The sequence below is a fragment of the Condylostylus longicornis genome, unplaced genomic scaffold (genome assembly GCF_029603195.1).
Source record: "Condylostylus longicornis isolate FDR11 unplaced genomic scaffold, ASM2960319v2 ptg000001l, whole genome shotgun sequence".
NCBI lineage: Eukaryota > Metazoa > Arthropoda > Insecta > Diptera > Dolichopodidae > Condylostylus > Condylostylus longicornis.
In genome coordinates this window covers 3,290,490-3,434,668 of record NW_026577970.1, presented here as the reverse complement: position 1 = coordinate 3,434,668, position 144,179 = coordinate 3,290,490, and the positions used below count along the sequence as shown (strand labels likewise).

Sequence of the window (144,179 nt, the reverse complement as noted above, 5' to 3'; positions counted from 1 at the left end):
GAAATTTATTCGTAATATTGAAATTTACATTTACAAACAAAGTTATTTACACATACACGTATTGTATTTACAAATGTATGTACATATTCGAAAAAAGCAGAACATGAATAAGAAATTATTGGTGAATTCTTTAAATTCTTTTTTTTTTTCAATTTTCATATTTCTGATGAGAAAGTTTTAAATTTGCATGTATTATTTATTGGAATCAAGAAATTAATAATGGCATTAACTTTTTAAATATAATTTAAGCCAAGTGTTACGACTACCATTTCGATGGTATCAATATTATTTTTCCAAAGATGGAATTGCTGCCGAAAAGTCGACATAAACAAAGTATTTCTAGAATGCTTCAGTTTAATTGTAGTGGCTATTCCTCAACAAAACAAAAATACGACGATTTGACGCAGATAATTGTAACGAATTTCTCGTGAAGTATCAAAAAAGAATAGCACAAAACCAAACAACAAAACAATTGAAGAGGTAAGTGTACAAAGGGGTTAACTAACATTTTGACGAAAATCGAGAGTTTCGGATAGAACACCATTAAATTTCTTATATTTTGCGACTGTGATTACTCTTAGAGCTAGAAACTTGATACAAGACGAGATTGCCACTGTATACAGAAGATAAGTAGCAAAAATTTAATAGTTTTACAATTTGTTAGTGAAAAAATGTGTCACAATGCAAATGTAAGTTAATCCTTTTGTCCACTTACGTCTTCAATTCCCTCTTGCTCCGGCAAAAAATCTCTGGATATGTTCTTCTACCATATTTCTATAAATAAAGTTTTGGGAGTATTATAACACTGCGTATTTTTAGATATTATGTTTTTTTTGCATTATGATAAGTTGCCACCTGCTTTTGAGTGCTTTTTCTACTTAGTTATTAGTTGAAAAAATTTTTAATGTGCACATATGAATGACAAAGCGTTACCAAGCATCGAAAGACGGAGGAGCGAATTCAGGTTGGAAAATGATGAGCATTAAAAAACAGGTGATACCACCCAACTTTACAGGAAGAGCATATTTTTTAATCAATTGAATATCCAAATTGACACATATTGCTCTCACAAAATAATTTTGTGAGAACCAGAACATTCTAGCAGTAATAAAAAGTGCACTCAAAAAAAAATATTACTACATTTGCTATAGTTTTGCATGCTCCTAGTGATAAAAACTGGTAGAAATCGGGATAGTGCGAAAAAATAGCATTTTCTGCCATATTTTATCGCACTCAATTATTAACATTAGTTGCTATTTTTTTTATCTGATGCTGCTAAAAAATACAAGTCATTTTCATTACTGAGAGCCATTTATTATTGTCGATGCAGCATAAAATTTTATTGTTTGCGCACTTATTTATTTCACTCAAGAATATGTAAATTGGCTTTGTCAGATATGTATTATTAGTGTTACAGTTAGTGATTTTGCAATTATATAATTAAAATTTTACAATTCTTATAAGTATTTATTTTATTTATGGTAATGTAATTTGGCTCTGATGCCTATATATCATGAATACTGCAGTTATGGATTATTGCAAATGCAGCATTAAAATTTTGTTGTATTAGCAATTATTTAAGTCATTAATAGCAATCTAATGTGGCTCTTTTAGCAACCTATTAGGTATGTTTCAATTAGGGATTTTTGCATATACAGAGTTAAATTTTTACTACTTTTACAAATAATTATCCTTATGAAAGCAATGTAATATAGCTCTATTACTTAAATAAAATGGACTGTTCTGAAATTTATTATAACTAAAAGAAGTGAAACTATAACAATAACTTTTGCTTTATTATTAAATTTTTATTAATACAGAAAATAAACATTTCACAGAATCAAATTATTTGGTTATTTAATATTTTTCATTCTTTTCTTAAACAATAATCCTTATAAATATGAATTACCTATTTAAGTGAGAGTTTTGCTTAATTATGTTTATGTTTTAAAAACTTTCCGCAAAGCGCTGAGCTTGATAAATCCAAAATTGACAAAGATGACATTAATGTGTCATGCAAGAACACAGGTTCTTGATTGGGCAAAGTTATATTGCAACTATTTGCTGACAAAAAATTTGATATTGTAACACTGTCGCTTTCTACGGTTTCAGTTGCGTAAGAATTTTCCGAATCTTCCTGCTGATGGCGTTGGATATTGAAACATAATATACATTTTAAGTTAATTACTTATAAAGAAATTTGATTCAATCAACGAAATATTTGTTTTCACCTGCATATTTTGTTACATTTACTTGTATTTGCAACAATTTGAACAATTGCTGTCATGTTTATCACTACAATAGAATGTTACATTTTATATCGAGAATTTGATAAAAGAACAAATGGTAATGATCGAATTTTAAATTCAAATTTTATTTTGGCTTTTACGGCCATGTTTTTACAGAATCACAAAAAATATAATTGTCTCAGCTGTAATTAAAGCTGAAGTATTGTTAGTTACCCATGTAATGTTGCAATATTAATAAACTAATTTTAACACATTTTATTATAGCTAAAGCAGCTATGTTTTACAACAACCAAAATAAAATACTGATATAAGAACATATACATATATCTTACACATACATATATATGTTCAATTAATAACTCCATACTCATATTCACCTTCCGTTTAATGATATGTTTTCTTAATTAAAATTTGTAAATTTTATTTACTTACCTTCAAAAATAGGTTTTAATGAGCTAAGTCCCTATTCTTCCAAAATATTTTTTAAAAAATTATCCATTTTTACTGTTATCCATTTTTTTACTTTTAATTTTTATTTCAAATTTTCTTTTTTCACCTTAATTTTCACTTTTAATTTCTCCTTGCGTATACTCCAATCGAAATATTTGAACTACACTTCTTACGCATGATAATTCAGTAAAATGAGAAAATAGTTGTTGTAATAAATAATACTTCAAATTTAATATAGCATTTTCTTTCTAGACTTTGCATATAGGAAAAGATAGCTATATAAAAGACCAAAATGTCAGCATATGTTTTAGCTATTACAGCAATCTTTTATTACTACACAAACAAATAGTGAGAGTTGTAACTGAATATGTTCTATTGCAGAAACAGTCATAATTTTTAGCTAAATTTTCAATGTTCCGCAGTAATTTTAGAAATGTTTTGTTTGCCATGTACACATGACGAATCTCAGAAGGTCAATTAAAAATATAGTCATAAAATCTAGCTACATTTTACATGTCACAAACCAGCTATGTATATCACTGCAGAATAAATATGCATTTAATATGGAGGTAGAAATATTGTTAACTTTGTTATTATTTTTAGCAACTTCAGATATAAAGTTGTAGTTATGTTTTTTGGCTACGAATATAGTGATCTGTTTTTTCAGTGTGTGCAATGCAGTAACTCATAAAAACTTGCAATCTTTTTGATTTGTTTAAGATTAAGGTGTAGTGTAATTTATGCTTGTTTAAAACGGTAATAAACGACAAAGCGAACAACGTCAAAAAAGTACACATTCATTTAAATTGTTTTGCAATTCCATGTAATTGCGTTTGGGCAACTTTATAACAATATTGAGAAGCAAAATCTCTTCTTTTTTTTATACATACAATAGAAAATAATTTAATAGAAATCATTTATGATAATGAAGGCCTGTAATATTAAATTGAAATCTTAAAACTATAATTCAGATTAAAAATCAAATCAACCCCATGAAAAAATTCTCATCACCAATATCAATACAGAAAATGCTTAAATTATTAAAAAAAGAAACAAAACACAATTTAAAAATAATTTTAATGAAAAAAATTTAAATAATAATAGCTAATAACTTTTTATTAACACCCTGTTGGAATTCAATAAATTCAAATAAGTGGTGTTAAGAAAACAAATGACTAGTAAAATGTTAAAGAAGAGAAAAAAAAATCTGGGATGCCAATTGATTTCTCATCTCTTTTTTTTTTTCCTATAGTTTTTTTTTCTCTCTTTACAAATATTTTTTTATTTGATATTTATTCAAAATCACTGACTCTGAATTCTTAATTTGAATTGAATTAGAATTACAAAGCAACAAAGTTGTATTGTATACAAAAACTCCTTTTCTTTAAATACCAACTTCTTTATTATATCTACAATGTATACACATTTGACCATTGATGACTTAAAATGAATGCTTCTATAATAATTTTTGGTTAGTTTCTTAATTTATTATTTTTTTGGTTCATTTAATTTACAAAATCTTAAAATTACGGATTCGTGTAGTATCTATAATTTTGTATATGTGCCTATGTATGTATATTATAAATATTAAATAGATTTAAAAGATATTTTATAATATTTAAGTTTATAATTCAATTGCCAATAAATTATCACCTTAAATGATTTTCAGTGGTTTTTATCTATAAATGTTAAAAAATTAAAGGCAGGTTAAAATTTTAAGAAACAGTGAAGAAGAAAATTGTTTTTTTCACTAGATGAATTGTAATGGAAAAATTCTGTTGAAATGCACAAGACCAGTTTAGTTTATCATACTTATTTCAAAAGTTACTGGAAAATATCTAGTATAGACTAGAAAAAAAGTCAACTTGTCACAGTAAAAATCGAATTGTCACAGTTGACTTGGTTAATATTAATCATGGACATTTTCAAAGCGGAATTAGTATATCTGTTTTAATAAATAGATTTGCCTACGTGTGGGCGGGAAATAAAATACATATCTAAAAAATTGTATTTATAATTTAAGCAGGTTTTCAACTATATTTCATATAAATATAGTTGATTTTGTGACGCTGTCAATTTCTTTTCAGTGCAATTTCAGTGCAGGAACGAAAAGGGAATTTTTCTTAGTGTCGAACAAGTATCTGAAAGTTTTGATTTACGTAATAAAGATGATATTATGTTGACAAAATTTTGAACAGTACTGTACCTTTCTCTTACATGTTATGTCTATATTAATTAATCGAGTTAAAAAAAATAACCAAAAATTAATTTTAAATTCAAATGAGTAGAAATGATTTTGACAAAATCAAAATATTATTTTCTTTAAATTCAAAATAGAAATCAATAGAATTTTCTCGTGTTATTTCTTGATTTTCATAAAACACATTATTTGTGTGTGTGTGTGTGTTGAACATATTTTCAAGTCATCTTCCGTGGATCACATTCAGCAGCAACGAGTTTACTAAATTTGGAAAAAAAAAGAAACAAAAATAGCATTGTAACAGTGGGACATCCTCTTTTAAATGCATTTTTTTTCTCTAAATTATTCCTTGTTTTTTTTGTCAAATGCGTATAGTTATTAATTTTAATATTTTTCGATACCAGTTAAAAATAAGCCGTGAAAAATTCTTTAAATTGTTTTTACTTATTATTTTGTTTGCTTTTTTTTTGGTTTTTAATTCTTATTATTATTTGATGCTCCACAACTGATAATGTCATCATATCGTCATGGTGATAAGATTATATCAAAAAGAAATTTGTTTAACCCTTAAAATAAGTTGAAGAAATATTCAAGAACTTAAAATCCATAGACTTACTTGTGTAACAACTAACGATCTCAAGATCGAACGCTGCTGTGTATTTTAAAATAAGAACAAGAAACAAAATTCAATCTTGATTTGATTAAAAAAAAAACAAGAAACAAAAATTGATTATTATTGGAATGTTAATAATAACAACAACAACAGCAATAATAATTTTAATAAATAAAAAAAAAATTTAAAATACAGTTGTACCTGTTATGTTATTTATAAAAATATATTTCATATATTTATATAAAAGGTTTAAGTAGATGTCATAATTAACATGCCGCGACAGCTTAAAACACACACACTATGGTTACACAGCAGCTAACTCCATCAGTGGTATACAAAGTAATCAAAAATTTATCAATAATTTTATGGATTTTAAAAAAGAAAATACAGAAAAAAAAATTAAAAAAAAAAACATAATCGATAATTTGTATTATATATGAATCGATAATTTAGAATTATCGATACAACATTTGTACCAATATACTTGCATTCATTTTCAATACTTACTGGTCTATGGAACACAAGTGAAAGAGAAAAATTGTGAGTGGTTTTAAAATAATCGTAATGAAATTTTATTTTTAAATTTATTAGTTTTATTTTATAGTTAGATTCAGAGTTTTAAGATTTTTATTTGGGATTTTCTTTGTCCATTTTATTCCATATACTTATATGTATATATGTATGTATATATGTAGATAATAATATAATTTTGTAAGATTATTGAATTGGTCGAAAAGTAACTGGGATTTTATTAATAAAGTGTCTTAAATATGATTTAAACGTGTTGAAGAATAAAAATATTAAGTGTATTATAAAATTTAAATTCGTTACGCAATATTGACGATTTCGAATTGATTATTATTGAATTCAGTCAGTGGCTTATTGTGAATTATTTTATATTAATTCTATTAGAAAATGATTCTGTTATCTCTACAACATTTTTAATTTATAGCTTAACTCTCAACATTATAATAACTGAGGAAAACTTTAAAAATTTTGCTTTTTTCAGTTCAATTTAAGTAATTCAAGACCGACTAATTTAGAACTATGACTCAATTAGGAGTGCATTCAACTCTAATATTGCGAAAATTTGGTAACTCTCTATTAAAATTCAACTACAATTAATCTCTTCATTTTATTAATTTAATTTTTTATAGAATTTCATCTAAAGTGAAACTTAAAATTTGTCTGGGACTGTAATTTAAATTGGATTGAATTGAAATTAATTACTCGAAATAATTTAATTAATTACAATTTTAATTAAATTAATTAATTACTCTAGAGTCTTCATTAAAATTGGATTTTGACTTTAAGGTGTTAAAGTTTATTACATGAAATTTGGCATACAAAAATACGTATTAAACATTTCTGCACCCATATTATATTCGATATTAAAAAATATTATTAAAATATCTTTAGACTTGAACTTTAAGCTTTTCTTGCTACTTAACTAAATTATTTTTTTAAATGTTTCTTGTATATTTTTTGGTCAAACCAAATGTACTTGTTTTTAACCTCATATTCCCATATATCTGCGTAGAGATTTTGAGTTAATTCAGTATTTTGTGAGTATAAACTTTATTATACACATTCAAGTAGTCCTAAAATATTGTATTTTTTTAAAATAATTCCAAGTTTTGTCTGCAACAAAAATCAGAGAATCAGAAATAATTATTTAACACTCTCTAGGTGATTTTAAATTAAATATGGAAAAAAAAAATTCAATAACATTCAGAAATAGTTTGTTTAAGTTTGACTTGTTATTAATTATCTTGTCGCCTATTAAATGTCGCCAATTGAAAATTATCTGATTGAGTAACATACAGATAGTTCATACAGAATCTTTTCATTGATCTAAAATTAATTTCAAATTTGAAATCCGAATGGTAAGATAGGATTTCATTCATTTATTCAAAAATAATCTGATTTCAGATCTTTATTAATAAAAATTTTGAGTTGTAATAATTGAATTCTTAAGAAAAAGATTCAAAAAATATGTGGTCTTTGTTTTTATATTAAATTTTATCATTGAAGACTATCTTTTTAATTAAAAAAGTTTTTTATTTTGTGTTGCACAGTTTATATGGAAATTTAAAAAAAATTTGAGTGTTCTTATAATCTGTATTTAGAAATTTTCTTAATCTCGTTTGAAGGAAGTAATTTTTAAAGGTGCTTAGGTAGGTAAATTTGTTTTTAATTTATATATACAGTGGTTTAAAGTGTTCTGGGAAAAATATATGTACATATATACACGGTGTCCGGGACTCAATGGTATTCCCGAAACAGGATGATAGAATACATGTAGACGAACAAAAAACACCTAATGACATTTTTTTTTCTGGGCCCTTGTTCTTGAGTTATGGGGCCTCAAAGTTGGAACACGCAAAACCGGCTTGTTTTCACATTTTTATTTATAACTCGGGAAATGTGACAGCTAAATCCAATCTTGTAGACTCGTTTAATAGCTAATGAAATCCTCATTCTAACGGTATACCAGCGGTTGCAAATATTTGTTTAAGAAATATTTTAACAATAGAAGTTCTTAAGAAATTTTATTTTTCAGTATACAAAGAATTTTTACGGAGAACATCCATATTAGAGACTGTAATTAAATTACACAATTAAAATTTCTTCTGTATTAAATTTCTTGCAAAATTTTTTACTGTCATTATTTAAGTTTTTCTTTAGCTCTCCCAATGCCTAAATTTTCATTAAAATGAAAAGAAGCAATATGCAAGGATTTTAATTCTAAATTTTTTTTAAAAAATAATAACTTTTTTAGAATTTATAATAGGAAAATTGTCAATTAATAAAATCAAAATGTTGAACTTGTAACTTTAGAACAGAGATGCTGTGAAAATTTTATAATTAATTATGTAATTAAGTCTATAGGTTTAGAAAAATTTTAATTTATATTGGTATTTGATTGATTCATAATAATTTTTTTTTCAATTTATTGCATAAGAAACAGGTTGATAAAACGTCAGTTAAAAAAAAAAATTAATTATTTATAATAAAATTATTCTTCCTTTTTTTGCATGCAACAATTTCATTTGAATATCCTTTAATTAAATATGAAAAAAATGTCCTTAAGCTATAAATTCTTTACCTATAATACATTATTTTTCAATATTTAAAATAATATTATCAGATCATTAACATTTTTTACCTCAAGGTGATACAAAGATGTTGTTTTTTTTCCTCTTTTTGTAAGATATTTAAAAAATATTTTCATAAATAATTTTACTAAAGACAGTAAAGAGAAAATGAGGAAAATGTGAAATCAATTTATGTTTTCTCGGTTTTTTTTTTAAATTATTGTGTAAGAAAAATTTACGAATGAAATGAATATAATATGGTAAGGTCACCTTCCCAGCGGCTACCAGAAAACAAAAAATTATTAAAAATGTTAAAAAATCTTCACCTTTGATTTGTATTATTTTCGATTTTAAACGTTTTCTTGTTAGTTTGTTGTGTATTACACGTACGAACCTTTTAATTTACTTTAATAAGCCACAACAATTGCCATATATTACTTGGAAGTTTAAAAAAATGTTTAAAAATTTTTTATTATTGTATTTATATTAAACCTTTTTCCACTATTATTAACTATTTTGATGGTATCAACTTTAAATTCAATACAGCAGGTTTTCTGGACGAATACATGGATAGCAAAATTTAATGATCATATTATAAGAAATCTTTGCTTTAATAATTTTTATTGCTTCCAAAGATTACTTTTAGCTTATTTTAAATAAAAGTTGGTACATAATTGAAATGTAAGTGTACATAGAAAGCAAGTTTTTGAGTTTCTTCTGCTTATTCAGTAGACAAAAAGTGAGGAAAATAAGATTGCATTATCGTGTATATAATTTCTAATTAGTAATTATTAAAATAATAATTTAGTTCAGTTACGTATGAAGATGTCAATCATTTTAATTGTGTAAGACAAAATTTTATATTTATATAAAATTGGCTTATCAAAAACTATTTATGTAAGTCTATTTACGGTATAACCCGCTTGTAAAGAACTCGCATAAAAGAAACCCTCGCTTTAAGTAAACACTTTTTCACTTGTCATTTTACATAAATTTCAATACCATATTACTCTTTTAAAAGAAAAAACCTCTTATAAGAAAAAACCTCTTAAAAGCGGCAAATTGTGAATAACAAAAATGCTAACACAACAAAGAAATTAACCCTCATATTATAAGCCTGGAAAAAAACGGATTTAAAATGAAATGAAATAAAATTCACAATTAGTTTAAATTAAGAGTATATTTTTAGAACTTTTCCAAAAAATTTTTGAAAAAAAGTACTTATTAGTTTCACTCTGTCCGTCTGTCCGCCTGTCCGTGGGCATGTTTATACAACTTCTACATCCTTGAAGATAGAAAGCTGAAATTTTATATGTACATAGATCCTTACTAGAAACTTATTTCCGTAGAACAAAATTTTTACCTATCTCACCCCCTCTAAAAGTTATACCCCCTCAAAACTCTAAAAACGCCATTTTTTAACTATTTATTGCATTGAAACCATAAGCATTTTTCAAATTTTGCAAGCGCAGAAAGGCAGAGGCTTGCTTCTCTTCATGCGGCATACTATACTTGAACTTTAAAAAGCAAAATGGCCGTTCAAATTTACTGTTATCTAAATTCTGTTTTTTACAAATTTTTGATGTCCTTTTTCTTCTAGACCTCAAGTTTTAGGAGCGTGAAATACAAACAAATAATTCATTTCGTTAAAAGAAATTTTTTTTCCATCTCCACCCCTTCTCAAATTGTCGCCTCTTGAAATTTCTAAAATTTGAATTTTTGACGCCTTATATTTCCGAAACTACAAGCTTTTTCAAATTTCTATAAACGCATAAAAGCTAACGGTAATTTCATGACATTAAAAAATATAATTATTTTTATTAAATCATGCAATCAGCCACTGAAATCGAGCATTAGGTAAAACTCTTTAAATTAATTTCTGGTTCATTTCAAAAACTGCATAAACCGTTACTTACTTTCATCAATAGAAATGTCAGCGAATCAATATGTCAGTCTCATGGAGATATTCACATACTGACATATTGTGTTTTTACAAATTCAGGCCTTCTACCTGTTAGTAAACATAAATAATTATGCTACCTACGACCATTTTATACAATGCACTAGGAAAATTAATTTGTAAATAGGGTACTTTAGGTTTAATATCACCATTTAATTTAAATTGGCAAAGTGGAAAGTCCTGCATTTTACCAGTTTTAAAAAGTAACATACATATCTACTAATGTTTGCAATATTGCTTTGAAAAGTGTTAAAATGTCCTGGTACGTTATGAATTCATGATTTTGTGTTTTGGTTTTTTTAATTTTAAGCCCTGGTATTTTGATTAAGAAAGTGAGTAATTATTTAAGAAGTTGTGAAAGAACAACAAAATTATTTCATAACAAAATTTTTACACTAAAATAATAACATTAATAGGTTCTAAAAATTAAAGAAAATTATTTGAATTTTGAAAGATTTTTAAACTTGTTTTAAAATAGAATAATTATTGTAGTTGCTCAGCATTTTTAACTACCGCATTGCATACAATAAGGGGGGTTATTGGATGACAACAAATTTTGCATTTCGAGTTTTCGGTAGGAACGCACTTCTTCATGGTAAAGAAACATAAACAAACTATTTTTAGAGAGGTGTCGGTCTGTTTGTCTGCCTGCCGGTGTGTGCACGCGTGTATCTCAAGCTCGGCTGAACCGATTTTGATGAAATTTTATATGTAAGTTAATTGCCACCATGGCACGGATTGACCAACTTTTGGGATAAATCAGGCCTCGGCAACGACAAGTTTTAACGGGTCTGTATTTTTAAATTATTTTGAAGAAAATATTCAACAGATTATTTGAAATTTTAAACTGAAATTTCACTTTTAGAAGAAATCAGGTGTCAGAAACTGGACTTTTACATTTTTTACCATATCTACGGAATGAATTGATGGAATTTCTTGAAATTTAATATTTGAGCTCTGGTTGTTACCAGAAGTTAATGACGATTCAGACGGCACAAAATGAAACTCTACTACGAGCCAAATTTACATTTTTCTAGGTATTTTAACTAAAACTGTAAAGAAGTGTTTAAAACGCATTTTCATAATTTTGTGGAATACATTCACTAATCTAGACTATACACATTGCGGTCGGTTATGTGCTGACAACATCAGATTTTTAGCTAAAAATTAGGGAATTTATAGCATAAGATAGATTTTTGTTAATGAAATTTGATTTCTACATCTTTAATAAGCGAAAATTGTTTTTTGAGAATTATTAGTAAATGGAAGTACCTTTCCAAAAAATTATATATCTTTTTGGCTCTAGATGCATGTTTTTATTTTGATATTATGAAACAAAACAATTTTTCATTAAAACTTTAAAATGAAAAGTTAGACAAGCCTAAACGAATTCAAAAAAAAAGATTTTTTCAAAGTAGCTGCATACTTTTTAATTTTTAAAAATAATATGTGAAAAGAAAAATATGGTATACAGATTTCAATCTTACATAAATTTGATCATTAAAAAACATAAAAGCTTTCTTAAATTTTACAAAATTGAAATACTCACTTTACAATGAAAGTGTAAAATTACAGGTGATGTGCGGTGCCTTTAGAAGAATTAAATTTTTTTTTTCGTTTTAAATTTCTTATCAAAAATTCGGCTGGTTAGCATGCAATTTTAGCATCAAAGAAAAAAATAATAAGCATGGAATAGTAGTTTGGAAATTTCGATCGGATGGGATTGAGAGTTTTAAATTTCGTTATGTTGTTAATTATATAATTAAAAATTCATGTTTCTTTGACGATATTTTTATTCTTTTTTAATCATATAATTATGAGTTTTATCTACTTATGTATTTATTTGTGCTACTAAAAATATTAAGTTTCATTTTGATGACATGTTTTGGGATTCGTGATTTTGTTGTAAACCTTTTATTATGTGTTGAAATGGGAAATTATCTATTAAAATTTAACTATCTATTTATATTTATTTTTAAAGGAAATATGCAGTTAAAATATAATATTATAAATTAGGAAAATTATTTTTAATCACCTCATGTCAAGAAAGCACAATTTTTGGTATAGGGTTATGACGCAGTTAGGTGAATGTATATAATATATGCATCTCCATATACATATACATATGTATTTATGTAATGTTAACCTTTGTTTTTTTGTTATTTTTTTTTGGAAATAAATTTGAGTGAAGTGAAATACAAGATTGATTGTACAAGACATTGGGAACGCATAAGAATTTGGTAACGATTTCTTTAACAATTTTGTCAGCTAGTGTTGTTGACAAACAGACCGAAATACTTTACGGCATTCCTAAAAATTTTCTTGGATATGGTTGAAAATATAAAATTGACTCATAGTATACATCCACTAAGAAGAACTGACCTGAAGTACTCCGAAAGTCAATCTATTTTCCACTTTCGAACAATTAATTTGGATATATTTAAATTTTCGTATATGGTTTGACTGAACTTGATTTGCCTGAGTACTGAGAGTGCTGAGACAGACTGAAATTTTCGATTTGCATTGTCTTTACCAATTCCAATCGATTATTTCAGAATCATCCATATAACGTCCATATAAAGAGCATCTCAATTTAATAAACAAATTTTGTTTGGTAGTATCAATTTTGAAAACTTTGCACAGAAAAAAATCTCTATATTACGACCATCTATTAAACGATGTCAAAACTTTTGTTAATTCGACTAAAAAATTTTGGTGACAATGATCTCTTCTATTTTTATTGTCATTTGGGTGCTATTGGCAATTGACATGTCATTAGTAATAGGGGTTTGTATGAACAGAGTTATATTTTGTCTATGGTAACAAAATAATGGCACAAACATTTTAGAATTAATTCTAAACTTTGGTATATGTACATATTTAAATTTTGAAAATGTGTATGCACATAACATACTTATTCCATTTTGTTTCCGCAACGTTCTATACTATTACTTTTTATTTGTATTTCTATATTACGAACAAAACTCTTGGAATTATTGGTGTTCATTATATGGAGATTCCATTGTATATATTCATTACAGCACAGAATAAGATATTCATTACAGCACTTACCATAATTGAAAAATATATTATGCAGAAATTATAGTTCAAATCAAATATAATCTACTGTGACTATTTATATATAAAATTAAATAAAATATGCTATAGAACGTCGTCGTTTAAAATGAAATTTTCACTCACTCATTACGTACCTTACTTACGTTCCAGTTACATTAGTTTTGAATCCATTTGCAGTTTTGAACCGTTTCTATTCACTTTCAAATTAGAGTTTTCATGTTATTAATTCATGAATATTTCATTTAGACAATATAATATAATCATATCTCAAAATATCGATAGAACTTTCCACTTTAAACAATTTTCTATAGATTTTGGAAAATTACACTATGTGAATTTATTATATACTCACTTACTTTCTTCTCATCCAGTTAGAAAAAAAACCGAGATGCACAACCAGGTACCTATACATTTACACATTCCATGAAATTCAGCAAAACCCAACTGGAATGCTATTCTTTTAAAATTATAAATTTGTGAATTTTTACATAAATATTAACATTTAATGTGTACTCATGTTTTCGTTTACAGGACCTTAATGAAACGCTTTTAAATAGGCACACCATTCAAATAACAATATTATTAAATTAATTTTTTATTTTTCCTTTATTTATGGCTTGTACTTAAATGAATCTAAATTCTCTAGTATAATAAATTATCTCATTTATGATATTATTTTTCAATAAACATAAATTCATAATATCAAAATCATTAACTCCAATTTAAATTTATAGTAATTATTATTTGACTTCAAGATCATGATTTATTGCACACCAATTGTAATATAATAAGAGTGCGCACGTATATATAGTAAAGTGAATTAACTCGATTTGCTTGATGTCTTTATTATACGATACTATAAGCATAAAAAATAACAGCACAGCCAGCAATCGTTATAGCTTAGTATATATATTAACAGCAACCGCAAAATCACTTTGCACCGTGATCAAAACATACATATATAAAAATAATGGAGAAAAAAACCAAAATAACTTGAAAATTGAAAAAAAAAACGCGCGTTAAAGCGGCAGCGGCAACAATTACAATAGCAGTCAAGCAACATTTACTCCAATAACTAGTCAAATCAATTAAAAAAAAATTACTTTTTTTTATTTTTTTTTTTTTTTTCAGAAATAGTACCGACAGTTCAGTCTTTCTCTTTTCTTTATAATGTGTATTTGAGGAGGAAAATCGAAATCATGAAAAATTAAAATAAAATCATTGCAATTTAGATCTTGTTCATTAAAAATATCAAGACGACTTTATTTCATTTTAGCCTCTCTACCTCTCTCCCATTGAAGAGAAATTAAAAATGCATAACTTAATTAATTCAATAGTACCTGTATAGCATTGCATGGAGAAATTATATTTCAATTTGTATGTTGTTTGAAGGAATTTTCCTCTGCAAAATCGTGAAGCATTATTATAAGAAATCTTAATTCTTCCTAAAAATTTACTTAAAACTTGAGCTTAAATTACTTAATAAATGATTTTTTTCGGTTCAAATAGTTTTTACGTAAAATCACAGAATAGAAGAGTTCTTGAATTGAAGAGAACAAAGCTTGAACTTTTGTTTCAGATAAAAACAAATAGACTTAAAAAGTTTAATAAAACTTTCATCATTTGAACTCTTTGAACATTTTCATTTAGTGTATATGCTTAGCTGCTAGTTTTTTATTTCGCCAGGAATATTTGTGCCATAAAATATTCATGTGCGCCAATATTATAAATTAATTAGCGACTATTAGCAATCATATGTATAAAATTTGGTTGCTCGACTTAGTTCTAGCTCATAATAGGCCTATAAATGCCTTAAAAAATTTATCTATACTTTATTTTCTTATCTCCTCTGAATACATTCAAAGTTTTCATTATTTACATGTAAAACTATGAGATCAACTTGATCTACTGTGAATATCCACTAAAATTATAAACTCGAAAAGATTTAATTTAAAACATACATAATCGCGGAGTTTACCGACAAAATTTTTGGCGACAGATGTAAACTAATTTAAGAAAGAAAACAATAAGGATATCATTCCAAATATAAAGCGAATTCAAAAAATTTGTAAAAAAAAATCATCTTTTAACAACTTTAGCTTTAACTTGAGACACAGTATGGCATTAAATTAAGGTTCATAATTATTTTCTTTAAACCGTTTGCAATACTTATGATAAGAAAAAAAGCTGTTTTTCATATCAAGTTGGTAATCTCAAAACATTTTTTGTTATATTTTAAGGAGTTCTTGCAAGTTAAAGGTCCTTTGATCGATAATGACCTGAAGGAGTTTAGGAAAAATATTACAGCGACAATGTCAAAAATATCGTGATCTTTTGGTGCAGCATCACCTCATAGCATTTAGCTTATCTTATAATTTCTGACAAGAACTCAGTAAACCTTTTCAAATTATATAAAATAGAATTTTTTACGAATGTGGCACTTTTTAATCAGGTATGCGCTGCGGACTTAGTACTATACATGATAGTCCATTTTTTCACCAATACAAATATAGCAATTTTTTCCCGGTTCCCACCGGAATTTTTGAATCTAGTATTAAAGCTTTCTTCTTCTTAATCTGCAGAAATTATTAAATTAGATAATTAGTTATACATATAATCGATGTCAAATTTTTTTTATGACAAAATCTATAATTTAATCTTTGTATAAACAGTGGCTCCACAAAGACTTCGTAAATGAGACAATATTCTACCTTTTCAAAATTTGGATAACCAGCATTAAAGTTCATTTTAAAATAAAGTAAAAGAAATTTTGAAGAAATTTAAGAAAATGCAATTAATACAATCCATTAGGTGTTGACCACATCAAATTTTAATTTTTCGTTAAGTCCTAAGAAATTCTAAAGAAATGGTTCATAAATCAAAATTGTAAGAATAATAATAATTAAATAAGAAAAAAGAACAAATTAGCAAAATAAAAAAATTAATAATTAACCTGAGCATCAAAAAATGAAAAACACAAAAGATTTCATTTAATAAAAATGTTAAAATACTTAAACATTATAAAAAAAAAATCAAAAGTTGGAAAAAAAGGAGAAAACAAATGATCATCCGTTGATTTTCGCAGCATTAGAAATGACTTTTTTTTAGGTTTTACCTCTCCGCTGTATCATCATCATCATTATCATCTTCATTATTAATTATTTTATTTTTTCGATTGTTTTCTTTTTTTTGGCGGCAAATCCCGAAAAGGTTTAAAAGGATCCAACAGTGTTTAAATGATTTTTTGATTTTCTTTTTTATTCTTTAGGGAAAAAAGGACTATTCTACTTTTTCGTTTGAGACAAGAGGAAAAAGAGATTAATGGAAACAGCAAAACAATTTGTTGAACAATGCGTGATGATAAATCATTAAACAAAATCAGAATTGTTTTATTTTTTATAGTTTTCTTGTTTCTCAAATATTTGATGTACACATACAAACATAAAGTTATAAAAATGTATGAGAACCTATTCTGCAATTCATATTGAATCCGGACGAATTATCCATGGATATACAAGTACATCATTGTGTCCTCTGGACAATTACTTTCTTAAAAAATTATAAATAATTTTTAAGGAAAAGTTCTGCATCTGAATTGAAATACAACTGTTTTTTTTTCGTCAACCTATGAACTGAAACGTACCAACTTAATATTTTAAAGAAATCAAAAAATATTGATAGAATTCGAAGGCTGTTTGCATTGCTTCTAAGTAAAAATTAAGCAGCTGTGTGATCTTTATTTTGACCACTAAATCAAAAACTTTTCGGCAAATCAAAATGATAAATAGAAAAGTGTGCAATAAGCGTTATATGCAATGCACGTTTAAAACTGACTTCTACATTTTGCAAACAAATATAATTCATAATTGATTAAAAATTTGGTTCTCCCTTGTTTTGAGTACTACTTGGGGTTGTATGTACATAATATCTATGGAAAACTTCAGCTGACGTACTTGAATCACACATATATTAGTAGGTACTGCACCTGAATTACGAACTATATTACACGAATTGTCAAAGAGAAATATAATGTAAATGGAGATTGTTCCGTAGTTCTGAAAGTTGTACAGATTTCTGAAACCCCGTATTATTCAAAAATAAAGGCCACTTTTTAGTTCTAATATTACTTATACTATAAGTAGTTCTAATTAAGAAATGCGAATTAAAACTGCACTATCAAAAACACTCATATTTATATTCACAACTATTGCACACTGAAATTGTAGTTTCCCAATATTTTCATTCACTGTGTATATTATATCAAAATAGGTCCTCAACTGTTCAGTATTGAATCAGATTTAACATTTTTAAAGTGTAAACTTTTCATATTTAATTACTTTTTCTCTATATATTTTTAATTTTGTATCCTTAATATTGAGATGTTATTTTATTTTTAGTATATTATAAGGAATTACCATACATAAATTAGCTTCGCCACTGGACACACAAATTAAAAATAAAAATAAAGAAATTATAATAAAAAAATCTTTTTTATTAGTTGGCGTTTTGGAAGAATTCGAAAATTATGAAGAGCTCAAAATATGTTTTTTTTTTTAATGTTAGTTTGCGTTTTTTAATGATGTTTTTTATTTTACTTCTTGAAACCTAATCCCTTTTGTAAAATTGATTTTTTATTGAGCTCTTGTGGGCACTAAGAAATTATGGGATATACAATAAAGGGAACAACTTTAATATACGGGTAAATGTGAGAGTATTATGAGTGTTTTGTTTAGTTTGTAATCAGAAAATATGCTGATCATTGTAGATAGGAACTCTGGAAATCGTTATATTATATGGCATTGTTCTTATATCTGTTTTATAATTTTGAATATAAATAAATTTATTTTTAGAGTTAAGTTATAAAACAGAGCAGCTAACGAATCTATTTAATTAAATGTTACTTGGGTGGTAAAATATGTCAAATATTGTAAAAATAAAGAGCCTTCAGTAGAAACAATCTGCAATAAGTTTACTGAAAATATTCTCTTTGTATCTCTCTCAAAAGTTCATTACCTTTAAACAGAAAGATTGCAGTTTGGATAGCCCGAAATGTCAGTTAATATGTGAAAAGTTTAATTACTCTTTCTGCAAAGTGGTGACCAAATCAGACAGTCAGACGATCATTGCATGCCACATTGTATACACGCGACGGATCAGTTTTGAAAAATGCATTGAATCCGCTCGTTTTCTTTATACAAATAGAAATTTAAGGTAAATTGCTTAACTATAGTCATCCTAAATTTGGGTATACGAAAATCTTTTTTCATGATTTGTTATGGAATCGCCTGCCAAGTTTCAAATATTCTCCGTTTCTTCAATTGATTTTTTTATTTTATCTCCTTGTTCTTTTCCGTTGTTTTTTGTTAAAAAGGTGTTTACCCTAAATAGGTATAAACTATGACTAATATTTTTGGGGTAACAAATTTCTACAATATGCATAATTTTGATTTTAAAGAATGAAGTTGTACGGATGAGTTAATTAAATGTTAATTAAATTTTATTTTCTTTCGTAACATTTAAGAGGATCTCATCTTAACCAGCTTTTCTTTGACTGTTTTTTTGTCGTATTTGTGTTTTAATAAATTGTGACTTTCTTAAATAACTTTATTTCAATTTAGATTCTAATATTTTTCCAAAAGATTAATACCTACCCTTCTTGTACACATATTTTTTTATTTGAACCTTGCAATGAAATCCTCCCATTTTTATCCTTCAAAAAAAATTTTATATTTTATTTTGAAAAAAGGAGAGAATATGTTATTAAATTGTAAAAAAAAATTGTATTTTTGTGGGTCCTTTTTGGTTTTTTTAATTATTTTGGGAATAAATTTTAGAATATAGGTGGTAAGAATATATTGCATGCATGCAATAAAAAAAATATATAAAATTTTTTATTTTTATTAACAAATTACTATAGACAGTTTAATAAATAAGACCAGAAATTCATAATCGAGAAGTAGTAATTAAATTGATATTAAGTTTAAACTAAAACATAGAATGGGAGTGTCACTTAAATTAATTATCATGTTTATAGTATAGACTATAATACATAATTATATTTTTGGAAATTGTAATGGGAGTAGATGTCTTAATTTATAAGAGAAAAATTGATTGTATTCAATAATGCCTTAAATATGAATACAGATGATAGAAAATTGTCGAGATATGAATTTGATTTATGGAATTATTTCAATTGTAAAAAATGAATTAATTTTAACTATACAAAATAATATTTTCTCTTCTTTCCTAATTACTAAAGTTCTGCGGATGCAAAATAATTCATATAATTATTTAAAATATTTCTGATCTCTTTTATCTTGTAGGGTACCGACGGCCTTAGGTACTTGGCTCGTCCACCAATGGTATCTTTTGTGACTCCCAAACTCACCTATATTAGCACTATATTGAGTTTAAGGTGCCTGCTATACTAAATTGCAGTATTCTATACTAATATTGCAGGCTGCTATATTAAATTGTAGTAAGTCGAGAGAGTGCTACGGTGTCACAAAGCCCCTTCCGAAGCACCGCAGTCGTAGAAACCCATTTAATTTTTGTTATTTTAATTGAAATTATTTTCAACAGAGTAAAATATTAAAATTATACTTTTTAAAGGACCCTTTGAAAAAGACAGTATGCATAACACATATTTTTTTAAAAAATGAGAAACATAAAATTTTTCTTTTCATTGTAGTGTCCACAAATTGTTTTTATTGCATTCTTATTTTCCTGTTTGGCTCATTGTTTAATAATTTATTGTTATTTTCCTTTTGAGTATGGGTACTATTATCACTATTATAACACTACTATCACACTATTGTAATGTATACTACTATCATAATATTGTTTTTTACATTCATATTCTTAAGTTGAAAAAAGTTCAGAACAGTAATTGCTTATATTTATCTTGATAGATGGATTTTATATTTTTATATTTGAAATAAATTTAAAGCCATTCTTATTCAAGAACGCAGATTAGTTTTTAACACTTGTATGACAAAATTTGGCTACAGAGACACATTCAAAACTGCTGTCATTGTAATAATTGTGTCTTGTGTGAATGAAATTGTCAATAATGTACAATTGCTTGTACCAATCACATGAAACATTATCAAAATAACTCTGGAACAACAAAATTACACAGACTATGTTTTGCAAGACACTATTGTAACATATTAAGTTGTTCATCTTAGCAACAGTGTAAATATGGAGCATAGAGCAAGCCCATTCACATACTCAAACCAAATATAAAATTAATATTGAAATTAAAGGTTTTCCCATTTTAAGCATTTTGTTAAATACTAAAATAATAAGGTATCTTATGATTACTCGTGATACGATCCAAGGGGCGCTATAATTTTAAACAGAATATCTTGAAATAAAAAATACTTCGATTTTTTTTTTTTGTAATTTTAATTTTAAAATTTTTAATAAATTAATTTTTATTATCGTTTTTCTTGATATAATTTGTTTATTTCTTGTTTTTCTTAATTTTTTAATTTCTATTTTTTTTTTTTATGCACAATTTTTTTCTCACTATTTATGGTTTTATTAAATTAATTTCTTAAATTCTAAATTACCTTAATCTTATTTTAATTTTTTTATCATTTTTTATAATAGATCTGTTCTTAATTTTATAATATTGTTAATATTAATTTTTTATTGTAGTTTTATACAGTGTTGCCGTTTTTTTTTCATTGTAAGTGAAATTTACTCATTAAATTTGATTGTTTTTTAATTAATCATGTAATTGATTGATAGTTAATCACATTTGTGAAATAAACCATAAAATTAAATTAAAATGAATATTAAAGTGAATTTACAAATATTAAATTTAATGGCAAAAGTAAAAGAAATGTTCCAGTTTTTAAGGTTGTTCATTTAAAAAAAAAATTTGCACAAATTGTATGAGGGCTGTCCACGTAATAAAGTCCAGAAGAGTTAGGAGAATTAGGAGAAGTAAAAATTAGGAGAAGATAATAATAAAGATAAAAAATTAGACGTTGTATTGGTAATTAGTAATACTAGAAGAAGATTTTAACTTTGTGTTAGACTATGCACAATTTAAATGTCCTATTTCTGAATTACAAGAAAAATTTTATGTGCCTATAGACCAAGAATTGCTTGTGTTTTGAAAGAAGTCAAAACAAATTATGCATTCGGTTAGGCGCAATGGCTTAAATCTATACAAAAAATTTTGGTGTTGCCGTGATGATAAAATTTTTGTAAGAAATGTTTAAAGTATCATGATAATTTTTTTATATTTTTATGTTCATCAATGATAGAGATTTACAGTTATACTATATTTGGAAATTTGGTAAATTTATCGAATATTAAGAATATTTTAAAATAAACTATCACAATACACATCTTTATACTTTTAACAAATTCGTGTATTTGTCAAATTATATTATACTGTCACGTCCGCTAAATTTTTTGGACAACTCTCCTTACATAAGCCTAGTAAGCCTATCAGCAACTTAATTTTTTAATTCGCTATATTTTTTGTATCGCGAAACCCATTTTTGTTTCGAACTTTATTGTTTTATTGCGCATTTATTATATTCTTCGTTTAGTCATTTAATTTATTAAACCAAAAAAATAAAAAAAATCAATCCTCAAAATGTCAATCATATCAACTAAGATTTAATTCGCAGTCAGTTGTGCTCAACAGAACGTAATGAAAGTGATATGTTTTGTGATTTCTTAGGTTGTACAATATAGTTTTTGTTATATTTTTGACTCAATGTTCAGTTCAAAATTGGAATACACAACCTTCGAAGTTAGAAAATATTAAAGATTTATAATATACGACCAAAAATTTTCAGAACTTGTATGACTACTGACAAACAGATTCATATTTCGTCGTGTCGTGTCCGATACCGCATAATTAACACATTTTTCATGAACCATTTTTTACGTGAAATTTGCAGAACAGAAGCAACATTTCGGCATCAAAAACAAAAACTATAATTTTTTAATATTAAAATTAAAATGAAATTTAAGTAAAGAACGAAATTTAAAGTTTTGTTGCTTAAACAACGAAATGCTTATAATCGGAACATTGCTGCAATCTACCAAAAATAAAATTTCTTGCAATTATGAATTACAAGCAAGTGTTTATGTGAAAATTATTCCATCAATTTTTAATACAAATAAAATTTATAATTAAACAATACGAAACTTATGTCCTTGTTATGTTCTTGTAAAACTTACTATAAAAATATTCCAAATTCTAGTGGTCGTGTACTTGTTTTAGTTAAATAGTTAACGTCATCACGAAGAATTTTGGCGTCTAGTCAGTTGAGCGGGTGTACGTATCTGTATATGATTTTTCCTAAGTGTTAACAGAGATAAAACATATTGGACATTATTCTGTTTCTGATAGCAATTAAATTTTAGAAGAAAAAAAAAAAACAAACTAAAATTTTAATCTCAAAATGCAAATTTATATAGGAATGATATGTAAAGAAATTATTTAATTTTTCCTTTTTTTTTATTTTTGTATTTTTGAATATTCTATAATATTTGTGAGAACTAAAACTATACAATCAACTATACATTAAAAGGAACTTTTATACACAAAAAAAATATATATGTATATGTATGCATATGTACGTATCTATGTATATTAAAAATTTTTAAACTAAACTAAAATTTTATATATTTACAAATAAATAACTTAAATAGAAAATTAATTAGTTATACTAAAAGTTCAAGTCTTATTTAACTAAAAATTGCATCAAAATTATAAAATTTGATAGTTAAAATAGGTTTATTTTTGTTTTTTTGTAAGCATAATAAATAAAAAATGTGTAAAGGAAGAAAAAATTTAAGAATCTCAATTATTAACACAATATTTCCCAAGGTCAGAAAAATATGTATTTACTCAATTTTAATTCAATGAGAAATCAATTAATACAAAAAAAAAATTAGAAAATATTATAAGGATTGCACTGTATATACCTTTAAATTTAACTGTAATGATAATTATCAGATTAGATGAACTTCCTCACTATATTTATGAGCTAGTAATGGGTTTCTATATTAAAATTGTGTATGCTTGTTAAACGAGCAGAAATCGTTAATTTTAGATAATGACCAAAAGAAGTGATAAATAAAGATATTTCCACTATAGCAAAATTAATCTTTATCTAAATGTTATTTAAGGCTTGAAGAAATTTGACCATATAGAACTAAGTCTTGTAATTTGGAATCTAAAGAATAAATAGACAGTTACTCTTTGACAACCAATTTAAAACTTTAACAATAATCTGATTGAGTGCTCCAGTGTGAATTTAAAATTTTACAGGTCATATAACATTAACACTTAAACAAATACATTTAAACTATGTTCAGATATTTAGCATTTTAGTATACTGCGGGGAAATATTTTCTTGGCAAATTGAGATCCTTTTTATTGCACAATTTTAAGTATATTGAGTTTTTTTCTGCACCTCATTAATTTTTTAATTTATTTTTGTTTTTAATACAATTTCGTTTGTGAATTTTTACAATTTTTGACATTTTTTTTTCTTACTAATTTTTGTCTTCAGTTTTTTTTCGAATTATTTGAACAATATTTACAATTCATTCTTTTTATTATTAATTTATAACCGCTGTATGTTTTTTTATATACTTACATATTTTATTGTAGTAATGAGTAATTTTTTTTATGTTTTTTTTTTTATAAAATTTTATTATAAGTTTTTGTTAATTGTTATAAATTATTTAATATTTTTTATATTGCATAGCGTGCTATGTATATCTTGTCTATTTTTTAATTTCAATATAATTTTATTAATATTCACATATAATTGTCGTTGTCTGTTCATTTATGGTTTAAAAATATTTAGAACTTAATTAAAAAAAATCGAAAAATATAAAATAAATAATTAAATTAAAAAATTTTATATTTTAATTTCGTTTTTCTTATTTTGTTTTTTATATTAAAACTCTTGACACATTTTCGTTTTTCACTTCATTTTGTAAGGGCAATTGAATATTTTTCTACCATTTCAAAATAAAAACAATGTAAGTTTGTTTGGAACAAAGAAAACTATTTACTATTCAAAATCAGTACATCTGAGCGGTACATCTAATCTGATCTGAGCTTTGTACCTTTTATGAAAAAATTGTTGCTATCAATTTTTTTCTGTGTAGTCTAACAAACTGTGCTATCGATTAAACGACTCCACAACGTTATAGTAAAAAAAAAAATTATTTTCGATTTGTCCTATGTAAAATATTCTAAGTTACGGAAATATTCAACGTTATTCTTCTAGATGCGGCGTCGCACATAATTAAATCGCATTTCACTACACAAAAAGCTTTCAGAATTTTATTCTACCAGGCGCATTTTAAAAAAATCCCTCATTATACCCGTACGAACGTATGTTCGAAGGGTATACTAAATTTGCCTTACCGTTTGTAACGCTAAGAAATAACGGTGTTAGATACAGACTCAAGTGTATGTTTTTGATCAGCGTCAAATTCTGAGTTGATTTAGCTTTGTCTGTCCGTCCGTCCGTCCGTCCGAACGATAACTCAAAAACTAATTGAGCTAAAATCACCAAATTTTCACAAACGATTTATTGTAGTAAGTGCCAGAACCCTATTTAAATTGGACATGATCGGGGTACCGGTTCGGGTAGCTGCCATACAACTTCAAAATTTATTTGGTTATATCTCAGAAACTATAAAAGTTATGGTATTGAAATTTCACACAAACGAATATATTAGTAGGGCCAATATGCCACATAAAAGTCGTTGAAATTACTTGGCTCCTGCTGGTACCTGCCATACAACTTCAAAAGTTATTTGACTATATCTCAGAAACTATAAAAGCTATGATATTGAGATTTCACACAAGTGAATATATTAGTAGGGCCGATGTGCTTTATAAAATTCGCTAAAATTTCTTGTCTCTTTCTGGTAGGTGCCATACAACATCAATAGTAGTTTGGCACAACCAGTATTTTGAATAACACATAGTACTGAAATTTTGCATAAATTAATATGGTAATACGGCAACTTAAAGTCATAGTGTGCCCCATAGTTAGTTATGGCACATTAGTTATTCGCACATAGGATAACAAATTCGTACGGGTATCAAAGAGTTGACAAGGTCAACTCTATTTTTTTTCTCGTTTTTTTGTTACATTTAATCACGTATATTTTTTTGTGGACAGAGATATATAAAAATTACTAAAAAAATCACCTCCATTTCGCATCTAATAGATAATCTTGTTGAATTTTAAGCCAAGTATATGTTTGTAGACGTTTTTCAAAAATATACTAATTCCAACAGTGAGAAATTTCATGTACAAGTTGGGTATAGAGTGTGGAAATTTTTTTCGTTTTATTTTAAGAATTGCATTTTTAATCTTCAATATCATTGAAGATTAAAAATGCAATTCTTAAAATAAAAAAGATTTACGTAAGAATGAAATTTAAATGAAAATAATTTCAAAACAAAAATGTTAAGCTTTAAGAACTCTTAATTTACATTAATTTACGATAAAATTAGTGTTTTATCAAATTGTCATAGTACAAATTTCTGGCAATAATCAATTTAGGTCACAAACAATAAATTTTTAAATTAACTGAAAGATTTGATAAAAGAATATCCAGTATTGATATAGTTGACCATTGCAAGTACTTTGAAAATTTAAGAATTTATCGAAGTTCTAATTACCAAATGTTATTTGTATTTTCATAATTAAATTTACTATATAGGCAAAAATCGTTGTTAGTGAAATATAGCATATACTATGTATTGTAAAAGACTATTAAGCATGTACGATATAAGAAGAAAATGGTTAAAATTATTGAAAACAATTTTAACTGAAATGTGTCAAGGTTTAAAGCAAAATCTCAAACTAAATTTTTTGACTTTTAGATTTATTTTACATAAATTTCTCTTCATTCAACATCATTACTATAATTATTAATTGTAAATTATTTAAAAATTAAAATCTCCATAATTTCTTCTATTCAAAATTAGATTTCACGTATTATTATACAATAATGAATCTATACTAAAAGGATTTTGTCTGATACTTAAATTTTTCGGTGGTTCACTACTACTATTATTATCTTGCATTAAATTACTACCATCATCAGTTAAAACTGGTGATGAATCACGATCACCATCATTACATATAACATCATCACGATCATCTAAATTATTATTTCTATTATTAATATTATTATTATTTAAATTATGATTATTTATATTATTATTGTTATTATTATTACTGATATTACTATTATTATTGTTAATGTTATTTATATTATCTAAATGTCTATCATCAATATTATTACAACTACTATCTCTACCATCTCTATTACCATCAATGTCAATATCAATTTCACTTTTACAATAATTACTGATACCACTATTTGGACTATTGCTCAAATTGAAATTATTTAAATTTCCATTAATATTATTACTGCAACTATTTAAAAATGAACTTCTAAATGAAAAATCTTCTGGTTCATCATCATCAGAATCATCACCATCTCCGACAACATCAATTTGTATTTCATCATCATCAATATCAGATTCATTTAAATTTAATGTACCACGATGTTGTGCTAAATATTCAGCCTTAAGTGCATCTAAATCGACAGCAATACCTTTAGCACGTAATTTTCTTGCTTGACGTTCAATTGCTTTCGTTAATTTTTTACGTCGACGTGCCCTGTTCGATCAAATGGTTGGTGGGATAAGCAAAATATAGAAAAATAAAAATGATAATAATAATTATTAATATATTTACTTAGTTAGTAAATTTTAGTTAGTTTAATTTTCAATTTTAGCAATTTCATAGACACATTAAAATCTATAATAATTATTTAATTTGCAAAAGTAACTCCTAATTGCCAGTTAACAGCAAGCGACACTATTATAATTCATAAATAAAATTCTAAAATTTCGTGTAGTGCGAATTGCATCTTATGATATTTATTCTCAATTAGTACTCGTATTAACATATTTGAAATTTACCTTTCTTTCGCCTTTAATTCGTTAGGTGGTATTGGTTCACCAGAACAGGATTGAGGATGTGCATTATGTGCCGGTCTACCTGGACCCTTTTTTGTATGTTCCTTTTTTCTCCATTTCGCTCTTCTATTTTGAAACCATACCTGTAAATTAAAAAAATGGCGTTTTATTTTTTTATTACATATAAGTACGAGGTAATTTTTCGCTAATTTAACCCATTTGTTCTTATTGTACCTTTTCGAGTACATACAACACTTTTTCGAATATTTTGTTTGCTTTTTCAATTTTCTATATAAATAACGCAAAATATACGAAATACATATAGTACATATAGTCTTTCAAAAAAACGAGTGAGTTATTTTTAGAAACAGGATGTATCGAAGTCCCAAATGAAACTATTATCAATTTATCATGATTTTATTTCTAAAATTTGTAACTCTTTGAAAACATTTATACACAATCGTTAATAAAAGCTTGTTTTCCTATTTTGTTATCAAATTTTCATACACAATAAAAACCTAAAATAGAAATAAATATGTTAAAAAATGGCGGCGAGTAATTTCACGTTCTTTTTGGTTTTGTTTTTGCCACACTATGGTTATATGAAAAAAAAGTATTTGTAATAAAAAAGTCTCGTCAAAGATAATAGGTTTCGATTTTTCTCTTCTTATTCTAGTGCCATTTATTTTATGTTTGTATGTACTTCACATTATTTTCAATATCGAAAAGAATATTTCGACAGCACATTCACACAGAATTATGTATGAGTGTACATGTATATCGAAGACGTAAAAATGTTTGGTAAGAAATCTTGGAAAGGAGAAGAAATTCTATTTATTCACCATACTTTTGGTTATTCATTAAATATTAAACTTTTTCCTTTACTTTCGTGAACTTTACAATAAAACTTTGTACAAGTTTATATCTATATACACTCAAAAAAAAATAATTGTAATTTTTACTAAGTATTTGGTAAAAAACGCTGTACAATCATTTTTTGGTAATATTTACAATTTTTTTGTCAAATTTACCAAATTTTTCCACAATTTTGGTTATATTAACAAAAAAATTTGGTAAAAAAGTAAAAAAAACATGGTAAAATTATAATTTACGATTAGCTTAGTAAATTATGCAAAAAAAATTGGTAAAAATAAATTTTTTTTTGGTAAATGAAACAAATTTCTTAGTATAAACAACAAAAATTATTGGTAACGTACATACAAACGAATTTGTTAATTTCACAAAGTAATTTAGTAAAATATTACCATGTTTTTTTATTAGAGGAACAAAACTTTTGGTAAAATTTACAAATGAAATTGGTAAAAATTACTTACAAAATAATTTCTACCATATTTGCTTTTGTAAATTCCACTAATTTTATAAGTTTTACCATGTCTTTAAGTAGATTTTACAAAAGCTTGGTAAGTATTACAAAACAAATTCCTAATAATTTTTGGTAAAGTAACGGCTTGTTGTATCACGTCATTTCGTTGTTCGTTCGTCAAAGAGAAAGAAGTGTTTTATAACTTAATTATAAAAGTTTTAACTACAATAAAATTAAAAAATTTTTAGTTATAATAAAATTATAAAAAATAAAACAAAGTGAAATTAATTGCCTTATTTATTTACCAATAAGTCTACAAATAAAATTTGAGAAGAAAATTACAGTTTGGCAACAAATAAATGTAAGGTTATTGTTTGAATATATTTGGTGGTGGTATCAATTAAATATAATTTTAGGGACTGTATTTAACTTAAAAAAAACCGTGTTAATATTTGTGCTCAGATTTAGTTTAAAAATTTTAATGTGTTGTACGTAATCTAAAGTATTTAAAATGTTTACTATAGAATGTTTTAAATGTAGGAAGAATTTCGATAATTTAGTAATTTTTTTGCGTCATTTAAAAACTTTCCATTACTTAAATAAAAATAGTGATTATAAATGTATATTTAAATGAATATTTAAAAATTTTAAAAGGTCCATCATTGACTCACACAGAGCTTGAAGAAATCTGGAAAAAAACTAGCAATTATAGGTTGACACAAATATCCGCCATGACCTCAACTAATGACATTTTGAAAGAATGGTTACAGTACAAAAATCCATTGGGATATAAACTGGTAAGGAATCATATATAACAATATTTATTATTAGATACGTTATGTGATTGTATAATTTCTTATATTGCAGTTTGATATTGATTTTTTAAACTTGTTTCCCAATGCAAAAAATGCACTGTAAGATATTTCAAGTTTTCATTTGAAAATGAGAGAAATATTCACAGAGAGAATAAAAGATGAAAATTCAAAGGAACTAATCGAAGTTCTGCAAAATTACGAAAATTTTTCTGAAAGTAAGATTTAATTACATGACATAAAATTTAAACTTTACTCTAATACAATAAATTACACCTTAAACCGTAGTATTCAAATTTTTTAAATTGATTAACAAAATATTTACAATATTTCTATTTTAGATGGTATAACTCTCACAACGATGTATTTACTGCATAATATTGTCAGACCCTGTGGACAACTGTGGATAAAGGGAAAAAAAAATTTACCATTCGAGACTCACAAAATGCCTTCATAATTATAGGAAGGACAGCTCAAAACGTTGAAGATTTAATTCAAGAAAATATCAATCTCAAGATTCTATTCAACCTCTGCTGCTTGCTCAAGGTTGTATCTCTAATCCAGAGGCAATATTAGTTTACTTCGATGGAATAAGATACAAAATGTATTCCATAGCAAAAGCAGTAGATACATGTTTTAAAATTTTTTACATTTTTAATTTAAAATTTCCAATTCAAGCCAATTTATTTTGGAGCTTCGTCGCCAATTTTTTTTATGGAATATGTAACAACACTAATCATTCATCAGTTAATATTCTAATTGATGAAATAAATCAAAGTAGTATTACTGAAAAATAATATTTTAGCATTATGTAATATCTGCTATGATTTTTGTTAAAATTTTCTAAACTTTTTTTTTGTATAGTTTATTTAAAACGTTATTTTTAAACACGAAAATGTTTCCTTTTGATATTAACTTTATATAATTAACATTAAAAAAAATTGAAGTGAATTAAATGTCTAAATAAAAATTTAAAATAGAAAAACAATTTATTAACAAGTTTTTTTTAAGTAATTTCAGATTCCATAAGTATCATCTCAGTTAATATTAAATGAATTGGTAAATGAAAAGAAAACTGAAATAAAAAGACGATTCTTGCCATATCACTTTTACTTGTACGTTTGGTAATAATTACAATTTCCAGTTTTATTATTAGTATATATATTTGTGAAACTTACTAGTACCATTTCTTATTTTTACCAAAGCGTATTGGTAATAATTACCCTTCTCATTTGTTATTGTTACCATATGTACTTGTAAAATTTACCAATGCCATTTTTTATTTTTACCAAAGTATATTGGTAATTATTACCATTTGTTTTTGTCACTTTTACCATGAATGCTCGTCATTCCTACCATTTTTATTAGTATAAGTGTCAATTTTAAATTTTAAGACTTTTACCAAAATATTTGGTAAAAGATTTGTCGTTTTTACCAAATTTACTTGTTAGCACAAAAGTACCATGAAAAATAGTAGTTTATACTCAGTTTTTGGTAATTATTACTAAGTTTTTTTTTTGTGTGTAGATTATATGCATTTGTATTAAGAATAATATCGGTGTAAGGATATGGTTATTCTATTATTCCTCGAAGAAAGTATCATTTCCATAGGAATCAATATTTTATTTTATTCTATTCCTTCGTATATTTTCCGTTCATGGAGTACAGGAATTATATGTGTTAATGACTTTTAGTAAAGCAATCTTTGTTAGCATCAAATTAATATATAAAATTAGGAAAAAACATTTTTCCTTCAATAATCTTTAAAACAGGGAATAAAATTACAGTTCAATGCTACTACGTTTTCTTTTGGTGATTAAAGTTGTAGAAGAAATATTTATGCTAATTGTTAATTAAATTAGCGAACGGTGGTGTGCATGTGGTCTTGTTCTTTAAATTATTATTGAAGTTCAATACTTTTCAATTTGAGTATGTTATGATACTCCTACTTTGAACCGGAGCTTGTCCCAATTTCTAAAGTACTTAAAATTAATTTATGTACAAACGGTGTCTCTTAAACCCTAAAGAGTAAGTTTTTTATAAAGAATTAAATTTTTTGAAAATTATTTTCTTAGTACAAGAATATTCAAATTAAATTAAAGGAAGCAGCAGTCCGAAAATCACCAGGACTGTTGACAAATTTGTTTTTTGTTTTTGATTTCTTTAAACAGATTTTAAAAACGCACGAAAATTTTATTTTTCTTCTTGGTGTGGGAATTTAGAATTATTGAATGAAAATGAGGAAATTTCTTTTATAACCGACTATAAAAAATCTTAAACGTTCAGATTTAAAAAACTGAACTTATTCATATTTCAGTAAAGTGTTTCGACATAAATGTGTAGCAAACCAGAATGAAAAATATGTATTTTCACTTCACTGAGGAAATATCTGTTTAGAGGGTATCTGGTGGCAAATAAGTAATTAAATTAATTATTTCTATTGACTCTTAGCTGACCTCTATAGATTTGAAGAATATTTCCGTCGTTTTGCTGCGCTTTCGGTCAAAAACCTTACAAGTTTCCTCTGCTTATTATAAGCTATAAAAATAAATCGGTTTTTAAATAAAGTTGGGTTGGACCAATCAGTGTTCCCACTCGGAAAAAACAAAATGTATCCAATTTCGAGAAAAAAATGTATCCAACCTCGTAAAATAGCATTATTATAATAAGTCGTCTTATTTTGTACAAATTAGCCCATAATTAATATTAATTTGCTTTATTCCACAATATGAGTTTTGTTATTTATAGTAAATTCTTTAAGAAATCACATACAACTTCTATTATATTTTAAATGTGAAAATTAAGGTCAGAAAAAACATATGCATATATGCCTTCTGTAGTTGTTGAACTATGTTCTTGTATAAATTTTCTAAATTTGAATACAGGAAGAGGCAGTTAATAAAGTATGTATTTTTTTACTTTCTTGTAAAAAATTCGGAAACCTGCTTAGAATGGCCAGCAAATAACATTTATTGAAGATAAAGCAACTTCGCGATTTAATATTAGCAGCATTTTAACTGTTTTGTAATATTTATTTAGTGTTTGAAAAAAAATGTATCCATATTTCAGCAAAATTTTAAAATGTAGCCAATTTCGGCATTTTAGCAGATTTGAGTATCTTTGTATCCAAGCTCAAATTTAAAGCAAAAATGTATCCAAATGGATACAATTGTATCCAAGTGGGAACGCTGGGACCAATGGCTTGTAAAGTAGCGCTTTTCACTTTAACAAGTTTTGAAAACAATCAATTAAATTACTCTCATTCATATACTAGAAAATTTTGAAGACTGCATATATTTAGGATGAGCTATGTATGCAATCTTTGAAAAAAAATTTAAAGAGGTGTTAACATAATGTTAGAATAGAATTCAAGGATTAATTAAGTTGGTTAAGAAAAATAATTATATTTTTTGTTGACATGGCATTTCCCGTAAGATTTCTGTATTTATAGAAATTTAAAAATTCTTGCAGCTTCGGAAATATATGGTGCAAAAAATTCGAATATTACAAATTTTGAGAGGTTGACATAAATATCCTTTTAATAAAATAAACCTTTAAAAAGTGTCAGAAGCCAAAATTTCAAAAAATGGAATTTAGATAAAGATTAATTTTAACGTCCATTTTGTTTATTTGAAAATGAACTGTGCTATACCAAGGTAGAAGAAACTAGCCACTACCTTTCTTTGTTTGCAGAATTTAAAAAATATTTATGGTGTCGTAACAGTAAATAGTCAAGAATATTGGATTTTTATGTCTTTGAGAGGCAGTAACTTTAAGAGGGGCAGAGAAAGATAAAAATTTTTTTCAATAGTAATAAGTTATGAAATTTCAAACAAAAACTCAAAGCGAAGATATAAAATTTCATTTATCTTTAAGGGTGTAGAAAGAACGGACAGAATGATGGATGAACAGAGTGAAACTAATAAGCACTTTTTTACTTCTTTTTTGGTAGCACTTTTCCAAAAAAAACTGAATCGTACAAATGAACAACACTATTCGGCAAGAAATTATTTTTTTTGTAATAGGTGCTGAAATTAATGCATGAATAAATAAAATAATGCATAAAATATACTCGTATATTATGCAACCTCATGAAAAAAAATGCAAGCATTGTCCAAATTTGCGTATTTTGCGTTCTGATTCAAGTTTATTGAAAAGGAAAGTTTTATTAGCGTGTTCGAATCAAAATAATGTCGCCATGGAGAAGTACCAGGCATTTCGTTTATCAGAACAAAAAAATAGTCAAACCGATATGAAGAATTAGCGTTTTTAATTTATTCACTTCCAATTTCTTCATCCAATGAAGCCCAAACTTGTTTTGACATTGATGTATTCAATTAAATAATTGAAACATAAAAAACACATTAATAAACTTCGTAAATTAAATAACACATCTACATATTATGAACTTGTTGTATATATATGTATGTAGGTATAGAATAGTGCATTTGGACGTTTCTTCTATGGAATAAGTCATAAAAACAAGCAATAAAGCAAAACTCTCCAAATTAATTATTCCACCTCTTTTTATGTGAGTACACATTTAAATCTTTTACAAAAACAAAAGAACGTAATATCAACCTTCTTATTTAAAGTTATACTATAATAATCAAAGTAAAAAATATAAAAATTCCGAAGAAATAAATTAAATTTGAAAAATTTTTTTACATTAAAAATAAAAAAAATAAAAAATAAATTAAAATGCAATGCAACATAAAACAAAATTAAACAACTCCGCCCTCCAATAACACGTTCAACTAAAAGCAGAATACTTTTGTAGAGTTTTTTTGTGGTATGAGAAAAATACATAAACTTACATATACAACGAACAGCAAATAGATGTGCGTTTGTATAGACTATAGAGGAATTGAGTGTACATTATACACACATATGTACATAAAAAAAACTAAAAATACATTTTTTAATGCATATGTATGCATAATATGTATGTAGTCATAAATTTTATTTTTGATTTTAAATTCGTTTATAAATTGTAACACTCAATATAGTGAAAAAGGCGCCTTTTCTTGGTTCCGAAGGAGAGAGAAAATTATATACACGCACATGCACATGTACATTTATAACGACACCAAATTACTCAAAATAATAATAAAAAAAAATAAAAAGAACTCTCCATTCCGATTTCTTTATGATGAAACATAAAGGCACAGAAGAAACTAAAAAAAGAGAAAAGAACAGTTAGCAGAACATGGAAAAAAGAAAGGCAAAGCAAATAAAATAAGAAATGAAAAAATAGCAACAATATTATTATAAACGTCACGAAAAAGCAATAACGGCAACACCACAATAATTTTATTAAAGCAGCCATGCAAACTTCATCATAAATTTTTTTTTCTTTTCTGCTTTTCATGTTTATTTTCGGATTTCGTTATTTTACTGGGATTTTTCTTCTTTATTTTACAATCTTCATTTCAGACTCTTAAGTTCAAATACGTGTATGTTTACAGTATTTCATGTGAATGTGTTTTTACTCTTATGCATTGTAATATACAACATAATCACCGTTAACAATGGATGTTATAATTTGGAGTATTGCCAACACAATGCAGTTAAAGAAAATCTTCTAAAAATGTCATTGCCTTGAAAAAATCATATTGGATGTAAAGCAAAAATTTTCTTCAAACGCGAATTTAGTAATCCAGCAGAAAATTTACTGATGTAAACATAAAAATTTTTAATAATATATATACATTTACAACAAGCTTCTAAAAAAAGTACAAACAAGGAAAAAATCATGTTGAGTTTATATTATGATCTCAAATTAATGAGTGTTGTAATCAATAAAGTCAAAGTAAGATGATGCACCACAATAAATTTAACATCATAAGGAAAAGAGGAAATACAGATATGTTTAATCAAGTAGTGCCAAAAGTAAATATCCACATGAAAGATTAGAGATTAAAACTGAAGGTAATTTAAATAGAATTAGCAACTCTCAACAAGGAAAGAATGCAAATAAGCACATAATTCAAAGCCGGGATTACAATAATTATACCACTTAGATAACTAGCATGAATGTAAGTTCAATTATTTAATGACCCAGGAAGACAGAAACAATACTGAAATAAAGCTAAAGAGGAGCTACAAAAAAAAAAAGAAAGTTGTGATGAAAAAATACGGTCCTTGATCGGATTTTCTGTAAGTGTAAGTGATCGCCTAGACACTAAAGAGTTTAAAGAGAATCCTGCAGTAATAAACAACGTGTTTCCAAGCAAAATGTAAATTAAGCTTTTCATTTTGCCTACTCTACACTACGATACATTCGCCCTGCTTATTTTACATACATACATACATATATTAAAACCGCCGTACCATGTAAAAGTGATATAAAAAATATACACTATGTTAAATTATTAAATAAGGAGTTAGTGGCACAATAAGATAAAAATAAAGCTGTGGCAACATAAATAATAAAAAATTGTGGCAGCATGGTAAATATGTGAATATTATGTATTTGCTTTTTATTCTTTCATTTCCAATAAAACCTAATGGAATAGAAAAAAGTGGAGAATTTTGGAGAGACTGATAATGAACAGTGGAAACACGGTAATAAAATTGAATTGCGTTTTGAAAAGAGAAACAAAAGAAAAAAACAGTAATAAAAACCCCGACAGCTAAATGATTTGTTTTGGTTGGTTTTTTGTCTACCTCTTCTCTTTTATAAATAAATTAAATTCCAATATGAGCGTTTTTTAAGGCAATGCAAGTGAGAGAACACCATTTTTATACAGAATTTTCAATTAAATTATATAAAAACCATAAGAATGAAGGAGAAAGAAAGAAGAAGCTCTAAGAAAAGAAGGAAATAATGGCAAAAAGAGTAAAAATGTATGAATAATTTTTTCAAATGATTGTTGCTCTTAACATGGATCTTTTTGTTTTATACCTTGGCTTTGCTCATCTTTAGTTTTTTTCCAAGCCATTGCGTAACTGAGAATTTATATATTGAAAAAAGGACATTTTTTTTAAACGGTAATAAAAATTCTTTTAAAATTGTTTTTAAATAGTTTTTTTCTGGCATTGTGTCCGACATTTAATGATTACATGAAAATCTATTTGGAAAAAATGAAAAAGATAAAACAAAACTACGATAATAAGTAAATTAATGAAACACCTGCAACACGTGCGTGAACTTTAAAAGTCGCCATTAGTTTTTTTTTACGTTTATTGTAATAATGTTTTTTAGAATATTAATGTTTATATGTGTGTATTTTAATGTATATATGCGTGTATATAAAACTTTTTTAATGAATGTGTGAAATAAGTGTTCAAAGCAGCGCACTCAAGATTTTACTATATTCTTATAATTATAAGAATATACAGGAGGAAAATATTAAAGTGAAACATATCATATACATGCATACATACTGGTTATGGAAGTTTGGAAATTATTACCAATAATATTTTAATTGACAAATTTAAAAAAATATAAAAATTTTTAAGAAAAATAAAATTAAATAAAGAAGGTATAAGAAAAAATAGTAAAAAAGTAATGAATATGAAATCATAAAAGTTGAAGAAATTGTACTTGAGGGCAACAAAAACTGGCGCATTCATGGCCAACTTCTTACACCAAGGTGTTTTTATGACTTTGATAGTTCCATCCTACGTGTAGGAAAATGCTGGAATAATAAAGAAGGTACATACCAATATTTTCAATTTGAAAATTAAAACTATTGCTGGTTCAGTATTGAACGTTCAGTATTGATTGCAGGTTTAGAAATGAATATTGAAATAAAATATTAAAGTAACTTTTTGGTCGAAATTTTCAAAAAGTGCCTCTAATTTGAAGACTTGTAAATAACCTGAAACATACATATTATTATTTTGCTTTAGTTAAATTTCGTAAGTATATAACATGCATAGTTATTATTATATTCGGCATATTTTACACAAATGAACTCAAATTTGTTCTTGCATAAAAAAAAAGGATTTTTCTAAATATTTTGGATTTTTGCAGAATGGAAATTTATTTTAGGATCTTGTAATTGTAATATACAGGATGTTTCGCATAAGGTGGAAAATAATTTAAGAGATTGATTTTTTGATCAATTTCCAGTAATAAATTGAAATGAGGAGGGGGGATCTGCAGACGTTCTTGTTTTCGAGCTACAGCCAGTTGAAAAAAAATTCCGGACTTTTTCTGCATATAAATAAATACTTATAACTTCAGAACCATACAACATAGAGTTATCATTGGGAATTTTTTTCACAGGCGATTCATTGTTTTTTATTTTTAGTCTTACAATTAATTTGATTTGAGCCATAGTTTTCGAGATGCAGCTCGTCAAAATCCAAATTTTTCTTTTTTTCTTGAAATTTTTTTTACAAAACCCGAAATTTCTCAAAAATTTTTGTTATTATTATTTTTTTCTATTTTTCGATGCGCTACAATAAGGTCTAAAAGTTAACCCATGTAGCATTTTCATCTATTGCTCACAGATTTGCCAGTAAAACGTGTTAAATTGACACATTTGCAAAAAATGCAAAAAATGCATATTCCTGAATCCCTGAAATTATTTGGCACCATATGGGAAACAGTTACATTTTTATGTTCACTTATATACTAAAGCTTTGATACTTTCACTGTTAAAGTGAACCTAAACTTATTCTACTAAATATTATAATAATTTACAAAATAATTTGTGATTTTTAATTATTGAAATTTTTTTATGCGATTTTTAAAATATGGTATTCACACACACATAACATGATCTATAATCTAGTTTAACATATATCCAACTTCCAACTTCTAACAAATAATCACAAAAATGAGCATAAAGTTGGATTAATATTTTTACATATTCAAGTACTGGACAGAAACTACTTAAACCTTGAACGTTTTGGAAAATGTAGGTCAAGCAATGTTTTTAGGTTAGTTTCTATTTCCAAAGAAATTTTTTATTTATAATTTTGTATTATTTTATATTTTGTTGTAAAATTTTACAAAAATGTCATAAATTTCTTTTTTCTAAATGAATCCAAACTTTTCAAAAAATAAATTTCAAAGTTTTCTTTACAATCAAATTAACTAGAACTACTATAACTAAAACAAATGGAACTTTAGTTTGGTTGTAATCATGTTAAAAAATATTTAAAAATGGCTTCATTTCCTATCAGTTGTTAAGAATCATTTTCATTCTAAAATTTTTAATAATTCCGTTTTTATATAAAATAAAAATTTAAATTTAATTTCGTTTCATTTTTGTTTTTTAATAAATTGATTATGATCACGATATCAATTATAATTTTATTTCATTTTCCATATTTTACAATTTTTATTTTTTTCATTTCCAATTTGTAAAATTGAAAACTTTTGTATTTAAAATAATTCAAAAATAAATAAATGTATAATTGAAATTCAACTAACCATAAAATTTTATCGACCTTCATAAAACTCTGCTCATAGAAAAAGGCTAAAAAAAAAAATAAATAAAAAATTAAAATAAAAACTTTACATTCTTTTTTTGTTTCCTTCTCTTCTCTTCGTAGGAAAATATTTTTACATGCAAAAATTTTTAAGATGATTTTTTTTTATAAAACCAGGAGCGGATAACAAGGTACCTGCAGGAAGGCAAAATCGAATTAGTTCATAAGGAAAATCACCACTTACAATCATTTAACTCACTAATCTACAATAAATTGTGAAAAGATTTTAAAGTTTAGGGATTGTTAAAATTTTTTGTGTGTTAAATGTATTTTTCCACATTGAAGATGAATTGAATCACAATTACTTTAAGATAAACACTTGCCTGTTAGTTTCCTTATTTATGAGCCCCTGTGTTTCAGCTAAGACTGCACCGATTTTCATGAAAATCTATATTTCTTCATTATACCCGTACGAAAGTATGTATGTTCGAACGGTATACTAAATTTGCCTTACCGTTTGTAACCCTAAGAAATAACGGTCTTAGATATAGACAAAAGTGTATGTTTTTGATCAGTGTCGAATTCTAAGTCGATTTAGTTTTGCCGGTCCGTCCGTCTGTCCCAATGGTAACTCAGAAACTAATTGAGCTAAGTTCACCAAATTTTCATAAATGATTTATTATAGTAATAGCCAGAACCTTATTTAAATTGGATATGATGGGTGTACTGGTTCGGGTAGTTGCCTTACAACTTTAAAAGTTATTTGGAAATATATCAGAAACCATAAAAGTTGTGATATTGAAATTTCACACAAGCGAATATGTTAGTAGGGCCAATGTGTTTGATAAAATTTGTTGAAATTGCTTGACTCTTTCTGATAGCTGCGATTCAACTTTAATAGTAGTTTATCCATATTATAGAAACCCCGGAGTACTGAAATTTTGCATAAATTAATATGGTAATACGGCAACTTAAAGTCATAGTCTGTCCCATAGTCAGCTTGACATATTCATTCGCACATAGGATCGCATATTCGCAACTCTATTTTTTCTCGTTTTATTTAATGAGTTAGATGAAGTAGAACAATTTTAACTCTCGCGTAGAGCTCTTTCAGTAATTCTTTACCTCGCGAAAAAACAAATAATAATTTTGCAAATAGCCTTTAAATATTTCGCTTTTACCTTAGTACGTTTCTGTCTTCAACATTTCTTTTTTTCGTAACTTGTAGAGGGCGTATTTTCTTATTTTTATGTATGTATTTTATATTTTTAAAAATTATTGTTTTCTTTTTATGTAATCATTTTGTAATTTTTAATTTTTTACATTTTTCTATTTTTTTCCGATATAATTTAAAAAAATTAAATCATTTTATTTTCAATTTGATCTAAAATATATTGCAAAATTATGGAAAAATAAAAAAACAAATCGTACATAAAAGCATTTTATTGTTTTTGTAGAAAAGAAAATTGAAAATTCGAAGAACAAAATTCGATATAAAAGAGAAAAACTTCAAAAAAAAAATATGTTGGAAAAATGATTATTTTTTCATTGCAAATTTTTATTCGGAAAATGATTTTTAAACACGAAATGTCAATTTTAAAACAATTTCGTCACAAGAAGTAAAAAAAAGGGTTAAAAAAAGGGACGTTACTTCACATAAAAAAATTACACAAATTTTTTTTAAATAAATTTATTTATTAGAGTTGATTTTTTTTTTGAAAATTTTAAAGGAAAAGTCGAATGAATGTTTTTCAATAATTGTCAATACATTCGGTTTCGGAATATTATTTTTGTAATACAGTTTTTTTTCCAATTTTTAGTTGAAGTTGAAATTTATTTTGCTATATAATTGTATTAGTATGCTATATATTTTAACTCATGAGTTTAAAAATCTGTTCCTTCAAACGTAAAAAATATTTCAATTCAATATGATGAGGGTAACCAAATGCAAACTTAGATAAAGACAATCCTTTTATTTAACCTTGAAATTTGTAAAGGTAGGGTTGGAATGAGAATATCTTAAATGAAATGTTATAGCGTCGTTTGGTATATAATTTTAAAAGTAAGATTTTGAGCTATATGGAGAAATTTTTAAAATGGCTTTAATTTATATACGTTATGTAGCTCTTAAAACCTCAAATTCGTTACAATTCGCTAATTTTTACTTGGACCATGTTATATGTTGTAAAAGTGAATCATTATTAGGGACTTACTATATTATTTTCTTGTTCTTGGTTTTTTTAATTTTAGAGGATAATGTAGCACAAAAAATTTCAGGACATTCATATAATGTAGCCTAATATACTCTTGTTTTAAATGAGTCAAATTCTTTAAGTAGTTTGTATTTTTTATTTTCTGCTAAGGACTCTTTTTGGGTCGCAGAATGTTTTCAGAACATTATTAGCCAACAAACATATAATAGCATGAGGTATGCACAATCACATATACATATACTCTTTGTCCCTATTCAACTTTTATCTTACTTGACCCTGAATTATATACGATTGATATAAATTTCAAGTTATGCAATCACTTAAATCAAAAATATAACCACGTTTTATTAATTTTCCGTCTTCTATATAGTTTAAGAGAGTATCGTGTAATTCCGACGCTATTGTGAAAAAATATTTGAGTTGTACAATAATTGTTCAAATTTTTTTCTTTAAGTCACATTAATCTTAATTAATATTTCAATCGATTGGCAAAATTAACCTTTAACATTTCGGAATAAATTGATGTTTTTTATAAATTTATTATAAAAAGCTTAAACCTTTAATTTTATAGTTTAATTAAAATAAAATTGCCCAGTGGGTTTGGAAATGAAATTCAATTGGTAAAAATTTAGTATTATCAAATTAACATTCTTCACTTTTGGGTTGCAAATAAGTTTTCTCAACAAAATTTTATTTCTAACATTTATCAAATTTTAAATTAATTGATTGAATAAATTTTTGTTTTTAAAATATAATTAATAATTTTAAATAATCTTCTTCTTTTTCTACATCTTACTAATGAAACTAAGTTTTCGATGTCTGTATAACAATAGTACACTTACCGCAACACGACTTTCTTTTAAATCTAATCTCATTGCTAATGCTTCTCTCATAAATACATCTGGATAATGGCTAGCCGAAAATGCTCTTTCTAACTCTTCTAATTGCCATGAATTAAAATTTGTTCTACTACGACGACGTTTTGATGCACTATTTTCATCATCACCATCAGCTGCTGAACCTGAAGATTTGAAAAAAAAAATAAATGATTAAATAATGTAAAATAAAATATTGGTGTTAGAAATTTTTTTAAAATAATCATACATTGATGCAAAATTCATTTCCATTTGACTTGATCTTGCCCAGTGAGCACCCAAACATTTAATTTTCAGTTTCAACACCTTCAATGTTTAAAGTTTTTTTTTTCTAAGATATTTTCCCACGATTACTTAATCAATAACAGAAATCGAAAACTAACCATAAGGTTATTAATATTCATTGTCATTAAAAGAGCTTTTCCAACCCACTAGAAAGGTTAATGTCAAGATAAATTATCCAAACTAAAATTTGAAAATTATGTTAAAAATTTAGGAATTGCTTCCTCTATCATATGGAACTATGTATGTGTTGACCGTCATCTAGAATCGGTTTTCAGCTAATTTTAAATAGCATGCCTCCTAGAAATATCTATCGCAATCTAAAAAAGAAGAAGATGTAACAGTAACCATCCTACAATCCAAACCGTTATGCCTTAACTAAATTATAGCTAGCAATAAACTTTAAATTTTATATTACCATAAACTTTTCTAGAATGATTACTCTTAATTGTACTGTGTAAGGTAAGGAAATTGTTCCAATACACCGTTTTCCTTACTTAGATTCAAAGTTGTATAAATGAAAACTTTGAACTGAAATGATTAAAAGGAGAAATGTACCATTTCACATACGATAGTTTAGACTACTAATTTCCTTAATTTTTAGTTAAAGCAAACTTTTTCACTGCCCCTATTGTTATACCCTTTACAGATTTGATTTGGAATTTCAATCAACATTATCATGTTTGATTGCTGTTATAAATTTTAAACCAAATATTACAATGATGTACAAATAAACAAGATCAAGTGCTATAAATTCAATAATTATTTATCTTTAACTACTTTATTTACTTAAGACTTTCCCATGCTTTCAAAGCAAAGCAAACACTTTCATAGAGCATTTTATTTTTTAAGAGTAAGTTACTCAAATTCAAATTCGTTTCATATTATTCATATTCAAATTAACTTCATATTATTGTAAATGAAGTATATAATAATTGTAAGCATATATGATTATTGGTAAAATATTACAAAAAACAATTCCCACATGATTAATAACAAAAGGCAGTAATCCAATAAGAATTACATATTTAGTTAATCTAGAACAAATAAAAAGTAAATAATGTTAAATAAAAAAGTCAATGGGGGTTAATTTTAGGGGTAAACAGGCTGATGATCAGTCAAACACGCACCCAAAACAAACGCAATTTTCACTTTTCATATTTTTGTATACTGTTCTTATTTGCTTTGTTTTTTGTCACGTTACTCAAAAATTTTATTTAAAAATAAAAAGGATAATGAAAGATAAAAAGTTTTTTTGGAAGGGTTCAAACAAATTGTTTTTTGTTTTTCTAAAACAAACTATTATACAGCAGAAAAAAACGCTTACCCAGAAAGTTTTTTATGTTTACCCAGAAATTTTCTAATCTGCGAGGTTGAAAGTGTACAGTTTTTTTTCTGCCAGTTGTAGCAATAAAATAACTGATTTTTTTCCAAAAATATGTTTTTTACGAGGCAATTTTTATATTGTCTTATAATTATGTTTCATAACTCAAACCCAATTCCAATCCAACCAAATTTTTTTTTAAATTAAATTTTTTTCTTAAAAATTTTTCGTATATCATTGGAAAAAAGCATAAAATTGATTCAACTCTGCAACGTTTTGTTAATTATAAAAAAAAAGCAAAGCAGGCGTAAGTTCGAAGCAAGCATTACGCGTAACCATTTTAGAATAATGCCAAAATAACACATGGTACTATGTGCGTGTATACTTTCTGACATGTAGGTTTTATTTTTCACCTTTATGTAAAGTTTTTCTCAAAAGAAGGCCGAAAAAAAACTCGTCATAAAAAAAATTTTATTTTTGTCGTACTGAAAAAATAAAACGCGTGCTAATGAACAAAAAATTGTCACCCCTAAGCAGACAGACAAAAAAAAATTCGAAGAAAAAAAAAGGTTTAAAATATATTGAAGGGTTAAAAAATTTAACAAAAAAAAAATTTGTTTTTAATTTTTGGCGTTTTTTATGAATAAACCAAACTATTTATAAAAAAATTAAAAAAAAAAAATTATGTGTGATTTTTTTCCAAAAAAAAAGGAATACGTTAGGAAAGAGTCAAAACTTTACCCCACCCAAGCGCGTCCGACAAAAGTGAGAAATTGAATAAAAAATAATTCCCAATAAATTATTTTGTAATTAGACTTGAAATGTTTTTTGTTTGATTTTTAGAATGTTCTTTTTGTTATTATCGAATGATTTTCGGGTTTCTTATTTATTTAGTTAGTTAAGAAAACAAAAAAGTCAATTGCTTAAATAAATAGAGAAAATCAACAAGAGAGAAAAAAAACAAAATCATAACTGTTTATTATGTAAACAACCGTTTGTTTTTAATATTATTGTTCTAACTGTTTATGATGTCATTAATGATGCATTTATCGGAATTGTACTCGTTTAATAACGATTATATTTTTTGTACTTATGTTTTAAATCAATATACGTTTAAGATCATGTCCCCTAATCTTGTATACGTAAGTATAATTTGGATATTAATGTTATTCATGTCAACCCTTATAGGTACATGCAATTATTGTTTAATTTGAAGCAATGTTGAATGAATATATTTTTTTAAGGAAAATTAACATAATCTAGTTGACTGAATTCGTGACTTTTTGGTACGAATCTAAGCCGCAGCAAAGAATAGTTATACATCTAAAATGTACCGCTAATTTTTCTCGGATATTTTTAATAAACTTAAATTTATCATTTTTCAATAAAAATACTCTAGTAATCCAACAGAAAAATGGCAGTATCTTCCTTAGTACAGAAAAAACCAAGGTATAGCTAACCAAAGTATACGATTTAAAAATTAAGTTCTAATTAATTTAAGTTCTAGATTAAAGACACACTTTTAGATAGTATTATACTAGGTTAAACAATATGGTTATTACGCTAAAGATTTGGATTCGCTTATGTATATACAAGGTGATTCAGAAAGGTATACAACAGCATATATCATTGGTTAGAGGAACGGGTAAAACTTTCGTTTCGGACTGGGTGCCAAATCTCAAGGGTGTCCGAGTTCCAGCGGTTTTTACGAAATTTCACGAAATTTTTACTTGTTCAACGTTTTTTGATTATAACTTCCGTTCTGAAAAAGATGGGGCTTCAAACAAACAGTTTCTGAAATGCCTAGTAAAGGGCTTAAAATAAACATGTTGCTTGATTCTGTATTTTATGTACCTTCGGAATACCAAGCATTCGAACTTTTGGGAAAATCAAATTTTTCCCTTTATTTTTTTCAGTTGGATAATTTCGTAAGAAATTTTTTGAAACCTTGAAATTTTTTTTTATAAAATTTTTCCCAGCTGTTAAACTTTAATTTAAGTTCTCAAACATGAAAAAATGTTTTATGGTATAAAAGATGTAGCACAAAAACCATTTCTTATAGTCAAGATTTTATAGGCCCTATTTTTCAGTATTTTTATTTTTTTCTTATTTTAAGCGCTGTAATTATCAACTATAATTAATTTTGGATGACAAGAGTCGCTCGAAAAAACAGATGACATATTTTTATGAGCAGTTATTTTGATAAAAAATCGGAGTTTTAACATTTTTATTAAAATGTAACAAATAATAATAAAATTGAAACAAAATTGAAACAAAATTTTATACAAACTTTTAATTTGAAAAACAAAAATTGATTTTAAAAAATTTAAAATTTTTGAAAAGAAAAAATAGAATTTTGTATTATGAAAAACAAAAAAAAATCTAGTAATCAAAAAATTTTTTTCGAAACTTTTCTTGGTAAAGAAAATTGATAGGTTTTTAATTTTTGCCAATTTTTATAAGAAATGGTACCTATATGGTTTGAAATTTTTAAATGCATTTTTCTCAGATTGGGTGCAATTTAAAAATTTAAAAAAATAATTTTCGAAATCTAGACACCATTTGGCATCTGACGATATTAAAATTACCCAGCTGGAGCGAATTGTGAAAGACATGCCATATAAATTTTGACATTTATTCTATTAGGAAATTTTTTTTTTCAATAGGAAAATTTAATTTTTTTGCTCAAAATGGAGTTTGTATAAAATTATGAAGCTAATAGATAATTAATAAATAATTTAATTGGATTAATACATTTTAAACATATATCTAGAAAAACTAAAATTGGTATACGGTTGATGCAACTGATGAGATGTTCCAGTAAAGCAATTAATTTAAAACATGTGATTGAAGAACAATAGATTTGAAAGAAGAAAAACAAGAATTTTCTCGAATGAGGTGAATTTCCTAGGAGAATTAAGTGTTTGTTTTAAGAAATTTGTAAAATTTTTGGATAAAGGAATATTAAATTGAATTTAATTTTAGTTTTATAAACAACATCTGGTTTGACTTCAATTGAATTTGTGGCTCACAATATTTATGTTTTTTGTGCTATATCTTCTATACCATACAAAATTTTTTAATGTTTGAGAACTTAAATTAAAGTTTAAGCAGCTGGGAAAAATTTTATAAAAAATTTCAAGGTTTTTTGATTTTCCCTAAAGTTCGAATGCTTGATATTCCGAATCCGAAGGTACTTAAAATACAGAATCAAGCAACATGTTTATTTTAAGCACTTTACTAGGCCTTTCAGAAACTCTTTGTTTGAAGTTCCTATCTTTTTCAGAAATGCTGAAAAATTGCAATTTATGGTAATATTAAGGTGTTGAAAATTTCCACAGAATTAAGATGGGTGGTGGTTGTTTTAAAGTGGGATAACTTGTGTAGTTGCTGGTATATTCAATATATTCAATCTGGTATATTCAATATATTCAATCGAACTTTTTTAAAAGCACATTATAAGCATCGAAAATTTACGTTGTTGTTATTACTTAGTTCATTCACATGGTAAAATTTTTAATTAGCAATTTGTATGGCTACTAAAAATGTTTTGCTAATTTGAGTAATGCTTGATGTTTGATAAAAAAAATTATTAACCAAAGACAAGATAGTGAGCGGACAATTAGTAAATTAACTGGAAGTTTTGATTTTTCAACTTGTTATAAACTAAATAATCATTGTCCAATAATATGATACATCTATTATCATTGGGACTCAAAACTAACCTTGTGATAGGAACCATATAATTGCAAATTTTAGAATTTTGCAATTTCAAGTTAGGGGTTTTCGTAAAACTTTATTCTATATTTTGTTTTATTTGTCCTTAAAAGTTATCATTTCAATTTAGTTCTAGCCTTACATTTGTAAAGTCTATTTAGAACTTAACTTGATTACCCTGTAGGTAAAATTATATTTTAGCAAAAATTTCAATATTTTTGAATAAACGAAGAAATTTAAAATAAGGCAAAGGAAATCAGTGAATATGTACATAAAGTTAAAACACTATATATTAACACCCTGATTAAAATTCCTTATCAATTACATTGATTTTGATTATCACCCACATATTAAAATATAATTTTTTACTACTGTATTATGTGCTAATAAAAATATTTTTTTATTATTATATAAAATAGGAAATTGTATTAAAAAGTACTTTAAATACAATAATAGAAATCATGGAAAACTGTAAAATTAAAAAAAAAATATATATTATTAAATTTAATGTATGTATGTAGAAAAATAATATTTATAATATATACAGTACGCTAATTTAGTTTTGAAATTAAGGCTGTATTTGTAATTGAAAATTTCATTTGTGTAGACGGTTTGGAAAAGAATCCGTATTTTATCATGTATGCAATTTATTAAAATAATATTAATAACACCTAAAGGAATTCAAATTCGTAATTCCTGCATAGTTTCCTGCAAAAAACTTATGTCTCGATTATATGTCAAAGTTCAGCAAATTGACACAATAAAAATTTTATTGAAATATGCAATTTGCATGGAGTTTCGTTAACAATACACAGTCGGTTGTTTTTAACATTTGTATAAGCCTTAAATTCGAAATTCTTCCAATATCATTGAAAGATATTGCAGTTTTAAAAAATTTTCTAATGTATGGAATTGTAAATGCATGTTCGGCGTTTTTATTGTGTTTACTTGGTTCGGTATTTTCTAAAATGAAATCATGAAATTATCCTGAGAAGTCATTTTAATTACCATTCATTTCTTGTTTCAGAAAATGAGTGAGGTTGGTAATACTTCGGACGAAAAAAAACGGACAGTTAACACATTATGCCAAATACCAATATTAGTTCAAATATCAAAGACACTTTGTCATCTCTTATTACAAAATTTTTGGAAAAAACAAAAACAAATCATTTTTTTTTGAGTTCCGATATGCCATGAAAGGTATGGCCACTGTGTATTTAGTATACATACTTGCTTGGTATATTAAGCAGAAGTATTTCATGTTTATTTATTATATTTTACTATACTATTATTATTCTTATTATAAAGACATTAATGTTAATTTATTTTATATTTTATTAAGTAGGTATATGTGAACGTATAATTAAATATACGTTATAATAATAAAATATTATATAAGAAGGAAATTTTTTTTATGTTATATTAAATAAAAATTATAAAGAAAATATTCAATAAATTTCTTGATCGACAGGGGCTTCTTAATAACATGCACATACGAAATATCCATATAATATGTGTGTGTACATACATTTGAATGTTAAATTTTTTGTGTCTTCATTAATATAGTGTATGTACTATATTATGTAAGTAATAATATTAAACACTAGTAATTTTATGCTAAACAGTAAAAAAAAAACTATTATAACTTTGGGTAAAGCATAAAATATAATAAGCTTGAGAATTTTCATAAAAAATAACAGGTGAATATTTTAAAGTATAAGAAGGAAAATTTTTGTTTTTTTTTTTTGCATAAATTTTATTTTATTAGTTTAACTTTAATTGACTTTATAAAATAATTTAAAATATTCTTTATTTATGTTGTAAGAGAAATTAAAAAAAATTATTATTAAAAAATTTGAGTATTTTTTTTTAGTATTATAAGAAAAATGAACTGCATACTAATATAAAATTTTTTATGAAATTTTAAGTATACGGTTTATTTTTATGTTACTTAAATTAATTTTTTTTTTAAAATTTATAAGAATAGCCAATAATAAAAAACATAAATTAGTTCTTTTAATACACATGCAGCTTTTATGTACATAATATTGTGTCGGAAAAGTAAAGAATACTGCAAAGGTATTAGTTATTAAAGTTGGAAGTAATATTGGTAACAAGAAAAAGTGGATGCTGTCAGCTATAGGATATCGATAATTGTTCTTCGATAAAAAATTGGTATAGCGTGCCGATCGTTTTTACATTAATAAACCGAACTAGAGGAATTTAATCTGGAATCTTAAAATGGTCTTTTTAAATATAAAATCGTTTTTTTTTTAACTAGGATAGTTAAACTATTGGTGATTTTAGTGGTGATTTTTAATCATTTTATCCTAGTCCAATGTGGTTGCAAGCAAAAATTAATTTCTTTAATATTTTGTTTAAAAATGCTCTATTTGACAAATACTTCTTTATTACAGGTTAACTGATATCCGAACGCATTTCCGAGCTAGGCGAAAGAAATAGTAGCTATATGGCAACCATTTTCCTTTTTCGTTTCTAGCTTATTAGGCCACAAAGTTGATGGTCTTCCTGAAAAGCGTCTTTATTTTTTAATCTATAATTCAGAAATAGTATCGAGTAGTGGGCGTTGTTTTTCCTAAAATGTTTGTTAAAGAGTGCGATGAAATAATTGTCATTATTTTGTAATTTTTTTCTTATACTTGGTATACTAACATAAATTTGAGCTGGCTTTTTTGAAAGTAGTATAAGTTTATTTTTTCATAAATATTGAGATAATTAAGGGTTTTCGTTTGAATCAATTTGAAAATATTGGCCATAATTTGTTACTTTAATGTCTAAATAGAACTTTATTGAAATTGTGGTTGTAACTGTGAAGAGAAGGTGTTTATAGCTCATCAAGATTACCAATAATATAGTCTTTTTTAAAAGTGACCAGAGAAAAGTAACCAGAGTAATTAAGAAGTATTTTTACTTTAACTTGGTGTAAAAATTAATTTTCTTCTATGAGCCTATACAAGTATACTTTTAAATTGAAAAACCAAAATTAATATTCTAAATGTGAATTGCAATTTATTTATTTAAGTAGGTACATTTATATTATTTTATTGCAATAAAAAGCATCAAACAAAACTTCAAGGAACCCCAATATAAGGTTATTGTGTTGAAATGAAAAATTATCCTTTTTAGCTTTTCCATCTTCGTTTCTCCTTTCGAACAAAAAACATTAAGAAAAAAAACTTTGAAAACTTCAAACATCATTTACAATTTTTACACTTCGTTGTATACAACCAAACTGTCAAAACACAGAAGAAAAACTTAACCCGACATTTCAAATAAATCTTGTTCTTTTCTTCTACATCTTGAGAATAAAATCTTAATTTCCGTTTTTCTCCTTCTCTCTACAACTTATGTTGATTTTCAAATTATTTGGATATAATGTAAGATTGTTTATAAAAATACTTTCGAGTTTCTATATAAGGAAGATTGAATATAGGAGGATGTTTCATATTATATGCACAATGTTTTAGTATTCATGTAAAATACAATTATAATATTAAAAATATTTACTAGTATTACAGGTGTACACGGATTGACCGTGCTCAGATTCACAACTAATAATATTTTTTTTAATCTTATGACTTTCAACAATGTTTTAGAGTAGAAAATTTACCAAGCTTTTACACAATAAAAAAATTAATATTCCTTTTTTCGAATGATCTTAATGAAACTCATAGGGCTTATGGTTTTATAACAAGCTGAACATAAATATAGCCATTAGTTTTACGACAGTAACATAAAGTGAGAGCTCCTTTATAGATTGATGCAATTTCTTTTAACGCTAAAGGAATTTCAAATTTTGGAAAAAGCCAAGAACTGTTCAAAAACTAATAGACTATTTTTTAAGACTCTTCTCTTTTAATGCAAATTACCGCTGCAACTCTAATATTTTCAATTAAATTGATTAAGTAAACTTAAAGAAATTTTCATTGAGGCTGCCAATATTTCATCTTAATAGTAATTAAATTTTTGATAAAAGTTAATAATAATAGAAGCTCTTACTTCTTTATTATATTTTATTTGAATTCCATGCAGGTTTACCAGAAAAATATATTGAGAAAAAATTTTTTGATAATAAGGGATTTGTTGATAGTAACCACAGAAATGTAAAATAAACCAGCAACGAAAACTAAAACTTATCTAAATTCATTTATAGTTATTTCTTATGTAAAATTTATAGTTATTTTTTTGCTTTTTATTTAAGCTCATTCCACGCGAGTATATAAAATTGTAAAAATTTGAAATTCTAATTGAATTAAATAAATTTAAAATAATAAAATCCAATTATTCTTTAAAAATAAATAAATTTAGTATTAAAAAATCATAAGTGGTTTTAGGAATCACAGCATTGTATGGAAATAAAAAGATAATTTAATTCTTATAAGTATGAAATTATCTAATAATGCTTATAAGTTTACTAGTAAATCATATACACTAGAATGTACTCACAATGAACACTCAAAATTCTACATAAGTTTTCCATAGTACACATATTTTTATCTTGGAAACGAAAAAATTCTAAAGCAAACTAATTCGCTTAGAGTCACTAAAATAAAGAATTCATTATAAAGAGTTACCATCTTAATAATTAACATACACACCCTAAGAATAATATTGCAATGTCTCAGAGTTTACAATTTTCAGTAAATTTAGTCAAAATTATGCCATCCTCATATGATAATATTAAATTCTGTTTTAATAAATGTAAATTTGCAAAAATTTTAAATTATTACACTTTAAATTTTCAAAATTTTGTCAACCTTGTAAAAGCAATATTTGCCTTTTAAAGAAAAAGTATACTTTTTCAACGTGCTATTAAATTAGTAGATCAGTAGAAAAGATACAGCACAAAAAAGGTCAGAAAAAAACTAAGCTTAGAAAATATTGTTAACTTCAAAAGCCGATTTTGAGATATTGCAACAAACACCATTAAATTTACTATTTCGAGTTGTTGAGGTTTATACTCAGAGTGTAGTGCGATATGTAACATATTATGCAAAGAGATTTTACGTATATTATTTAGTTCAAAGTTTGTTAAACTTTTGTGGGTTACAGGCAAATATGTACTATGTGAGCATGAGTTTGGGCCACTCGAATTTCTTACATTATCTGCTACTGAGTTCTTAAAATTTTTTGCAAGCAGAATGATGGGTCTCATTTAGAAGTAGAACGATCGCACTTTTCCGACGGCTGATTTAGATCATTTACATTCCTGAATCAATAGATTTCCAATCCAAAAAATTCACAAAATTTTTGAAAATTCTGCTAATCTCTATAGAAAAAGCGTATTCAAAAATTCAATCAGCGAACAATCAAAAAATTCAATGAAGAACTTATAAATAAATTCTTTTGCTTACATTTTTTCAAAAGACTTATCTATTCCGTTTTTGCACAAAATGCTCATCATAAAAAATCACCTTAATTCTTTACATGGTGAATTCGAATTTATAATCAAAAGAATTATACAAATCTTGATTTAGACCAAATTTTACTTTAAACTACAGAATTTGAGTGGGGTTTATATATATACTGTCAAACCCAAAGAATATTAGATGGATATATTCCAATCGACCGACCGCTTTTCCACACTTTACCAAATTTTTCCTTAAAAACTTTCCAATTATCATACTAACATAAAAGAAAGATGGGGATCACAGTATTACCCTGATAAATGTTATTATTATTATAATATATTGTAAATGTTATATTTTTGCCCTTTCTATTATATTTTCTTTAAAAAAAAACTGTACCAATTACTCGTTCTCTTGTATCAATATATAATATAGAGTTAATACGTATTCGAATATAATATATGTATACAAACATAGTTTCGTATCTTCATTATATTATTGTGGAATAATAATTTCTCCTTACAAGAACTCGTACAAATTTATAAATGAATTATGTATTGTATAAGTGAATATACAAAGTGTATGCTTAAAAGAAATTGATTCTAATCATATAAAAATTATATAAATTACATAAAATTTATATTTTATTAAATATATATGTACATCCTTATGATATAAGAGCATGTATAACAATATATATAAGGATATATTATAATAACTGTTAAAGAATTGAATTGAATATTTTTTTCCTATTCTTTTTTGTTTTTTTTATATGAAAATTGAAAATGGGGAGGCCAGCGGCTAGGCATGCGCACATGTTATAAAAATTGTAATTGTTTTTCTCATATATTTTGTTTTTATTATTTTTCTTTTGGTTTTAGTATATAGTTTTTGTTGTTGTCTCTAAATTGAAAATGAAAAATGGTGTTTTTGAAACTATGTATGTACTTATATACATAGACCCAACTATATGCGTATGTATATAACATGTGTATGTAAGACTGTGTATATAATTTTATATAATTGATATAATAAATTTTCATTTTCAATTTTTGCTTTTGTTTTTTTTTTTTTGGTTGCTTTGCTTTTCTTTTGTCGTTATTTCTTTCAGTGTGTTGTGATTTTCTCAGTGAGTTTTTTTTAAATTGAGTAGATTTTTCTATTTTATTATGAAAGAGAAAAATGTTTTCTTCTCTATTCTCGTTTTTTTTTTTCTGCACATTGTTTTAGATGTGGTTAGATATTTATATGTATGCATGTATGTATAACAGTTACAAATGTTTGTTTAATGTTGACTTATGTAATAGTGGATGTGTTCCTCCCAAAAAAAGTAAAAGAAAATAAAGCAGTAAAAGAATGAAAAATGTTTATTTTTTTGCATCCCTCTTTTTTTTTCTTTCAATGTTCTTCTATCGTGCTTTCTTTGTCTATTTTCGTTTAAGTGATTTGCAAAATAAATGTTTTTTTTTCTCCATTGTGTTTGAGTGATTTTTTTTTTCATACATTTTTGAAATTAATTTTTTTTTCTCGTTACTTTTGTGTTCTTTTATTTCTCTCTTTCTCTCTTTCTCCAGGGTAATATAAATTAAAATTTTGTTAAGTTTTCTTATTCATTTGCTCTTTGTCTTTTTTAATATCCTTGAGGAAAATTTTTTCATATCTTTTTGTTGTTATATTATATTTCTTTCTTTTTATATAAAAATCTTAATTAAAAAAATGATTTTTAGTTTGTGGTAGAAAAAAAATAATTTGAAATATATGTATGTGTAGGTACCCCATGTTATAATGTGAGTATGAAAGTATGACTATTTGTAGATTTAGGATTAAAATATTTTTATAATTGATTTTAATTTGAAATTTGAATTTTGTTTGTGGACAAAGTAATTGAATAATGTTATATAATAATTAAAGTAATATTCATTACAAAATTCATACTTATGTCTGGCTATTGGGATTAAGTAAAGAAATTTTGAATTTTTATAATGTTCTAAAAATTTAAAATTTTCAATCAAAGCCAATTAAATAAAATTTATTTTCTGCCATTAAATTTTATGCAATATTATTTCTATTATTTTTATGCAAAGTTTCAACAATTTTAGAATTTATTATTACAGTATTTTATTTTAATTTTATTTACAATATATGTGGTATATAATTTTATATATTTAGAATTAATTTATACATGCTAGTTGAGTTCTATATTCAAGTGTTTCCTAAAAATTTTATTTCAATGAAAATTGTTTACAAATCCAATATTATTATATTTGTGCAATATAAAATTATGGCCATAAAATGGTGACAAATATCTGAACTTTAATTTTTTGCTACAACTTTTAAAATTATAAAACTCAAATAAAATCTTTATAACAAAGAAGCTACGCAATAGCGGTGGCTGAAAATCGTGAGGATAATGCTACAACTAAATAACTTGAAAATTTTATGTTTTTAGATAATTAACCTAGGCGTCATAAAATCGAATTCTCTTTCATCTTATATCTAGAGCTTAAAAACATTCTTAAATTATAATGCCAAAACTGGGTATCTTCATGATAAATTATTTGTTATTGCAATTTTGTATATTTAAAAGTCTCTTAACCAAGAATGGCGAGTTATCTGATTGTAGCTTTAACCTCCCGAAATGGTATAATTAAGGATTTACTGGAATTTAATTAAAGTCATTCCATTTTGGAAATCATTCCGATTACAAATTTAGTTGCAATGAAAATATAATATTTTTTATATTCTCACCTCTTCATATAACCATAGCATATTACGTACTTTTTTCAGAATCACCCTGTATCTAAGATAAATAAATTTAATTAGCATTATTTTAAGATTTTTTTCAAACACCAAATTTTTTATAATCGAATTTTTTTTAACTTCTAATTTCAATCACAAAAACAATCAACTCGTATATAATGTGAGTATACATTACATATACGTATAAATGTTTGTGTGATTGAATATAAATTTTTCGTTCTGAATCGGTGATTATGGTTGGTGTTGGTAATTTAATTTCACCGATCGTTAAATACGCACCCAAAGTTCATAAAATTTAAATATTTTTTTTTCAGTCTTTTTCATTTACTTAATTTATTATCAAATTTATTTTAGTTTTTTTTTCATTGCTATTTTGAAGTAAATATTTTTTTTTACAGAAAAATGAAAAATTTTCTAAATTTGAAGCCAAAAAAAATTCTATATCCCTTTATTACCCTCTTATCCTTATTAAATAGTTTAAATATCTTTTTCACTTATTTTTTATACACTTAAAATTTTTTTTTACGTAAAAATGTATAAAAAATGTAAACATAAAACAAACACCATAATTCCTTTTTTTATTGATCAATTTGAGGGGTCATCATTATTATTAGCATAGTGTTAAAGAAAATTTGTACTATTATAAAAAAAATCATCACACCCTAAAATAATTTTGTTTCCGTCCCTGGCATTTATGGAATGGATAAAAAAAGAGAATAAAATAGCATCAAAAAAAAATGTTTGCTTGCATGTTTGTACCGACAAGACGACAAAGAAGTCCAATCCAAAAACAAAAAAAACATAAAATTAATTTCCCTTAATGCCTCCTTGTTTTCTATTTGAAAGGTACTCGTATTTTTTATTATTTCAATAATGAGATCTAACCTTAATACGAAAAGTAGAAAATTAGTTTAAAGCACAAAGTAAAGAAAAAAGGATAACAATAATTATTTAAATAGGATTTTTGTTTTCATACCTTTCTTCTGCCATACGATTGCTGTGATTGTTTTTTTTTTTCACTCATAGTATCAACTGTAACATGTAAGGTTGGAATATTTTTAAATTTATAACAATAAAACGGAACAGTTAAATTTATATCCTTTTTTTTTATTTTTTTAAATTAGAATTTTACAAATGAACACTAATTTACTTAAATTGTATAAAATAATAACGGTTAATTTAAGATTTCAAATATATTGCAATGTTATTGTAAGTCAAATGATCTTTTACCCTTCTTTTGTAACAAACAAGAACGTTATTGCAAGAAAGAGTATGTATAATTGTGCGTCTAGTGTATTTTACTAATTTATTTACTATTTTACCAAAATCAATAGTAAAGCGTTTCTAATAATTATATAAGAAAAAGAGATTTAGAAAAAAAATCCAAGTTGGAATTTGATGGCGACAGTAAATTTTTTAACAATATCAAAACAGTTTATTTGATTAAAGAGATTGAGACCACTTAATATAGATAAAGAGTTGAAGACCACTTAATGTACTTTTAAATAGATTGAGATTATAAACTAGAAAAATTATTTTTTGAAATTAATATTTAAATTGTTGCAATTTTATATTAAAAATAATTTATTCTACTTTTAAAATATCCAAATTTGCATCTGCATATGAAGCACAGTTTCAATTTCCAAATTAGCATATGAAGCACTGCTATATAACTTATTTTCCATATTAACAAGTATGCCATAAACAGATAATTTTAGTTGAGTAATTTCAATTTCAAAAAACAAAACATGCAGAGATTCGAGTTTTGTGAAAATATCGGAAAATTGCATGAAAATTTTATAGTTTCTCAGATGAGATTTTCTATATCTTCTTTGAGATTGTTTTTTCGGAATTTTCCCACAACTTTGCTATTTTTTATATTTAAGCTTTTTGCTTGTTTGTTAATTCTATCAATTTCCTTAAAAGCAAGCTATCCAAGAGCCTTTGATCATCAATAAATGATTTGGCATTCATTAACTAATATAATTTTATTTCACTAATTTTTTTTTGCAGAAAATTAAAGCTCGACAATATAGAAGCTTCGAAAATATAGTTAAATTAAGATAATTAAATGGGTTTTTGAATCAAAAGCAAAATATATTTAAAAAAAAATCATGTACATGCCTGGGCGTCTTTAGCTTTTGCCAATTAAAATTTATTTATTATAGCAATTTACTTAAAGTAAAATTTAAGTTTTTAATTTTGAAAATATATGGAAAAAATTTTGAAAATGTTTTCCTATTATAATTAATAAATCATTTATAGATAAAAACAATTTAATTTAAAAATCACGTATTTTTCGAGAAATCGTACAAGAAAATTGACTTACAAAAGTAATTTCTAATTTAAAAAAAAAAGCATTTGCCCTTTGCGTATAATTTCTAAAATACTAGAAAACTTTAACTATTAAATTTACAAAGTTAAAAAACTGTACAAATCTTATACTCGTAATTTCATATTTAAATTATTATAGGTTAGATAAATATTTATTTTCTTTCAAAAATAATAATTAACATTATCTGTAAAGTAACATTGTATATAACAAAAATAATAAACCCAATTAGAAAAAAAAAGTAAAGATTAAACTTTTTGCCTTTTTGAAAAATTGTGTACACACTATATATTACCGAACTGGTTCCACAATCCCTGTATATTAATTTATAGTTAAAATCTTTGTAATTATATTATACAACAAATATTATATACATAACACATATATACATAGAAATATATCGATATAACAATAATAATATTTATTTTCTTTAGGAAAAACATTTAATATACAACAGAGTCTAATAATATTGTAATAATTTTTAAATATAAAATAGTACAATTAAATAAAAATATAACAAAAATTTGTACTTCTTTTTAAAAAAATATTTGGAGAAAATTTTAAAAAGAATATGCTTAATAATTTCACTATATCTAACTATCTTATATTTTTAAAAATTTGTGCTAAATTTGTATAGTTTTTTATTAACACATAATTGAATCTTTTGGGGTATGTACTGCTTTCAACAATACTGTATCGATAATACTGGTTTTCGACCGTTCATTTGTGTCAATTTACATATCAAAGGTAGTTTGGAAATTCTTGCAATGCATTTTGCTTTATTTTGAAAATTGTCTTTTACAAGATAACACGGAAATGGTACTTAAATGTGAATAATTAAACAAAAATTTATTAAAACAGAACTGCTTTCTACCTCCGAGCTATCATCTTTAAATCATTCAAATATGCCAATTTTTGGTTACCAAACTCCTAAATGAATGCAACTTATTTTAATAGAATATAATTTTCATTATTCAAAACAAAACCTTCTAGACTTATGCTTTTAAAACAAAATGTGCTCGTTCGACTATAGCATACTTAATTTACTATGGAAATTATTTAAGGAAAATGAAAAATTCGAATAAGGAAATAAAAAAATATTTAAAATTCAAAAAAAATATTTATATTGCCATATCCTACATTTACATATTTTCATGTATAATACCTACATTTACATAAGTTTGTAGAAGAACTTAAAATCATATACATAATATCGTACAGAAAAGAAAATTTACTAAAGAATCTTAAATAAAAAATAATAGTATACAAGGATATTATACTGATAGGCCTATTGATAGTCCATACTATGTATTACAATATTGTATATGAATACAAAATAACATACCGTATATAATATGGCATAAATATACGATAGTACATTCTAGGGAACTAATAGCCAAAAAAAAAACGACTCTAAAATATAAGCAACTTTTTTTTGGTTAAAACATTTTTAATGTATAGACAATAGAAATTCAATATTTATAAGTAATAAAATAAGAAGCAGACGATGATAATAATAAAAAAAAATATATATTTTTTTTTTTTGAAAATTATTTTATATCAAACTTTAAACAATAATAATGGATAATAATATTAGACAAAATATAAGCATAAGAAAAAAATAAAAAGGAAAATAAGGATATTTTGGGATATTCATTCATTTTTCCTCTTTTATGGTAGATAAGAAAACTTTCTGGTATACAAAATATTTATATAGAGAAAGAGAGAGAAAAAAAACTTAAAATAGATACTACTTGTATATAGAGAAATTTCTCGTATTATTTATATGTATTGAATAGGATATTTCATAAATTTATTAATAAATATTTAAGTTTGTGTTATGTACATAACTTATATGTAGACATACAATATAATAATGCACATACATTATACATATAATATGTTTGTATACCAATTTGAACATTAGTAGATAAAATATTACAAAAATAACGTCTGCTCTTTGCAATATTTCTGCTTATAGTTATAAAAATATCGTGAATATATATAGCTACAATAATATTTAAAGGATGAAAATAATATAAGAAAGTAAAGGAAGAAAATTTGGTAAACTTGCGCAAAAAACATAGAAAATTCAATATTGTCTTCTCATTTTTGTTTTTTTTTTTTGTTTTATTATTATTTCTTAAATTTTTTTAGGACGCAGCTTTAGATTTTGTTGGTAACACGCTGTATATATGTATATAGGAAGAATATACATATTATTATTATATAATAGAATTTTATTTTGTATAACAATAATGGTAACATGTTGAATTATTATATTTAGGTACATTTATATTTAAGTAAATATGCATACTTAAAAATAATAAATAAATATTTTTGTATATGGAAAATATACTTACATACTTATACAATTGTACTTAACAAAATATTTTTAAAAAAAATAATTGTTATTATTTAGAATAAGATAAGATAAAATTTATACATTTTCGAAGAAAAATGAAAAACTAAAAGAAAATAAACGCAACAAGGGAAATTTTTTTGATTTTCTTTATTACATAGAACTTTAATGCTTTTATATTAGGAAAATTTATTTATTTTTTGTACATAAATAATTTTTTATTTTTATTCTATATAATGTTCATACATATTTTGCTTATTTTTTATTGAGTTTTATTTTTGTTCTTTGAGTGAGTGGTATAAAGATATTAATACATAATGTACAAGTATATAGCAGTCGAATTTTTAGTGAATCTCTTAATTGGGACCTGGCCCTCATAGGGCTGATTTCTAAAAAATTAGAGATCTCATCGAAACCTTGCCAACCCCCGTATGACCCAATTTGCTGAATTTCAAATTTATTATAACAAGACTTAAAAAGGCTAGGGAAATAATTTTTTTGCTGTAATGTCCGAACCGACAGGTTTTTCAATTTTGTTTTTTTTTTTTGAAGACCACCATGGGAACTTTCTAAACAACTTCCCAAACGTGATGGGATTTGTAGTGTAGGAGTGCATAAAGGACACACGGATAAACACGCATTGATTCATTTTTTATATAGAAACTGTTTTGTATATTTTACAATATTAAAGTAAAAATTTAATTTTGTGGCGTTATGTGAAATATACCGTTATATAGATGTAAGAGCTGTTATTGTACACATTTAATTTCGGTTTTAGCAAAAATTTCTTAAGGAATTGTGATATTTGTAATAATTGCTTTATTTCTGGTTATTTTGTTCTAATTCTTCGAAAATATCTACATATTATGTGCATGGGGAAAGAAAATATATAATATACTTTATATGTAGGTTTCTGTATAATTTTACAGAATCATATAACAAATATTTTAGTTAAATTTTTAAAAATTTATGTAAAACACATAAAAATGCGATATACTAAATTTTATTTAAAAAATTTGAACATGAATTGTTAAAAGTAAATAAAAATTAAAGTAAATTTTTGTATAAATATTGAACAGGGCATACCTTTTATATTTTGTTATACGAAGTATTTGTTATACAAATATACTATAAAATATGTTTTAATCATAAATTTGAATGTTATACATAAATATTTTTCATTGTAAATTTTGTAACCATTTTTATTTTATCATTTTATTTCGTTTATTTAAGGTAAAGGTATGTATATTTTATCATTTTAAAGGCATTTAAGGTAAAGGTATGTATGTGTGTTGAAAAAAAATTTTTATATAAATCTACAAATAAACTTATTTTTTAAAAATTATTTTGGTTATTATTAGTTTTACTCTTTGTATTAAAAGTATAAAACTCGAATTTAATATGAATTATGATAAATGTATTGTTTACAGTTTATAGGTTACATTGAATTTACAAAGTTTAAAGTATATGTAATTTATCATCATTTATGTAAATGTTGAAATTTCATATGAAACTAAATTATAATAATAGTTTTGAACAAGTTTAAAATTACATTTGTATATATTAATAAAATATTTTCTGAGCTCATTGAAATTAAAAAAATTTTGGAAATATTTGTAAAAAAATTTTACAATTTGCGCTTAATTTTACGATTATGTTATATTTTTGTAAGATGTGCAATTCACATATTGTATCTGTTATATGCAAATTGTATTCGATTTGAATTATTATCTATTTTATTATACACTCACGTAGAAGTCAGTAATTTTTAAACGAATTTGAGGAGTGTGAGAAATTATTCGTTCTAAACTTGAAGAAAACTTTTATTTTGAATGAAATCAAAATGTTTAAAAAAATATGATATTACAATAACCCCATTTACAAAATGTTATAAATATACTTTTTGTTATAATTATATTCCTTGCACATGCACAGTTAACATGTTTTTGTTCGAACCTACATTGCTTTCATTAAATTTATATTGAATTTAATTTTAAGAAAACAAATCACTTTTCATTTTCATGTCATATTAAAATTTTATAATATTAACAAAACTATATTAAACAAAAAAAAAAGAGAAATAAAAAACAAAATATAAATAATGTCAAAAAGCAATTTGAAATTCAATTTGTTTAACACGTAAATATTTAATTAATTTTATATGTGTAGATATTCAAATATGTTATTATGTTTTGTTTTAATTGATTTTGCACAATTATACAATTTTAAAATTAAATAGAAAATATGCTTTATATAAAATTAAATAATAAAATGTCGACAATTATATTTAATGTTTAAATTATACATTAAATTAAAATAAAACTAGAAAAAATATAAATAGAATAACAAAAACAATTATGTGTATAACAATTTGAGGTTACATGCGCTTTTAAATAGCGCTAATGCTTGAAATGCAATGTTATACTTTTATACAATTAAAATATTATTTTGTTACATTGTTTATGTATATTTTTTTTTTCACTTGTAAGAATTTCATGTTTATGACTATTAGATAAATTCATATACATATACATACATATTTGTACATATTTATATAAATATAAAAATATACAATAAGGAAAATATACAATTACATTATAATTGCATTATTTGTATAACAGATGTTGACATAAGAATTATCATTATTATTTAATATGGTACAAATTATATTAGTGATACGGGTGCTATCATAATTTGCTGTTCGCACCTCGTCGCTGATAAGTTATTTTAACAAATTAGTCATAATATACTAAATATGTTGGTTTAATAGTCTATTATAACACTTTAATTGCATAAAAACCGAACTGAAAGAAATATGATTCTAAAACTATGCTTCTGTTTGACAACTTTACAAAATATGATTACTTTAGTTTAAACTTTCCCTGTTAAGTCTTAAAAAACACAATGATTACGGGTTATATTTGATGAGTAGTGGATCAATTTGTTCCATAGAAAACAAAAATTTCATAAGATTTTAATTAATTTAAAAGTCCATGAAAATTTCAGAAATATGTAGATCTGTCTGTAGACCTTAACTTAAACTTTATGTAACATCTTTTAACGTGAAATAATGATACTTCCGGCTCTTTAAAAATTTTCTCTAATTCTTATTAAAAAATAAAGGGATATAAAATAGTTTTAATAAAATATCTTTTGATTTTTGACCATCAGTGGAGGCTATGTTCTCTGTCTCAGCAACAAAATAAATATTTTAACTTGTAAATCTTAATTTTTTCACGTTCTAAATAAAATTTTAAAAAGTATATAATAAAGAAAATGAATAATTTCTTAATTTATTTCTTCGAGCAACAAAACAGAAAAACGAAAATAATTTTGTTGAGGGAACAAAAAATTTAGTTATTAGCATAAATGTGACTTAAACGCTTGCAAAATGCATCGTTTGTTCATAATCGTTTCTTCTGCTATCTGCTGTATTTTTTATATAACAAACATGAATTTGTATTTTCTATAAATGTATGTGTATATGCACGTGTAATAATATTTACCTCAATATTTAAATTACTTAAGAAATGAAGACATTACAAAATAAAAAAAAAATAATTGAAACCTGTAATAAATGAAAAATTCTTAGTTTTTGGTTATTATTAAAGATGTGGACGTAGTAACGTAGTAACTTCTTACTTATTAAAGTTATAAGAAATTTTTAGAAGTGTAATGAAAATTTAGTTAACTGAAAATTAAGTTAAAGAAGGAAATGTAAGCATTAAAATTATCTTGAAAATTAATTTTTTTTTAATTAAGTAATAAAATTTTATTGAGTAATTGCAATTGCTAAGAATACTTTACATAAATTATGCATCGTAAATGAAAATTATAATTAATTAAAGTATAGTGTGTCAAAACGATTAATAAAGAAATTAAAACAAAGGAATTAAAATGGCTTGAAATTTAATAGACAAAAAAAGTTAAACCTGTTGGATTGAAAATTTAGTGAAGTTTTGTGCAAAATTCCAGTGAATTCGTTGTAGAAGAAGTTTATTTGAGTTAAAATCCAACAAATACTGTTAAAAACACAGTACGCTCCCGTGACAGGTCAGTTTATTTCAGCTATTAAATTAAAAGAAAGTTTGTTTAGAGTTAATGCAACGGAGTATAAAATAAAGCCCCACTAAATGACAAACTTCTGCAATTGAATAAAATAAACTTTCGCCATTTTTATTCCACAGAAAATATGCAGATGGTGACTTCAATAATCTGCCATATGATATATAATTTTAAATACTTATGGTGACTAATATTTTAGTATTTGTCGATTCAGCAATTGGCAAGACTAGGGATTTACTAGGTCTTGGATTTTGCGAAGCAAATTTCATTTTTTTTTTATCTGTTTCCTATGTTCTTATTCTTATTTACTGAGTTTACATACTTAGGAAAATACTTTTCTATTATACAAACCATAACCAACATATTATAGAGTTTTTTAATGTTATTAAACAAATAACATAAGAGTGTCTGTTATAAGAGTTACCGCATTAAATTCTAGACAGAATATTTAGACAGACAAAATGTAAATTATATTTTAAAAGATTATTTATTTTTCGAGGAGCTTGAAAAAGAAACTAATAAATGGAAACAACAACAACAACAAAAAATTATTAAAATTAAAAGTCGCGCTTTTTCTTCCTTTTGCCCCGCTTCACTTTGCTTTTTGTTTCGTTCTTTCCTTGTTAATATTTAAAGTAAACGATTTTTTTGTCCATAGTTTTAATCATGTTGTTTTCATTTTAACCTTTAATTTTAGAACAACACACATTACAGACATATATATAACCTAAGGTATATACACAACAGCATTTATTATTTATCTATATATAAATTCGCAGGCATGTATAATAATTATATATGCACTTACATATATGCCAAGACTATGCGGCCAGCCTCCTCATAAAAATGATATCGTGTTTCTTATATCCTATTATTATTAATTTTTTTTGTTTTGGTTTTTTATACATTTTCATGCTAGTTTTGTACTTATCTACATACATTATTTTTTTTCCATATTAGCGCCAAAGTGCAAACATTTTTATGTGGAGTAATTTTTTAAATAGGTTTTTTTTTAATAGTCCGAAATTACCTCTTGTACCTAGACGGATGTACATACATATGTATGTATGTATTCACATTTATATTATACTGATTCATATTTACATATAGTGCACGATATATGCATTTTGTGTCCATACATTTAACTTTTCTATAAAAATTTTTATTTTATTAATTTTTTTTGCTGATTCTCTCCTATGATAACTATAATAATAGTTCTGATTATTATGACTTAATTATAATTCTGTTTTCTACATTATAAAAAAAAAGAATTTCTATTAGCGATCAAATAAAATTGGCGTGAAGTTCAAAAGAAAATTGAATTGTAGATAATTAAGTGTCTGAAAACGAATATAGAAAACCGGGCGCTTTAAGTCCAGCTAATAAAGTTATTAAGAGTATAAGAGAGGCAATAGTAATGTATGTAAAAATATATGTGAATCAAGCTTCATATGATAAACAATATTTATAGCCAGATTTACAAGGTAATTTATTATAAAATTCGTTATGAATATTGAATTTATAAAAGCATACACGCGAATTTTCGTACGAAATGCTTTAAAATTATTTTTTTTTAAATATTTTGTACATTATATGTATGCTATGTATGCAAAATACATATATGTAAATATATAAATTTACTCATTATTAACTCAAAATGAAAATATTGAATCTCTTTTCTATTTAAAAGGAAAACTAATGGCGGCACCTGCTCCATAATACCCTAATAGTTCCATGTGCATAATATGTTATATAAAAGTTTGGTTTATTCCATTTAAACCTAGTTTTGTATATATAACTTTCATGTCATGAATATGAGCAATGTCACAGGTCCTATACATGCAGTTTATGTAGCCATGATTTGATTAAATTTTATGCTTTTGCTACCCTTCTCATTACTTTCAGTGAAATTATTTGCGAAGAGTAGCACTACAAAAAAGTTTAGCTATATACAATAGCGTTTGTGGAAGATTTGACGCCGAATTGCAGGCCGAATAATTTTTAAGACATGATGTTTCTATCGCATCTAACATCCTGTTTTTATACCCGTACGAACGTAGTTCAAAGGGTTAAATTTGTCTTACCGTTTACAACGCTAAGATTAATGATTTGAGATATGGACTCAAGTGTATATTTTGGATCAGCGTCGAATTCTGAGTCAAATTGGCTTTGTCTATCCGTCCGTTCGTCCCAACGATAACTCAAAAACTAATTGAGATAAATTTACTAAATTTTCTCAAATAATTTATTATAGTAAGTGCCAGAACCCTATTTAAATTGGATATGATCGGGGTACTGGTTCGGCTAGCTGCCATACAACTTCAAAATTTTTTTAACGATATCTAAGAAAATATTAGTACTGAAATTTTGCATAAATTAATATGATAATACGATAACTTAAAGTCATAGTCTATCCCATAGTCAGCTATGGCATATTTATTAGCACATAGGATAACAAATTCGTACGGATATCACAGTAGACACGGTCAACTCTATTTTTTCTCGTTTTGACTATTATTAACTAGTAATTAAAATTTGAATAATGAGCTGAATTCGTCTTTAAACTATCATTGTGAAGAACAAATTATTTCAGACTATTATATTTTTGCCTTATAAATGGAGAGTATAAATTTATCTACATTTTCTTTTAGTTTTTTTTCATTGCTGCTTTAATCTAGTTTTAAAAGAGTAGTCTACCCTAGTACTAGTACAAATTAACATGCATTGTAGCATTTAATGCCTTTAATAGTTGACTGCAGTTCCAATAACGTGGATAAATATATTATGTTGTAATATATATTGCGTAATCGTACAGCAAGCTACAAAAAGTTCTCGTACCTTTACTGATTTTAGTTATTCTACCGGTTAATACGCTCCAAGACCAACAAAAGTAACATGTGATTTCAAAATAAATTTCAAGGTCATCTGTGATTGCTCTTATTAATAAATTCTTTCTGTACAGTCAGAAAATCATCCTGTCCTAATATTCACAGAAATATAAATATACATAATATGTATACGATGAAATTACGTACGCATGACTCTACAAATAAACAAATGTTTTCCTTATACGCAAATGAGAATTAATCTAGTTTTTGTTAAATTTTATTTTTTTTTTTCTACTTTTAAACACTGCATATTTTCTTAAGTGCTAGTATGTTCGGTTAATAATTGTTTTAAAGTAGTTAATCAAGACGCCTTTTCAATGCAAATGCAAATTTTAAATGCTTGCGAACTAAATATACAATTGAGAAGAATTGAATTAATATTAAACTTAAATGTAAAGAAAATTTATAATAATAAAAAAAAAACTAAAAGCAATTTCAAAAGCCTAAAAAGAAAAAATTGAATAGCTTGTCAAGAAACAACAACGTATGTAAAAGAAAAATTCATAGACGGCAACTAAACTCTTCTTTTAAGTAGCTTCCTTTTTCTATTATTAAATATTAATTTAAATTGTGCAATTCACTATTATTAAAATCTTTTTCTTATACAGTAATTAAATTAAGACATACGTAGTGCCTAAAAATAATATAAATAAAATTTTATTGTGTTCAGATTTAATTTCTGCATTTGAGATCTATAATTAGGTATAGAAAATTTAAAAATAAAAAAAAAATTAATTAATTCAATGTTCTCACTATATAGACGCTTCTTTATATGAGCAATTATTATCATGTAATAAAATTAATGATACGGTCTATTTCCTCAGTAAATTCAAATCTTCTCTTATTAATTCAATTTAACAATTATTTAAAACAAGAATAGATACAGTTGCCGTGTCAACTCTATGATACCCGTACGAATAAATGATTTTAAATGTCGGAGATAATTGACACACAGTTTCATACAACTTCTTGTTTTTTATAAGTCTATAGTGTTATTTTATACAAACTTAAAGAGTTTTGCTGAAAATAATGGTCACATCACCAAATTCTTTTTTTTTTTTTTTAATTTCAGCTTTGTAACTTTAATAGTTTCTCAGATATGATCAAACAATTTATGAAGTTATATGAAAGGTACCACAAGCAGTCGGGAAATTTCAACTGCTTTTATGAAATATCACAGCCCTAATATGATATTTGCTTGTAAAAATGTTGAAAACTGTGTTTATCTTGATTAATTTCAAAGATATGATATTTGTGGATAATTAGAATTTGGAGTTGTATGGCAGCTATCACAAGCGCTCATTAGATCTCAATGACTTTTAACGAATATCGCGGCTATTTCACTATATTTGGTTCTGAAAAATTTTATTCTTGTAGGTAATATCATACTGTAAATAACTTTCCAAGTTCAACGACTCTTATAAAACACAACAGCCTAAAAATATATTCGTTTGTGCGAAATTTCAAAACCATAAATTATTTAATTTTTTAGATAAGCCAAATGAATTTCAAATATATTTTGTAGCACCCGAACAGTAACTACTTTGATCAAATCGAATTTTGGGGAAATTTGGTGAGCTTAACTCGATTAGTTTTTGAGTTATCGGTGAAATGGACGAACAGGTGGACAGACATGGTTAAATCGATGCATAATTCGACGCTAATTAAAAACAATATATTTGAGTCTATATCCCACCAGACAACCGTATAAAAAATCTTAAACAGCTACATATTGTTTATGATTCCGGATACGGGACCATCCATTTACAAAGCTTCTACCCATTCCAAAATAGAAGGATAAAATTTTATGTATAAAATTTAAGTTAATTACACTTACTCATTCTTCCACAAAATTTTTAAGTATTTGCCCTTCAATTTAGGTTGTAGTTTATCAGTCGAACTTAGTAAATTTACAATTTGTTAACAACTTGCTAAAATTTGAACTTTCCATTAATGATTTTTTACCTTAATCTTTCACAGCCAAGTATCAGAATTTCAGTCATAATGGTTACGTATACAAGAATATATGTAAACTAAATTTATTTGAAAGAAGCAACCTTTATAAATCTGTAAAAAGTTTTATTTTTATTTTTTAAAAACTTCGTTAAACTCATTTAATTTTCATTTTCGACATGTAATATTTTTATAACTCTCTATATTAAATTTAAAATAATAATCAAAGTAAATCTAATTAATTTCAATTTCCGCTCATTTGACTTCCTGATTTTCTATAACTTATTATTTTAATTTAAATTTTAAAATTTTACACCCCTTCTATACACTTACGAGTTTACTAAATAATGTTCTTGTTTTGTCTTAGCATCTACTCTCTGTATTCTCATAATATGTTTATGAAATTTTCTAATTACATGTTTGTTGAGAAATATTGTGTTCCATTTGTTATCCTTTTTTATTGTAAAAAGTTTTGTTATTTACAACAAACACTTGTACATAAATTTTAAGGAGTAGCTATCCTTGTTGTTCTATTTCTTTTTTCAATGATAGTTATTTTAGTTTGCCAAATGAATCCTTCCACTTCATTTCATCAAAATCCCAAACAAGCAATAAATTATGTACTGCATGAAAAATATTTTCTTCGTGTTTTTTCCTTATTTTGGTCTTGTTTCTATTTTTTCATATAAAGAATCTTTTGTTATTTTTAGATTAACCCTTTAAGGAATATTTTGATATATTCACAATTTTATATAACTATCTTTTACACAAAATATATTATGTAAAATATACGAGTAAAAAAAAACATCTTATTTTGTAGTAAAGTTTTCATGTTTGTTAAAATAATTACTATTAGAAATTTATATCCAAGGACATTACTTACATATATATGCATACAGAAATTTATGTATGTACTTGTATAAAGCAATAAGTTGAAAATTATGATCGCTAGTACCATAAGTTGTTAAAATACTCCAACTCCCATATTAATTAAAAGAAAAAATCTTAAGGGGTCTACTTTATAAGGAATTTAGGAAAAATTTGTAGTGGTACAAGAGAGGAATAAGAATGTTTTGAATTAGGATTAAAAATGTTCAATTATTTTGTATGTAAATTAATACTCTAACGGCCAAAGAGGATGTTTTTATATTAATACCATAGAGTTGAAAGGATTCATTCTGCTATAGTTTCATAAAATTTGAATAAACATACATGATACAGGTTTTTGTTTTGAAAAATGTACTGCAAAAATAGTTGTTTTAATTAATTAAGACGTTTTTGTTTTTACTTTCTTTCAGCTACAAAATATTTACAGCGAGTAAATCAAAACGGACTTAGTTACCGTCGAATTCAATTTCATGTTATTTGCGTAACTATTTAAATTAAGACGAGTTAGTAAACGAAGACTACTTCGGAAAATTTCATGTATTACACAAAAAATGTAGCAAAATGAAACATCTTCAATCTGGGCTTTTAAATAACCGCTTGAACTCATTTACTTGTACAACACCACTGTGCTATGAGGAATCACTGCGAATATTTATAAAAACAATAAAAAGTAAAATTAATTGGGAATAACAGGGGAACTTATTTATTTTATCGTTCCTTCCCGCATTGGTCAAGTAAAAGGGTTTTGAATTGAATTCGTTATAATTTTTCCATGTGCCATGTTAACATACATAAAAATAATTTAAGGTTTTTTACAAAAAATAATTATTTTTATTCCAATTATGTACGGAATATATGAAAATTTACTGGAAATTTTTGAAATTTTAGCAAACATTTTTCTAAGAAAGCCGTTTAGTATAATCTTATTTAATCAAAATCAAAAAATTTCAGAAATTTTAAGTTGGCAACTAAAGTGGGTATGTAAATTAATTAATAACATTATACTCGTAGCCATCGCAATATGAACACGGGAAGTAAAAATTGTGTAAGTTAAAGAGTCGTGATAAGGCCCAATTCATCCTAATTCATCCCAATTTTATTATATCAGTAAATCATCTTGTAATACATATTAAATTTCAGTCGGAGTGTCTAATTATTTTTATCTAAAGTTTTTTACATCGAAAAATTAATAATCTAGCTAAACAAAAGTCATTACTTTAATCTGTATGCATTTCAGTTTAAATTTAGATTTTCGAAACTTTTGCTATATGAGAATATTATAGAAAAAGAAGAAAATATATTGTTGATTTTTAACCAAGAAATGTTTTATGAGGCATAACATTTATAGACATGTTTACAGTTCATATCAAAAAATATAATAGTAATAATAATAATAATAAGTATGTATATATATATATATATATATACAATAATAAAAAAGCAAGTCAATGCATATTTGTACATACGTTAATAAAAATCATGTAAGGATGTATAAAATTATATAAATAAATTCTAAATAAGCAGATACTAAGCAAGAGAATAAAAAAAAAACCCGAAAGAAAAAAGTGCTAAGAACATCAAGGATAAAAGAATCCCAAGGGTGTAATAAATAAAGAATTAAAAAAGCAGAATAAAAGAAAATTACAAGAAATAGGAAAAAACTGAAAAATATACCAACCAGAACACAGTCAATGTTCAAAACCGAAAGAATACCAAAATTGACAAGATTAACAACAACAACAACAACAACAACAACATAGTTACTGTGCTCATTACTTCATATACTTATATTCTTCTTGTTTTTTTTTCTCTTTTATTTTTTAAATATCCTTTTCTCTTTTTATATTTACAATAGTATTGTTTTTGTTTTTAAACACATAGTGTTTGTTGAATAACAATCAGTTTTTCTTGTTCGTTTTTTTTTTCAATGTTCATAAATGGTGATGATTATAATTTTGTTGTTATCCTTAAAATCTTTTTTAAAAGAGGATATTATTAAAATATATTACTAAATATTTGTGTATGTGTAATATATTACATATACATATAAATTATTGTAAGTATAATAGAATTGTCCTTTTTTTATTTCTACAAAAGAAAAACTTATTATAATTGACATGTCCTTTTTTGCCTTTTATACTTGATGTTTTCACAAAATAAAAAATAAAAGTAAAAATTAAATATTTAATGTGATTTATTGAATTAATTTTTGATATAAATTCGAAAAAAACATTGTCCTTAGGAATTAGCATTGTATTTTATACACTTAAAGATTATATAAGGGATTGGTGTGGTGGGTTTTTTAAATTCAATTTAAAAAAAAAACGAAGGGGATTTAATAGCTACTTGCCTTGTATAATCTTAAGTATTGTGTTTGTACAAAGAATTAATTTACTTAATAATGAATTAGCACAGTTGGGTGTCCAAAAATGTTGAAGAGCAAAATGTTAATAAGGGGAGAAAGAATTGATTTGTCGTATTTTTATCCTAACAAAAACGGTTCACAATTTTTTATTATTATTAGAAATGAATGTCAAATTGTTACATAGTTAGATTTGACTTTAATAAACTTGAATTATTACCTTTCTTTTGACGGAATCAGCGAAGTCCAAAATAATTTTCTAGACTTTTAAAAATAGTTCCAAAATAATATTCAAACTGAATAAGTGAGCTGAAATATGAAAAATTTTAATGGTGCCAAAATTGATTTTTAATTTTTCCTTTACTTAGTAAAAGTGATCTTTAGTCCTATAGGTTATCATTAACCAGATTTCATTTGTGTTAAATTTTTTTTTTAGATAAATTATTAAATAAAATACAAGAACAGATAAAATAAAATGTGTATATAATTAAAAAAATTTTTTTTTCTAAGAGACGTCTGAGTAAAATAATTAAGATGTATCGTTCAAACTACAATTTTATTACATATTTCAAGTATGTATTCTTGACGTAAAGTAAAAAATGGCTTGAAAAAACTATACATGAAGTGTAAAAATAATTTCTCATTTACACAATGTGGTGTAAATTAAGCAATTTTTCATTTCACTTTAGATGGATGCTTCGACCGTTTTTTCCTCTCTCTTTTCTTTTTTTTTTGTTGTGAATTTTCTTGTTTAATAAATTTTTATGATAATTAAGCATTTTGAAAAACTAATTTTTTTTTTTAATTATTTTTTGTAATAATTTTAAGTAGCATTTATCATGCATACGCAATTTTATTTTTGTAAGCTTGCATATTCTGTATAGACTATGGAGATAAATTGTTTAAATTTTAATTAATATTTTTCCACCTTTTATAATTGTTTACTGGCTAAAGAATACAAAAATTAGCAGTAGTAGTGCATAACACAGTCGTATACGTAGAAATAAGCTTTAGAAATGACTGTTTAGCACATTAAAATGAAAATTAAAATCAGTGATTTGTAAAGTACAGTAGGTTTTTAATCACTTTTTAAAAACGGTGTTCTATTTACATTCGCTTCTTAATACTTGTAAAATTTTGCAATATTGCATATTGTTAGGAGGTAAACAAATTTTGCTAACATATTTTGTCTAATTCTTAGAAATATTATGGTGCAATTGTAATGATTGGTTTTGATTTTATAAAATAGTCAAAAATATATTGCATCCCCATTATCTTAAGTTTTCATAATACTCGTATGACGTTTTGCAGTATTGCGTTTATGAAAATCTCTATTAATCTGAAAATTAAGTCATTTATATTTGCTGATAAAGAGACATTTTATGCAGATTGTTGTTTAAAAGAAATGCGTTCCCGGGTAGTAAAAATTTGGAATTTCCGAAATAAATTTGGTACATTGATATAACAAAATTAAGAACTAGCGTACTCGACTTAGATACATGTTGCTTCTAACCACAGAATAATTTTTTATTTTAATTTTTTAAAAAAGTCCAATATTACAAAACACGATCAGTAGATGTACTGTTTTTTGTACATCTCTTACTGGTAATTAAATGTTTTGATAAAAGTTTATTTTTATAATTGAATATATATATAAATACTATTTATATAAATATTTATGTATGAAGGAATGTGAAGAGAAAAAATTCGCCAATAATAAGAAAACAAGTTAATGATAATTTCTTTAAACAACTCATCTATATTACTGCCATTTTTTGATAATTTCTTACTTGCACATTCATTCTCTAAAAATTTCATAAGGAACACGCTTTACATTGTCCTTTATGTTTATATATGCAGTGCATAGCACATATATACATACATACGTACATATGTGCCTATAACGATAAAATATTCCTTCTATCATACTAAAGTGTTGAGTGTAATTTATAAACATTTCAATTTAAATAATTACACAGCGAAAATGTTTTTTGTTCTTATACTTTTAAATTTTTTACAGAAATTCATTGCATCTTTAAGATCTTCATCATCTTTATTATCATTAACATGATCATCATTTTAATCATTATTCTTTATTTAAATTCCACCCATTTTACCATTAAATTTTATAACATTTTTAAATTGTATATATATATATATATATATATATATATATATATATAAGTATATATAAAGAAGAATTTTAATTTTCAGAAAGTTCAATTGAATTTCTTCTTTTGCAGTTCTGTTGTAATTGTAAGAGAAACGTGTAAAAATGTTTTTGTTAATGTTTAGTTGTTTCGGATGCTTTTTAACCCTTTGCTTAATATTATTTAGGAGTGCTTGTACAAGTTTGCAAATTCTCCTATTAAATTTTTTATATGAATAGTATGCCGGAATGACTTATAGAGTATGGCATCTTATCAAACTAGTTCGAAGCATAAGACTAACAAGTAAGATTTCGATGTATTAAGATATTTCATTACAAGAATCCTGGTGACTTAAAATTTAATCTAAATAATAAATTTATTTTAATTGATTAATCAAATTTATTCATATACTTATACATACATAATGTATGCAGTTCTGTAGTGAATTCATGTCGTGTACAAAAAAAAATCTATACAATCATCTCTTTTGTAACGTTTTTAAGTTCACTCTACAATTTTCTCGTCTTTATTAAGTCATTTTCCTCATTTCAACCCTCAATGACCTTATTACTCTTTGAAAGTTTATTCTCTAAACATGCACCTAAATAAATAATCACAATATTAACTGTTAACTATATTTCACATTCGGTCTCGTACACAAAATTGGCTGCATGTAGTGCGACAGTACTATGCAGTATTGGAAGTCAAAATGTTAAAATTTATAAACACACAATTTTCAATATCATCTTCTATATTTTCCTGTTTTTCATATTCTGTGTGATTGTTTGTGTTTACTGGCTAAAATTCACGTAAACATCATTTTTATGTGCGATGATTAAAGGTTATGTCAATAAATCTTCTCTATTCTTGCACATTGCATTTAAAAAGGTACACGCACATAGTACACATATACATTATGTACACATGCTTATATAATCGTACACATATACTTAGTTGTATTTTAAATTGTTCTGATTGAGATATGAAGAAATCATTAATAGGAAAACACTAAAATTCTATTCGTAAGTGAACAGAAGATGATATTGAATTATAAATTTCATATGTACTTCTAGTATTGCCGTTTAAAATAATTATATAAGAAATTTTGCATTGTATAACTCAGTAATATTGTATATACTTATGTAAAGTCTTATATCATATGTAGATGGAGAATATGGATAAATATACTTGAATACATTTTTTATGATGGATGATTTTGGATGGTTGTTGATGCATTAAAGATGAAAATTAAAAAACTAAACAGAAAAAATTAGACACTTCTTTTAATATTTATTTGATGCGTTATGTTACACAGAAGATGATGATAGTAATCATTATAATGGTGTTGTCGTTGGTCATCATAATTGTCATGATTAAGTTATAAATAAAGGAGAAAATAAAAATTTTATTGATACTTTTACTTTACATTTACTACATGTATAAATACTTTAAATGTTTAGAATTTTTATAAAAAGTTGACATTGATTGAATGAACTTGAATACTATAGATGATTATTAAAAATAACAATTTTTAATACACATAAGTATGTATAGAACAAGGAGCACGGATCAAATGAAAAAAAAAATTGAGTTATAAAGAATACTGAAAAACAATGTGTCAGCTTTGGTTAAACATAACTGAATTGAAGGCAAACATGCATATTATATACAAATAAAAAAATTGTACATGACGTGCTATGGTTCGGTTTTAATTTTTTGCCTCAACTAATTATAAAAACTTCAAGCAGAATATTAGAAAATAAAAAGTGTTAGCTCTCAATCTGTTTATGATTAGTCATAATTGGTAATGTAACAGTTTTTAAGCTCAGCATTTAGATTAATATTTAATTGACGAGATTAATTACTATTGAAATATTTTAATTGTAAATTAAAAAAATTATTTTCCATATTTTTTTTTTGTATCTAATTCTCTGGAAGGCATTGTCTTTAAAGGTAAAAAACACTCCTAATTGAGGATGGAAAAAACTTCGATTGTTTTAATCTAAGACTTTAATCGCATTAGAATTTGTGAGGAAAAAGTTGAAAGGAGTAATAAGGTCATTTATTCCAATATAGATTGTATTATATTTTTTTATGATATGAGTGGTTTTGAATCGAGTACCCTAATATAAATATTCAGAGATTATTTTTTACTTCTGAATAATAGAATTTCCATCTAGAAAGGATTCCCAGTTCATATGGCAGTTCGAACTTAATTAGTTATTGGGCTTTTAAAAGAACACGCGTTTTATGAGCAAAACATTGTTTTGAAATTTTGGTTGATAAAATTATCAATTAAGAACAGTTTTTGAAAGAAGGTTGTTTAATTTTAAATGTGTTACTTATATTGTTCTAAAATTAACAATATTCAAAAGTTTGGAGTATAAAAGATCGGATTCTCAGTTATAACTCAATATTTTAAACTTTTCTATAATCACAACAATTTTCGGTGGTGTATGGCATTTTAAGGTATTGGGTATAATAATTTTTTTGTTGTAAATTAATGCGAGTATCGCAACTGAAAGCATATGCCACATTTTTATAAAGAGAGACTGTATGTGAATGTTCAAATAAGAACAAGATAAGTAATGAAAATTGAAAAGGTGTTTTTTAATAGTTTAAGTATCATTTTATTTTTTCAAATAATTTTAGATAAATAGAATTTTCAAGAGATTAAGACATTAATGAATATTCTATTTTAAGTCTTATATATGTTGTTTTTTTATTTTCAAAATCATAAAATATTCTGACCAAAGGGTATATAAAATGCTTATATTATGAATCTATGTTTGTACTAATATTGGTATAGACCGTATATAATATTAGCTTTGTGTATAGAAAATTTATCCTTCTCTTCTCATTTTATATTCCTATAATAATTATTTTATTAAAAAATAACCATAATTTTCCACACCTTTCATAAATTGTTAGCTCGTAAATCAAATAATTTTTCGCTTATTTGTGCTTTTCTATATAATATAATGTTCATCATATACAAAATACAATATTAAGTCATTAAAGTAAGGGAATTGAAGTATTAAAATTGAAGAAAAAGGAAAAAATAAAAGTTTAAGTATTAAGCAAAAAAAAATACACAACAAAATTTTTAAAGGATCATATAAATAACACTAAGTTAGAATGAATTTATGTAAAATGTGCCTATTTAATATTTTATTACTTATCTATCCATAAATTTTTTGTACCTTTAGGGCAATGAGATTTTATATTTTCGAGAAATAATTTATTGTAACTTTAAATAATTTCCGTTTTTATCAATTATAATAATTAAGTATTAAAGAATTAAAAAATTCTTATATGCAATAAAATTTATTCAATTCATTTCACATATATTCAAGAATTTTAGAATTAAAAAAAAATATTTTGCAAATTTAGTTTAAATTAAAGTTTTCGCAATTCAATGACATACAAATTCTTAGGATTGACGGACTATTGCCATATTATATTATAATAATAATAGTCAAGAGAACTTACGAAAGTTTCACGATTTCATTTAATTTTATGGAATAATTATGGTGACATACCGGGTACTAAAGTTCATTTAGTTTATTTACACTTAACCATTTCAAAGTTAAGTAATTTAATTTGGCGCATATACTCTTTAGGTATATTCCCGTTTGCGATTATGGCAATCACCTTCCATTATATAGCCGCCCACAGTTTCTATATATGTTATCAATGCGTAAAACGCGAACTTATGCTTATACTTAAGGAAATAAAAGTATTCAATCCTTGTATTTTGTTCATTGCATTTGTTTTGTTTTATTTCGGAGTTCTCTTCCCCTAGTCTTTGAGAATAATTAACTCGTGCAAGGCAGCACATATAATTTCGGCCATCCCTCAGGGATCAGTCGCAGACCACCGCTCATTATGAATATGTCGTGTCTGGATTTCTATTTGGATTTTAGTGGACTCTTACCACAAGCATACCTTACTGCGGATATTTCGTGGCCCAATCTGCCGGGCAAATCTCATAAGTAGTATTGAGAAAGAAGTGTTTAATGCAATTTCCACTGGGTACAAAAATGTATACCGTATTGCCATCGCCTTAAAATTTTCTTAAAATTTCAGTGAACATAAAGGAAAAAACATTTTCGCATTCTTAAAGACCAAAAAAATATTCCGTTGCATTTTTTATGTTCCACTGCGTTAGTTAAAATATTTTGCTATATCTTGTTCTTAATGATTTTAATACTAAACTTCTCAGGTCTTCAAACCAACGACAAAATTTTTAATACTTTAAAATTTTTTTTATAATTTATAGGTATTTAATGTGAACTTTTTTATAAAAAAATTATCACAATTTACAAATATAACTTTTACAATTATAACTTTTTATGGCAAAGTCTGTAATATTACTGAAAAACTATAATTACAATAAAAACTACAGAATACTCTCAGTTCTGGTTCAACTTGTTTACTCCTTATTGAAAATTATCTTGTTATGCCCATTCCGTTGGAACACAATTATAAATTGCGTCTAAATACTAGAATTTTTATAATTTTTTTTATACGAGTATTAAAACAAAGTAAGAAAATTAAATTCAATCAAAATATTGTTTTTGTTTCTTTTTTCTTTTTTCTAGCATCCTTAATAATTTGTTTTACTTTTTAATCACAGTCTATTTTATTTAATTAATTGAATAAAACAATTTTTTTTTTATTTTTTCTCGCACTCTCTTAATTAAAATGGGAAGAGAAGAACAAAATATCAAGAAGAAGACAAAATAAGTCGGAATACACAATTATTGTAATAAAAATGGAAAATACAAAATACAAGAACCTTCAATTATCCAAGTTCGAGTTCATTGCCAGATCAGATATTTTCTCCCGTCTGTAACATACTCCTCTTCCTATATGGTTGACTACTATTATAGAATATGAATAACATGTCTTTATTGTTTCTTTTAGATTTACGTTCGAGAATAAGTGTACAGCACGGCTTCTTTTTCTTTTCATATACAAAATACATGTTTTATGAACATCCTATATTATGCGAAATACAAATTAATTTCAATTAATTGAGTCTTTCAGAAGTTGATTTTATACTTTTTTCCTTCCTTCGTATACACAATAACAATTTTTTTTTTGTAAAGTGTGCATAGGTTATTTGCTTTTTCTCTACATTTCTCTCTCAATTCCTACATTAAATTAAGAACGCCCGTTTCATGTAAATATGGTAAAGTAAATGGAAATAAATTAAAAAAAAAAAAGAGGAAAAGATAGATAGAAGGCCAAAAAAACCGAAAAAAAATTAATTAATTAAAACTTAGCATAAACAAAATAGGTACACCATAAATGGTGAAACCTAAATGAAGATGAAAACAACTTAAAAGGTTTACCTATATATAGGATCTATTGAAGATGAAAGTACAAGTTAAGTTTTCTTTTTCTTAATTTCTTTTCTATAGAAGTGGAATGAAAAGGTTTTCATTTTCTTTTGGTTTTGTTGAATTTAAAGGGGTGTAAACGTTTTTATTAAAATGTTTTGAATAGTAGCTCACATAGTGGCTGTATATGTGTAGTTAAGTATGCGCTATTTGAAAATATACAAAAATAATTTTGTATAAGAATTTTATTGAAATTAATATTCTACCTTCTACTGAATTAATTATTATTCTTCACCTCTTATACACCATGTTAAAAAAAAAGTCGTAGCAAAGTTCAAATTACATTCGATATTAATTGTATATATATACATATATACGTACACATATCGATAAATTTATTGTAGGTACATAGTAATCATGACTTTCATTCGTATCATTCGTAAATAACTTCTTCTTTTATACGTAAAACATTTATATAATATATTTGGGGGCATCAGATCAGACAAAGTTAATTAAATCTTTGATATTAATCAATGAACACCTTTTACTAAAGTTAATTAATTCGTTTGTAATTTTATGTCTTAACTATAAAAATAATTTATATTTATATATCAGAGATACCTTAATATATGTGTATGTGTAGCGTTCATTAAAAAGATTGCCGGCTTTTGTACTTGTAAAGAAAATCAAAATTAAAATATCTACTACTTTATTTAACTTCAAAACAGAGAATTTGTTTTTTTATTGAAATTACAGAAATCTTTGCCGGGCAATCTCTTTAAATTTTTTTTATTTATTTTCAAGATAAATTTTAATACAGTGGTGGAAGACAAAAAATATTATTAAACTGTAGAATACAAATGTACTGACTATTTTTTAATAGTAAAAGCCATTCACTATGCAAATACTAAAAATGTATTTGGATATGCATTGGATCATATTTTAAATTAATAGTGTGTTCCAATAAATATTAAGCGCTAGAATTGGGTCTTACTTTGCTTTCGAAATATCATATTAGTAGGTATTCAGCATGAGTTTAAGATTATCAAAGTCAAGTTTTATATTTCTTTTGCAACCAACTTTTCCTTTAAATGGCACTGCATTTGAAGCAGCGTTTACAAAACAAGTTGAATATAAAATCGAGTTCTAAATGAGAGTTGCTCTATGACAACATTCTCAACGGAGTTTTTCTTTAAATTTTTTTTCTAAAATAATACAAACGTAGGTACACTGAAATTTTTTCAAAGAAAAATGTTTTGATTGCTAAAAGGCAAAATTATTGGATAAGTCACATGTCCATCAATAATTATGTGCAATGTACAATTTGTTTGAATCGAGTTCAATCAACAATTTAAACTGAAATTCATGTAAAAATTCAAAAATAATTGTTCCATATTGAAAAATAGTTATACAAAGTTAAACTTTTGCAGTATAAAATTAATTCAATTTCATGTTTTACAGTAGATAGAAAATAGAAAACAAAATTATATATTTTATCGTTCTGTAATTTGGCGAAATAATTTCTTTCCCTTCAAACTTACTTTAAGGCTTTTTAAATGAAAATTGAAATTCTATTATAAGATGGGAAATGCATAATTGAAAATAATTGAAATTGAGGGCTTCAATATTGTTGAATTGAAAATAAAAATTAAATTGTTTGGATGTAGCTATAAGAAATTTTATTATTTTTGTAAAGAAAAATATAGAAATATGTTATGAGTGAAATTTAGGCGACTGGTTTACGTGTAATTTGTATATTGCTTACTTCAGTTAGATGAATTAATTTTATTTTTCACAAAACCATTATTGATAATCAGTAAACGAAATTTGGAGCTATAGTCAGCATTGTTTTCCATACAGCCCTACGATAATTTCGCGTGATGGTGATTAGAGTCTTCGAATCATCAAAACAAATTTTTTAAAATCTCTCCCAAAGCCTCTTTTTTTTAAGAGGTAGATAATGAAATTACTCAATTATTTGTTTTTAAGAACGTTATTTTATATCAAATTTAAAAGTTCATCACCCTCAATTCACAACGTTTCTTTATCAAAACATCTCAACATTTCTTTAGAACCAACACTAAAAATTTACTCGTCAGACATGCATAGTCCAATTTATTCTAACCAATGATCTTGTAAAGGTTAAACATGCCTGAGTTATATGCTTTTCAGTTAAACAATTTTAGCGAATATTCAGTACTTTTATTGAAAAATTTGGCTTCGGCTTACGAACATTGGCTTCCGTACCCACATTAGGACTTTAAATAAAGAGGGTTATTTGTCTTTATGTATATACTTTATGTATACTGAAAGCTTTATGGAGACATTCAATATTATTAAAATATTTTGAAGTCTTAAAATCGATCTCTTAGGTTTTCTCAAATCAGACACAAACATACGTGTTCCAATTTGAAATAAAATTTAAATTTTGTCCAAAAATCATTTTAAATCATCCTGTTCTCCTCCGAATTAAGATTAAAAAAATATCAGAAAAATTCGAATTACATGTATTAGTTTTGAAACAAATATTTTTGTTCTTTAAATTTGATTTGAGTGTTCTCAGTAGCTATTCTGCTGTTTTTAGTTTCTCCTTATAATCAAAATTACATCAGAATTAAAAACTAATTTAAATACATTATAATTTAAAAACAATTTGTGATTTTTATCATTAAAATAAAATTTATTATTTTATAAAAGTTACAAGGAAATGAACAACAAAAAACAAAATTTGTATATAATATCCATTTATTATCCTTTTTCTTAATATTTTATAATCAAAGAATTAAATAATGAAATTTATTCTATGTAAAACCGAAACAATTCATTTATCATTCTTAAAGGATAATAATTTTAAAAATGAAAGAAAACAAAAAAAAAACAATAAAATTATAATATAATTTTAACCCCTTTAGGCATAACCGTTCTTTCGAATAAATTAGAAAATATTGAATTTTTGCTGAAAGTAGCGAGTTGCGAACAACTCGTGAACTTTGATATGATCGACTAATATTATTTTAAGGTGTATTTTGAAAAATAACTCAATACTAAAATAATTATTCTCTGATTTAGTGAAGGTATATTTTTATATACCTATATTTTTATACACCTATTTTTATATAAAATATATAAAACAATTTAATATTGTACAATCAAAATAAGCAATAATTTTGTTTGATTGTCAGAGTTACCTAGGGTTTGCAATTCGGAAATTTATTAATAATCATTAATAAGTTTATTATATTGACTACAATAGATTGTTTAAAAAATTCTTTGGAAAATGTCCCAGCTCTACTTATGTATAAATTTAATATACAAATTAGACACTCACAGCACTAAAATATTATAATTTCGTTCAGTTAAACTGCTTACTAGTTTCACTAATGGGTTAATATTAAATATATTCTCATTTAAGATTTCCTTACTGTTTATTATTGAAATTGATACGATATGCATAATACCAGGGTAAATTGAACAATATAATTACACACTTTACTACTTTATTAGCATTTGTTTCTTGTTTTAGTTTTGTTGTCTCTTTGGTAAACTACATATACATAATCCATGTATATTATGGCATTATATAACATTTAATGCTATAACAAACAATTATCTCAGAAAACCTACCCTCTATAAGAAAAACAAATATCCCAAAATGCTTTTCTACTAAAATATTTTCAGCATCCTAAATTTTCCACAATTATCAGATTTTTGTCAGGATATAAAATATCCATTTAAAAAAGAGCAAAATAGCAAAAATAAAAAAAAATAGTGAAATATAAATAAAATGAAAATCTATCAAAAAAGGATAATGATTTCTTTCTAAAGGGAAATTATTCCGACAATTTTTATGGTTACAAGAAACTATGTTACAAAGTAGAAGCAAAACAAAAAACAAAAAGAAAAACCTTATGCCAGTCACGTGGCTTAGGATATTTTTATTTACAGTTCAATATCTGAGTTTTCTGTTGGCACGTGACATTTTTATGCATAACACGTACATATAAAAATATATACAGTTTGTTTTGCTGAATTTTGTTGTTGTACGTAAACAGAATTCTTAATTGACGATGACAATGATGCGTTTAAGAGGAGTGATTTCGTTTCTATATTCACTGAAGAAAAAACAAATATTTTCCTTATTCTCAATGTCATTTTGTTTTTGTACCATTTTCAAGAATATTATAACTTTTTCGTATAATCGAGCGTATCCTCGTAAAAGTAAAAAAAAATTGTTTTTTTTTTGTTCGAGGATTCACTTAATTCTTAAGTAATGTTAACGTACATATATACATACCTATATAGTATCTTTTGATTTAAAGCTGCGTTATGTTCCTCTGAATTCATTAAATTTCCTTATTTGTTGCTCCGTTCATAACATTTTTAATAATGTCGCCAATTTACGCTGTACAACTTGTTGAAAGTTTTACATTTCACTCTATAATTTATTTTACATTTTCGAGGATGTAAATATAAAAAGAAAAACAATACTAAGTTTAGTATTCTGACATTGTGAAATTCATTGTTACTTTTTACACAATATGCTAACAGTACCTGTCTAAGAATTTGGACAGAGTGAAGCTGCTTATGTATGTGTTGTTTTTAATTTGTTTAATGTCTATTTAATTGTCTAATATTATTAAGTTTCCATGCCAAACTTTTTATTCATGTATTTTGTTTACTCAGTTTTTATGTTTTAATTTTAATGTTGACTGGGATATATAGCGTATGTTTTTTTCCTTTACTTTAATTGGTATATTTTTGTACAATAATATAAAGGACAAGTGTAAATTTTTTTTTTATTTACATTTGTAAATACAATGTGTACAAATAATATAAAAGTTAATTTATTTGATTTTTATTTTACAAGTACACAATATACATTACACTGGTGAAATTTGAGTATTATTGTATTATGGTAATTAACTAAATTTGCAATGTATAAATAGATTTCAAGGATTATAAGACCTTTTCTTTTAGGAAACAAAAAATTATTGTAGTAAGGGAAAAATGGTATAAAGGCGGTATTTATTTGATCTTAAATTTGTGTATTGATGGGAATTTTCTGTTTTGATGCTTTTCAATTGTAAATTTTATTTTTGCAGAAAAACACTCAAGTGGTTGATTTTTTTGAACTTTTGCTGCCACAGAAAAAGGATTGTTAGTAATGAAATCGCTGCACAGTTTGGTGTTCTTTGGAATTTTCAAAAGCTTGAGTGTATTTTTATGTAAAAATTCTATTCGTTCAAAAATTTATAGTTGAATATTATAAGATAAATTTTACAATTTACAATTTTCTTGCGTTGGCGTGTATTGAAGAAAAATTATTACAAAAAATTAGAAAACTTCTTACGGAAGGTAAAATTTACATGAGATGATGAAAAAATGTTGATGAACTAGTTGCAAATGTAAATTGAAAATCCATCACGCAGGTCGAAGAATTCTTCAAATTCTTTTCCATTCTAAATTTAAGATATACCGACTTTTTCAATAATTAAATTAATTTCAACACTAACTTGCTGATTTCAACTTGAAAACTATCAATAGCTCGAAATAGTTATTTAAATTATATATATAATTTTTTTTAGATAGAACCATTACTTTCGGTATTAGACTGTGAATGAATGCACGGTAAATTGTAATAAATATTGGTTAATTTTGTATAACTAATTGTGGAGTAATAATTTTTACAACTACACACGCAGTTATTTTTATTCTACTACGTTTTATTTAGTTATTAATTTTAATTAAACAATAAATTAACATTTTCCAAATGAAATAAAAATTATGAAAGAATAAAAAATAAAAATAAATAAATCAATTAATTGATAATAAAATTATTGCTTTCAATTAGTAAAATTTTTAGTTAAAAATAATTGAATTTTTATTAAAATTTAATTTAGTACTATTCAGATAACTAATAAATAAGATGATGAATAATATAACAAATTAAATTTGTATCAGTTTTTAGTATATAACAATTAAAATTATTGTAATAATGATAATTTAAGAAAACATACGTGAACATAATTGTTAATAAATTCAATTAAAATTAATTTGAATGATAATTGAAATAGTTAATTAATATTCAGTTATGTTATTTAGGGACTGTACAACACCATATTCCCTACATTAAAGCATTTCTGTCAAAATATTCTATAATACTATATTATACATAATATATTTCATAATTAAAATAAGAAAGTTATTAAAGAATAAAGATTTAAATAAAATTATATTATCTTTTGATTTGCTGCTAACTAAAGATACCTTTTTTTTTCCTTCCTTCTTCACTCCTAGGAGGAGCATAGGGCTAGTGCATGATAGCATGCATTATAGTTTCACAACGTCATAGAGTTAACTAGGTAGGTGACTAGCCTGCCGTAGTTTTATATTAAATATTTAAGTTTATTAATATTTAAGTACTGTTTATTTTTCTTAGTTTTTAATTATGAATATAGTACTTAAACTAGGTATTATGAATATTCGAAAATTACTTGTATAATATTTATTAGTATTGCATATTAAGTTATATAATATTTAATATAATTTTTATAGTTAGCTGACCGGGATTTGAATCCGAGACCCTCCGGTTAAAGGACCGGTACCATAACCACTGCACCAATGGTCAGGTCAACCAAAAATACCTCGGTAAAAGCAAATTATTTTATGACAAATCAAAATATTTCTTAAATATGACTGTCACAAGCCGTTTTCCTAATTTAAAAGATATTCTCAAAACTTTCACTGAAGAGCTATAACTTAAAAGAAGTGTGGATAATTTTTTAACACCACTTACAACACATTACACAAAAAAATTTCGCATCTGAAAATTTGAACTCATGTAAAATTATTAATTTTGGTATACCCATATACAAGTAATGGGGCATTAAAGTTAAAAAATTCTGATATATTAAGGAAAATATAGAAATAATTTTTTTATATATAAAAAACTCAAGTATATACATTACACTCAAATTAAGTATGTATGTCACTAAGGTATACTTTAATTATAACTTACAAGAACATTATTTTAGAACATTATCTTTAAGCACGAAGTTTATTTAAATATTTTGCGAAAAGAATTTGTAAAAGCGTTTGCAGTTTTTTATAATTAAGATAACCATCTTCATTGTTAGAATAATTATAAATATTAACAATTTGGTATATAAATTACATTCCAACAACCAAATGGTGTTGCAGAGTAATTAATTACTGACAAGGTATTTAACTAAACCATCATTGTATACTACAAAAAAAGCAAAAACCTTAAAGCAATTATCATTTCAGTTAAAATAATTAAATTGTTATTATAACTTTTATCCTTTGAACAAAGTAGAATTTTGCAGATATCTAAATTTTATAAGATAAATATTACATATTTTCATTAAATATTTTTGTTCAGTTCTATGTCTGATAATGCAGGATGAACTTATATAAAAGATAATAGAATAAGAAAATTTATAAAAGGTTTTTCTACATATAGAAAATCATCTAATTTATTTTTTGACGTCTTGGACTTATAAGAATAAAATTGCACTATTAAAATGAAAATTTTTTATTTTCTTCTATTTTTTACATTGAGTGTATAGAAGATTTTTGTTAGATAAATTTTATTTTGTTATATACACTTAGTTTGTTAAATGGAAATATCCATAATAATCAAAAAATAAATAAATTACAAGCAAATTATATAAGTGCATGTAAATCGATTTATAAAAGTGTTTTTAAGTATGTATATATGTATGCATTTTCATTTCTAAATGAATTTGGGCGAATATTTGCCTATATTTATTCAGAATTTCTCATTTTATTTCAAAAAATTTTAAAAAGTGTAGTGAAATATGCGCTATACTAAGTTTTAGTGCAGATTAATATTAGAAAGAATGACAATATTTAAAAAAAATATGACAAGATTAACATTCCACTTCAAAAGTTATTTGGCTATATCTCAGAAACTGTAAAAACTGTGATATTGAAATTTTGCACAAACGAATATATTTGTAAAGCCAATGAGTTTGATAAAAGTCGTTGAAATTGCTTGGCTCTTTCTGGTAGCTGTCATACAACTTCAATAGTAGTTTGGCCATATCTCAGAAAATATTGAAAACACAAAAATGAAATTTCGCGTAAACTTATATAATAATATAACTAAAGGTAATAGTCTGCCCCATAGTCAGCTATGACATATTTATTCGTACATAGGATAACAAATTCGAACGGGTATCACAGAGTTGACACGGTCAATGCTATTTTTTCTCGTTTCAAATTGATATTGATTTTGAACAAAATTTTTGATATCGACCTTCTTCTAGAAAGTAAGTTTGGAATTACTTAACACTATTACTTGAGAGAAGTCTGAAATTACTTAAATAAATTTAGGCACTAATTACCAATTTATTTCATTAAAAGGAAATTTTTTGCCACCCCCTTCGCTTTTAAGGTACCAAATCTCGAAATTTGCAAAATTTGAATTTTCGTAACCCTATATATTTAAAAAAACTGTAAACTTTTCCAAATTTCTATAAGAGCAAAAAAGTAAAGGTAAATGCCATGCCATCAAATAATATGGTTATTTAGCTTACCTCGTTCAATTGACCCTGTAATTTGATTAAATATTATTTTAACGATTCTTTCAATTTTTTTTTGCACATCCTTAACGTATGCAATAATTTTATATATTTTATAATATAAATAGAAGTATTGTAAGTAATATAGTAAATTTTCTTTTAAATTCAGTAATTTTTCAATAGTTCTAGTTTTATTTAATAATCTAATTTAATTTAATTTTATATTTTCAGCACCTAACATTTTTCAACTAACATTTAAACTTAAAAATTTAAAATCGATTTCTTTTCTATAAAAACAAACAACAAAACATCGCTGTATTTCCTATTACTTTTTTGAAAGAAGTGATCAAGAATGGAATTGAATACTTATGCTTATAAAATAATTTTTATGATTTATGTAACTAGTTACCTGAAACTAGTTTATTAATTAACATTGTCTTTTATTCTTTATGTACTTTGATACTCAACCAAGAAAATGCTTTATAGTAACTGAAATTGGACCTTAAATCAATTTTTTTTTATGTTTTAAATACAAATATTTTAAAACTCATCAATTTAAACTGCACACTCGAAATTATTTATTTTATATCGTTATTTAAATGAACAAATTTATCGAAAAATTTAATTTTTACAACACCCTGCACTTTGTATAATAATATCAAATTTATTATGTAAAATGAATTACTTATTTGTACATATGGACCACTTATATACCAACAAAAATCAATAAAAAATTTTGTTAAATTTTTTCCATTATGACATTTATTAACATATTTATATGACATTTATGTTAATTTTCGTGGGAGAAAGTAATATGGAATGTCAAATTATTAAAATGTCAAACAATATATTATTTTATTTAGTTTTTCTTGCCACACGCTGTCAAATGTTTAACATAACAATTTTAAAAATAATTTATTATAAGTTTCAAAACTACAAAATCATAAATTTTTATGATTATATAGGAAACTTGAAATTATTTTTTTTATTTTTTAATCTACTCAAATACATATACAGTATGGGGTAACAGAATTAATAAAATTTTGAAGAGAAGTCTTTTACTGTTTTATAGGAATTGTTGACATAAAATAAAGTATTTGTTTACATTACGTATATAATTGTATAATATGCAATTATACGCCAAGATTTTTTAATGGCAAAATTATTGTAACTATAATCATATTTCATTAAAAACAAGTTTTGCATTAATAATACCTTGTTAATGCTTCAATAATAATGTTACAATTACAATGCTAATTAAGTAAAATTTAAAATTGGAATTTTCATATTTACAACAATTTTAAAATATAAAGAAAAGTAAAATTGACTTTCAGTTAAGTAGAACACATTTAACAGATTTAACTGAATATTGGAAAAATGGCAAAAAAAGTTCATGGCCAACATGTTGAATATGATTTCATTCGACTTCGAAAAAGTAAACAAAAGTTGATAAGAGGTTAACAGACACGTAAGAACAAATTATTCTGTAATATCCAAACCTCCTGCTTGAATTCTTGTCCATTATGGTGCCCAGTTATTTTTGAGACCATTTCATATCAGTTTTTAAATAGCACTATACTTCGTTTTTTTTTAATAACAGATAGTGATCTTTAATCTCTATCACATATTTTTGAAACGCGACCTCTTTTCTTTTAAAGTTTGTTTCTAGTAATTTTTTTATATGAGCTGCACTAGATCAACTTAAGTTGTAAATTCTAAAAATTTTATCACAGGAATGACTAGATACGCACTTTTCCATAATTAATTTCTTAATATTTTTGCAGAATAGGTCATTCACGCACCAGTATAATACAAACATTACTAAAATGAGAGAATTTAAATATGAATTTAGCTTAAATCAATTAAATTATTCTTTAGTTTTAATAGATGTTACATTTTAAATCAATTCGACATTAAAAGAAACTGAATTTTGCTTTAACTTTAAAATATCATTGGTTTTACGAACCATAAATGATCAATATTTTTGACTGGTTAAGGTTAAGGAAATTGTAATAATAAATTTATTTTTTTTTATTTACTTTTTTCCATTTAGCTATTTTGAAGCTATCTGGCTGTACCAATCAATATGGTTTAGCTTTTAATTAAGCTATGAAATATGTTCCTGTACCAATTAGTAGTGGTTAAAGCTTGTACATATATGTAAATAAATTTCCTCTTAGGTTTTTTTAATTTTCCTATAAAATACAGTTCGAAATATTAACCGAAACCCTATTAAAAACGTGCAAGGTGCTGAATAAAATTAACGATGAAGTAATATTGAATATTAAATATCAAAAAAACATAAAATAAAACTTAGAATTATTTTGTGATCATCAGAAATGCTGACAACAACCAGCAACTTCTTTTCTTTTCATAAACCTACTTTGTTTGTCAATTTTTTCGTTTAAAACGATAAAAATAATTTTGAATTCATAAATTCGATAAATCTGTCTAAAGAAAATCAATAATAGCCTCATTAAATTTTTTGATGATTTTCCACTCTCTTTTAAAATAATTCTGATCCAATTCAGGTGTGTTCAATCAAATCAAATATTATATTTATTTTTTATTTTGATTTTTTGACTAAAGAGTTGAAAATATAATCATTTTGAATTGTTACATTTTCGAACAGTTAAAAATAATGTCATAATTTTTCGACTTTCTTAGTCGTAATCAGAATTTTTTCGAATACTATACATATAATATGTGTAAACGAAACAAAGAAATATTTATTATTATTAAACAGTAATAAAATTTGGGGAATTCAATAATATAAAACAAGCTACCACAATCTTGTGATACAAGGACAAATACAAGCAGTTAATCGGTTTATATTTTGATGAAAACAAAATAATTTTTTTCTTATATAATTCCATTTTCTCATAACCTTATACAATTTAAAGAAGTTAAAAATTTTACTGTAAGAAAATATTTAATAATAAAATTGTCGATTATTGAATAACAGAATTAATAAAGTCCAAATAATAATAGAGAATTGTTGTTAAAAAGAATGTCAATGAATTTTTAATGTTCCTTTTTCTTTTCAATCAGGAAAAAATTCATAATTTACAACATTGTTAATTCTAAATCATAAAATTTAAGATTAGTCAAATCGAAATTAAATTGAATAAATTTAATTATTATAAAAAAAAATAATTATTTTGTAATACAAAATCACTTACCATGTTATTTTTTGTCGAAATTTCAAGTTTTTTTTAAAAATATTTTATGATTATTATTTGTATATTTTCTTAATTAAACTCACCTGCAAATAAATAAAGAAAAATGTAAAATGAGTAAATTATTCTTCTAGAAATATACTAATATATAAAATAAGCAACCAGTTTTGTAAACAATTTAGCTTTTCAATCAACTTAGTTGTTGCACAAGTAATCAATCAATTATATTGTTTAAGTTTAGTATTTTATCAATCATAAGTGATATATTCATAAAAGAAGTAATCCCTAAACAAATATTCTAAAACAATATGCTTAAACATGTATTCGATTTTACTCCCAATTTGGCTCCCAAAGCTCTTTATTCTTGATCCGTATCCCAGAAGTCCCAAAGAGCGTCTATGAGGGTGGAGAGCAGGTTGGTAGTTAACCTTCTGACAGAGCACTGCATATTGTGCTATCACTTGCACAAATTGGGAGAATCTGTAGGGACCGTTAATGTAGATTGTGCCACGATGGAGATGAGACAGCTAAGCATGTTTCTTTGCTTTTGTGGGGCACTGGGCAAGAGATGATTGTTTCACTCGGGGGGATTCGTGATGGCACACTCGGATTTGTGGGAAGTGACGTTGGAACGAATCTGTAATTACGTGGGGATTATAGGCCTAGCTGGCGCTTTATAAGTGGTGAGATGTTACAATAAATTTTTAGGGCTGCGGTCACCCGGCCTGAGTTTGATCCCTGGCAATCTAAGAATCTAATCTACTCCCACATTTGAAATTAAAATACTTTAATAACTTAAAAACCTTTTTCTTTTTGACAACATCTTATCACTTCAAAACAGAATCAATTTCTAAAATTGTTATATTTTTGCATTATTTATCAAAAATAATAACATAAAATGTTAACCCTGTCATTCAAACTGTTCACTGAACTAAACATATAAGTCAGTGCTAAATAATTAATAAAATTTAAACAAGAAATATCTGAACTGAATATAAAAAAAATTTTTCATGCTAAACAGTCATAAATCATAATTTATTAAATTTTTACTGAATCAAGCCGAAATATATTAAAAAATAACTTACAAATTAAACTAAGCGTATCAAATTTTAAATTAAAAAATAATTAGTACTTAAATTTTATAATTTATAGAAAAAAAAATATCAACAATAGATTTTTTAATGCGCAACTATATATAGGTACACGAAAATTTAATAAAATCAACAAAAATTAATATCCAAAAACCAAATTAAAATTCTTTGTACAACTAACATTAATTCAATTAAAAAAATAACAATAATATTTTTTTTCTGTATATACTCGTATATAATTTATTTAAATTATACCTTTTGAACTATGAACCTTTAATTTCAATTTAATATAACACTCTAAAATTTTATGTCTTATATTGTTTGTTTAGTTTTATTCGAATGAATTCTTATTATTTTTTATTTTTTTTGCCTATACATTGTAATAATTTTGAATATTTGTTTTTAATCATTATAATTTACATAATCAGAGCATTTTTTAACTTGTAAACCATTTCCGTACTTCATTTTTTAAAATGAAATTGAATATTATATATGTAAGCATATTTGCATGTGTATGTAGGTATGTATATATCTACACTTCTTTTTAAATAAAATAACGGCAGAACATCAAAAATAGCCCTTAAATTTTAATTTTATTTTATAATGTAACCAAAAAAATAAGCATAATAACAATAAATGTAGATATATATACACATACATTTTACATAGCATTGTTTAACTATTCGAATATTATACCAAAGTACAACTAGCGAGTATAATTTTTCTACACCGCAATAATGATACTAGATTTACTATAACAAACCCAACCAATAAAAATAATAAGAGTAATAACAACAGCATAATATTAAGTAATTTCCTCAATATTTTCCTCTTTAAGTAATTTTTTTTTGTTTTACTTATACAATTTGTTCGATTCACAAGTCTTCTTACGTACATACATAATATATGTATATATATGGACATAATATTAATATTTTGTTAATGCAATATCTGTACATATATCTATGTATTTGTGTATACGTCTATTCTTAAATTATTCATTTCATTCCAAAAATATTCTGGCTAATTTTAATTTTTAGAATCGCTAATAAACAACAGAAGAAAAAGAATAGTAGATATACAACATATATAAAAATAAGTAAAACCCAAAAAGGGAGAGAAGAAGACAAACTGGAAAAAAAAAATAATTTAAATAGAAAAACAATTTCACGGCTACCTAACTTTCCCGAAAATTAAAATGGCCTTTTTTTTTTATTTTACCACCGGCACAAACATCCGAACATATTTATCCACATACCTACTAGTAGAAATATTGGGCATTAATATAAACTTACTTACATAATATAGAAATCTACACTGGTGTCCACATACATACATACATATATAATATATGAGATATATAAGAGACAAAAATAAAAATTACTTCACGGTTTGTTGACTTTCCCCCCGAAAATTAAAATAAAAAAAAACAAAAAATAAAAGTTCTACAGATAATAGAACGCGCGAACTCGGTAATATAATGAGACAGTCAAGTAAATTAAATAGGAACAAAAAAAAAGAAATAATCAAAAAACCTAGAAAAAGACCCAAGGAAACAACCTATAATAAAAATCACTTCTAAAATTATATTAGAATCGCAAAACACAAAATAATAAAAAAAAAACGAAAAAAAAAAACAATTTTTCTAAAAGATGATGATGATAATGATGAAATTGATGTTGATATTGATGGTATAGCAAAAAGAGTCGGTAGTTAATTCACAGCTTCAAAATTAATTTTATCTTTTTTTATTTTTTTGCTGTTTTTGGGATAAAAAAAATATATTTCTGATCTCATTAACGAGATACGGACTAAAAGGTTAGATTCTTCTCTTTTCAAAATACTTAATTTGTTTTTTAAGAATTATTTTCTCATTACCAAAAACTGGAAGTAATTTATTTTTTTCTCATTTTTTCTTTTGGCTTTCTTTTAGTGTTAAGTTTCTAAATTTTGAGTATATTAAATTAAAAAAGAAAAAAATTATTATTTTTCTTATCTTCTTTTTAATTTTAAAGATTAATCATGTCGTATAGTGGAGCAAAATTTCAAATTAATAATTTCATTAATTTAAACCACTAAACTCTCTTATACTTAATAATTTAATTTAACAAAATAACTTTGATTAAATAATATTAAAGTGATTTTTAGCGGAAATATTTTAAGATTTCAAAATTAAGTAATTTGGTGATGATGTTTTGAGGGTTCCATCTTAGGAGTATTTATACTTCAGTAGATTTGAGTTAAAAAAATATTGTGGATGATTTAAATCTTTGTTTGCTAACTTTTCTAGAACTTTTCTTTTTACATAATTCTAGTTACCTTAATAATGTATTAATAAATTTGCATAAATTTAGGAGAACTCTTAAAATGATTATTTCTAAAATAATACATTCTAGCAAGAGAGTAAATTTTATTCGCTAATTAACTGAGCTAAGACAAAAGGCCAAAAGGGTAAATTGTTATTTGAGTAAGCGGACAATAGAAAAATATGGAACAATATGGAATATGGAACGGAAAATTTGAAAACTTTGAGTGGTAACAACACGAGATTAAAATAAAATAAATTAGGTACCTATATCTATAAATTATCAGTTTCAGTTTAATCCTAATTTTTGTGTAGGAGAAAAATTACTCTTAATATTAATGATAAACTGTTTTAAGATTATGATTAATGTTAAAAGCCTATTCAAAGATTTGCCATTTGCATAAAGTTTTTAATGATTTTAGAAATAATCGACAGTCCTCTTTCTGACGGCAAAAATTAAATACTTAAATACGATTTACAAGGTTTTCATTTCCTCTATAACTAAAATCAGATTTGTGAAAGAAGACTTTTTCTTTCCATCATTACAGTATGAGAAGCACAGATATCTTTAATATCTCTAGCAGAGGAAATTTACGCCAAAAGTAGGTACATGAAATTGAGTGTTAGAAATTGGTAACATTTTTTTCAAATAATAAACATTTTCTAAGTTTTCAATGCGAATGGTGTGCAATCAATACTCAACATTAATCACTCATGCCACTGATTTTATTATGTTCCATTTTTCCATCAATATAAAGTATACTTGAAGAATTCTGTGAAATTTATTTGCAAAAATTATAGACCTAATGGTTAATTTTTGAACTCATATAAAAACACGTATGTATACATATGTAGTTGAGTGGAGTATCAAATGAAAAATTAAATCAGTACTCATAATATTTTCTAACCGAAAACCAGTAACTTAAAGAATTATTTTCAACCACAAGTGTATATTTTACACTTGGGAGCTGTTAATTTCATTTCTTTTGATCCGGTTATATTTTCCAATGTATGAAACACTTACGGTCTTGAGTGCATGTGTATTTGTTTTTGAATGCAATATTCCGTCTAACTCTTGTTTTCGCACTACATACAGTAATATGAATTTATTATTTTTTTTTTTTTGGAAATCACTAAAATTTGGTGGTTTTTACATTCACACACTTTTATATATGTGCTTTTGAACATCTTGACTTTCGTTTTCCAAATTTCATTTTTAAAATTAATCACAATTTTGTATATTTTCACGTAGATTTATGCAGTTGTTATAAAAAAATTATAAGTTATAGCAAAAATAAATAAATAAAACGAAAACTGTTTCACAACCTTGCGTCGCAATAAAGTCATGATTGCAATGAAATAAAACTAAAATTATATGTTAAAGACACTCAAATAAAAAGGAAAAATTAACATCTGTGCATTTTTTGGATTTCTTTTTTTTTAATTTTTTGTTGGTGCAAATGGGGTTTAAAGCGCATTATAAATTTGATGTTCCAATCATTACATGAATTCAATGTGACTTGCACATACATTCTAAACATGTTTTTTGGATTGAATGCATGTTGCACATGTTTACTGTGCCGTTTCTCTTATTATTTTTTGCTTAGCCTGGCCAATCAATTAAAATACTTCTCATTGCGAACCGAGTTCTTGTGCGGACAGTGTCTTTCAAATTTCACAATCTGGAAGCCTGTTCCATGAACTCTAATTGATAGAGAACAGACTTGTAGATTTTATTTGAAATGAGGTTCTGCTGCTTTCTGTAGATGGAGAATCGAGCTGCCTGAAAAAATTATTACGCAATTACTGATTAATTCACTTAAATAGTTCATCTTTATTCTATAACTCGAATACGGTACTTATATTCGTTGTTTTTCTAAGGGAACCATAATTTCTTAACCTATTAATATCTACATTTTGTTCACGTAAATATAAATTTAATAGTTATTTTGCAGAGGCAAGTTTAACTTTAAGTACACATATATGTACAACAATTTTTGTATGTTATATTTGAAGCAATAATTTAGTGTGTTATATTTTTGCTTACATAATACTTTTAACGTGCAACACTTCATGCATTATAAAGAATTAAAATTAAATGGACAAGTTACGTATACTTCCTTTGCTAGATTCCTCATTTTTTTATATGACTTAATATATTTAACATAAAAATTATAAATATTTGAATTTATAGATTAGTTTTAACTCTCACATAACTCAAATTAGGATTTTTACACTCAAAACAACGTTCCATTTGCAAATTATACCAAACTTGGCCGTTGTAGCTTAAAGTATTACATCTACTCTTAAAAAGAACGCAAGTCTTATAATATTGCAAAGAAAGAAAGTTGTCTGAAGTATAACTGAAGATAGGCACTAATCTTTCTAGTTCTTCTCTACTGTATCTACGAGTATATAGGTACATGAATGTATAATAAAATTTCTTAATAATACAACACTTTTGCAAAATTCTTATGACAAGCAGTACGGTTATGATTTTAAAAAATGACAAATTGTTTAAACGCACACATTACAAGCTTTCAGTTAATTTTTTATTTTATTTCTCTTTAGGGAACTTGATGGCCAAGATAATTTCAAAGAAATTTTCAGTAGACAAAAGAAGGGGATCAGAATTTTGTACTATATTTTTATTTTATATACTTAAGGTTAAATCAAAGAAATGGTGGTTAAACCAATTGTTCTTATTGATGTCTTATATATTTTATACTCTTGTACGAAAGAATTTTGAAGGAGGGATAAAGGTTTTATGCTGATCACCACAAAATTGTTTTTTATTTCTGTCTTGGGAATATAGAATTTCGAATATTTCCTTTTTTTTTACTTTCATTTTTTTTTTTGACTCTATGAAACCAATACATATAGAGTTTATATCCTTTATGACATGTCTGATGAGTATGTATGTGTGTACTTACTACCAAAGTACATGTATACATAATATAATCATAATACGTTTTAGGGATTTGTTTTAGACAGTTGTTGAATTATTAATTTATATTATATTAAATTAATTTTAAGGATACCCTTTAATTCTATAATTTTAATAATTTTAGTTAATTTAACAAAAAGGATAGCAAGTGGTATGAATGAATTTTTTTTCAAAAGTTTATTAAATACGCAATATTTTTGGTATGAGTAGAGTAGCCTTATTATAAAGTGCTGAAACTTTCGAAGGTTTTCTTATTTTGTAACTGTAATCAAGCTAGGAAATGAAGGAGTAATTGAAGTGTCAACAACTGGAAGATACATTCTGTAGTAAGATTGTTAATCGATTTTTGAGAGATAACAAAATCTTGATCTGCCAATATATTACAAATAATTTTTATCGAAATCTTATTGTTCGCTTCAGTATTCGTTTAAATAAGTATTCGTTTTCAGCACAATTGTAGCTGAAATTCGATTCGTTTCAATAAAAAAATAATGGTTGCGATAAAATGTCGTCATATTTGATCCACAAATACTATGCAATTAATAATTTTACAAAGGATATTTTATTTTATAGGAATTTTCAGATTATTGCAAACGAAAAATATAAACAGGTAAACGGCTTAGTCTACAGTAGAAACACAATAAACGGAAAATTTATAGGCACTTCATACTGGTAAAAACTTTAAGGTCCAAAATAGGTGGTAATATAGTTTGTTCTGAAGAAACCCCGAGATTTAATGTACCAGATAAGAATTAGAAGGAAAATGCTACTTTGAATCAGAATCCGGAAGAAACTACTTTGACTAAACAACATACGTACGTAGAATAGAGTTTTAAATTTATTATGTACACATTTATACATTTATATACTTTAAAATACAAAATATATATATACGAACATGTACATAGTCGTCACTTTTATTAAGAATGCACTTTTAACTTTTGTTTAAAGTGCTTTTCGTATTTTGAAGTTGGTTTGCATTAAGTTGTAATATCACAATAGTGTCAGGCATTATTTTTGGGTAAAAATAGGTATACATATTTAGTACCCGAAATTTAAATAAACTTTTATTTCAAAATCATTGAGTTTTTCTATTGCATTTTCACAAGAAGGAAAGACTAACTGCACCATTTAAAATTCCACTATGCCTTGTACATTTAAAAAATTGAAAAATTTATAATAATTAAAAATTAGTGAAATGACAACGAATTTCAATTTCGAAAATTTTGTAAATTTTTCCTTTTTATTTTTTGCATTTTTTACATTATTGCAACAAAAATTATTTATTAATGCAGTTTTCCATTTCATATGCGCTTATATAATATTCATGAATACATTAAATGAGGAATTGAAATACCATTTTCTAATTATAAAGTTTTTTTTTACCACAAATCAAATATTTATTATTATTTATATTTTTTGTATTTCAGAAATGTTTTGTCATCATTCCAATTATAGAATGCAGAAGGATTTATTAATGGACTGGACTAGATTATATATGCAATTGCAATGAAAATAAACCTGTAAAAGAAAAATACAAAAGTGGTAAAATACAAGTAGTATAGAAAATTCGTATATAAGTGAGCAATATGGAAACAAATGGATGGGTCTACACAAAAATGCATTTTTGAGAAGGATTTAATGAAAAAAATACAAAAGGTACATTTTCGGTTTTTACATGAAATGAAAATTAATAATGCAATTTTGCATTGTTATATAAAATGAAATGTAAAAATGTTGTTTTCTCATTCAGCACATACGCAAATATTTTATAATTAATATTTTAAAAGTAAAATTGTGTTAAAATTTTTCTTTTTTAATTTATGTTGTTTAAATTATTATGTTATAAATTGAAGTAGAACGTTCCAAATAAGCCCCATATACATAGAAACTAATAAAGCATTGAAAATGTAAATTATAAATAATTTTTTATATTATAACAGAAAGGACCCTTAACGCGCTCTTTTTAACCTGTGTTAAATTTATAAAATAACAAAATTTGTGATTTTAACATTAAAATTTAAATACAGAATCCGGTTTATGTAGTGGTTGAATTATTGAAGCAAATATTGTTTCAATCATTAGTCGCGTTACTGCATTAGCCTACTAAATTAGCCCCTCACTGAAGTAAAAATGAATTTTCAAATTAACCAAACGTAAAATGATATTTTTTATACCTCTATATACCTCTATCTACTCTAAAGCAGTTATATCGTATATTCGTAACATGTTATTATCGAGAAAAATGGAAAAGCAAAAGCTTTTCAGGATTACTAAAGATGTTTTGGATCATAGAATTGTGAACAGCAAAAAAAAAATTCTCCTAATACGTGTGTTTGTTCAAATATTCATTAATCTTTTTTAAAACTCGTTATTTCACAGATATTATTGTATTCGAAACATGGACACAGAAAAAGATTCTTTTCAGCATTTTTATCTTCTTGCTACGAAAATCTTTAAAAGAACAATGAAAGAGACTAATTCTTAAGAGGTAAACTGAAATCTGAAAAGATGAGACACGTTTTTTATATGTAATACAATAGGACATAATGCCAAAAATAGGACGTTAACCTACTTTTTTATGCATTAACACCCGTAAACCTTTAATAGTACAATTTTTAAGTACACCAAATTGGAACTAAAAAGTTTTTTACACTTTCTTGTATATAATGCGTACTTTTTTAATTGAAAAATAAAATTAAATTATCATGAATTTATAAATTAAGTACATATACGTTGTGCATAGTTGCTATTAATTTTGTGTTTCTTTCTATAACCAGACTGAGTGCCTCAAAAATATTGATATTTTTTTTTATTTTTCAATTTTCCAATCGTTTTTCATCCAGTGTTGTGATTTCTTCCATTTCGTAAAAAAATTATACTCTTTTTATATTTTATTATTCACCCACATACACAGAAATATGTGTGCGGGTATACATAAAATATAAAGTCATATTATTTGCTTTTAATAAGAGTAATAAATTTTTCTTTTCTTTCCCTTACAACATTTTTATAACAACATTTACTACTAACTTTACTCATATTTTGCAAAATATTGAATTCGATTGCTTCATTTTTCATGTGAAATTTCAAGGATTCGTTGGAAAAAGAGAGAATTTTTGAAAACTCGAAAAGAAGAAGAAAATGAAAACATCCTTGGAATTTTTCCTTTTATGTATACTTAAAAATTTTCGTTGTATTATTGAATTTGGATTTTTTTTTATAACTTACTTGAAGTTTTTTCTGTTTTTGGTTTAGTTTTTGCCTTTAAGACTTGTTAGTTGAAAAAAAAAAAATGGTTTCTTTATTTTGAGTAGGATACACAGAAAAAACATGCATTCAGTCAACCATTCAATTCTCAGGCAGTTTATCTTTTCTTTTTGTGAAATAAAAACAAAATCAACCCACCATTTGAAGCTTTTTAAGTTATTTTTACGCATATTTTCTTTTGACTACCCTAGTAATGATGTATTTTTCTGTATCATTTTATAAAACATCAAGTGAGGAAACTCAAAGAAGATGTTAAAATATGGATCCTTAAAAATAAGTTTTTGTTCTTCTTCTGAAAACTCAAATAATCGATATTTTTATATGTAAAAAGAAAAATTTTTGCCTTTATTTGTGTGGGAAAAATTTTAGAAGAAGAAGGAACGAGGTTAAAATGGAATTTTTTTATACCGTAATAAAATTATATTGGTTTATTTTTTCTTCATTTTAAAGTCAATAGTAAAAAAGTAAATTTGAAACGAATTTAAGATTATTATTTCACATTTGAAGGATAATAAAAGAGAAATCTTACAATATTACAACAAATTGATTTTTGTACCATATTTTAAAGGGTACTTTTTGCAAGAGGTACTTAAGTGTTTTAGATAACGGGTTGCATGGTATATCCATTCGATTATCCTGTTCTAAAGAGTTCTGAAAGTATCTGAACTAATTAAGTGAAAATAATTAATTCCAAATTGCAGGAAAGATAATAAATTTATTTTAATATTTATACTTATAGGCCCACATTTTAATTTCTAAAATTTTTGGTTTTAAAATTCACCTTTTTAGTTAAATCTTACCCTTTCATTATAAGCCTTCTTAGTAGTGCAAGAAAGCTTTGTTTTAAATTTGATCGGCGTTGAATACTTTAATAGGATAAGATTTTAAACTCAATTAAAATTCATATGGAAGATGATGGTATCTTACTGGTGTATAAAAGCGTTTTTTCTTAATTTATCTTTGTGGTGATAGTGCCTTCCCCATATCGTTATACCACAGTTCTTAAAACAAGTTCTTAACTCTAGCAGAATAAATTTTTTTTTCTACATATGTACGTATTTATGAAAAGATTTTTATAGTTTTTCATTTATTTTAATTTTGGAAACTTCAAAGTTTTTTCAAAGCAAGTTCCATACACACATAAAAAATTTTCAAAATAAAATAAAAGGAAAGGAACTATGTGTAGGATACATAATTCGTGTTTGGATAATAAACTTTATATAACGGTAAATGATGTAAAACTAAATTTTAGTGAATTGTGGAACAAAGTACAGTAAAAAAGAACAAAACACCAAAAATTTTTATATTGTTGTGTCATCAAAAATAAATTTATTTATTAATTTATGTATGTAGACATTTATGTCTATTATGTTATGTGTGTAATAAGAAATATTCAAATACACAGTCATTTATATATACATACATATGTATTGTAAGTAAATATGCATTCATAAAAAAATAATAAAATAAGTAGATGTTTGTATATATATGGAGTATAGCATGTAAGTATACACAAATTTATAAAATTTATGATACCCTTGAGACAATGATGAACTGAATTTAATACTTATATAATAACAACAAGAAAGAAAAGACTAAAAATCAAAAACAACAAATGTCAAGATTTTGTAGAATATGTACTAAATCCGTAAAAAAAGAAACACATACGAAAGTTCTACCTTTAAGAAGCATATGCTTTTATAATAATAAATATGTGTGTAGAAGTAAGTCGCAAATTACGACTTGATGATTATTAATATTTTACCCAGCTGATTAGTCTTTTATAACTTGAATTTTCAGCCAAAAGTTCCGAATCATAACTTGTCTTTGTTATCGCCTTTAAAATTATTTAACAAAGTTGTTAAATAATTTCAACTTCAAGGTTCAAATGTACCAGCTCGATTTAAACTATATTAAATAATTTACCCTGTTTCTTTGTGATACTGTTTTTCAGTTGTAAATAGCAGGGTTATTATACAAGTTATTTTCCCATATATCACAAATTCATACTGTCACTAATGAACATTTCATATATAAGAGTCAGAAAGAGCCTCACAAAAAAAAGGAGTGTTTAAAATTTTAAATTATCTAAATTAGTATTTTCAATCGTACGAATTTCCTATAACAACTTCCTATTGATTGATAATAACCTTAATTGTAGTGTGTTCACTCGGCAAATCGATTTTATTTAATTCACTTAAAATAGAAGGTGTCCTTGCCAATAGATTTTTTTTTTTGAAACCCTGCTTTGAACCACCCCTGTTATATGTAATCAAAATATTTTCTGTTGTCTTAATATTATTGTACAAACAAAAAACACCCGCTTTCGCACTTTACTTATGTAACATATGCTCATATCAACATGTATGTGTGTACATACATACGCAATATTTGTCTTTTATTTTAAGGATTTTGGTTTTGAGTTGAGTAAATATTTTCATTTTTAAGGATTTATTTTCATTTTCGCAGAAACAGAGTACAGTATACAAAATAGAAGCGATGACATGCTTCTTAACTTTAGTTAAATAAAATTAATACCGAAAGTATATAAGTGTGTACATATGAATAAAAATTGACAAAATAAAAGAGGATATATGAGAAGGATATTTTATTAGATTAAATAAAAATGAAATCTTTTTGACTTTTTCATGTGTTTTATTGTGGAAACACTGGGAGAATAACTTTATTACGATTTAAGAGTATCATATCATAGGTCTAAAATAATTTAAGTGGTTAATTTATTATAAGTTAAAAAGAATTTTTTGTTTAATGTTTTTTTTATTGTAAATGCTTAAGATTTGTAATAGAAAAAGGGAATTTTTTGTAAGCTCTTTTTTATGTTTTTGGTACAACAATTGCATTTGAGGTCTTGAGTACAATTATTTATTTTTGAGTTATTTCATGTATTGAATTTTTAAAGTTCCTGTTTTAAGTACGGGCGGTATCTTTAAAATATTTTGAAACAGAATTAATAAGTATAATAAGTATAAACTAATTTTCGTAGAACAGAATTTTTATCTGTCTCCCCCCTCTAAAAGTTATACCCACACAAATCCCTAAAAATTCCATTTTTCAACTGTTTACTGTAGTAGAACCATATACATTTTTCAAATTCTACAAACGCAGAAAAGCAGTGAGATGCTTCTTCTACCACGGCATGCTATACTTGAACTTTAAAAAAACAAAATGGCCGTTAAAATTTACCGTTACATAAAATCGGTTTTTTGTTTTTTTCAAATTTTTGACGTAGTTTTTCTTCTAGACGCCAGGTTTCGGTAGCCTGAAATTTTAGTAGCTTTTAGGCACTAAAACATACTTCATTTCGGTCGAGAAAATTTTTTTTCAATCTCCACCCCCTCTCAAGTTATCGCACCTTGAAATTTGTAAAATTTGAAATTTTGACGCCTTATATTTCCGAAACCGCAAGCTTTTTCAAATTTTGCTTGTTTAAAGTTTGACCCAACTATGTTTCACCTAAAATCGGTATAGTTTTTTTAAAAATTAAATATCTATCAACAAAAAAACAATGTCGTATCAGGAAAAATTCAATAATTTTTCTAAATTCAATAATTTAAGCTATTTTAATTAATTCAATTAATTTAAGCTATTTAATTGAATTCAATGATTTAAGCTCAAAATAAGTGACTTAGTTTTCAGTTCTTTGGCAACAGTCTACATTAAATATATAATTGCGGCATAGATGTAGAATTTTGTATGTGATTTTTTTTTTGTATTGTTTGTTTTCCAATTTTTTAAAGTTCATAAGGCTACGACTTCTCTGCGAGTACTTTCAAGTTTTATTCTTCTTATTTTTGAATTTTATTAACGTATTTCAATTCACATCACCCATTTCCAATGATAAGAAGTTAGAAAAGTTCAAAAGCTTGGAACAATCAATCATAACACCCGACCTTTAAATAATAAAATTGAATTGAAATTTTTTTCATGACGTTTATGTAAAGGACTTTTATTGAGATTGATAAATATTTTGGTATCAAAAAAGACTGAAATGGAAGCATTGATAGTAACTTTTAAAAAATTAATGTGAAATACATAAATTCGAAAAATTTAAAATTTAATAAACTTCAAATATAAATTCAAATTCAACCTAAACTGAAGTACATGAGCGCATATGACAGAAAGCATGTGACAGACCAAAATGAGCGCATATGACAGACCAAAATTTTGTTGAGAGTATAGTCTCTTTGTTCATGTCTTCAATAAAAGGATTTCTTTACAACAAAGGCTCGACATTTTAAATTCAAAATCTACATCAAACACATTAAAAACCCACACGAACTTTAAAAAATTATACCCATTTCCATTATACCCATTTTCCATTGTTGATTCTTCCAGTTTACAACATTCTTTGTTTTGCATTTGTATTTAACATAGAATTCAGCAAAAAAAGACAAAAAAAAAAAAACTATTTAATGCTGACATAACCCCAAGCTGGATTAAATAACAGTCATAAGTGTGTGTAATCAATTTACTTTCATTTAATAACCATGCCTGAAACTTCTCATACATGAAGCGTAAAAGGAAGAGTACGTCGCGTGATTTGTTGATCCTGCTCTATTTTAATTTTCACAATTTTAATCGCATTTAATTTTATTTTACATGCACATATTTTTCTATTCAAGTTTTTTCAAAATGATTTTTGGAAAATAATAAAAGGATTAAAGAAAATTTATAATTTATGGGGTGATTTATTAAAATATTTATAGTAAGACAAAAGTTGATATTTAAGGATTAATATGTAACCTAAAAGTGTTTTATGAATTCAAGTTCGTGTTTATCGTAAGTAATAACTAAATTCTGTTAATCTTAATCGCTGCAATCTAAATCTCAAATGCTATTTTTCTTTAATTAATATTAAATTACAATATTATAACTTTATATATTCAAAATTAATGTTCTAAAACATAACAGTTTACTTTGAGTGTTAATGCCTTATCCAAAAATGTTAACCTTTTTTTAAAGTTAAAAATATTATGCATTCTAACATTCGAAATACTTTAAAATAAAATTAGTTGTCGTTGGAACACAATTTTTTTGATATATTCTACTTGTATGGGTATAAAACAATACAGTCATTAATGAACTATTCAGTTTGGTTTAACAAAGCTCAATTAAAATATAAAATTTAATAAATACAGACCGAATTGTATACAATATGGGATGTTATGTGATGGCAATAAAATTCGGATGTCGTGTTTTCAGTTAAAACGCATTTTCCCATAGTAGGGAATTGCAAATAAATTACTTTTAGAGAGATGTTCTTTCGCCAATTATACGTCACGTAATTAACTTTGATTATCCAGAAAGTAATTGCTAATTTATAGGTTATTTTTATGAAAGTTGTTTTTAAATATTAGGTAAATTAAAAGAGGTAGACTAATTTGATGTAATACCAATTTTATACCGAATTGATCGCCTTGACATTAACTTCATTACTTGAAGAAAAATTATTAAAAAACTAAATTTCCAATGAAATCAAATTTTCTGGAAATGGAGACAAATAATCCTTTATTATCAATTTAATTTAGCATTAATTATAATTATATACTGTTTAACAAGTAAATAGATACTTGAATTGAAATAATTTTCCCCTGATTACGCATACTAAAAAATTTTTTATTTTATTTATTAAACTATAATTAAATTAGTTCATTTAATTAGTAATGTCGAAATTTTATTGTTTTTTTATTATCTAATGCTAACATATAATACAACTCCTTATGTTTAATTCATTTATTGCCTGTTATCATTTAATAAGATTTCCAAAAATGTTTTTTTTATTAATAAAAAATAAAGGATCAAATTAATAACTATCAATTGCTTTCGATAAATAAAACACTTTGATTGGAGTCAATAAATGAATATTGATAATAAAGATAACAATAGTTAATTGAACAAAATTAATTTATTGTTTATTTGTATTTTGATTACAGAAAGTTCTTATTGATTAGAGGGGTTTCATGAGAATTACCAGAAAAATTTAAATTGATAATAATGATAGCTCAATTTAATTATTGTTGTGTACAAATTTTAAACAGAGCTATTTATAGAAAACTTTCGTTATTCAAATACTTGACAAAAGTTTAATTTTACATACGCATTATGGTTTATTGGATAGAAGGCAGAGCTATATCAGAGTTGAAATCTATTATAAAAGCCCTTATAAAAGTTTATGCAATGATTTTTCTATGCTTCCAATTTTTAAAAATAAATTTTGCACTCAGCTGTAGTCACTCGGATCCTTTCTTGTTTCCAGATCGGAAAACATATTGCTATCACTTATCATTCTAAAAATAGAGGTGACTGGCTTCTATCCGAAAAATTTTATTAATTATCATAAATGAGCTCAGCTATATCGAATTCATTACATTAATGACGAAATTAACATAATGGACTCGTGAATAAAATAATTGTGGTTAGTTATTTATCTTGGATCAGCCAAGTAGCTGTCGAGTTCTGCTATTAAGTTATGTTAACTCTTCTTTTAATTTTTGTTCTCATCCTAAAAGTATGCAAAACTTATTTATTGCATGACATAATTTTGTTATATTTATAAAAATTGAAGAGTCTTGATAAAAATTGAAGTGTATCAATTACACAACCAACTGAGCAAACAAGTTATTAAAAAAAATTAAATAGAATATTGTTTTGTTTAAACAAAATTTATTGATTTGATAAAAATAATTGACTTGATTTACAAATTATTGGTTTGATCTGAACTTATTCTAATAAACTGCCTTCAATTAATTAAAATGCTCAAATTCTAAAACAATATTTTATATTTCATTAAGAGCTTAAATGATCTGACCATTAGTGCTGTGGTTATGACACCGGTTTTTAACAGAAGGGTCTTGGGTTCAAGCCCTGGTCAGATCACTATTAAAATTATATTCAATATTATAATTTAATTTACGATACTTATAAATATAGTAACAAGTAATTTTCCTATATGCATAATATTCGTTGTGCATAAATGTAAATAACCTTAAATAAATGATATAAAAAGAAAAAATTGCAGCATGTTAGTCACCTACTTAGTTAAAACTCTATGACTCAATAAAAGTAGTGAATGACTATCTATATCATGCACTAGCCCTATGCTCCTCCTAGGAGTGAAGAATGAAAAAAAGAGCTTAAATGTGTTATAGAAAATATTTTGCTTTGTACAGGCACTTTTTTTTGAATCAAAAGTCATTTCTCAAATATTAATTTGATTAAATTAATATTATTTTAATAAAAAGCTATGAATTGTGTCTACATAATTTTCTTTTTATTAATTCCATCAATTCGATTGTATAATCTACAGTATTTTTTTATAATACATTAACCTTTAAAGTCATATTAATTTTATGTTTCAACAATAGTTTTTTAATAATTTATCAAGGTATTTTTGAAATGTACATATGTATGTATATATATGTATAAATATAGTAACATGCCAATATATAATTATGTACCTTACCATGTTTGAACTTTTTCTTTATAAAATATAAAAAATTAATATAAAAATTAATGAGTTTATCACTTATGTTACATGTTATTATACACTTGAGATCTTGTTTCCCTTCAGATATAAATAAGAATACTAAAAAAAAAATATAATATTTTTTCAACTAAATTGTTAATTTATTAAAACTACTTTGAATGTGTATTGAAAAAATCTCACTTATGTACCTACATTTGGTATAAAACAATGTTCAAAAATGGTAAGCAGTTAATAAATAATTTCAACGCCCTCTTTTACTGTTTTATTTTATTGTTTCTTTTCCTATATTATTTATATTTCTTGTTCAAATAATTCTAATTATTATATTGACACCTCTATGCAATTATTAAATATGTGTTTTTTTTTTATTATAAACTTACTAAACTTATTATTTTACCACTTGAGTGTACAATAACGTGCGTACCTTTAATAATACTTATTAGGTATGTAATAAAATATTTATGTATGTACATATAAAACTCATATGGGAATATTATATTAGTATATATTTAGATTAGGTTAACTACGTAAATTAAAATATTATTATCGTTAGGCCGTTATAATATTAATTTAGGCTAATATTTATTATATTTTTTTTCTTCTTTCAATTTTAGATTTCTTAACTTAATAATCTTGATTAAAACGCAAACTTTTTATTGTTTAATAATTGAAACTGATTTACCCTACATAAAAAAGTAAAAGATTTTTAATAAAGTTATTAAAAGTAAAGGTAACAGTGTTAATTAAGTTAACAATAATGAATGCTGAACCTTTAATTTTAACTACATAACAAAAATGTATATTATGTAATTTACATAATTAATATTATATAATTCCTTTTCAAGAGCATAATTATTACATATATTCATTATAATATTCTATATAAAGTATAGTCCCAGAATATGAAATGTCTAGAAATAATAAACTTTTGAAGAATAATGAATGTTTATTTCATATTTATTTCATTTATTAAACCAAATTCTATAATTTCATACATGTGTATGTATTTATGTAAACTTAAATTTAGTTTAGTTCAAAATGATAAAAATTAAAATAGAAATAAAATTGTAAAACCATTCTTTTAAAAAAATGCAAGTGCGGAACTACATGAGTTATTATATCAAAAATTATATAAGGTTTCAAAGCAAAACAATTTCAATTTATAAGTAATTAAACCATCAGCAATATTAAAAAACAATCTATAGACCTTTCAAAATTTACAAATTTCGAAAATAACTAAATTTGAAAGGTAATTTATTGGAAATTCTGACTATATTTTCTTTTAAATTATAGCGACTTAAAAAACAGCCTTTCTTAATAAAAAAAATATGTTTTATTAACATAAGTGACAACTTAAATATATTTTACCTATACCTTGTACAAAAATATTTTTAAAAATATTTCAATATAAAAAATAATTTAATTTTGCATTTTTTTCAAATAAAGTGCAAGCAAATTGCATAGCCAATTTTTGGCTAGAGTAATACATCCCTGTATTTGTAATATTAAGTATGTGTATAAAATTTAGTTTCAAAGAAATAAGAAATATTATTGTTAGAGTTCAACACTAATTGGTATATGAAATTGTGTCGTCTTGAAAATAATTTATTGCGGCAATTTGTTTTAAATAGCATTATTTTTCTAATTTGGCAACACTATAATAGAACTTCATAATTCAGTAGAACAATGTTAAATTATGTGTTATTTCATTTATTTCAGAAATTAATTAACTAGAAAATCATAATCGCCTAAATATGAAGGGAAAACAAAAAAAAGAAAACTTTTCATTTTTCAAACTTTTCTTTAATGTTAACTTAATTCTTACCGCCACTCATTTGATTTTATTTTTGTACTAAAATATTAAATGAAATAAATTTGATAAATGCATGTTTCTGTTCCATTACACGAATTTGAATATAAAGCTGAATGTGAATTGTGGGTATATGCTAAAAATTACAGCTTTTCAAGTCTTTTACATTTTGTTATTATAAAAAAATTTTTAATGTTATTATTTTTATAAAGAAATGTATTTATTCATATACTTATATGTGTAATACCAAAAACATGCTTTGTAAACTATAATTCCAATTGAAATAAAAAATATAATAAAATAATAAAAAGATTATTAATTAAATTATTAAATAAACTTTAAATTAAATTGAAAAAATACAAAAGAAAAGTACAATACTATTTAAATTGTTACGCATAGATAGGCACAAAATAAAGCGAATATGCGCATATGTTAATTGAGGTTAGGATAATTGAAATTTCGATGTCAAATATAATAAGAAAAACAAAATTATTTTAAAATTTTTGATTCATTAATTGTTATTATCTCATTATTATTGTTATTATTTTTAGTGAGTTAAGTAAAAATATTTAAATGGAGATTATGTTTAACAAAAGTTCCCCCAAATCAAAAATTGCTTTTAAAAGAGAATGGGTATAACAAAAAAAGAATTAATATTGAAAAAAAAATATAATAAGAAAACGTCTTTCTCGATTGTGAATTGCCAAAAATTTTCATAAAAATTACATATTATTAAAAGCGCAATATATCGATACAGTTTTTAAAATTTGCGTTGTCTATAAGTTTACTGAATCTTTACTGTTACTCAAATTGACAAATGCAATTACTAGAGGAAAATGGAAGACGTGCCAAACTTGAGTAAGTATGAAAAAGAAACCAACTAAGCCAGGCACCTGATAAAACAGGGCTGCAGCAAAAGATAGTTTTGTGGAAAGGGCGCTGTATTGAAGACATCCTCAAGAATTTATGCCATAACCATCGTCATTCAAATTTTCAATCAAATCTGATATAACAACTACACCTTAATATATTATATAGTTTTATTCGTGTTTGACACCAATAGTCGAGAATTTATTTAGGTATGTTGGAATCTAAAAGACGAACGGACTATTTTGAAAGAATCACATAATTTGAAATATTAAACGAATTAAAAACTAACTGGTTTCTAACTTAAATAGAAATACTAAATTTGTATAATTGTATTAAAAATTTTAATGACAGATTTCTAGTTTCCAACATAGAAAACTTTACTCACACATATAGGTACTCGTATCTTTAATGATTTAATTTAGAAATACTTATACAGAAACAACTGTTGTCTAAGAATTATATGCATTAGTTACATTCTTATTTCTCTCTACATTGTACAGTTAGATTTTGTAAATAAAAATTCATTTAAATTTAATCATGTTTATTAAGTTAACAAAAATAGGTGTTAAAAATTATTTATTTTTTCATATCGTTATTTATTTTAAACAAGGTAAGTTAATTGGATTAAGACATTTTGGCATATTCACATTATGTTATAGTTAATGATTAAAAATTGTTTAAATAGGGTAATGGACTATAAATCAAGGTGTAAAAAAAGAGACACAGAAATAAAGGTGAATTAAAAAAAATTTCTGGAAATTATTTTGAATATTCGGATTAAAAATTAAGTAAAGAAAAAAAAATCGTAAAGGAGTGGTTTCAACCCAAACTAATAAGAAAAAATAAAAGGTAATAATAACTATACATACATACATGTAAACATATACATACATATGCATTTGTGTATTATTATTATTATATTTTTTTCCAAAAAAACAGAATTGAAAAATCAAATTTCTAAAGAAAACTGGAGATTACTGTTTAATGAATGAGCTTCTAAAAGTTAATGGATTTTTTTTTTTTAATTTAATGTTAGAAAAATAATTTTTTAAGTGGAATAAATGCCGACCTGCTCGCTTTACATATTTAAAGTTTAAAGACAACAAAGAAAAAAACTATAAAGCAGTTTTATTTAATTTAAAAAAAAATTTAAACAGAAAATTAGCTATGATTTCAAGAATAAGCAACGGAAGTATAAAATATTTATAAGATTTATAAAACAGGTTAATAAATATATTCATTATGGTTTGAAAGATACAAAAATTTTGACGTAATTGCTTTTCGTTAATTGTTTTTCAATCAAGAAGAAATAATTAATAATTAAGTATTTAAATACTAATTAAATGTTTCGAATATGGGAGTTAGATTATAAAATAATTTTGGTTTCCTACAAATTTTATAATTTTGTAAGATATTCAAATTTTAAAGGCTGGAAATTTGGGCCTTGAGACTGGAAATCTATCAAATACATAGAGTATTATTGAGCACTTAATTGAAGCTTGTATAGGAGTTAGCACTTACTATACAGGCTTAAGTTAATGATATACCTGCATGTTTGCTCTAATTTGATCTAATGAAAATAAAAAATGTTAAAACATTTCACTTTTTTATAGAGAAACTGCAACTTTAATTTTGATTTGCATATAAAAATTAAAAAAATCCTATTTTATATGTTCTCGTAACTGTATGTAATTTTATCGATTACTGTAGAATACATTGTGCAGAACAATTTAGCAATGATTTCTTAATACCTTTGTAGCTCATTTAGTATAACCCTGCACATCCTCCGCCTAGAAAGCGGTAGTACACTGAATCCAATTCAATTTCAATAAAATTTTTAATTAAATTTTTTGCCTTAACTCGTTTCAATATCTTTCATCCGTTCTGTTGTTGTATCAAGAAATCTCCGTTGCTTGTTTAATAAATAGCTTATATAATACTACAAATATATAAAATTTCAAATATAAAATCGAGTATCAGTATTCAGTACACTACTACTAACAATAATATTTTACCTAACTCGCCCTTCTCAATAATTTCTTATATGTATGTATTGTGTAAAATTAAATTTAAAATAAAATATTTTATAAACAAGGACACTATTTATTTGAAGAAACAATTCATATAGTGTTCCTAAAACTACTACAGTCTTAAAGTAGCTCTTATTTAAGAATATTGACAATAACCTTAAATTCTTGCAAATATAACTTCACATATTTAAGCTTAAATATATTTTTTAAATATATTGTTTATTGATTTGTTTATTGAAAACACAATTATATTAATTACGGAAATGTTTAAAGTTTTACGGCAGTCTTCTTGCAGTGCAAAACTTGAAAAATCTTAACTTACAATTTATTATTTTTATTTTATAGTTGAATTTTAAAAGAAAAGTCTACACAGAACTTCAGAAATTTATTGCAAGTATAATCTATACATATGTGCATAAGTATAACAAATACTATATACAAAAACAATTTTTTTTTATGCTTTATATCCAATTATTTATTGGTACACGTAAAATTAAAATAATTTATAAAGTAGGAAGCTATTTTAAATTATGTGCTCAAATGTACTCGTATGTATATTTTATATTTATATGCAAGCTAAAAATAATAAATCATTAAAACTAACCATTCATAATTTTCTGATTTGCATTTTCAATTAAAATATTTTCAATTAATATAACAAATTTATAAGTTATATATTTTTTCACAAAAATTCAATTAATAATTGATAACATAACATATTAATTTAAATCAACTATAAATTCAAAATAATATGTAAAGTGCTTATTTCGTTTATTACTTGCATCTAAATGCACAATAATTGCGTATATGTATAATGTAGCGAGATTAGTATATATATATATAAAGTTTCTATAAATGTATACGTACATGTTTATGATTATAATGATAGTTATTCGAGGAATGTTATTTTATAAAATAATTTCAATTATAAACAAATAAAAAATGATTATTTTATTGGGACGTATACAATGCTATATGTACATATGTATCTATATAAAATATAAATATGTAATTCTATTATTGAATAATTTAGTTTTTGCACTTCAAATTAAAGTTAAGTATTCACTATTCTAAAATAAAATAAAATTTTTGGTTTCAATGTAAAATTATTAATTGCACATTTTTTTGAAATATAAATGACTTCATGTTTGGACAATTAAACAACAGAGCATATGTTTGGTTGTCCTCCTTCAGACTCATAGTTTGGGAGCTATTAAAAGAGATTGGATTGAGGACCCATTGTAGCCACTCAACAAACCAAACCATGTCCCCTTTTGTCTGCGTCTGTTGCGATTTCTTACTGCTTGATTTATTTAAAACAGACTTATAATTCTAAAATAAAGCATAGTTTGTAACTGATTTTGGATAACTACTATTTGCTGAATCAAATTGCACAAGCATATTATTGCAATATGAAACTTAGGGGCACTTGCACGAATGGGAACGCAAAAATTTTTTTAAATAACTTTCGAAAATGTTTTTAGAAAAAATTATTGCGAATTCTTTAAACGAAAATCTGTTAACCTATATGTAAAAAAAACGAGAAATTAAATTTGTTCCGTAAATGAATCCAAAAACTATTTTTAATATTAAAAAACCATATTTCTATAATCAAAATAAAAACGTCATGGTGAGCATTTTGAAAAACGATTAAGTTTTGTGCCAACTAAATATTCAATTTGTATAGTAAAAAATGAAAACACAGCCTAAAATTATAAAAAATCTCTAGTGGATGCAATAAACGGAATTCGAAATCAATAAAATAAAAAATATATTTTTTTAATTAAAATAGTTTTACTTTTCTATGCCATTTGAAAAACTACAGATAACATTTTAGCCTAAGGACTAATTTAATTCTATTTTTTTTTCCAAAACAAATTCCAACTAAAATATTCTCATATATTTGTGGAATATTATAGCTAAATAAATAACTATGCCGCACACATATACGAATATGGACTAAATTTAATGTACATGAATAGTGATTAATTAATTGAAATACAAATGCAGACAAAATATAGAAGATAAAAATATAAAAATGTTTTATTTGTCCCAAAATTGTATGAATTTTCCGCACATTAAATTCATATTTAATTAAAAATTGTAGAATAATAAAATAATATTTTTTTTAATAAACTTACTAATTGAAACTACTGTTGCAACATAACTTTCCAAATTTAATTAGATTTTAATAAATGTAAAATGTTATACTCTCCGAGTGTTCTTCGGTATTAAGCGACCAAAATGAAAGAGTTCCGATTATGGAATTGTTTTATGCCCCGTGCTTTAAATATGACAGCAGTAAAAGAAAAGGTTTTAGTGTACCGCAGAGTTTTGATTAAGAATGCGACAATTTTCGGTAAAACGGGCTAAGTTTGTATGTGGGACTTGTTAAACGCATCTCAGTTAAATTTTCATTTTAGGAAAATTATTTTATACATCTTGAATTTGTATAAAAATACTATTCTTCGGCATGAATTAATGTAGTGCTTAGATGAACTGGAACAAATAGAAACTAAAAAGGAAAAATTCTCATTGAATCAACCAGCCATAAATTTATTCCGTAGTTTAATCAAAAAACGATATTAGTTTCCGAATTCCTAAATCAAATTCAGCAAATTTCTATAATTTCATTCACTTGCTGTATAACTGATTAAAAATTTGAGACTGTTTTAAATTGAGGAAGTGTTAATCGAAATGATAAGAAATCAATGACGCAAGAGTCCCAACAATATAAGCTGTTTGAACAAATTTCAAAATAAATTGTTAATTATTTTTAAATAAGATTAAAAAATTGAAATTTTTCGATCTAGGTAAACCAGATAGGATTTGGTTTATACTTAATTACCAGAACTGTTTTAAAAATAGGCTTACCGATATTAGAATATTATCGTATATTTGCATAAACACATTTATACATCTATAATACTAAATGAACAAATTTATTCTATGCTTAGTGTCCTGTTAAGTAATTAAAAATATTATTTTCAAAATTTTAATTATTTTCATTTATTTTTAAGGAACAAAACTACAAAAAAAATAATAATATTACAAACAAAATAAAATAATATTTTAATGTTTTAATACTGCATTTTGTTGGATTACCAAAGGATATTATAAGTGCGTTAGACTAAGGACATATAAAATTTGTTTATATTATTAAATAAAAAAAAATATTATAATACCGCATTCATTAAATAAACGCACATATGTAAGTGCATGCATTTCATTTTTCGAAATAATTAACCGCATGAATTAGAAATGCTCAATTTAGAACTTTCAGTATTAAATTCAATCCAAAATAAATAAAATAAAAATTAGTAAATACCAAAAAATTAGAAATTGTAAAAATATTTGAATATTTTTGTATTCAAATTAAATATTTAATGAATTTGAAAATTATACAGTTTTCTGGTTTATTTGATTTCAAATATCCTTTGTACAACTATATTAAAAAATATAGTAAAAGCAAACTATTTAAATATTTTAAGCTTTTCTATTTATATATTTTTCTAGCAATAGAGTTTTGCAAAAATGAGATTTTATTCAGGAATGTAGAATTTCATTGTATGAGTTAGTTATTTATATACTTGCATTTTTTTTTAGATAAAAACCATTTTATTTGGATCAGATGGAAAAATTAACGTTATGGACACCCAAATAGCAATATAATATCGAGAAAAGCTTTAAACATAAAGCAGTATAGAAAATTGATCGCAATATTATTCAGAGCTGTTGCTGATAGTTTACAAAATAACGTGCCGTCTTGGTTTAAGATATTTTACAGTGTTCTGCACAAACTTACATTTTAAAAAATTGTATTTAATTAAATGTAAAAATTTAATGTTAAGTCATAAAAAAATTGGGTCAAACCAATGGTTTGCATTGTAGCACTTTTTCCTTCAATAAGTGAAAATATTGCTTTTAAATACAATCTATGTATACCTACTACACTATTAAAATAATTTTCATTCATATTCGAAACTATTTCGAAGATTGCATATATTTAGGATGAACGAATGCAGTCTTTGAAATAAAGAAAAAATTAATTTAAATGGGGATTAACATAATGCTCCATTTTAAGGGTTAGTTGCGTGAGTTATGAAAAATAATTATATTTTTTAAAGTCATGGAATTTACCGTTAGCTTTTTTCGTTTATAGAAATTTGAAAAAGGTTGCGGTTTCGCAAATATAAGGTACCAAATATTCAAATTTTACAAATTTTAAGAGGCGATAACTTGAGAGGGAGTGGATATGGAAACAAATTTTCTTTTAACGAAATAAACTATTTATTATTATCTAAAAATTGCTAAAATTTTAGACTCCTACAGCCTGGGGTCTAGAAGAAAAAAGGACATCAAAAATTTGGAAAAAACGGATTTTAGATAACGGTAAATTTGAACAGCCTAATTGTCTTATTAAAGTTTACCTATAATGTGCTGCGATAAGAGAAGCAAGCCACTGCCTTTCTGTATTTGCAAAATTCAAAAAATGCTTATAGTTTCACTGCAATAAATAGTTAAAAAAGAGCATTTTTTAGGGTTTTGATGGAGTATAACTTCTAGAGGGGGAGGAGATAGGTAAAAATTTTTTTCTATCTCCCGGAAATAAGTTTCTAGTAAACATTTATGTACATATTAAATTTCAGCTTTCTATTTTCAAGAGTGTGGAAGTTTTATAAACTTGTCCACAGACGGACGAACGGACGGAGCGAAACTAATAAGCACTTTTTTTCAAAAATTTTTTGGAAGAGTACTAAAAATTATCATCGTGAAAAGCACAAATTGAGAGTTTATCTCACTTCTTTTCAATTTAAAAAAAACAATGAATTTCCAAAGAAGTGGTTACAAAATAAAATGGAATTTCTACAAACATAACAAAACTATACACACATAAGTATATGTACGTGGATAATGCTTGTATGAATATTTCAAAAATTTAATAAAATTCCCTAAATATTATATTTAATATATCATTACAATTTATCTAATTAATTACACAATATTTCGCTTATAATACCATAAAATTAATTTAAATTTTTAATCTCTTTATTTTTTTTTTAATAAATTTCTAAATTGTGGCAAAAAAATTTTCATTGCATCCAATAAACGTAAACTACATAATAATAACATACAGAAATTATATACCTATACTAACTAACTAATATTAATAATAATAATAATTTTCCAATTAAAAATTAATATCTTGTATTATCTATGTATGTAGATATAGGCACATAGTAATTATAATATATACTCGTACCTAATATATTATTTTATAGTCAATTTTAATAAATTAATTATCACATATAGTTGATTTTATTAAAAAGGTATGTACCCATACAAATATATAATATATATATATATACGTATGTGTAATATATATGTATAATGTATACATAATTGATAAGTTCTTAACGCTATACAAAGTTCGATGTAAATAAGTATGTACCTTTGAATGTATAATTATTATATATATATATAATAATTATGAAGGTGTTTATTGTTATACACCCCAAGTATATCATAAAATTTTTGCATTTCATATTATAACTATTACAAATCTCTTTACTATTAAAACTAGCTATTTATAACTTAATCAACTTTATGTTATTTTCAATTTAAGCTAATTTTTCAATAATAATAATAAAAATAATAATATTTATGAAATGAAACAAGTATATATACAAACGTAATATAACTAATTGAACTGAATTTTATTGATAATAAAATTAACTACTTTTCGAAATAACGTATATTATTATTATTTTTACGTTATAAAATAACATTAAATAATTTTAAATACAGTTAATATTATATATCGTTACAAAAGAAACGCGAATAAATTTTCAAACTAAATTTGAGCAGCAGCAAGAGTACGTATATAACAGAAATCATAATAACTGCACCAGTAACTAAACTATACTAATTTTTATACCAATTAGTTATGTATATGTATGTTGTTAAACTATATCCAGTTCACCATTAAATACTAAAAATCAATTATACGAGCTAATCCTTATAATGGTGTAAGTAAGTATGTAGTTCTGTGGCATTGAAATATTCGTTTGTAAAATATGTTTGGATATATACATACGAGTATATACGTATATCTAAGTTGAATATACTTACATAATATATTTAAAAATATATAAATAACGGTACCATTGAGTACCATATTGAAATATGAAGCAACAAAATAAAGAAAAAATAAGTATTGTTTATAGCAAATTAAATGTGTATACACATGTTAACTTACATTTAATATAATATGCATATATACAAATAAATACATAAATACATATTGCATACGAAGGCAGTTACGTACATGTACTCCAATATTTCCTAAAGGAAAATTTACTTAAAAAAGCGGATATTCATTATCCAATAATTATAGCTACTCTAGCTCTTAGCTCTAGCTCTATAAAGTTTAAATAATATGCATAACTAAAATGTAATAACATGTAAATATACATATATGCATGAATACACTTACACACATCTGAAAACAGAATTATGTAGGTATTTCATGTGTGTTTAGTATGAAAAATTAAACAAAAAAACAGTTTAATCTTATCATTAAATCAATTTGTAATTGAAAAAATTGTATTTAACATGGCATATAGATAAACTAACTATAGGTTTGTATTTGTCTGTAGAACCACGTAAATGTCCACAATGCACATATGTATACATATATGAAATAGGTGCATAAACATTTTATTTTATACAAATATACAACAGAAAGTTAGTAATGAATTTTGTATAATAAAAAATCAATTTTGTAATTTTTTATGCAAAAAAAAAAGAAAACCTCAACTCTGTTGTTATTACAAAATAGCTAAAGTGTGTTAGTACTTCCATTTGCCTGTTTATTTTTTATTTTTTGTAATTTTAAATCATTATAAAGAAGGCGCTTTAGATCTATCTACAAATACTATCTGTGGGTGATTTGAAACAAACGTACAAGCTTTTAAATTAACAATTTTGTTTTTTATTTTTTTGCAATGTTAAAAAACACATTAAATCGGTGCATGTTATTGAAGTTTTAATAAAAATAAAAAAAAAAGGTATAGTAAGTTACAACATTTGCAAAATGTGTATATTCTCGTGCTAGTACGAATAATAGATTACCTAAATTTCAATTATCTTAAGCTACGTACTTATAATATGTAGAAAGTGATATATAAAACCTAAATCTTACCAAATATTTTCTAAGGTATTGGTATGTGCATATATAAGAAATCAAATTTTCAAAATGATTTGTTATCCAGGGGTTACTCAAAACGCAGTACTCAAATTCATAATGACGGTAAAGCTCGAATAAACATTTTATAGCTATACTCCATTACTATTCTCACAATTTCTATCAATCAAAATCAAAAATTCTCAAACAGTTGTTCTCCTATTTGTAGTTATTTCCACTTTTTAGCACTTTTTCAAAAATTTTTTGAATAAAAGTACTTATTAGTTTCACTCTGTCCGTCCGTCCTTCTGTCCGTGTGTCTGTTCTTCACAAAACTTCTACACCCTTGAAGATAGAAAGCTGAAATTTAATACGCATATAGATCTTTGCTAGAAACTTATTTCCGTAGAACAAAATGTTTACCTATCTCCACTCCTCTAGAAGTTAATCCCCCCCAAAAACCTTAAAAATGGCCCTTTTTAACTATTTGTTGCAATGAAACCATAAGAATTTTTGAAATTTTGCAAACACAGAAAGGCAGTGGCTTGCTTTCCCCAGCGCGGTATACTATAGTTAAACTTTAAAAAAACCAAATGGCCGTTCAAATTTACCGTCATCTAAAGTCCTTTTTTCCAAATTTTTGATATCGTTTTTCTTCTAGACCCCATCCTGTAGAAGCTTGAAATTTGCTTTATTTCGTTAGAAGAAAATTTTTTTCCATCTCCACCCCCTCTCAGGTTATCGCCTCTTAAAATTTGTAAAATTTGAATTTTTGACACCTTATATTTCCGAAACCCTAAGCATTTTCAAATTTCTATAAACGCAAAAACCTAACGGTAAATTCCATGACATTAAAAAATATAATTATTTTTTTTTAACTCACACAATTAACCCTTAAAATCGAGCATTATATTAACCCCACTTTATATTAATTTTTGCTTTATTTCAAAGACTGCATATATGCGTCATCCTAAATATATGCAATCCTAGAAATAGTTTTGTATATGAATGAAAATAGTTTTAATAGTGTGATAGGTATACATAGACTGTAATTAAAAGCAGAATTTTCACTTGTTGAAAGGAAAAGTGCTACAATACAAACCATTGGTTTGACCCAACTTTATTAAATTCACGTTTAGGATTCAAACCTTACATAAAAATAAAAAATCTCATGTTATATAGGTAAATATGTTGGATTTTTTTAAAAAATATATGTATGTCGCACATATTTCATAATTTTGGTTACAATCAAATTTAAATAAAACTTTGCAGCCCCATTTTAACATTACGCGAAGAACATATGGGAATGTTCTTAATCGACAATTTCATACATAAATATGTACATATGGGTATATTAAAGCACTATACATTGGATTTCCATAGATTGTAAATCCTATATGTAGAAGAACGTCTTCCATTATGCAGGTGTTTTGTAGTTTTTTTTTTGCAATTTTCATTCATAACCTTTTTTTCTTTGACATTTAATTAGACGATTATGTGTTATCCTTTCATTTCTTTAGTTACCCCAAATAGCTTTAATTTTTATAAAAAATAAATTGAAATGTTACTTTTTGGACATGTGCATGACAACCTGACTCTGTTTTATTAATTTATATGAAGTTTTTGAAATAAGTTTTAATTATATAGAGATTTATAATATTCTATATAATAAGGCTTATATAGAATATTATAAATTTTAGATGAAAATGTGTAAGGTACGAGTACTTATTTTATGCCAAATATTTTAATTCTCCGAATATGAACTATACTATATATATATGAAAGGTCATGGTATCTGCACTTATTGTAGAAGCCGTTCATTTAAAATCCACGAATATTAAAGTTGATCTTGGAACCCTAATTTTAGGATTGTATAATCATACCATTATGGAAAATTAATTTTTAGGCCTATTGTAAACATATTGCTATAATTGTACAATAATTATTAATAACACATGGATTTTACACGTTTATTTAAGGATAATAACGTACTGTTCATTAAGTGATTTGTTTAAATATGAAGACTATAAACTGCATTACGGTTTTAATTCATATTTAAGATTTAAAAATCTGATTTAAACACTTAAGTTAGGACTGCCATGCAAGGTAAATATTTTAGAACAGAAGTTCAAATTGTAAAAACTAAAGAAAATCGAATTGAAAATTAGTTAAAATCAAAAGTAACATGAGGTTACCAAGTTCGGGTTATATTTATCTTTAACATTTGATTTTTTGTATATCAAATGCATTTCACGAGGATGTACATAACGTATATACGTGGTTTTACGCAAGCCTGTTTGCTCTTCTATTCAAATATATAAACAAACAAGTACACGGGAACTTGAAAATTTCGGTTCTAAGTTCTTAAATCGGTTTCGTACTTTTTGTTACGAAAAAAGTGCACGATATATTGTACTCAATGTTTGGAATACAAGTTGCATTACCAAACGAAAGCATTTCTAATACTGAGTTTAAAAAAAGCAAATAAATCATCTTTTACTTTTGCTTTGAAAACTGCTTCTAATATGCTTTGATATAATTTTAATTCAAACGAGAAAAAATAGAGTTGACGGTGTCAACTCTGTGGTACTCGTACGAATTTATTATCCAATGTTCGAATTAGTATACCATAGCTGACTGTGAGACAGACTATGACTTTTAGTTGTCGTATTACCATATTAATTTATGAAGAGTTTCAGTACTGTGTTTTCAATTTTTTCTGAGATATGGCCTAACTACTATTGAAGTTGCATGGCTACTACCAGAAGGAGCCAAGAAATTTCAACGACTTTTATCGAATACATTGGCCTTACTAATATATTCGCTTGTGTGAAATTTCAATTTTATTTCAAATTTCAATATGCCAGCTACCCGAACAAGTACCGCGGTCATATCCAATATGAATAGGGCTCTGGAATTTACTAGACTAAATCATTTGTGAAAACTTGGTGAACTTAGCTCAACTAGTTTTTGCGTTATCGTTGGGGCGGACGGGCAGGAAAATCGACTCAGAATTCGACGCTGATCAAAAACATACACTTGAGTCTATATCTGAGACCGTTATTTCTTAGTGTTACAAACGGTAAGGCAAATTTAGTATACTCTTCGAACAAACGTTCGAACGGGTATAATAATCTTATATAGTCCTGCCTATATACAAATATTTGTATAAAATATAGTCCTGCCTTATACAAATATTCGTATAAAATAATTTTATTTGATATATTGTTCACGTTTATTGAATTACACAGAAGGCAAAAAGTAAAGTGAAGGACCCCTTAAAAATTGGTTTTTTATTTTATTTTGCAAATGTATTTCTGTGTGTAGGATTATTAAGTTTAATAAATTAAGTTAGCGTATTTTAGAACTACGGGTAGCATGCGATATAAATTATGATTAAAATAACATCCATTTATTCTAAGAACTTTAAAAAAAATGTTTAGTACTAATATTCTCGATATTTTCAAATACATTCGATCATCTAATTGAAAAAAAAATAAATAAATGGCAGTTTACTTATCAAAAGAAATAATAAAAATCCAAATCTGTTTTTTTTAAGAAGAAGATGACATTTGGACACAATCTTTCGACTGCCTGTCAACAAAATGTTTGATAAAATATTTTTCATATTCCTTGGATGAAGGCAAAGCAAATAATTATTCGGAAATAATATAGTTTCGCTAACTACAAAAGTTTTGCAGGCTGTAGAGAATACGAAGAAAGAATGAAAGTAATAATTTTTACTTTAATTTTAGAAACATGCCTTCTTGAAAAAATTAAAAACTTCAATTGGTTTCCTAAAATTGCTATGAACTTTTTAGCAAATCAACCACTAGAATCAACTTAAGAAACCTGAACGATATGGACTTATGTGTTTAAAAATTTATACTCAGCCGTTTTCAAATTTAACTTCGGCTTTAAAATTTATTTTACACGAAATTAATTTGAAATTCTATGACACATTTACTTTACATATTTTGCCTGTAACATAACATGTACATGTTACGAAGTTATAAGACGCATACATATTTTATTTAATGTATTATATCGACGCACGTAAACTGTATAGTATAAGTGACATAATATGTTAAAAAGCCACAGAAAACTAAAATACACGATTAAGTATTTTCTACATTAAATCCTTAATTTTATAGGTGTGCAAATAAAACTTGTATAGTTTTTATTAGAATATTTTTAGTTTCAATTCTAAATGCAGTTATAATTTCATGCTCTTCACAATACTCATATGTATGTACATATTTACTTATTCGAGTACTGAAGAACATTAAGTAATTATATTACATATTTTATGCAAATCTATGTAAATATGTACATTAAGAATATTATGTTATTTTAATTTAAATACAATTTTCTTTTAATTTCTTCATTTTGCATATTCCTACACGAAAAAATTGTCATGTGAAATAAATAAAATATAAAATTAAATTATGTATACTGTAATATTCTTAGATAAATATATCTTTATATACAATTGTACACATATATGTATATATATACTCGAATAAATAATAATTGTACGTATGTGTATATAAAGATTTCGGCTGATAAAGGCAAACGGGAATTTCAGTACAATTTCACAAAAAAGAAAATGAGAACCAAAAGGCTTCTTTTATGATGGTTGATTGAAATCATTGGCACTTAATTGTTAAATTTGATTTAAAAAAATCATAATATATAGGGCTATAATATATTACATTAGCCTTATCTTTAGATATGAAGAAAAAAAATCTGGTGAGATGGGACTAATATGTTAATAGAACAAGTACTAAATAAAAGTCGCATTTAGAAAAGCTTCCAAATATAAAAAAGTTGTTGACTCTCTCTTGTTGAATTGTGTAGTCTCGTTAACTTGATAACAGTAATTGCTTTTCCTAAAGAGAACGTTACATTTAATTATAAAATTGAATGTTTTCAATCTACAATTCATGTGATTATTTCAATGAAGCACTATATCACTCATGTAACTTCAGAGCTACACTTTCTATTCTTCTGAACCCTTATGAAATATATACTTATGTTGTATTGGAAATCTTTCAAGCTTTAAAAATTTGGGAAAATGAACGGCACCATGAACTTAATTAATCCTAGCGAAACTACATTTACTCTTCATATTTTACAAATAACATGTTCCAGTATTATTCAACTCCTTCTCGTAAATTAAATTTTATAACTATTGAATTGTTGAAAATAATAATTAGTCAAAACTTTGTTCATGGGGCGAATTTTAAAGCTATTGATTACAAGAAAATGAGAAAGTTGCAAATGCTACAGGAAGAAAATTATCAACCCAAATAAATTTAAATAGCACAAACTTAAAAAAAGTTCAAGATATGAAAAATTAATTTTCTTCTTCTAATTATAACTCTTCAAATAATATCAAATTACGGTAGCCTCGTCATCTATACCTTGTAAAACTCAATGGCGCAAGGAATTGGTTCATGGTCTACAATATCAGGCACCTCCCAGAATCAAAGTAGGATAAAAAAAATATTATCAAATCAAGCTTGAACAGAATTAAAATTAAATAAAAACCAAAATACAATTTAAAATTAATTTTTGTCAAACAAACTCTTTGCATTCAATTCTTTTAAGCTTATAGAACTAGTTTCGCTTAGATCTGCGTTTAACTTTCTTCCGCTCTCAATTTGTAGCACGTACATATACATGGCTAATATGTATATAGTAATAACAAATTGGTTAAGCAAAGCGTAAAAGGACATTGATTTGCATATGGGAAGGTTACATGAGTAATTAAGTTTTAGTTAGATACATACACATATTTAAAAATATTTTACATTATTTTTAAATTTTATTAAAAATTTCATCCTCAATTTTCCTTCCACTCTGTTTATAAAAATTTAAATTGAATAATAAGTTTTATTATCGGAGCCCCCATACAACAATACAAAAATTTTCTTTCTGATTTTTTTAAAAAAGAAATTTATTAGGTAGTAAGTGATGGTATGTATATATACATACATAAGTTTACTCATGGAATTGATTTTCATCAGGTACCACACAATTTTAAATCAATTTAGTGTTTTCAAAAATCAAAAATATTTGAGTGTATTGAACTTTTAAATTTCGGAGTGTGCGCATTTCGCTATCTCAATTCAATGGAAATACTTATTATTTAATTTTCTTTAAATTATCTGTAACTCATGTCTTTTAGAAGAGTTCACGAATATTTGCATATAGAATAATAAACCTTGTATCTTACAGCACTGATGGGCATGAAATTCAGTTTGATTGTAAAGTAAATTTTTGAAAATTAAATAAGGAAACATTTTCGGTCAGCTATGCAATACCGTACATGAAAATTAATCCGTGGAATCTTCCGATTGCAGTTGCAAACGAATTCTCAAGAAAACTACAAAAAAATTGTGTTACTAACCGTAAGATTCTTTAAAAAAAAAATCGGGCATGCTATGAAATATGTTGGCCTATCCACTTAAGAAAAAGGCCTTCTTTTGATATTTCAATGTTCTAACTTGTGATATTTTCTTTTAAAAAATCTAGAAATGAAAATAAATTTTTAATTCATGAGCAATTTATACTAAAATGACTTCATAATAGCTTGTATTTTTTGGTCAAAATATAGAAACATTTTATTTTTTATGCAACATTTAACGCAGATTTAAGATTTGAAAGCTATAATGCGCCATACATAAGTTCATACATGAAATGGATCTAAAATCAACTGCAATTTACTTAATTTAAAATCTGTTTTTAAATTAACAACTCCACAGAGTGACCTTATTTGATTTCAAATTTTAAAAGTTTAAACTCTTTTTTTACGACGCTTTTAGAAACGAGCGTCAGGTTGCTTAAGAAAAGATGGTACATACCGAAACTACAAATTATTAATTATTTATGCGTAGTAGTTATAAGTACCTAGTGGAAAAAAATTTCATAATTTTAATGTCATAATTCATGACACTAAAATCTTCAACAAGGTCAGAACAAAAGCTGAAAGTCAGACACAAAATTGATATTAAATATCCGAAACTCTTTGAATTGAACCAAACACCAATTTAAAAAACAAATTTTAAATTCTTAAAATTACCATTACGAATAATTATTTAAGATAAAGGTTTGTCCAATTATGTCATTAGCTTATAACTTTGGATGCAAAAATCAATTCTTATGTAACATTAATCCAATAATCATAACTCCTTTTTTAGTAGCTGCTTCATATAATATTTAAAAAATAAATTGATAGGTTAATAATACAACAATTTTAAATCCAAAAATTTAACTCAGAAAATGCAATTTTATCATTGCTAACCATTGGTTTTAAATTTCGGCGATCTTTAGCATACAACATCATTTCATTAGGTTTGTCTAAGGCTTTAAAAAAAATATTTTAAAATTATATAACAATAAAAAATTCCAATACATTGCGAAAGAAACTCTCGAAATCATTTTTATGTAGAAACTTGTTAAAGACTCTTCGCATGCAAATATTTCTTTTCATCATACAATTAGATTAATATTAAAAATGTATTCTTTTCTTTTGATTAGTTAGATAAATGCTTTATGGTGATGTCTACATTCCGATGAATTTTAGTATAAATTCAAATAATATTTTACAAGTCTTAAACAAGACGATCTATATAAACTAATCAGATTCTAAATTGCGAATTAAGGAAGCAGAGAACAATAATAAGGAAATTTCCTATACACTTCACTTTTAATAGTTTCGATGCAATAAGACAATTTAATTATCAAGTACTTTATACGTTAATTGGAAATTTTACCAAAAAAACTATTTAATTACTTTTTATATAACTTTAAACGAATCTTTAGATTCAACGGAATTTCTTTCCATATATTATTTTAACGGAAATAATTTGACAGTTAATTATACTGTTGTGAGCAAAATTTACCAACCCATTTGTAAATGAACATTATATTGAATAAATTTCTACGTCAAATACCTACATATATCAAAAGACTTAATTCAACTTCAGATTCGCAACACACGTCTCTCGATAACTTAATAAAATTCACTTATTTGTATGCTTCAAAAATTCATTTTAAATTAAATTTTTTGGTTATCTTTTTGGTTTTCCGCAAAAAATATATTTTACAACCAACAGGCTGAATGGAATTCTAAATTGTAATGAAAATAAGCGAAAAGCTTAACAAGCAACATTTTTTTAACTATTATTTTTAACCAAAATGTGTCAAAAGTTGACAGATTTTCTTTATAATTTCTTAAATTATTTTTAATTAAAAATGAACTACTAGCAAAAGATAATTTGACATAAAATTAAAGATGTGTATTTAAATACATATCAAAAAAATGTTCTAACTGATGGAACCAGCAAAACCACAAAAGTACATTTTTATTATATTGCGCCTTATGTTGTAATCGGCATATATTAAATTAAGTAAGTAAATCTTCATTGTCAAATTATTAACAACTTTATAAAATTCCTAATTAATTTCAAAAATTTTTAATTGTCTCACTACAATGTTGTCTGCTTGCAAAAACTGTACATCTACTTCAATATATTTTTTTGTATAATAAAACCAATACACACGCACACATAAGGGGATAACATAATTTTTTTTTTTCTTAAATGTCACTTTTTATATGAAAATGTTACTTTTTCTGATTAACCGACGGCATATAAACTCTCAATAAATTATTTTTTCTGTATTCTTTTCATTTAAAATTTACATCAGGCAGTTGTGCCGAAAAAGAGAAAATAAATGAATAAGTGAATGATTTTCTTTGGTCGCCTTAATGTTCTTTTTTTGAAGTCACCACAAGGCGCTTACCCTAAAAACCGCAGGATGTAATCGTAAACCAAGTATAATTACGCTTACAATATCTTATTTCCGAAAATTTTTCGAGTGTTTGGGGTTTTCTGTCATGCTTTTATCAATTAAGTCACAAAAATCTTCCTTTTTTTTTGCAAACATAAATATTTTATTTATTCATGTTTTTTTTTAAATTAAAAGAATTTCCTGTTGTTTTCAAGATTGTTTGTATTTTTTTTTTGTACTTTGATCATCAAAGTATTTCTTTCACCTCTGTCTTCTATATACTTAATTTTTTTTATTTATGATAATTATCTTATTAAGATGCATTAGCCTGCTGTTGCAAAGATTAAGGCAACAGGTTAATAAAAATTTTTTTTTTGTTTTAAAAAGTTGAAATAGTGGAAACCGAATCTACACATACACAATGTGGTTAACAAAGTGTTATCTAATGTTTTTACAAAATATTTTTTACAATATGGCACATAATTTTTTATTTTTCTAATTTTGCTTGATGAAAAAGGATTAAAAACTAAATAACGCTCGTTTAGTTTTGGCAATTTTCAGAAAAGTTCCATGTAGCTTGAAAATCTTATTCTTAAAATCTTGGCGGTAATTCTAAGTTGTTTTAATTTTGATCGCGATTCATAAATTTTGCATTTAAATAAAGAACAGTTGATATTTATTTTGAAAATCAAGTGAAAAATCTAATTGGCTGATTACCGTTCGACCTTTGGCTTCTTGAGAAAAGGGTTTTAAAAGTTTTATCCCAATTTAAAATAATGCAATACAATTTCTCAAAAACATAATAGATACTGATTTTTGGGACAAATTTACACTTACCTCTGTCCTCATTTGAATCCTCACTTGGTGGTCCTGGCATAACATTTCTACTACCATTTAATAATTGATGATGTGCTGCTGCAGCAACATTAGCGGCCATTGCAGCGTTAGCATTAACCATAGCTGCACTTAATCCACTCAAATTAGCTAAAGTGTGTTGATGTTGTTGATGTACAACACTTAAAGGCGAATTACCATTACTACCGCTACCTCCACCGCCAATACTATTATTACTGCCGCCTACCGCGCTGTTATTTGATCCATTATTATTGTTGCTATTACCATTATTATTAGAATTATTTCCATTTGCATTATTATTGCCGTTTATTGGACTGTGGTCAAAACGTGGGCGTGCTGCCGCTAAAAATGATCCACCAAAAACAGCTGGGACACCAAACTGTAAAAATGGTGCCCATGGTGGTACACGTGATCTAGGACTTAATTGTGCTGCTAATGCAGCATATATCTGTGATGCTGGTTGTAAACGACTTGCCGCCGGTAAATTGGGTAATAATCCTTGATGTTCCAGCACCATTTTAATTAAGTTTTTAATGTTTTTACGTGAATTAAACAAATACTTTTAAAATTATTATTTGGTTTGGTTTTTTTTTTGTTTAATTGTACAAATTTAACAGCTTATTTTTTTGTTGTTATATATGGTTTTTTTTTACTCTTAAAATATTTTCAAATTGTTAGCTCATTATTAAAGCAAAAATATAAGCTAGAGAGGAACTTGTAAAGAGCATAATTTAACACATGTATTTCTAAAAACTTACTTTTAAGCAATTAACATTATTATGGGTAACATAAAACTTTTTATTTCAATATTCATAAAAATTATTATTCGGTAGCATTTAAATTCTTAGTAAAACTTTTTACTTTAAAATTCACTCACTCACTTTTTTTGAGTATAATTGTGATAAAATGCATTTTAAGAATTTTTTTTTTGAATAATATTCTTAAAAATTTTAGTATATGTACTTATTCTTAATTTTGGTTGGGTTTTCATTTCTTATTTAAACAATATAAATTTATAAATTGTAACACACACTGAAGGACATTTTAACTTTGTTTTACTTCGCTTTTTTTTTCTTCACATGTAAAAAATTTCACTCAAATATTAAAATCATTTTAGTGTCCTCATTATTATTTTCCACTTTGTTTCTCAACATGAAAACCGATTTGAAACAAAAGACATTTTTAATTAAAAAATACAAATAAATAAAATGTCTTACTAAAAACCATTTTATAAAATAAGTACCTATTGGTATTTGCAATATTTTTTTTCGAAAACAATATTTTTATTAAAATAAAGAACTCAATATATAAGTATCAAATATTTTTATTTTTCTCTTTACAAGTAACACAACACCCGACGCTCTTGATTATTTCCAACTGACTGAAATGTTTATACTGAAAAGTATTTCGTTTTTCTTTTTCAATAAGAAATTTTTTGTTGTATTCCCATTTAACCACCATGCAACCAGCCAGTCCTATTACCAATCTAAAGAAAACCAAATCATGAACGGTAAAATATACACCAGAAAGAGAAGAAAGAACTACAAAATAATCATCAAACAAAAATAAAACAAACATGAGAAAAAAAACAGTAAAAAAGTCCAGCCGGAATAAAAAAATTAAAACAACAAAAAATAAATAACACAAAATTATGGAAATTATTTTGTATCACAAATTAAAAAGAAGAGATACAGTAAGAAAAACTATAAAAACAAAAAAAATAACACAGAAAAATAAATATAACAGCAACAATAATAACAACGAAAATATTGAAGAACCCCTATATACATCAATAGATACTTATATAAAATGTATATATGTATACAAATAATTATATACTTCATGTATTTTAAACTTAAAAGACTCGGCACTTAGAAGAAGTGAACTAGCAATAAACAAACAATCATTATTATACATTACAATTTTCTCTTAATTTTCAATCAAAACTTATTTTTTTTATATTTTTTGTTATGAAATATAAAATACATACTCAAAATCTCATTCCATTTTAAAAAAAACAAATACTATTATACACTTCTCTTTCAAATTAATTTAAAATGCATATATGGTAAACTGCCTTTTATTGTAAATTTACCTTACAATTTATATCTATACACATTTCAGCACAAACACACATAAAAGTATGCTCAACTCTGAGGATTCATTTCAATACAAGTTCAAATTAAGTAAGAGCATGGCCTCTGTATTTCAAATATTTCAATTCAAATTTAAGACACCAACACGTCAACATTTTGTTATTTGCAACTATACATACATTCATAATATTCTTATCAACACAATAATAATTCAAAATTTCGTTTGAAATTCTACAACTGGCTCACACATACCACGGCATCGCTTGTTATTCTCCAGACTTTGTTATTATTCTCATTTTCTTACTCAACAGAAAAACAATTTTTACACGGATGAATTAGTAAGAAAAATTCTCTCGAAAATTAAAATTATAAAGGAAATGAGAAAAAAATTCAATCGTAAATTGAATAAACCCGAAAAAAGGGTATGGTGGGCGAGTACAAATATTTCACGTTAACTGTTTTTATTTGTTTTTTTTTTTAGAAGAAAAATTTTAAGAAATTTAGTGATATTAATTAAATATAAAACTAAAAAAAATAAGAAATATAATAAGTATGTATGTATGTATTTTTGTATTATATTATATAAATTAAATGAGATTATAATTGAGAATTGTACATATGTATATATTTATGTACTTGGATAAAAAATAAAAGAAAAAGATAAAACATAAAACCGGTTTCCCATCATACCTAAAATTTACAATAAGGTTTTGCTATCAGAATTGTTATACATATATAAGAATCATTATATAAATATACAAATGCACAAACATGTGATGTAAGTAACCATGTAAACTGCTCGCATTTAAGCAAATAAATAATAATCGCATAAATACATACATACATACATACTTCTGTATATACGTAATATATGGATAGGTACTGATATTTGAGTGCGCAACATTGCTACGACGATTATTTATAGGTACACGTTATGTTTTTTTAAAATTAATGATTTTGTTATAACAGTTTTATTTAATTAATAAATAAAAATATATACATATCAATTTTGAGTCTTTGTATTGGAAAATTTTAAATAATTATTTTATATTTAAAAACTATATTGTGAATTAATGCTCATTCTTATGTTTTAAGATTAATGTGCTATATTTAATAATACATATCTTCTCATATTACTTGAGTAAAATGAACATGGCAACTTAATAGAACGATGTCAAAAACAACAAGATCTCGCATGGATATCTGGCACTTCGTACCTGAACTTGAAATGCGCAAAGTGAATTGAACAAGGTATGAGGTGGAAAATACTACAATAAAAGATCTTACGCGGCAATCTGGAACACCTTTCCTCAATTATGAATAAAGTAAAGTAAATTGAACAAGTCATTTCGTGAAAACCCTACTAAATAGCAAAATAAAAAAATGTGAATAATCATACAACAATGGAGGATCATTCATCAAAGTAGAATGAAGGTGTCTATTAAGTATAAAATAGGAAATTTTACAAAAAACCCATATGAATAGTCAAAGAGCAAAAATAATATCCACGTCAAAAACGAAAAATATTTGGAATTATAAGATACTTCGAATAAAAAGTAAAGCACACCTCATGTGTATAAGAAATATGTAAATATGAAAGTATATGGGTCAAAATTTAAAAGTTTGCACAAATGAATTTTTTTTTTTCCAAATTATTTTTTTAGAATTTTTTATTAAAATAATTTTTTTATAGTTGCCTAATAATAATAATGTACAATATCCTCAAGTGGTCCGGAGATTTTGTAAATATTTTAGAAATTATAACCAAAAAAGTAAGCTCAGGTTTGAATTTAGTTCAACTACGTTACCGATAAAAATATCTTAAATTTTTCGATCTCTTCAATGGAAATTATTATTTTCATATTTTACTCTCATTTGTAATTAAAGTTATAAATAAATTTATTCTGTAATATTGAAAAATCATTTTTATAAAAAAATAAATAATAAGTTATTTCAACTGTGTTACTAATTTTAAATTTAAAGTTTTTATTTTTAAAATAAAACTATTTAATAGTTTTTTTCTTGCAGGAATTTTTACATAACTGCTTTAGAAATTAATTTTTTATTCTAAAAATGTCCATAACAAAAAAATTAAGAGCTTAAATTTGAAGAAAAAAGCTTAAAACAATATTTTTTTTTTGATTTTTTTTGTGACAAAACAGTAACGCAGTGGAAAATATAGTAACACTGTTGAAAAATTTGATTCAGTCTTCAGTATATTAACAAAAAAAATTAAAACAAAAACAGTAAATTTCATGCTGTTGTTTAATATGCTAAGATATTAACTTTTTTCCTCTCGATGAAGTTGTATATATTCGGTTAAGTTTTTCATTTGCATTTTTAACAATATACATATTTAAAATATAAATAGATAGTGGCATTTTGTATAATAATCAATAAAATATGTTATCGCCTATTTGTATGTAAAATTATTAAGAATTTATTCACCAACTTAGAGTAAACTGCCTTAAAAATCAACTTTCTTACCATGTCTTCCGTAGTGTTACTTAAATTTAGTAACACAGTTGAACAGTAACGCAGTAGAATATTTTAAAATAAAAAGTATATTAACATAAAACTACAACATATTTTTGCATTTTAAAGTATACAGTTGGTTAGTTTACTTGGTTTGCTTAATAATATGCCACTTTTTTGAATTTTTAAAAAAAATATTTAAACAAAAACCACGTAACACAGTTGAAAAAAGCGTTTTACATTCACGGCAAAAAAAATTCAAACTATCTCCAGCGATGTGTTTGGAACAACATTCACCACAGGCCCGAACAGACTTATTGCGTATTCTTTAAAACAAATAATGATGCCAAAATATTTAAAAAAATTATTAATTTTAAAAAGTTTTATGATGTAACATAGTTGAAGTAACGCAGTTGAACAATTCTTGTTTTACACTTTTTTTCTGTTAAAATGACATTAAAATAAATTAAAACTTAAAAACTAATTTTTGATTTTTATTTAAATATAATGAAATAATTTTGCAATATAATTTAAAATATATCCTTCTGTGGAGGAAGTTCATGAAAATTTAAATTGAAAATTAAAAATGTGGTCTGTGACAAGTTTCATTTATATGAAAACAGAAAACGCGCTCCGACAATTTTCCAAAATTTTCCAAAAATACTTACTTTTGCAATCTAAAAATTTTTTTTATTTAAAATTAAAGATTTTATAATTTTTATTTTATTAATTAAAATTTGATTTATTTTCTAAAAAAGTATTTATTTAAGCTTACTTTTTTGTGACGCAAATGTGCTAACTTTTAAATTTTCACCCATATATATATTGTGTATAAGGTAATGTGCTATTGCGTATAGACCAATAATTCACAAACAAGCTAAACATGAACGTATTGTTCATGTCATATTGGAAGATCAGTATTTTTCTCTACTAATTTAAATTGTTCATTTGTCTTCCCTATATAAGAAAAAACATTCATAAAAGATGTAACTGCATATTGTACATTTAAGTCGGTTAGATTTTGTTTTAGGAGTAACAGAACCCAATTAAACATTAATGATTTATACAGCTTAATTAGCAATTTAGTAATAGCAATTAAACTCTAAATATAGTTAAAATAAAACATCAATTTAGAAAAAATTCTAAAAGAAAATTTTGAACGAACACCATTTTTTTTTTTTTGGAATGTGGGGAAAATGATTACTCATTGGTTGATACTTTTAACAATAAAAATTTATTTTTTCAGAAATTTTTAATTCCCTATTGACACCATTAAGGTAAAACATCTGTCTATAATCATTTAGGCACAGTCACAAATGCTCTTCAATGCTTCCGTGTACAAGATGCATTTCAAAGTAAAAATTGATTTTAATAAAAAATCTTACAAAGTAGAAATTTTATGTAAAAAGTATGAAAAGTAAATTTTTTCGTTATTCTTTTGTTTGAAATTTTAAATATCAACACTTTGCTCTTTTATATTATTTATTTTATTTTTTAAATATTTTTGTATAAAACAAATGGAAATTGCTTGCCTTTCCGTATAAAATACAATTGAAAAATGTTAGAATCACAATAAAAACGAAAATTTCTCCAATTTAATATTTTACTTAGGCAAAGATTTTTGTATTATAAATTTATATTGTATATGTATAAATTCTCTTATATATGGATAAAGCAAAATCTTTCTATTTACATTATATAACAAAAGGATATACGTTTATACGGAAGATTTCAGAATGTATGCATATATAATGTATACATATATGACTCTTGCTAAAAAAATGAGACAAGGTTCTATTATTTTCTCCAAAAATTTTATATTTTCATTAAAAATTAAACAAGAATATTCTTTCGATGTTTCTGATTTTTCATTTCTATATATAGTTGTTTTTCTTCTTTTTGCATATAGGGACTGTTTCAGATATCGTAAAATTATTTCAATGTCACACATTAATAAATCAACAAAACTGCTATAAAATAGTAGTCCCCAGAGTTGCAGTTTCCCTAAAGTTTATCTGAAGGAGGGTTTTATATTTTCTAAAAAATGTCAAACCGATGTTAGGTCTTGTTTCTGTGTAATAGAATTTCAAAACAAAACCCCCTTCCATTTGCAAATTAAGTCCGACTATTTCAGGACATACTTAAAACGAATGCTGCTAAATACAATGTAAAAAAATTCATTTATTTACAGTTTCTTTGCTTATACATACTTAAAAATTTTTACGGTTCTAAGGAAATAAAACCTTGTACATATTTGCATACACATATAAATCTATGTATATGAAAAATATAGAGAAAAATAAATATACAAAATTAAAATATTATTTTATAATTTTTCTCTTTCTTAATTATTGTTGTGCAAAAATTATTTATAAAATATTTAAAATTGAGGGCGTTACATACAAATATAAAAATAAGAAATTAAATAGAACATAAGTTTTTTTAATATATCAATAGAATTACTACTAAATCATTTAAGGAAATAAAATACATACAATTATACATAAAGAAAATTTTGTAAATATAAAAAAGAAATCAAAAGAAAATTGAATTGTGTATAACTTTTCTCTTATATTTCCATATTTTGTCCCTTTATTCAAATACTCGTATACACAGGACTATATATAGATGTATGAAAATGTGCATAATGTTGAATATGACAAATGTTAAATCTATTTTCTATATATAAGACAGAATATGTTTAATGATACACATTCATACATACATGATATGATGGTATGTTTTATATGGGTATATTTTCTTTAAATTAAATTAGCAAATTCTTAAAATTTATTTTAAAAATTATTTTATAATTTGTTTATGTTCTTATCGTTACATCTTCTATATGGTTTCATTTCTATGTTTAAAATCCTTAACAAACTTACTATGTTTCATTACAGTTTGATATCTAAATACATACATTAATATGTATTTACTTATATGATTTACCATTATAAGCCTATACATCAAAATCAAATAATGAATCACTTATGTGAATAATGCACATGCAAATGTATGCCCTAACATTTTTATTATATATATACTAACATTACTTAATTTAGTAATTTTTGAAAATCTGATATATTTAAGTAATGCCGGGTGATTTGTAATCTGAATAACTCAGATTAGGTTTGTAATTACAAGCAAATTAAATTTAATTCCGAAAATTTTTTAATAAAGCGCACACATAGGTTCGTGAAATTTTAAACAGGTATTGGAAGGAGGATTCTCTTTTTTTTTTTTTGAAAATTTTAGGCTATTGATTCAATTGTTACCCCAAAAATTAAAATTATATGTAGTAAATTTGCCACAAGCATAAAAATAAATAAATTTTAAATTTAAAAGATTAAGCGTGTAATAAACTAATTAAAATAAAATATTAAAACGTATAGAGATTTAAACTAAAATTCATCTTCAACACTCCGAAATATTTGGAAACCACGGTATTCCTATATAAATTCTTAAAAATCCTATAGAATGTATAAAAATCAAATTAATTTTTTTAAAATCTGGTGATAATAAAACATTGGCTTTTAAAACCAAAGAACAAATACTTCTTGCCATTTCTACTTCTATTTTCAAAGAGCAACATATAAAAATATTATATATGTATAGAAAATTGAGAGAAAAATTGTAAAGACTAAAGAGTGAATGAGTTTCACAGCAGTGCAATGCAAATGCATTCCAGAAACAGAAAAATATTTGTAAATATTCTATTGTGTTGGATGTAAAAACGAAAATATCTTAAAAAGAGAGAAATTCAAGAAACAGGAGAAAATAGAAAAATTGAGAAGAGAAAATTTTGGTATTGCCATTCTTTTCTGGTAACTTTTTTTTGTTTTTGTCATAAAGAATGGTGATAAACAAATAAAAGAGATGGCCGCTTTGTTTCCTGTATAGAAAACAAAATAATTAAAAAAAAATGTAGGGGTATTAAAAATTTTTATTTTTTTCAGTTCCAATTTGAAAATGTGTTTGTAATTATTTTTGAGTATGAAACTTTGATAATATTACAAAACACATGCAAGTAGTGTTTGATTCACACATAGATAAATAGGCATACATGGTATGATGGAGTGCTGGTGTCTGTCACTATATTTTTCGTAGATTTGTGTATCGTCTCTTTGTTCACAAAAGTTGATAAAGTATGTGTTGAATAAAATGAAATGAAATACTTGAGAGTACGCATGTGCACCTCCTACTTTTATTTGAAATTGTTTTTATTATATTAAATATTGCATTTATTTTGTGTATTTGTGTGCGTTAGAAAAATTTGAAAGTGTGTGTTTTTAATATTGTATTTGATTGGTTTTTTAAATCGCTTCCCCGCCCAAATTTTAATTTTTTTTGTTTTTCAAAAAAAAAATATATAAGTGAATGTCAGGACAAGATTTTTCAATGTGTGTTTGAAAGTGTGTGTAAATTTTTGGTACCACATATAATATTAAATAATATGGCGATTTGTGTTGTTTTTTTTTTTTAATTTTTTTTACAAAGAGAAGAAAAACTTTTTGTGGGAAATTATTTGATTTTTTAATTTTCCTGAAATTTTTTTTTTGTTTTATTGTTATTTCGCATGTAAATATGTATGTGCGTTTGTTTATCAACATTCGCCTATAAAACATTATTTTATTTTCTATTCTTTAACTTCATTTAATTTATATCTGTGTATTTTTATTGGTTTTTTTCATAATATAAAATACGAAGATGATAATAATAATTGTCATGATGGTGATAATGATTAAATTGATGTTGTAAATAATTTTTTGGGAAATAAAAGGATATGTAGATATCGTATACAATTATACAAGTACATACATAAAATAATATGAGGTAAATGGTATTGTACGTACAATAAGAAAGGATAAGAGGAGAATAAAAGTTTTGAAGTTGAAAAGGTGAATGCTTTTCTACTTTTTTTTTTTATTTTATTTTCATGAAGCATATAATTTATTTTTAAATCTATTTATATATTTTTATTATAATTTATTCCACCTATGTGTATGTATTTATTATGCAATATTTTGTGTGATGTGTGTTTGTATAGAGTTGTGTAAATGTAGTTATGTGGCGGGAATATAAAACGATTTAATGAAATTTAATTAATTTGTACTCCATCATTTTACTTTCTCCCTTTTGGTTTTTCTTTTAATATATATTATATACAGAATTAATGTTTATATATTAACATATTGTTATATACATATACATCTACATAGAGTTATAAAATAAATTCTATAATAATGTTATACATTCAAAGATATAATGTTATACAGTAGAAATGTGATTATGTCCTCTTTATATATGGAAAATATAATATTAAATTTCATATACGTATAAGAAAAGATTTTATAAAGGTTGATGGTGTAGTAGATAATTGAAGGTGATTATATATTTTATTATACACAATTTGTATTTTTCTCTATATAAAATTTGTAATAATTTTGAATGTAAATATGTATATATTGAAATTTTAATATTAATATGAAAATAAATTGTTCCCTTACAAAAAAAAGAGTAGTAAATGAAAAATATTTAGTTTTAAATAAAATGTTTTTGAAAGTTTGACATCCTATACTTGTACTATAAGAGTATATTGAAAAAGACAATACTCTAATGTCGAAAACTAAAAGAGATCGAAAAATTAAATATAATACAAAGGAAAAACACTATGAAGACGGTGCATTTCAGATCTCTTTTGAAAATCGTTAGTGTTTGGTTTTACAGCTTGTTAAAATACAAATACAAAATTGTTATACAAATCAGCTTGTTAAAAACCTTTAAATTTTATTTTACTCATTCTTAACTGTAAAGTTACAATGAAAGGAATGGGCTTATATGAAAAGAAGATATAAAATAAAACGTAAAGGTTTCAACATGTTGAACAGTATAAAATAGAGAATTCAACTTCCGTGATTGTTTTTTTTACAGATTTTGATATACATACATATGTATATATTATTTATATACCTATATCTCAATATACGTATGTTAAATTGTTAGGTATATGTATATAAAATTTCGTTGATTGTTATATAATTTATCTATGTGTAGAAGAATTGAAGGGAAGAAGTGATAGTATCAAAAGTGGAAAGAGAAAATTATTTGAGTTACATTAGGTATAATTTATTATCCTTAAATTAAAATTAAATTTTTTTTAGATATCAAACATATATTTCATGTATTTTTATACATGTGTGTAGATATTAAAAATATGAAGTTGTATATATGTATGTATATGGGTAAAAGAAATTATAAAAATAAGAAGAACTGAATATGAGCAAGGTATATAGATAATTCATACGTATATATAATTTGTAAATAAATATACAGTTGTATATATATATTTGATATATGTACAACATAATATTGTTTCCCCCTATACATAAATTTGTATATATATTTATATTTTATCAAAAAACAAAATGTTAAAATTCATTTATTTTTGTATCTTTCATAATATTTCCTTTTATAAACGTATATATTTGTATGTCTGTACTCTTGTATTTAGATATATTTATGATTTGTGTATAGAATGTAATATTTGTTTGTACTTATTGTACATAACATAATTATGTTGAAAAGATGCTCAGATAATGAATATAGGAGAAAAGGAAGGATGTCAATTTAAAAAAAAAAGGAATTATTTCATTTATAGTATTTGTTCTGTGCTTTTTTATACTTCATTTTAGATTTATTTATACATGCACTATGTATTTTGCAAATATATATATAGAAATGGATATAGAAATATAATTATATAAAGTATTAGAGTGAAGCTTATATTGTACATTGCCTATACATTATGGCGATAATTCTTTACATTTCTTTTGTGTTTGCCTCCTTGCTTTCATAGTATTTTTATTTATAGCATTTAATAATTATATTTATATTAAAACCAATTATATACAAATTATAGAGGATAATAATTAAGAAACGAAAAAAAAATAGAAGTTTTTAAAAAAAATTAGCAAAAAAAAATGAATTAAATGAAAACGTTTAGATTTTTGTTTTCAAATATGCAACTTTTAATTTTAGAAAAAATTGCATATTTACAGGAACTTTTTTTTCATAATTCATATAATATATGAATTATGCATATAAAGCAATTTGCATTAATAAATTGAATTTAAAGAATATAGGGATTGGTCTACTAGATATCTAGCATTTGGTAATACTAGAAATTTTGACCAATAGTAGATATTTCTACATGCACTTATACATATCGGAAGCTGGGAAGAATTTTCTTTAGTGTTATATTTTACATATTCTCGAGAAAATCTAAAATTTAGATCATTGTATTATATAACCCTTGTTTAAAATTGTCGTAATTGTCGTATAAGTCATATTGAACTTTTTTGTTTTTGAAAAATTTGTATTTTGCAGCATGGGCTTTCGAACTCTTTCATTTTTTGTTTTCTTGCACAAATTATATATTTTCTAACTTTTATGCCATAGCTGAAATCTACGTTTGTACATAAGCGGATACTGCTCATGGCATAAAATTGAACACAATTTTTAAAATATTTTTATAGATGTTAACAAAAATAATTGAACTTGTTATTTTGCATATAAATATGTATGTTTGTATGTTAAGCATAGTTTTCATTCGTAACAAGCATAATATTAGTGAAATTTATTTTGATTATAATTGTTCTAACATTGAACTATAGTGCGTTTAATAAAATTCTGGTTGGTATAGTTGGGAATTCTTCTTATAAATGTTGTCGGATAAGGATGAGTGGTGAAATATTTCTGTAGTTTTTAAAAATACTAAATTAATTGGGATTTGGACAAAAATTACAAAAAAAGGATATAACGACATACTTAGAACACTTAGACTCAATTCCTTAAATAAGTTGATAAGTTGTAGTTAGTTCTGTTATGTGTCATAGGAGTACACATGGCTTTTTAAGTAAATTCCAAAAAGAATGATGTTTATCACAGTTTAATAATAATAGTAATAGAGAAAACTCATTTGGAGATTTTTGAAAAACTTCCAGAAAGAAGTCATCAATGCACATGCTTGGAACGTAAGTTTAAATGTTAAGCTTAATAGCTGGGTTAGTTAAAATATTTGATAAAGTTAAAAACTGCATACTAGTAAGTCTAAATAGTTGAGACTGTTGTTCTTTTCAAATAATAATGAAATAAATTAAAAAATTTCAATTTTAACATGAAGACTCTCTTTGAAGAATTCTCTTCAAATTTTTTATTATAAATTAATATTTTTGCTTTTCTATTGAGTTTAAAAATTTCCTTCCTTTTTGATTTAACAAATCAAATTTATATTTTGTTCGGAATACCAAATTTAATATAGCATGTACCTAGCCTAATTGAAATAATTGTATATTTAATCTTAAATCTTAAAATGGAATTGTTTAACTTTAAAAATTCTCTACATTTTTATTCCCAGTCTTTTCAAGTGGTAAATTTTCTAATAAAATTTGTATATTTCAATGTTCAGCAATAAAATGTTCTGGCATAAAAAGAATTTCCGTATAAACACTAAAATTTTGTAAATTTGTGCAAGTTTCTGTGTATTCTAGACCTACCTCCTTTTTTATATTTTTTATATATTTTCTGTTTTATTATCACCTTTAGGAAATTGAAAGAATTTTCTTTTTTTTTTGTTTTGTAAATCAAAGTATAAAAAGAACAAGAATAATAAAAATGGAAAAATTGAAAATGGAAAATGGAAAACCACTGAACCAGACTAAATTTCAAATCATTCATTTACTATATCTTTAGGTATGCGTATGTTTGTTTGTATACAAAAAAATCCAATTTCCAAATCTCTCTTTTTATTTTCTATACCATGACATAGTATTATTTGTTTGTGTGTTAGATATTTTGTTTTTTTTTTGATTACGAGAATTGAAATCTTCAATAATAGAATTCAAGTTAGTAACTAGGAATTGATTTTAACTGTTATTCATTTTCCGCTTTTTTTATTTTATTTACTTGTGTTTTCTTTCTCTTCAATTTTTATAATTTGATTTTTTTTTATAAAGGATATTAATAGTAATGGTGCAAGTTGGCTAATATACAGTTAAGGGGTGTACACTGTCATATCAAAATTTGAATTCTGCTCAATTAAAATTTTATAGAAACGTTAAAATTTT

General features: G+C 24.9%; 1 protein-coding gene across 1 annotated transcript; it reads right to left on the bottom strand.

Annotated features, from left to right (window-relative positions):
• Positions 1-26,654: 26,654 nt before the first annotated feature.
• Positions 26,655-131,037, bottom strand: LOC129618992 (homeobox protein unc-4-like). Its single transcript, XM_055534039.1, has 5 exons — positions 130,466-131,037; positions 42,235-42,413; positions 27,657-27,796; positions 26,972-27,351; positions 26,655-26,827 (listed from the first exon to the last, which is right to left on the bottom strand). Exons 1-5 carry the CDS (start codon positions 130,998-131,000, stop codon positions 26,655-26,657), a joined length of 1,407 nt encoding a protein of 468 aa, XP_055390014.1. The 5' UTR covers positions 131,001-131,037.
• Positions 131,038-144,179: the final 13,142 nt, after the last annotated feature.

Excerpts from the sequence above, each read along its gene's own strand:
- LOC129618992 (XM_055534039.1), bottom strand. The coding sequence starts at position 131,000 with ATGGTGCTGGAACATCAAGGATTATTACCCAATTTACCGGCGGCAAGT. Across the intron at positions 42,414-130,465 it reads GGATTCAAATGAGGACAGAG|GTTCAGCAGCTGATGGTGAT; the intron begins GTAAGTGTAAAT and ends TCAAATCTTCAG. Across the intron at positions 27,352-27,656 it reads GAATTAAAGGCGAAAGAAAG|GGCACGTCGACGTAAAAAAT; the intron begins GTAAATTTCAAA and ends TTGATCGAACAG.